This window comes from Tachypleus tridentatus, chromosome 9 (assembly GCF_004210375.1).
Source record: "Tachypleus tridentatus isolate NWPU-2018 chromosome 9, ASM421037v1, whole genome shotgun sequence".
NCBI classification, from domain to species: domain Eukaryota; kingdom Metazoa; phylum Arthropoda; class Merostomata; order Xiphosura; family Limulidae; genus Tachypleus; species Tachypleus tridentatus.
The window spans coordinates 56517547-56661725 of record NC_134833.1 but is presented as its reverse complement, the minus strand read 5'-3'; the positions used below and the strand labels follow the sequence as shown (position 1 = coordinate 56661725).

The window sequence follows — 144179 nt, the reverse complement described above, 5'->3', positions numbered from 1 at the left end:
TGTGAATAATGACTGAGTTACTTTATGAATATTTCGTTAACCGTGAAACAATATATTTCACGTTTTTGCTATAAAGCTTTCTTGGTGTTAGTGAGTTGAGGGGGTTAACGTGTTAGTGTTAATGTATAAAAAATAGGTTGTATTTGAATAATAATTCTGTATAATGGATCTAAATATTATTATTCAGCCTCTTGATTGTCCTAGGGAAGAAGAAAGACTATCAGTTCAGAAAGTAAGAATGGCTATAAAATGTAAGTATTCTCATTAAGATCTCAGAGTACCCAAACCAGTGGGACAGGTTGCAGTTTAGGCTTAATTGCAGTCAGGTCCGTTTGCGTCTGGGCTTTGGCGCGCGTAACTCGAAAATTTCAATGTACACGAAACTTTTACAAAATATGACAAGTCAGTGTGGGACATTTCTCCCCAAATGTGATTCAGATCCGGATTCTGGATCAGTTTCAAGCATTTTTATAATGGGAAAAAAATGGGGCATTTTCCCGATTTTGGATTCAAACTATCGAGTGTGATCGAAGTTTTACCAAATTTCAAGTGTACGTGATTGAGGTTGAAACTCCTTTTTCCCTCTATAAAATATGATGTAAATCATTGATAATTTATATTTGAAAATTATTTTCTGAGTTTTCAAAGGTGAAAATTGATATCGTACAATATAAATACATAAAACTGTGGGGCAACGGTATGCAATTTCTCTGGTTGAGCTTGTTAGAAATAAAATTTAGTAAATTGGTTTGACCAAAAATTTCACGTTTTGGATTTATCTGCATTCTTTCTGCTTACTCTAGTTGTGTATGGTAAATCTCGGCAGTAAATCTAAGGGCCTGTAATGCTAAAAACTGGTTGCTGTACAGGTATTGATACTTAATTTTTAGAGTCTTTCCATAAGCCACTTGAAACTTAGTAAATTGTGAATCAACTTGCAAACATTTTATTGTCATGTGGTAGTAAATTAACCAGTGATTAATTGTTTAGGCAACATGTTATAAGATTATGTTACCATGTCATCTGGAGCCTGAAGTATTTAAATTTACCTGTCTGTATAAGTTGTTTTAGCATAGAAGAATGCTAGATAGTTATAAACAACAAATTATATTTATAAAATGTGTTAGAAATGAATTTGAAGAGCAATATAGCAGCTTATATCTGCCGAGTCAAAACAGGTGAGTAATAAAGTGTTAAAAATGAGATCAGGATACGGAGTAGTAAGAATACTGATATAATAAACCACATAAGACTAACTTAAATGTATCATTTGGGACTGTATATAGTCAAATGATGAGCGAAATTTGTTGAAGTGGTTCATGATAGTTATTTATACCAAATTCAGAGACCAAACCAGGAAGGATGCCATTTCACTAATTTCTAACTGCTAATTAGGATAAAGTTAAAGTACTGAAACATTTATGGAAGAGTGATTGTTGCTTATAATTAGGTTTGATATTTTGATGCATGTTTAGCTAAAAGAAACTAAACATTTTCACAAGAAACCTGCAATATTCCTGACCCTGAGTATTCTACAGGAAATATTAGAACTGATCTGAACTGTAGATATTAATCCCCAATGTAACTAGAAAGGTTGATTAGTTAAAAGTAGATGAAGTTCTAGGGTTTTAAACGAAGTAAGAGATTGTATATGTGAGCCTTTCTCTCTCATTTTTGAGAGAATAGAATGCTTGAATATTGTACAGTTACTGCTGTAGTGTTTGGCAAGAGTGTGATAACAATTACCCTGGAAGTTATCGGCCAGTTAGTCTTACTTCTCAAATATATTAATGGGATAGATTCTAGAGAGTGCTTTACAAATTAATTTATTGCAATATGATGTAAATCGAAGCCAGCATGGATTCCTCAAGGATGAATTTTGCCTAATTAATTTTGTTGTCATTTTGTTTATTTTTGGAAGATGATACTTGTTATTTTAACAATGAAAAGAGTGTGGACATGTGGACTTAGATTTTTGAAAAGCATTTGATAAGGTGTCATTGAAAGGATTAGCAAAGCGAATCAAATAACTTGGGGTTGCATAAAGCTAGTTAACTAAACTGTACTTGTAGGGTAGCTGGATCATAGAGGGCTAGAGGTTTTTGTTACTGGCATCCAATTAAAGAGGACTGTTGCTACTAATGGAATGCTTCTGCAGTCAATGTTTGGGCCTTTTCTTTTTCTTGGTTTGATTAATGACAATAATTATTAAGACAAAATCAGTAAGTTTCCTGGTGACATTAGATTTTTGGGTAATTCTAGCTGATATAAGTTGTTTAAATAGTACACAATGGCTTGGATCAATTTATAAGGTGGCCAATATTTAGCAAGTGAACATTAATTATAGAAAATGCAAGGTAATGAACTTAGGTTGAAAATTTGGATATACATTTAATATAGATGGAAATCCATTAAGTATTGTGACTCAAGAAAACTGTGATTTTGGTGTAGTGGTATCACTCAACCCTTCAAAGCAGTGAGCTATTGATAGTGATAATTTTGATATATGTTTGTTGTTGTTATTTCTCAGAATCAGAACTTAAATATCATGTATAGTTGTGGTTTTCTTATCAAATTAGGAATATTAACTTTGGTGAGAGAGGTTCAGAGGAGGGTTACTAAGATGGTAGAAATATTATGTGAAGACTGAATAATATAAAGGCTTCTGGCTTTATTGGACTACATTCTGAAGAATATAGGACAAGAGGACAAAAGTTTCACGAAGAAAAGTTTATTTAATTAACAACACTCATTAAAAATATGTAGCTACTTATGTGGCTTGTTTTTATTAGAGTTAAAATTAAGAAAGCCAGACTAGACCCCAGTTAACAACTAAGTTCTTCTAACAGTGTGATTAGCTTATAAATTCATTCTTATCAGTAGTAGTAGAGTTCAGCTGTTAATAGTTTCAGAGAAGAATAGACTTGTTGAAAATTAATTGAGTTTAACTTTTCACCTTTATTGATGGTGTGTGTGTGAAAGGAAATCTTGAAAGGCAAAACTTGAGGAAATAATAGTAAGGGTAGTGCTATTTAATGTAAAACTATCTAGATTGACAGTTTTTATTTGATCTTTATACAAGGAGTCATTAAGTTTCTTTAAAGACTTGGGTGAATCTGTTAGTTGTTAAACTGGAGCTGGCTTTGTACAAGTATTCCATATTACTGTGCCCACTATATTAATCATCATTTTACCTTGTCAGCTTCTACTTTTGCTTATGTATCCCTTCAGTGTTTAACAAAAAAAAAAAAAAGACAAACATCTTAAACTAAATATGCATGTTTTAACCTCTGGTACTAGTTTACTTGTTTTACTAGGCCTGAAATATTTAATTTCAAAGTAAAAGATTATTCTAAACTTGAAAACAGATTTTATGTTCAAAACATACTTGAACCCTTTATATTTTGTTTTTAAAGTTTGGATACATCATAAAATATTGAGAGGAATGTAATTCTAAGGTTGCATGACTAAAAGTAAACAATGTATAAAAATATGTTAACCACACTGTATTTGCTATACTCTCTATCGACAGGCCTTTTGCCTATTACCAGTACTTCCCCAGTTGGCTGAGATATTATAATTGTTTTATGAAATTGCATGAACAACAGCTGTTATTATATAAAGTAGATTATACAGAGAAGAATTAATAAAGGGTAAGTAAACACAAGAACTATTTGTAGGATTAGTTAGCTCTTAGAGGAATTTGATTTTCCATTTCTCTTCAGACTGGAAGCTCATTCTTTTTGTTTCTTTAATCAGAATCATTAAACATTTCATCATTTAATTAAGGCCTCTAAATTTTGTAGACATAATTTACACTTTATGATATTAGTAGTTTTTCAGGACCTTAACCACAATTATAACCACACATTAAAATTTTATTTACATTTTTGGCATTGTATCTCATATTCCGTGTATTTGGCTAGTCAACCTATTGAATAATGAAAACAACCTCTGTAGGTTTTGTATCATGAAGAAATAAAAACTATATATATGCATGTATACAATTTCCACAAAAAATAATTGTTTTTAGCATTAAAGTTTCCAACTCGCACTCCTTCAAAGTGAGGAGCTACTAATAACATTTTGCTAATCAGGACAAAAAACAACACCATGAATGTGAAAGTACATTTGTCCACTTTTAAATTCTGTACACAAGGACAAGTTGAAATAATGTCTAGAATTCACATGGTGGTGTAGAATATATTTTATTTGTGATATTTTGAGTTGCCTTTTATCCATTACAGTAAACATATGTTTAAATAAAATTTTGAGAAAATGTAGCATTGATGATACAAATTTACTATTCTGAATTATATTTGACATTTTCCTTCTGAGAAAATAGTAATTTATTGCTAATTATTCAACTTAGAGAGTTTCTATTAAATGAGTGTTTCAGGAATTAATGTATTGGAAAGATATGTGTGCGTGTGTAAGGAATGAGCGAAAGAATGGTCAAAATACTATGAAAATGAAAGTTTTCAGTGCTATAACATTCAAAGAATAAAACATTTATACTGTGAACATAGCTGAGTTCCATATATTATATTTCTCCCATTTTCATTTTGTTTCATTTTTGAGGCTTTCTTATTTTTTTCTGTTTTTTCTGTATTACCATATTGGCCCATTTATTGGGCAATTTCATATATAAGGTGGCCCTGGTTTTCAAAAACCATGGGAAAGAAAAAATGGTTAAGTGTTGTAGTTTTGGTTTTTTTTAAGTTTGTAAAGTTAGGCTACAGGTGGATTAGTTGCAAAATTCGTTGAACAAATATATGGCATGCATGACTACACAAATGTTATTTGGACATGACAGAGTAAGGGACTTCCACTGAAATTATAAGGCATGTGTGTTTTCTTATAGCAAACCCACATCGGGCTATCTGCTGAGCCCACCGAGGAGAATCAAACCCCTAATTTTAACTTACCGCTGTACTAGCAGGGGGGGGGCAATTATAAGACAGTAGTGAGTTTCAGAGCATAAAAACATTGCCACATAATTGGGCCAATATGTAGATTTTACTGATGTCACTTGCATGGTTTACATGCAGATTTTATAATTTTCAAAATGTGTTAATTCTTTTAGTGTCAAGTGTGATTTACATCACTTTTATGTTGTTATTAATATACTTTATTTTTCTTTAAAGTATGGGAAAGTATAAATGTTTGTTATTAAGAATTAATATTGAAAATTAAACTGTTAATATTCTTGACATCTTAAATCAGTGCCACTTGGAGGTATTGTGTACAAACTGTAATCAGATCAGTGGTGAGGATATTTGTGCAAACCCCAGAAAAACTAATAGATGTTAAAATATTGTAATTGTCGTACAAAAGAATTGCTTTTTTTAAGTTTATGTGAACATATGGAAAAATTTTATTATTGCACGTATGAAATAGTCAATATTTATTTCTGCAGTAGGTTTTGAAGTTATAGCCCTGAATGTAATCACAGATGGTCAACAGTTTGAAGGAAAAAATTTGAAGGTAAGAACAACTGTTTAGACACATTAGTGAAATATAGTAATTTTTGCTATTTTGTTGATCAATAATTGATCAACAGTATAGTTAGCTTGACGATTAATAGATTATAAGTTCCAGCAATTACCAAGGTATATGCTTCATAGTGCAGTTTTTGAACAGGTTTCAATGAATTGTTATTATATTTAGGTTTGGATGAGTATTTGTTATAATCAGTTAATTGAAATTATGACTCAATTTATTAATGTCATGAAAGTAGCCAACTGATCATGTTAATGTTTCTAGTTACTTGAACTATACAAATAATTAAAATATTGTCATTGTGATTCCTCATTTTTATTTGTGATTAATTCAAGGGTTTTTAGTTTAATTGGTTAGTGTTATGATGCTGAAAATATTCAACTAATCAAATTTAGTGTTTATAATTATTACTGTTTTTTATTATTCCAGCTAAATGATCAATTATTTGAATGTAATTGATTAGTTAGCTTGACGATTAATAGATTGTAAGTTCCAGTAATTACCAAGGTATATGCTTCATAGTGCAGTATTATATTTTCTCTTAGTTGTTTTGTACAGAAATATCATACAGTTTAAATTAGCTTGTAAATGTTATAGTGGTGATTTGTATGTAAATTTATATTTATGTAAAATATTAATAAAGATGGCTGTGGGTAGAGAAGTAAACATAAAGTTATATGTCAAAGGTATAGATATGTTAAAGACTATATCTACTGGTTCATTGATTTGTCTTGAATTTCTTAGTGTCTAACTATCTATAAAATTGTAGCAGATTTAGCTGTGAAAATATAGTTGTGCAGTAGCTTCACAAAAATGAATACAGTAACTTCATTATCATCACATAAACATGGATATTATAATATATAATTTGATATATATTTCTTTAATGTTTTGTGACAACATTGGACCTTTTTTTTTTATCTTGACCATTTGATCTTCAGAATGAAACTAAAGTTATTAATAAATAAATTCAAACATCTTAGTCATTCCTTATCATTCATTTGCATATCAAACTTTTCTTAAAGCCATTTAAAATTGCTGCCTCGATATCATCCTAAGGTAATTGATTCCAAATTTAACCACCCTGTTGGAAAAATAAAACTGTCTTAACTGAAGATGACTTCTACACTGCCAAAATTTATACCTATGTCTCCTAGTTCTACTATTCTCACTGTTAACCCTTTGGCAACGGGCTCTGTATAATATACACAAGTTTGTCTATGCATTTGTACATGTTAAGTGTTTGCATTATAACTTTTGATACAGCATGTGTACCTTCACAAAATTTGGTAGACTTTTAGTAAATATTACAGTTTTGTTTGTGAAATTTTTCATAAAAATTTGTTTGTAAAAATATCGAGTGTGCTTCATTACTACTCCAAAAACTCTTCTTTGTCCCAAAAGTCCCAAATATTATTTGTGTAAGCTCTGAAACTTCCTAAATATATTTCAAATGCTTGTTTTCAGCAAGATTTTGTATTTTGTTATTTTATATATCCTAACTCTGTGGGGTCTGTAAGTTGATCAATCTCATAACCATTAATAAAGAAATTAGGAAATATAAATTATTTGTGTAAGCTCTGAAACTTTCTAAATATATTTCAAATGCTTCAAAAAATCATAATTAACTGTACTGATACTACAGAATTTCACTATAATTTTATTAAGCTTAGATACTAAGATGTATATAGTTTTAAAAAATATAAAACTTTTAGTAGACTAAAGACACATTCTACCTTCTTAAAATTTTGTTCATAAGAACATGGTAGCCTTTTCACAGATTAAAATGACTGAGAAAATCACCAGGGGACATTTTAAGCTGTTGATTGATTATCCACATTTCGTATATTGAAGTAAGTGTATGTAAGGGACCATTTTCAAAAATTGAAAGAGGTGAATGGGGCCACTGTGTTAGATTCAGTATTTAAGCCATATCTTGGCAAAATAAGATACGAGGTTTTTATTTTATATTCTAGCTTGATAATATTAGTAATTTGAACTCCTAATTTGTATGAAACTATAGACTTAATATTTTTAAATCACATCTAATTTTACTAATTTTAAACAGTGCTGCATTCAACATATCACATGACTCACTAAAATTTGTATTTAAGTGTTATTTTAGTATTTGCTTTTAACTTAATTTATTAACTTGTATATAATATTAAATTTTGAATTATCTATAATTTGATTCCAAACTTGTTCACATAAATTCATAAAATAGTAGTTCAATAAAATTTTGAATGCAAGTCAACAAATGTGATGACATGGCCTTTGACCTGTGACCTCATGAGAAGGGGTTAAGCATGAAAAAAAAGATGATGCATCAACATCCTCAATTTCTCAAGACAACTTTGATTAATACAAATCTCTAACATCTAATACACATTGTCATAGCATCTAGGAAAAGTCAAGGCATGTAAATTTATGATAGTAATGTTGAGTTCATGTTTGTGTTGTTGTTTTAGCTTAGTAATAACAAATTATTGTCTAAGGCCTTGACAGCATTGCTGTTATTTTAGGAAATCTCAGAATAGTTTTTATGGTAATTAATAGCCCAACCAAATAAAACAATCTCTGGTAAAATACGTGTACTAGCAATCTTTTTGGTCAAGGTTACTGACCTTGAGAACTATTTGGCTTCAAATCTTTATTTCTGCACAAGGTAGTGTATATTTATAAAAATTTTAAATGTTTGGTTATGTAACACACATACAGTATATTATTCACACACACTAACATTCAATGCCTCATTCAGTAAGGCTTTCTAAGCATGTTTACTTTTTACTTAATGATTTAGATTATTATTGTGTCTGTAATTTTATTTAGGGTTTTATATATACTTGTTTTATCTTAACATGCATTCTGGTGCTCTGAAAGTTTTTGCACAGGTGATACAGAAACATTTTTAGATGATAGAAATTTTTGTGATGGTTGTTTAACACTTGTTCTCGGATGAAATGTATTCATACTGGACCATTAACAAACTTATGTATGGAAGTAAGATTTAAAACAAAGCTATACAAATTTGGATGAAGTGGCTTCTATTGCTTTCTTTAGTCTTAATTTGTTCAAACTTAATGCTGTCTCACAAAGGACTTCATTTTCTTGTTAGCCTATGGAAGAATTGGAATATGTGTTGTGATATTGAAAGCTAGGTTTAAAAAAGAGTATGTTTTTAACTGTTTGAGTGAAGAATAAACACGTGTATTAATACATATATAAATTCATACTTGTTTAGATTCCAGAACCTCCTGAAATTAAACTTGGCAATTCAGAAACAGCTGAGGTGAAAGTTGCAGGGAAAACCTTCCAAGTTAAAAGTCGTTTAACTTGTATTGTCAGTGACACCAACCAGTGCCATCACGTGGTAAGTAAAAAATGTAGCATACACAAAAATATTTACTGTATAATAGCAAGTATTAATTGCTGACTTTAAGTGAAGAAGTATTTATAAACTTTACTTTGTTTTTCTGAAATAAAATTTTATCTTAAATTATTTTTTATCAGTAAAGGCCTTCTAACCCTTTTCTGTATTGTTAAAAAAATTATTTGTAGTGTATGTTACCATTTATATATATTTTTGTACAAACATTAAACATTTGTCTCATGTTATTCAGATATTTAAGGTTTATCTTATTTTAAAAAGTGTAGAAAACAATAAAGGGTGATTTGATTATAAATACCTCAATAACATTCCTTGGTGATAAGAATGAAAGTCCTTCATTAGGAGTCAGCGAGGTATACAAATAGATTGCCCTACAATATGAGGATGAATGTGTACTGGTGACTTGGTAGTGTAGTTAATGGAGCATCAACCTCAGGGCACTGCTGTAGACCTAGATTCAACACGTGCAATGGATATTTCTTATCATCCTTATCTGTTAGCAGCAGCCATATCAATTTACCACTACTGAACTAGAAAAAAAAAATAGCTGTTTTATGTGAAATAGGATGTAAGCCAAACATTGTTAGCATTTGACAAACCTTCTCCCAGAAAATTAGTATTAATACATGATGCACCTTGATTCAGTAAAAATTTCCTAAAGAGGTATGAAAATTGTGAAGTTAATTATAAACTGGCATATTAAAAATAATGGAGAAACACAAAAACTGGCATCTTAAAAATATTCAGGAACTTGAATTTAAACTTCAGGAAAGTTTAGTTTTTTCCTGATTTATTTTCTGTTGGATAAATCATTTAAATGTCATCAAAGCAAGTGTTAAATGATGTGTTTACAGATAAGTGTTGTTGTTGTTTATTGTACATTTAAAATGTTGATGTTTTGATCACTTCTATAGGTATTTAACAAGGTTTTAAGTGCTTAGTAATCACAAATAATAAAAATATTTATTAAATTTATGTAAATGCGTAAGGATCAGATGTTTTATGATATCCACTTACTTCTGAGAGATATAGTTACCATAAGTTTTTTCCAGTTTTCACACACACAAACAATATTACAAGTATGTGTTTTGTTGAACACTATTCTTATCTGTTTTATTAGTGTTTATGTGTAAGTTATATTTGAACTATCTTCTCTTTTTTTAGACTCGTTCACCTATTGCTAAGAAGTATGATATTTTGGCTGTTCAACCAGTGAATGAAAAGATTTTTCAGGTAACATTTAAATATATATAAAGGCTGTGGACAAACCATATTGAAAATTGTTACTGGTTAGATTTCATAAGTATTTCTGGTCAGTTGCAAGTTAATTAAGAATTCCCAGTTTTCTAAACATTACTACTAACAACAAAACAAGATTACAGAAAATGTGATAATTTTTTTTTTCTTTCAGAAACCCTTAATTTGTGTTGTTTTTTTTTTCAAGCTATTTATTGTTGATTGATACTTCTGAGGCCTGGCCATGGCCAGGTGGTTAGGACCCTAGACTCACAATCTGTGGGTTGCTGGTTTAAATCCCCATCTCACCAGACATGTTTGTCCTTTCAGTCATTGAGGCATTATAATGTGACAGTTAGTCCCACTCTTCATTGATAAAAGAGTAGCCCAAGAATTAGTGATTGGTTATAATGACCAGCTGTCTGCCCTCTTGTCTGTCACTGCTGAATTATGAAGGCTAGTGCAGGTAGTTCTTGTGTAGCTATGCAGAAAATTTTAAACCAAACCGAGTACTTTTGAGTCAATGTGTACAATAATATGACAATCACACTATACCTCTTACGTCCAGTGACAACAAGGCTTTTCATAACAGTGGGGCTTTGGATTACATAGTTGAAGTTGAAATGCTATTTATAATAGTAGATTACTTAGTACAAACTGTTAAGGTGTGAACTAGATTAAGTTAGTGAAGCATAATTTTTATTTATTTTATGTTCCCTCACACACACACATAGTTGTACTTAGTTATTTGTCCCTGATACAAATAAATGTTTAAGTACCATTATTGTTTCACTCAATTTGTACACTTTCATTCCTTCATCACTCTTAAAAGTACATTTACATTCCTTAGGAATTTATCTCAAAGAGAAAGTTAGGGATCACAAATTTTCCATTATGAGGACTTTGAAAAGTATTAAAAAGAATGTGTTTTGAAATATAGAGATCTTACCTCAGTCACAGGTATTAACATTGATTGTTTTCCATGCAAAAAAAGCATGTTAGCATCTTTGTATGTTTTCGTTGTCATATATTTATGAGTTTATAGAAAAATATGATGGTAATAAACTTGGATAGTGAACTAGTGGGCAGTTAAAAATCAATCCTTTGCTACTGTGTTACAAGTTGTCCAAAAAACTGGAAATCTTTTTCAAATCTTATAGAATGTATTCCACATACTGTCTTTGAAATTCAACTTGCATTGTAGGTGGTATTTGCTTTGTTTTTGAACACACTGAAACATATTTGTGTCATTGTCAATGGTCTGACAATGGTCACTTGTATCCTCAAATTTAGCTATCAACTTCCAAATGGTACAGTGAGTGATGTTTTTCTGGATGTCATGTATTAAATTTAGTGGCAACCTTCTCTGCCATACAGCAGGATTAACTTAAGTTTCTTATATTTTAGCAACATTATAATCATTCATATATATCTAAAATTATTAAGAGTAGCAAATCACCTATGGTTCCCGACTTTTTGGACACTATGTATTCTAGTTTTTAATGAATTTGTTGACTTTGCTTTTCCACCTAAATCAGGTTTTATAGGCCAACATACTTTTTCAATAGATGTAATGGTAAACATTCTACATTTAATGTATGAAAGTTTTTAATTAATTTTACTGTTTTTCAGCATGTTTGTGGAAATATGGAGGTGGATATCATCTCTTTAGATTTAGCTTCTAGGGTGCCGTTTACTCTTAAACGAGAACAAGTTGGACAGGTAAGATTTGAAGTGTACACATACTATCCTGTCACAGTTATTCAACACTCATTGCTATTTATCCCCCATTTTTAAGATATGGCTAAAGATTATCTTTCTCTGTTCAGCACCACTTGCTGTCATATAACTTTTGTGATGGGCTCAGTATAAAATAGACAAGTTTGTATACACATTTGAGCATGTTAAGTATTTATATTATAACTTTTGATGCAGTGTGTGAAAATTCATAAATTTCTGTAGACATTTATTAAAGATTACAAGTCTTTTGCACACAAAAACAATCAAATTTTTTTAATGAGGTATTTTTACTAAAGATTTGTTTATGAATATATTGAGTCTGTTTCATTATTAGTCCTGGGTGCAAAGTGATTTTCATGTTATGATTAAAAACTATTCTTTGTCCCAAACTCTCATTAATGAAATGTCTACAATCTCTTAAGTACATTTCAAATGTTTGTTTTCAATAAAATTTCATATTTTATTTGTTATTTTCTATAATCTGTGTACAGGGTCTATCAATTTGAACAGTCCCATAACCATCATAAAAAGTTAGAAAATGCATATAAATTTTGTTTGTTCTGTACTAGAATGACTACAGATTATAATTCAAAATCACAAGTGTTTAGTCTGAATAGTTTAAATCTCCTAACTTTATATATATATATTATTTGCATTATATTGACCTTCCAACTGTGTCTGGTTAACATTACAGAAGATGAAATGACATGATACACTTGCACTCATGTTATTTTGTAAAATAGTCACATTTCAGTTATACATTATTACTATTTACAAACAAGTTCTTAAGTTATTTTTCTAAAACATAGAACAGTAAATAAAGAAGTACAGCAAATAATTATCTGTTCTAGTTGTGAATTTTGTACTCATTTGTTGCTTGCCATAGGTTGCAAAACTTTATCAGATTTCACACATAGCAAAACATTTTTTTTATTTTAGGTTATATATATATATATATACTTGAAATAACCAAAAAATAATAGGTTATTACATCACTATCATAGAATTTCAGTATAATTTATCAAGCTTAGTAACTAAGCTATGCTTAGGTCTAAAAAAAAATTTGAAATTTCAAGCTCATTGTAGGTTTTACACTACCAGTGAGATCTTGTATAAAAAGAAAACATTCTTTATCTGTATAGTTGAAAAAGGCTAAGAAAGCCACTAGGGATACTTTTTTAGCTTTGTGTTGATTATTCACATGTCAAACAGAATTAGGTGTATGTAAGCAAGTGTTTCCAAAAATGGAAAGAGTTAGGCATGGCTTCTGTGTTTGAATGAGTATTCGTAGCAATATCTCAAAAATAAAAAATTCTAATGTGTCAGTATTGGTAATTTGAGTTCCTAATTTATAAGAAACTATAGACTTTGTACTTGGATATCAGTATCATTTAATTTGAATCAGTGCTGCATTCAACATGCGTGTAATATAGAAAAATCTATAAGTGTGTGTTTTAATATTTACTTAAAAGTAAATATTAACTTAACTTAAGTAATTTAAAAATTAAGAAATTAATTAATGTATAATGCTGTAATGGGTATTATAATCAATTTGATACCAAACTTGTTGACATAAGTTCATAAAATATAACTTGAATAAAATTTTGAATGTGGGTGAACAAATACAGTAAGTAACATGGCTTTGACCAGTGTTGATAGGGTTAATCATAAAACTTGACTATAATTATATTTTATTTTCTTTCACAAAAGTTCCTTAAATTCTGTAATACAGAAAACAAAAGTAAATTAAAATAGTTTATATTTTTAACCAAATACTGTTCTTTGGAAGATGCAGTTGATTCATAAAATAGTTGTGTTCAAAGTATGTTGTGCTTTGTTAGAGTAATACTACCATCTGTATTAATGCATAAAATCTAGGTAGTGTAAGATTATTTTGAATATTCTGCTTTTTCCAAGTACATGTACATAATAATAGATGGTGTAAAATATTTTATTAAAGTTTATGAATTTTTACAGGAATGTGTTTGAAAAGTGTGAATATAAAGAGTCTTAACTTATCAACAGATAGACTAATTTAGCTCTTTATCAACAAAATCAACAACTAAACTTGATTAAACAATAGTATGTGAAAATTCCTCAACTATCTTTGTAAGCTGAGTGCTAACTGCCTACTTCTAAATAGTAAATGCTAAACTTTTGCAAACATAATTGTTTAGTATCTTAATATGTACCTGCTATGTAATAAAATTCCCTTTGACATACCACTTTTTGTATTTTACTTATTAAAGACTAAATGTAATTGTGAAGTCATCTTGTAGTTGATTGTCACGTATCTTTTGAATACTTGGTTAGGTTCACTTGTTCTCTTATGTATTTAAATAGTTGGTTAAAAAGATGTCTTTTATTAATTGTAATATCTTAGAAGTTAATCGTTTCCTATTCTTTTACTTTATGAATTTATGTTATGTCAAGAATAGCAATGTATTTGAAAATGTACACAAAGTAACAATAAACTTAAATATTTTTCAGTGATAACTGAGATTTAGTTTATCTACATAGACTACTCCTAAATGAGCTAAATAAAGACTTTTAATCCAGTTTACAAACATTTCATGTGTAAATAATGGTAATAAATGTAATTTCTTTCATGTGCAGTCTGTAGGAATAAAAGCTGGACAGCATGTCCAGCAAAGCACTGGTTAAACCAAGGTCAAGAAAGCAATATTAAATATTTGGTACATATAAACAACCTTGTATACCTTCTTCTTTCAGGCATCTTCTAGAGGAATGTTCTTTGAAATTCAGTATGCTCCTGTCTAAAAGATAAGACTGCAAGAAGGAATACCATATCCAACAGTCGTATTCTAACTCAGCTGACAAACAAAGTGGTATGTACATAACACTTCCCCAACTTTTTCTTTTATCACCAGTAAAACAATGTAACACTTAGCAAACATAATCACTTACCTGCTGGTAGAAGTATATTCCAGAAAGATTTCTTTGGTGTAAAAACTGATCTAAAACATGTCTTATTCTTTTATAGATCTGAGAAAACAGTATTATGGTTTGTGTATCAGCAACCTCTAGCTTTCTGTTGGGGTACATGAAAACACTGCTAAACATTATAGTCAGTTGCATATATGAAAAATTTATATTATGTGTTCACACCTTTGGAAAGATGAGTGATGTTAATATGCTTAAATATAATTTTGTAATGTATGGAGCCAAGCATGTGCTACTGTTACATCTAGTAAACATGTTGCTAGCATTTGAGCCTGTCAGGTACAGATCTACAAATAGTGACATTCTGAGTGTTTGATGGTACATGCTGTCTATTGTTGTAAAATAAGGTGTATACTAGTGTGGTTTTACATGGAAAGGATTGAATAGTCAACATGAATAACATTAATTTGAGTGTTCTCTGTAGATACTTTAAGGGTTAACAAAACAAAACTGTTAGTGTTTGTGATGTAATCTAGTGTTAATTTGTTATATACAATGTACAGCTTAGTTTGGTACAGTATACTGGACTGAATCTCAAGGTCTGTTTCTCTAACTGCTGCTACCAGAGACTTGCTCTCTGAACTTTGGAGTTAAAAGCTCAAGAGTTGGTAATAGGTGTTATTGATCAACTGCATTCTCTGTCAGTTCAAAATTAGGGATGGCTAGCACAGATATCCATTGTTTTGTTTGCATGAACATCTGAAACTTTAAGAAATACAACATGAAAGATCAATATATACAAATGTACACACACACACACACACACACACACACACACACACACACACAGGAATACTTAGTCTTTGAAAAAGTTTAAAAATGAAAATGGTAGTTAGTATTGGAAGAGAAAAGAAAACTTAGATATAAATGATCTCTTGCTAGTATACTGGAATTATTAATATTAGAATAACTACTCAGAACAGTAAAATAACAGATATCTGAAACTTGTGTTCATTTTAATGTTTCACTTTTGAGACTTTTGTTATAGTAAATATTGTATCTTACTAAATAGTATTGTCACTCAGATAACATCAGACAGAAAAGCAGGTTCTATTGCTGTATGTATTAAACATTCCATGAATTATCTTTGTGTACACACACAAAAATTGTGAGCTTTCAAATTTAAAACATTTTTTGTTAAAGTTTTTTACTATAAATGTAACCAATGATAATAAACATAAGTAAGCTAATTTTCACGAGTACATTAAGTTACATTTCAAACAAGAAAAACTTTTAGTATAAATAACTTTTTTTTTTTCAGAATATTATTATTTCTAGTGGTGCATCACAGGTTAGTGAAGGTTTCTGTATTTTTTGTTGTTGTTTTTTAGGTAAATATCAAGGCATAAAGAAATTTAAGAAAATTTATAATAAAATAAAGTTTTACTGTTGTGTTGTGACACAGTATGTAAGCTTTAAATATTTAATTGTTTTTAAAATTATCTGAGTTTGTATTTAAAAACTACAAGAAAATGTTTCTGTTTAAGTATGAGGATGAATTTGTATTAACAACTACAGATTGGATGCATGGTATTATTGAATATGATATATCATTTATGATTTTAAAATAAATAATAAATTAAATATCACACAAATTGTTGCTAGTTAAAGTCATTTTTTATTAATATTTCTTGTGGTTGTAGGTAATGGACATACGAAGTTGTTTTGATGCTGCTAACCTGTATCTTTTTGTCTGTAGAAATTATTTTGAATGTTAAAGAAGTTATGTAATATAATTTATCTTGGATGAGTGTGAAATTTAACCTGTTGTGTTCTATTACCAGCAGTGGATTCAGGACATGTTTTAAAAGTACTGTTACCACCAGCAGAGAAGGTAATAAGATGAGCTGAGTTTGTACCAGCTGAGAAGTTAGTAAGATAGTTTGCAGGGCAAATAAGCAAAATTAAAACAAACTATCCAAATGATTTGAGATAGTGTGAACAAGTAGAACAAGCTAAAAAAACTTTTGTTTTGGGTTTACTTACTAATAAAGTATACTTTATTACAACTTATAGCTTTGACAGTGTGCAAAGTTAGTTTTTAGGGCAGTTACCATGTTTCAGTCATTGGTGTAGTGCTTATCTAGCACAAGTTTTTACAGTAAAGAACATTTTAGTGTTTAAATCAACATTTAAATTCTGGAATTTATTGTCGTTACATATGTAAATATCAAACTGCATGAGTTTTACAGACTATATATGCGTGGCTAAACAAAATATAATCCAAACATAAATATAAAAAAAACCTATTGAATATTTTATGCAAAATATTTTCAAAAACCTAGGAATGTACAGAGAAATGATGATCAAAGATATACAGAGATGTGCCTATGTATTTGTTAATTGTGGGATTGTTTGATTTTATTAATAAAGTTTTCTCATTTACTTCTGTTAGTGCCATGCTCGTGTCTTAGCACTGCAATGTTCTGTTCAGAAAAACTCTTTGTTTATACTTATGTACTCAGTGATCGAAACATCTTACCTGCTCTAAAAACAAGTAAAAGGAATATACTTTTTTTTTTCAGAAAGAGGACTGGGTTTCTACTGAAGTTAGAACTTTTTTGTTATATTTATTTATCTTCGCTTTACAAGTTTTTTTTTTATTTTATTTGTTCAATGTCTTAAACATGTGCAGCAGTTTTGTTTTACTTATTTGTTCTGAATACACCAACATTCTGGTTTCAGTTTCTTGTAATGCTTCCATCTGCCATCCATGTTTTTTTTTTCTCTGACAAGTTACTTCAAAATTGTAGTTTTAATACTTTTACTACAAAATTACCCATTATATGACAACTGCTTATTAAAAATTACATGGAAACTGAAGTCAGACAGTGTTATGCCAGTGTCTAGTGAATAGCATTTTTTGTCAGAAATGTACTACACCATACTAAAGGTAAAATTATTAGCTATATTCCCTACTTTAGAGCATCGCTTACTAGAACATAATGATAGTAAGTGAGCCATATTTTATTAAATATCTCTTACCTCTCCACAATTTAAATCATCCAATCACAATTTGAATTTTACCACAGCAATAAGAACTTGAATATAATTCACTAACCACAGTTTTATATTTGTTGCATCTAATTTAACAATGATTACCAACATACGGTTAATCTTACTGTCAGTTGGCATGCAACAAGACTTTTTTTTTAACGCTTGCAAGGAAAAAAAATGCTAGCAGGCACATCCACGAATATTAATATAAAATTATAACAGTAAATCCATTACAAAGTAGTGTAGAAATAAATCTTCATTTTGCATCCTTGGTGGTATGGTCAGTTTTTTTTTTTGTTTTTTTTTTTCATTTTATTCAATTCCTTTGTCTTTATGCCTAGCTCTAGCAAAATATATTAAGTGGTAAAAGAGAACAGTTTACTGATGAACACTTATGATGTTAAATCACAGGCTTCTGATAATAGTTAACAAATCTGTTCTTTCTGGTCCTATGCTGCAGGTTTCCAGTAAGGATAATACAATATTGTCTTAGTAGAAGAACATACCATCTTGAGCTAACATTTGTTCACTATACAAAACTGCTAGGAATGTACAAAACCATGGAGAAAATGCTATTTGTTAACAATTATTAACAGTCATGTGATTTAAAATCACACAAATAACAACCAGTATATCAAGTTTTGCCAGCATGAGGACTGGCATACCATAATAATTTATAAGTAAGTTTTTATTATTGAAAGGTGATAGAACAGTTGTTAGTAACTGTCTTAACATTAAAGTATGGGAAACAAAAATGTAACTCCCTTTATACAGGTGTAATTCTATCTGGATGTACTTAACCTTTTGTTCAGTGGACTTCTCTTTGGCCTTCCTGAAAATAAATGCAAAGAGGCAGTTTGGAGCAACTGTAAAAAAGTACTTAGTCATGCAGGTATAATTTTTTAATGGTTAAATGATTTATAATTATTTAAATTTCATATGTCATACTTCCTTTGTTTCAATTATCAGAGAAATGATATAGTGTTATATTTAAGAGCATATATATTGAATGATTTTGTCTTTATGTTGGTGCTGACTACAAAGAAAATACGACAAATTTGAAAATGTACACAAAATAATAAATTTTAGTATCTAAAGCTGCTGTTAAATAAAAGCTACATTAATTAAGGATGCAACACTTGGTGTAGAAACATTCTATATTTATAATCTAAGCTTATATACTTGATACCAGATGCCATTTGTTGCTTGATATAGTGTTCATACTATAACTTTTAAATTTGTAAGCATACCTTCACAAAATCATGCAGATTATCAGTAAACATTGCAGGGCTTTTGTATGCAAAATATCAGATTTTCATGTAATGTTTTTCTCATCCTTTTTTCTTTTGCATGTTGCCTATCTAACATACAAAATAATTTTAATTCTAAGATTAAAAATACTTTTATGTATCGGAAGATTTTAAAATTTTACACGTGAAATCTTTATAACATTCATATAATTATCAAACATTTCTTGAGAAAACGTTTTGTTTTTTTCACTAACCAATCTCTGTATGGATTCTGTAGACTTGACTGATCTTGTGACCTTCATACAAAATTAGATTATTTTTCAGATTATGACATAAAACACAAATGTTTAAACTTAATAGCATTGTACATTTATATATATTTATTATTTTTATTATATTGGCTTTCCAGCCATGCCTAACCAACATTACAGAAGTTGTAAATGACATGGTACACATGCAATCCTGTCCATGAATATAAAACTAGCCTTGACAAAGTGATCAGTCTTCTATGTTTTATGGAACTAGTTTTTTTTTTTAATACAGTAACATTTCAGTTATATTTTACATGTATATACATTATTACTATTTACAAATAAGTTCTTAAGTTATTTATCTTAGAACATTGAACAGTAAATAAAGAAGTAGGGTGAATAATTATCTCTTCTAGTTATGGACTTTGTAATTGTTTGTTGCTTGCCGTTAGATTGCTAAGCCTTATCAAATTTTGTACAAATTTTTTTGTTTTATAAATGTATTTGAAATAACTAAAAACTTGTAAATTACTATAACAGTTGTATTTAAGTCTAAAAAAATGCAACACTTCAAGTTCACTGATGACTAACCTCACCAACTTGAAACTTTGTATCAAAAGAATGAGATTGACACCCTAATACTTCAAAATTGCTGAGAAAATCATTAGTAAGATATTGTGAGCTTTCGTTCAGTTATTCACATGTCATAGACCGAAGTAGGTGTACATAAGGAAATGTTTCCAAAAATGGAAAAAGATTGGATGGGTCACTGTTTGATATTGTATTCAAGCTTGTTGGTATCAGTAATTTGAGTTCCTGATTCATGCAAAACAATATAATTTATATTTCAACATTGTAATGTTAGGCAGGTCAAGTGGTTGAGCTTGTGGAGTCTGGAAGCAACGACTTTTGTTGCAGGAGAACTCACTTTTCAGCTGTTATGTGAGATTGTATTCAAACTTTCCTTAGTATCTTCATGATCTGTCAAATAGTATGCACAACTACTCACAAATAGTTCAATGTCTAATTGGCCAATTCTATCATCAAACTCTTCTTTTGTATCTCTGTTCACATTCTTATTATCAATACTTTATCAAAGTGCCAACTTGCTTCCTTTTAAGGCTAAGTTTGAAAATCAGCTTCAGCCCAGACTTGTGGCATCTTTAGGCTGTCAGAGATTCTTTCTGTTTTCAATTAATTAATGCAATGTTCATAGCTGATATAAACCTTTTACTGACCTTGATAGCATCAGTTTGTTATAGTCTAACAATGCAGTGGAAAGTTTCTTAACATGTTTCTCATGAGTCATCATCATCATTATAAACTCATCATTTTTTATATACTTCTGTACTTGTACTTCACTGCATTGCACTTCTCCTTATTACATACAATTATCTGAGGCATTTATAATATCTAGCAGTGCCTCAACATCATAAACACGTAATTGAACCAGTGCTGCATTCAACATACCACATGACACACAGAAATCAACAATTAGGTGTTTTGTTAACATTTACTTTTAAGGTATTAACTAGTGAATAATAATAAAATTTGAATTATATTCTAGAATTTGATATCAAATGTATTGACGTAAATTCAAAATAATTGTTTAATAAAAGTTTGAATGCAAGTCAAGAAACATGGCAGTAGGGTTAAATAAATGATATTTTGTTCGTGGCACACTTAGAGGTAATTTTAAATATTATATTACAGTATTGAATAATTCTTGCCAGAAAATTCTCTACACATTATGTACATTAATGATACTGTTTTGGTGACAAAATTTATTTATTAATCAGTTTTGTTTTCGGTTTAATCAAAAAGAATTATAAAGAAATATCACAGTGTTTTATTTCTGTACATTCTAGTGTCCAGGAAATTACCAGGAAAAGGGATATTATTCATGGGAGATGTAACCCAACTTCAGCCATCAGACCAGTGGCTATTAAAGGCATGCAAAATGCCTACTATTGAACAAGAAGTTGTGAGTAGTGAGAACTCTGATACAAAATGTACCAAGAAGAAAAGCACAGTATCCTCTTCTAGTGACTGTAGCATTGTCACAAAACAGAAGAAAAAAATTAAACTTTCATAAGCAATAACGTATTTGAACATTCTGCTCTGAAGCCTACATGTAACTGATGCATATGCTTCCACAACCAGTAATATATATTTATTGTATTTCAGAAACTTGGATGCTGAAATGTATTGCTTCCGTTAAATTCTTCACGTTTTGACAAAGAAGTGTAGTTGTAAATCTTGTATTAACTTGTGAAACTTCAAACAATTATACACTGAAGATTTGCTTTAGTAGAATAAGTTTGAGCATATAAAATATTCATAATTTCGTTATTATGAAATATTGCAGGATAAGGTTTTATTACTGGCAAATACTGATGTACACATTTTGGACACTTTCCCCATTCCCTTTTTTCTTCATTTATTCTGTGAATAATAAAACTGAGTAAACCATGCATTATTTTTATAATTTTATTTTACAATATTGGAATTTATTCAACAAGCTTACTTATAAGTAACTTCAAAAGCAAACAATAGATAATTTACTATATTCATTGGTTACCTATTTATACGAATAACTTGCGTTATAAAACCTTTTTTATATCTGCAAGTACCTATGTAGTGTAAAATAATAGATTATATCTAAGATTGTTTTATTTTTTGGTAAATCATTTTAAATATATTTTCTGACTAAAATTTTAAAAGATAAATGTTTGAGGAAAGCTTCCCTAGTTGGTAATAATCTGTTTTTAACTCCATTTAAATAAAATATAGAAGAAATAACCTCAGCTACCCAAAGTATTCACACTTCCACAATTTAGCATTTGACCATTTGCCAACCTAGAAACTTGAAAAAATCAGTTGTAGAAATGTGATACAGACATTTATCACATCAAGTCCTATCTTACTTTGTTCTTAAATTTTAAAAAGAATTGAGAATGTATAAGAAGGCGAGTTTCTGTTTTGTAACAAATTAAAAGTTTTGCTCAAAACAAACTGTACCTTATATCACAAAATAAAGAACTGATAACAAAAAAAGTGTTATTAAATATGTACAGTAATCATTAACATTTGTTACAAATAATTGAAGACCAAAACTTTGTTAGATTTTTATTTGTGTTGTTTGGAAACTACATTACTCAATAAACATTACAGTTTCAAAGTGGTAATCCAAAATGACCTGAAAGACTACTAAAACATTTGAGCTATGATCTATAAATATAATTACAAAAAAAATTCACATGTGAAAAACCATCTAAACAGCAGCTAGTCATTTAGAACTGTATGCTTTCTAAGAACTTGAACAAGTTAAAAAAAAGAGGAATAATTGAACTGGTTGGTTCAAAATGGTATGTGCTTAATATTTCATATACATAAACTTATATTAAGTCTTAAGAACTGGTTTACAATAAATACCTTATTTAATGTTATAAAAGTTATCACCTGTAAATACTTTGTTAGTATGTATTGAAAACTATCCAATTATACAACTGTGTGTTGCATTAACTAAAGTTGAAATACATTATTAGATAAGGTGAGAGAAATATAATGTTCATATAATATATAGTAATAACTGTTCAGTTGGCAATTGTGTTGCTTTTAGCATAATGCAGTATTTAAAGCTGTAATGTGTAATTTAATAAAGTGAGAAAAACTATTACATATAGAAAAAATATTTTTCACTTGATGTACTTTTAATAATTGAAAAGAAAATCAGAGCATACAAATATAATTAACACAATTGCATACAAATCCATACATTCAATGATATTAATAAAACACCTAAAATTAGGTAATTCACAAAATAAGGAAAATCTTCCATCCATGAATGTTTGGATTTTGTAACAAAATATACTCATCTGCAACTTCTGCCAAAAATTATAGCAACATATTTTAACAAAAATAGTACCACATGCATATCTAGACCAAAGTGGATTTACAACTCTCAACTACTGTTTTACTGGTAAAAAACTTTTCATGTAATGAATCTTATACAATTGGTGTATTTCCTGAACAATTAATATATTTTGCAGATAATTCACATATAGGAATAAATGGTTGATTATCAGAAATTAAACTGAAAAATATTTTCAGTATTTTTAAAACAATCTGATAAAAGTTGAAACATAGCTTTAATTTTACACTAATCACAGTTTTTAAAACCTTTATATTTAATTATTATTGAAATGTTGTTAGAAACAATACAAAAGTTCATAGAAACACACTGATCATATTTTATGGTCTCTTATTGCACCACTTAATAGCTATATTTCTTTCCTAAGTTGAACAGAAACATTTTTTCTGGCTGTCATAAAATTACCACTATCCATAGTTTCCTAAAGCATCTTCATTTTTAATATTATTACCAAGAGTACAATTGGATAAACATTTCTTAATATTTTATTAAACGAGTTTTGTAAATATATCAATATAAATCATTGATACACACAATCAAAACTGTAACAGTACACATCAGGACATTTAAAATATAAATATATATCATGTAAATCCATTCTTGATTGGAATAGATTTCAACATTATCTTAGTGAAATTGTAAATTTTGTTTAAGACACATGCCACAAGGGCTGATTGAGGTTTGTTTTGTTTTTTTTATGGCAAAATGTTCTGTAGAATATCTGAGAAAGCTGAGCACCACAAGTGTGTGTGTGTAAGAAAGGGTGGGTGTATATTGTTTCAGCTAGGAAGTAACAGTAAGCTGCCTCTGCCACCAACAGAACTAGAATACTGAGGGAAGGCAACAATTTTGATTAATTTATATTATAAAACTGTTATTCAGTTACAATCTACAATTGGAAGAAATAATATTTAAACCCTGACTTCTAATGCAAAATTTACATTTTCTTCAACCAGCAACATACAAAACCAGATACACTGGATATAGAATACCTTAATTTCTTTAAACATAATCATTTACAATACATTCTACAATAATTCATATTACCAGAAACATATGGTCAAAACTGAGGAATTTAAAGAGCACGCCACTATTTATGTTTAAATACAAAACCACAGTTGCTGAAGCCCGGCATGGCCAAGTGATTAGAACACTCAACTCATTATCTGAGAGTCACAAGTTTGAATCACACTGAACATGCTAGCCCTTACACCAGTAGGAGCATTATAATGTCAGTCTCACTATTCATTGATATATGAGTAGCCCAAGACTTGCAAGGAGTTCAAAGCCAACAAAAGAGTTGCTATCGCTCATAGAAAACTACTCAGAATCTGACTCTTATCAGTTATAAAAAAAATACATTGTATATTATAGAAGCAACTTCATGACAAAAATGTAGATAGAAAATATTTTGTGCACCGTTCATTAAAATTTTTCATACATAAAGCTTGCATTTAACCCAACTTTCTACCCCTTATTCACACTATTTCTGTCTGAAAAAATTCTGCATTATGGCAAAACTATGAATTTCTAAGAATGGCATACTGTTATATGCTACAAAATGAACTTAATTTTCACAGCAATTTAATGTATTCTATCAACCACTTTGGTAGAGTTCTAAATGTCATTGTATTAGTAACTACCTATTTGTAAGGATCATTTTTCAACACTACCCATTTCTTTCATGGATTAGGCTTATCTGGAAAGAAAACACTATAACAAAAGTTGCCAGGCCTAAATCAGCAATATTTTAAATACAGATACACAGACAAAAAAAAAAAAAGTGGCCAGCATATTTTATTACAACAGAATGATTTCTTCTGTTTATGCCCTCTAGTGGCACAGTGATAAATAAGTACACTAATAATGCTGGACACAGGATTTCAGTACCTGTGGTGGGCACATTATGTATCATTGTACTTAACTACAAACAATCAATGAACTTCTGTTTATTGATTTAATCAACTGCTATTAATATATGAGAATGTTACCAACTTATGTAAAGCTTACATATTTCATCCAGTATTTTACTTATAGGCTTCTTATGGGTTTTTACACAAAGCTACACCATGAGCTATCTGATATGTCAACTGCAAAATATCAAATTTTGAATATCAGCATTGCACATTTAAAACTTACCACTGGTTCATGAGGGGCTTACATTTAAAAAAAAAATGTGCAGAAACTTACATCAGCTCATTTATGGATCTCATTTACTTTAACTTCTTTATATTCTCACAGGTTAGGAAACTAATGTTTAGTATTTGCCCTATACATTTTCCATTACAAGAGAATCACATTCAACAAGGTTTGACTTTGGAAGCAATAAACAAATAAATTTTTCCAAAAACAACAAATTTGTAGCTATGGTTTACAGACATAGTTGATGTCCATTTTTGTATTTTATTTGCTTGACTTCAATATTCTGTCAAAATTGTTTTGTTATTTTTCAGTGAATGTTTGGTTGTTTTCTTAATGCAAAACTACACTATCTACATTCTATCCTTCATAGGGAATTAAAATTTGTAACTTAGTATTTTAAATCCATCAACTTACCACTGATCCCTCAAGAGAAGAGTGTGTGGGTGTAATTTGTTTTTTACAGAATAGGTTGTAAATGTTTGTATATTTGAATTTTTACTTCAACGCATAAACAAAATTCAACACTTATCATAAAATTCTACTTAAATCCAACATAAGGACATCACAGTGGTGACTATACACAAGTTGAACTCTAATTATCAGGCTTATGTAGATTTAACAACAAATGTCACACACTCACTTTCTTATTTGTAGGTCAAGAGTAATTGATTATTAGTGGGTAACTTGTAATAATCCCTCAAGTTACAGAATATTGTGTAATCAGATAATACTGTACTCATACAGTGTATAATTTTAAAGTACACTGTATGAGTATAATGTATACAATTCCTTACGTATCCTATTACATGAAAATGTAAAGTGTTGAAAAATCCATTACAAATTAACTTGTTTGAAAATTTTCATTTTTTTTCCCCATAAATATATGGTGCTAGTCATATATCTGATATTAGTCCAATGTTAGGTTGCCTCTTACATTTTGTATCCAACCTACTAAGCTAGGACTACTGTATCTTGAAATTTAGTGTTGCAATTTTTAATCGAGATATAAAAAAAACACCTTTTCTGTTCACTCAAAAACAAGGCCATAATTATTTTGTCACATCTGATATTTTTTATTATTTCATTTATGAAAAGTGAGCTTGAAAGTTAGTATGACATTTAACCCATTGTGCCCTATTACCAGCAGTGGATTCAGAACATGTTTTAAAAGTACTGTTACCACCAGCAGAGAAGGTAATAAGATGAGCTGAGTTTGTACCAGCTGAGAAGTTAGTAAGATAGTTTGCAGGGCAAATAAGCAAAATTAAAACAAAGTATCCAAATGATTTGAGATATTGTGAACAAGTAAAACAAGCTAAAAAAAGGTTTTGTTTTGAGTTTACTTACAAATAAAATATACTTTATTACAATTTACAGCTTTGACAGTGCGTAAAGTTAGTTTTTAGGGCAGGTACAATGTTTCAATTACTGGTGCAGTGCTTATCAAGCACAACTTTTTACAGCAAAGAACATTTTAGTGTTTAAATCAACATTTAAATTCTGGAATTTATTGTCGTTACATATGTAGATATCAAACTGCATGAGTTTTACAGACTATATATGCATGGCTAAACAAAATATAATCCAAACATAAATATAAAAAAATTATTGAATATTTTATGCAAAATATTTTAAAAAACCTAGGAATGTATGGGGAAATAATGATCAAAGATATACAGAGATGTGCCTATGTATTTGTTAATTGTGGGATTGTTTGATTTTATTAATAAAGTTTTCTCATTTACTTCTGTTAGTGCCATGCTTGTGTCTTAGCACTGCAATTTTCTGTTCATAAAACTGTTTGTTTTACTTATATGCTCAATGATTAAAATGTTTTACCTGCTCTAAAATGTATCTCACTTTCTGTAAAATCTGTAAATTGTAATAAAACTAAATCAAGTAAAAGGAATAGACGTGTTTTTTTTTTTTTCAGAAAGAGGCCTGGGTTTCTACTAAAGTTAGTACTTTTTTCTTGTATTTATTTATCTTTATTTTACAAGTTTTATTTGTTCAATGTCTGAAACATGTGCAGCAGTTTTGTTTTACTTATTTGTTCTGAATACACCAACATTCTGGTTTCAGTTTCTTGTAATGCTTCCATCTGCCATCCATGTTTTTTTTTCTCTGACACGTTACTTCAAAATTGTAGTTTTAATACTTTTACTACAAAATTACCCATTATATGACAACTGCTTATTAAAATTACATGGAAAGTGAAGTCAGACAGTGTTATGCCAATGTCTAGTGAATAGCATTTTTGTCAGAAATGTACTATACCATACTAAAGGTAAAATTATTAGCTATATTCCCTACTTTAGAGCATCGCTTACTAGAACATAATGATAGTAAGTGAGCCACATTTTATTAAATATCACCTCTCCACAACTTAAATCATCCAATCACAATTTGAATTTTACCACAGCAATAAGAACTTGAATATAATTCACTAACCACAGTTTTATATTTGTTGCACCTAATTTAACACTGACTACCAACATAAGGTTAATCTTACTGTCAGTTGGCATGCAACAATTTTTTTAATGCTTACAAGGAAAACAATAATAGTATTACTTTGTCTACAATATATGATTTCTAAAATTATGACAATTTTACTATTTCAGCAGTTCTTTTACATTAAAAAAAAGTAAAGATTAGCTAGGTTTTCAACCTTTCTTGTACTGTTTAAAATATGTGAAAAACGCTAAAAATCATCAAGTAACCCCATGTATTAATTTATGTACAATTTCAGAATGTAAACGTTACATCTAAGTGTACTAATTCATAATATTTTACTATATTTGATTCCAGTTAAATATGTGTATGTGTACAAAACAACTATTTCTGATAAACCAAAAACTCATCCCCATCCTGTACTTGGATAGAGTATAGTTTCTTGCTATTAAACTTCAGTTCTTCTGGTCCAAAAGCATGTGACATTTCCTTGTCAATGTAGAACAGCCTGAGTTTTGAAGGTGACATGCTCAGTAGCTGGCCAATTTCAAATTTCAAGTCCTTTACTGTCTTCTCAACATGGATTTCTATTGTTTCCCGTTGTTCCTGATAAACAATGTTCACTTTTGCTTTCTTCTTAGGAGCTAGATTCACATTTACTAAAGGGTTTAGCTTTCCGTGCTTAGCTACCAGCTCATGATATCTATAATAAAAAGGATAAAGCTAAAATAGGAGAGGTTCAACCATTTAAATGAGACAGGTAACAAATACGAACGAAGATGAGGTGCTAAAGTCAGAGGTCCATTGTTGTGAAGCCTTTAGTCATATGAATTGTTAAATTATGTTTATTATTATAGACCTTGACAACAAACATACCTTTAAATACCTCAAAATACACTTTGCTTGTTTTGCCAGCTTTCATTGCCACAAAGAAGCCAGACATCTTTCAATTTGTGGATTTCCAAATGAAAAATATCATATTTCAAATATTTATTGTGTACTGTTAAATGTTGGTTTTTCCTACTTGTGAAAACAGCACACAACTTTAGATTTAAATACAAATTGATGGTAAAATGGCCTTAGATTTGTCAAATACTAAATAAACAAATAACAACTGTCAGCTTATAAGGAAATTTAGTAACTCTCGTCTCTGTGAAAAAAATATGTACCTTTTCCATCTGTTCTTATGGGTGGTGTCATACAAGTTGGAAGAGAACCATTATACTTTGGGTAATTCACTAGAAATAACCATGGCAAAGAGCACAATCATAAGTACAAAGCAGGAATTGACCGTAACTGTCATGATTTAATTTTCCTGTACATATTCCTAGAAATCGGTTAATGGTATCTGAACTAGCTCACAATTTTAACTTACTTAAAATTAAAACAGCAAGTCAAAACAAGATGGCTCTCTGGTTTACTATATGTCTAATCACAAGGGTTTTTCCATTCTGAACAGTTATATAATGCCCAAAATATTTTAAACAGTACATAAGTAGACACAAAACACTGATACCTTTTGGGCTTGTCATTTATGTCCAGATAAAAACGAATGAATGCTCTTTCTGCATCTTCTCTTTCCTTCTCCTGAATTGGACTGCCATTTAATCTCTTGGCACAAGACAATCTAGCTATCAGGTGTTGTCTTCTTTCTTTTTCTGTGAATTCCTTAGTATTAAAAAATAAAAAAGGGTCTAAAGGTCCTTCACCAAAAATAACCCGTAAGTTGACCTCTTTAATTGTAAAAATTAAGGTCTTCTTCAGCATAAACGACATTTACTCTGTTCAAATATTTTACAAATGACATTTGCAAAAAAATATATATTTTATTATTTCCTTCCTATTTAAATATCAGAAGCTAACATTCTGAAAAACACAGCCTGTAACTGAAGTTAATAACTAGCTATAAAAATTACATAATAATATCCACTTCTTGAAAGTGTCATCAACAAGATCTTATGTTTTATCTCAATTTGACATCAAGGTCTACAATGAGAGAAATAAAAGTAACCTAGTGATAATAAATAAATCTTAGGTCACAGAAATGTTTCTTGCAACCCAAAAAATAACAACAGTCCACCAAAGAGAGAAGTTCTCAGTTGAAATATAGAAAAAATGCAGGATATACTAAGTTTAAGTACAACATGTTTTGTAAAATACAATGTTTCATCATCTTTATAAAGAATTTCATAATTATGTGTTATAAATATAATTGCACAGATATTCATAGGTGCAGGGTCTGGTAACTTGATTGGTGTGTATTTGTATAGAATAGCATCAATAGCTGTTTCATTTTTCAACTGCTTGAGGTATGCAACAGTTAACTGGAAGGTTTATCTTGGTGAACCCACAACCTGTGGATTCTGTTTTAAGACTGAGACTTTTCTTGATTATATTATGTTCTGTTGCTTGGGTAACACGAATGGATTTTTTTCTGTTTGTGGATTTTCAAATTTTGCAACACACAGCCCACTGTTTTCCATAGCTGGGATATGGCATTACAGGTCTATTTCTGGAGAGTTCTGGCACCTCAAGTTGATTCATACTCGTATTTTCCTACACCATCAAATGCAAGGAATATTCCCAATATATACACATATTTACTATCTGAGTATAGGAATATTTTGTGTCAGAAAAGGCTTTTATATACCCTTCCCAAAAAATTAAAAGTTTCCAGTAACACCACACAAACTTCAAAATGCCAATGTCAAATTTTAGTTCTGTTAATGTGCAGTGGAACACTTCAGTTTTATACTAACTTTGTTTGTCATATTACTTGCTGATTTGTATATTAAAAAAGCATTTTAATATTAAATCTAAGCCTCTGTACTCATTAGATCAGCATATAAAATTACCTATATTATTTACAAAGTTATTATTTTAATCAATATAGTTGGTGTTCTAAAACCAGAAACTAATTTGATAATTAAATATGAATAATTAAACTTAGAAGTTTACCTCAAGTACTGGTAATCCCTGTAAACGGAAACTGTCTAGCTGCGGAAAGTTGTTGAGTCGATCGATATCTTCCCATTCTCGGAACTGCCCATTGTTCAGGTTGATGCTATGTAGTTTCCTGAAGTGATCTGACCAATGAAAAGAATCAGGAATCGACTCTAATGAAGAATCAGCCATAATAAGCTTTTCTAGGTTGGGAAAACAAGTTGCTATGTGCTTTAGATGATCCCATGAGTTAATCGGATTACCACTGATATGAAGTTGCTTGACACTTGGATAATCTCTGTCTGTGTCAAATTCAACACTGGCATAGTCATTAAGACTTAAGTGAAGCTCTTCAAGCCTAGTTAAATACAATTATTTAAAAAGAAAGGATTAACAGAAAACTAAACTTTTTTGTAATAGAAAAGTCTATAACTTAGAATATCAGTGGAATCTGATATAATATCACTTCTGTGAACACAGTGTGGCTAAACCTTAAATATTCAACTACTGGACAAATAATTAGAACTAGTTTGAGATTACTATAAAAATATTTTAATAGAATGCTTGACACAAATAAAAGTTAATAATATAAGGAACTACAACATAACAGTTAGACAACTTGTGCAGGAGAAGAATACTGTGCAGAATGACCATTCCTCTCATATAGAATGAGAATGGTATATTTTTTAATAATAAAAAGAAGCCTAAACAAGTTAGTAGAATATTTCATTGTAGATATACCCACTATGGCCAAAATACTAAAAAAGCAAAAATTTATGCAAATCACAAATGAATAGCTCCCAGAATTCAAGTGTTTTGTTTAAACCTAAAAGCTTGTTCCAGTTGACCCTCATAAAGGAAGGACTACTTTTTTGAAAACATTTGGTTGTGAGGCTTTTTAACTGTAGTTTAACATAGGTAAATTTTGAGGGAAAAACATTATTTAATAATAAGCTGGAAAATCTACAAGTTCACCATGTATTAAAAATAAGAAAATTGATGAATGTTTAATTATCTATCCCACATATACACTGTATCAATTTGTTGTCATATAATGTTTAGACAAAAGACTCATGTTTAATTTGTTACACTGGAATGAAATAATTTAAATGGTATATTTTACTATACAATAAGTTCAACAGAATGCATGCATAAAGTATGATAATTTGAACATTTTGGAATTCGGACTGGTAGACACATATTTTTTTACATAAATATATTAAGCTAACATTGAAAATTCACACACACAAATAAAGGGAATAACAGATAAAATATCAGGAACAAGTATATAGCTTTCTACAATTTACAGCACATGCTATGAATAGGTCCAAGTTTCGAGGTATGGGTCTTCTAACCAAAAAAATAATACTTAGTGACTTGGCTTGAGATTACTATTTAAAATGTATTTTGGGAAAAAATGAATACTTATAAATGCTAGATCCAAACCAGTACATATACAATCCTTATATTTTTAAAAAACTGGAAAATTTTACTATTCATGCTTACTTAAAGAAAGGTGTAAACTCATAAAAATATAAGGCTTGTATTATCACAACAAATAGTGACTTTTACTGTGACAGTTGATTTTTTTTTAATGAATGATAGTTTATGCTTCAATTATCCAAATAAGCAATACAATTATTTCATATCTAAAAATTAAAATATTTTAGCTTCTGAAAGAGTCTACAAAGATTATATGGAAGGCACTTTTCATTACTTTTACCTAAACTCTCTTTGAGAAGAACTTTCCAAGCATCTAACCTACTTATTCACATATTCACAAAGTAAGCATGTTACCCTTTCTTTACTATAATACTTTACAGGTAAATCAGTTACATAATGGCAGATTTTACAGTATTGCTGGCTAGAAGTTAAGCACAAAATTAAATTAAAATGGCAGCAATGCTAAATTTACAGAATAAAAACAACACAATAAAATAAATAAAATGTTTTATAAAATAATAAGTTATTATTATATACATATAATGAAAATTTTCAAAAACTACACATCTCATCCCCTTATTACAACCATCTCAAAACAATTCATTCCCCAAATCTGAAAATACAAGTACAGAAACTATATCAAAATATTAACAACAAAAGAAAATTCTTTATGGCACAAACTAATTACTAGCCTTGTTGCTTATATACATACAATATGATAAAGTTATTAAAATCAACATGAAAATAAAACCTACAACACTTTGAAAAAACAACTAATTTTTAAAACCATACTTTGGTATGCATCTCAAAAAACTGTTGACCACATGCCAAGGAGCATAGGTATGGTTCAACACAAGACTGGTGATACAAAGGTCTGCTTCCATCTCCAGTGGCTTAGCTTCTGACATGTCATTGTGACTGAGATTTAGGAACCATAGCTTAGGCATGTGGGAAATAATTTTTTCAATCTGAAAGACAAAGTACAAATATTAACATATTAGCAACCTTTCTTATATTCATGAATAAAGTATTACTTTTTTAACTAAATTAAAGCATAACAATTACTTTTAACATGTTTAGCAAGTATAAGGAAGTGTTGCAGTTTACAGAAAACATTATTGTTCCTAATACTTAAATAATAAAGATTTATCAATGTACAATAAAAAGGCTTGTGTAAATCAAACAAACAACAAACAAAATCCATAAAGGCATTCCTAGACATTTTTGTATACCAGCAAGAAAGAAATAATCTAAACAAAGACTGTTGATATAAATAAATAAAATAGTGACGTCATGCAAACAACATACATGATAAGCATAACATAATATGTGCTTGAGTTTGTCATTGAAATAGGCCATAAAGTAGAACACAGAAGATGGTGTAATGCTTTCTTGAAACTTTAAATGAACTATTTCTCACACCTAAATAAAGCTTCAAAGCTGTGTAAATAAAGTGTTGGCTGTTTGCAGTAGCCCCATTTTGTGAAGTAATACATTACAATGTTTACAAGTACTAGAATCATCGACCTTATTTAATTATATACTCAAAACTTCACTTTATAGCTTCTTCAGAAGCATCCACTAAAACACAAACCAAAATTGACAGTACAATGCTTCAACCATTTCAAGTTTATACTCACAAAGTTTCAACAAAACTTAACCCTACTATTTGGTAGGGTTTTGGAAGTACAAAAACTAATTTTTATCTTATTCAAATGTATATCTTTAATAAAAAAAAACAATGTCCTGAATAATTTTTTTCAAACAGGTTGAAATAACTTCATTAACAAGTTTAGGTTATATCAGAGAGAATAAACAATGAAACTGATGCCAAATAATTAAAAAAAATCATCATGATATAACCTTATAAAAAATTCATTAAATTATAAACTTTCTCTTCCTATTGGTTATAAATAACTTGACAGCAAATGTCAGAGAGAATTACTTGTATGCTTTGAAAGACTAGTCATAGAAGAGCATATGTCATGTGGGTTTGACTTTCTGGTCTATAACTCAATAAAGCAAGAACATGTCATATAGTGGTAAAAAAAATTTAAATTTAAAAGAAAAGTAAAGGCCAAGTATTTATTTAAGTATTTCCTTGTGAAATCAAGAAATTAAAATTTACGTAATATCAAAATATGAATAATAAAATTTAAATGTAACTCTAAAAAAAAGTCATGACATGAGCACTGACCCTGCCATAAACATGCAACTAACCACATTTATAGATTCACAACCATGCCCATTTACATACAGGTGATATAAAATGCACATTTATAGTTCTTGCTGTGTCATGTAATTATCCAACGTTTAAATATCATGGAAACTTTAAGTAGGCATGTTTTATAACGAAATTCAAGTTCATCAGAATTGTCAATGCATTCAAATAAAAACAGAATCATGTACTGGTAAGGAGGCTCTTATTATCATAGTAAATATAGCACAGAGTATCAGACAAAGTAATACATACTGCTTTGGGTAAAATAAAAACAAAACAAGAAAATGAGGCTATACTTTGTGTGCAAGCTGCCATATTTCAAAAAGGATAATTTTTCTTAGTTGTCTATAATAGAATTATTTGTAGTTAAACACAAAGCAACACAAAGGACTATCTGTACTCTGACCATCACAGGTTTGAAATCCCATTTCTAGTATTGTAAATCCCCAAACATATTGCTGTACCACTGAGGGGCTTTCTATAACTCAAAAGATTTAAACAGTGATAAAAGCTTCTAATACTTAGTTTGTAAAGGTTATCAACATTAGTAAGAAATCTTCTGAGCTTCCTTTAAACTGTAAACATAGATTTGGTAAAAAAATAAATCTCTTTACTACAGTAATTTGAAACACTGAATTAAAAAATTAAAACCTTGAAACTTTGACATTTAAAGAATGCTGGTATACATAATTGTTCTTTTAATTTTTGGTTGGTTTAATAATAAACTATTAAAAGTTACTTAGTTTGTATCTAATATAATTCATTATAATAAGTGATAACCTAGATCTAATTTCCTCTGTTCATTCTTTAGTAAAGTATGCACAGTTCCTGTAGTGAAGTGTATTACTTTGTTACAGCATAGTAACAGAATCTGTGTTGACAGCTTACAAAGATGTATAAAATCAATGATTACTTAGTTTATGTTACAAATTAATGATTTCCAGAAAAACACAATACAAACGTGATATTTTCTTTCCAATTAAAAGTACATTTTTTTTCTGAAGATTCATAGACAAAAATGGAAAACAAAAGCATTCCCCTAAAATCTTTTTGGTCAAGCATAAAAATCTCAATAAATTCTGATATATCAAAAATTACTGAAGTTTTCAATATTCAAAAGTATATTTCTATTTAAGAAACACTGCAATAAAAATGTGTACTTCATTGAATTATATACATAATTTTGACTAATAAAAACATACTTGTAAAGGAATTTAAGCAAAAATAATTGTCTGACTAAACAATATCAATAGTTTTCAGAAACAGGAAACTGAAATAAATAATATTCACTCAAAGAATTTTTTACATTAAGAAACACATACACTTTATCCTTGTTATATGTTTGTCAACAATTCTAATGATCATATAGACCAAAACATGACAGTAGGATAAGTTGAAACAACAGAATGTAAAAATACACTACAGCATTTTTTGTATAAAAAGCTAAAAAGTAATTTAAATTAACTGATACATATATATTGTAATTTAAAAATGGCCATAATTCACGATAAAAATAAAGGAAAAGTCACAGAAACAGAAGGCCATTTGATCCCAAGTTTATACCTTAACACATTAATAACCTTTGACATAAAAACCAAAATGAAATGTTGCCCTTCATATCCAAATATCTATACAATAAAAATTTAAATAAGTGAAATCAACAGTCCACACATTATTCCTCAAGATTAGTACTAAAATAGGAGTATTGTTTGGATCTAGGTTTCAATTTTCAGACTTATCATATGTACCTCTCAGTCTTCCAACTTTTATTTTCAACCTTTTCATTTCACTAATAAAATAAACCACCCAAAAGTAAATTATCCAAGCCTGGTAATTTATGCACCAGAATCAACTTAAGTACCTATTTTCTGTTATCTGGAGTAAATATGTCCAAATCATTAAACCTGTTTTTCACAGCTCAAAAACTTTAAATATGAAATCAAGTATCACTAATAGCCTATCAATATAAATGTACCTTCTTTATGAGATGCTCATACCTTTACTGTGTAACATTAAACCTGCCTAATGAAACCTCATTAGCTTTGTGTAAGTTTAAAATATCCATGTTAGTCTTAATTTTCTAGTAAACAAAGCATCAACTGCAAAAGCAAAGGACTTTCATAAGTTTTCCATAGTTTTTTGAGATATTTTTACAAAGTGTTTAAAGAGTTTATTTTTACACACAGATCTATCACCCTTGACACAATGAGTATTATGTTTTTCCTGTAGAATGGGCAGGTTACAACAATTTATGCAACATGCTGAAGTACAGAACTATTCCTGACACTTTGTATCAACTCCACTTTCCAAAATCACAGACCTAATTCATCAAAAAAAGGATATATTATAATGAAAAGAACTGTATAATATATCATTTAAATGAACTTTCTGTTATAAATTTTTCATGACAAACACAAAAACAAACTTAACTTTTCTAAACTTTTCATAACAAAAAAGCATGACTTTTCCTGGACTTGCAAACTTTAAAATATCTATTCAGTAAACAGCTAGTGGATTCAGATTTTTTTTTCAACAACTAAACCCAAATGCTCCCTATTTCCTGTTATTCGTGTTATTCTCACAAATGAAATAAGTACTTCCAATACCCAACTATTTCTTTTTTTCTTATAATGTTCTAAACCATGTTCAGACCCTGTTTCTGATAGAGCATTTAATGCTTGGGAAGTACTCTATTACCAGGAAAAAATTAAACTGAAGGTTCAAAAAATCAAAAGTGACAGTAAAAAAGGCTGAAACCTTGCCAGTTTAAAAAGGTATGAAAACCTGCCATTCAAGTACTGTAAGCTATTCATGACCTATTACTCAGATTTTCTATAATGACTTTCTATGATAATAAAACTAAAATATGACTTGGCAATGTGAATGTACACAAAAAAAAGATTTTTTTTTGTTATCCCTGTTAATAGAAAAAGGAAAACTTACGCTTAAAACTACAATTGCTAAGCATAATTCTAATATATTTTTTCACACTAAGCTATGTAGAAATAAAGAGCTTTTCCCCAAAACTAAAATTTTGTACACAAATCTTAAGAGCATTTTGTTAATTACACATAGAATGCTATCTCTACTTACACAGAAATATTTCTAATACAATTACTATATTACTATTCAACAAAATTCACATTTTTTTCCTAAATTTTGTTTAAAAAGGAAAGAAAAAAGTTAAACTATGACTCATACTGCCCAATACAGCACTTTCATTTTCAAAAAACATTTAAAACAAGAATGTCTCACATTTGTTTTAACACCACAGTGTTTTTGAGCTTAGTATATAAAAAAAAAAAAGAGCTTCAAGTTAACACTAGCAAATTACTTAAAATAATATTTATATCAGTTTAGGTTAATATATCTTGATGTAATGATCAAACAAATGTATGGTTGAGAATTTTTATGATGCAACTAGCTTGCCGTTTTTGAATTATCATAATTATAAAGTGTGCAACTACCACAATCCAGAAATAAAATCAATATTAAGATTCAAATATCTGTGGCAACAACATTTAGTTAACAATCCTAAAATGTGAAACTTTTATTCTAAGGTGTACAAACAAAACTTTTTATGCCATCAAAAAGATCTCCAAGTCCTTTAAAAAATTGGCTAAAAAACTAGTTTTTATAGGTTTTTCCACATACTTTTTTGGCACGCAAATAATTTTCCAGCAAAAACCCACATAAAGTCAATATTATTGGGACAAAAATAGGTTTCTTATATTTTCTCTAACAATATTTAACAATTCATCAGATTATTTCCATAGCTTTTAGTTAACAATGCAGTGAAGAAGTGTATGTGTGTATATAGACACACACAAACATAAGTTTTAACAAATTTATAGGTTCATTGGCAACCCTGATCAAAACAAGTCAACATTACATAACAATGAATGCTAACCAATAACTTGGAGATTAAATATATATTTTGCCCAAATAGGATCTTACTGACCTCTGAAGTGTCACCAAACTCATTTTGTGCCAGGTCAAGTTCTTCGACATCCTTACAAAGATCTTCGATAACTTGAGTTGAGCCTGCTCTGTCTATATTACAGTCATTAAGTGTTAAAATTCTTGGGAGGATTAATCTACCACTAGGGCTGGCCCGACCAGGATAACTTCCAACAAGAAAAATTTCAAAACCAGGTCCACCAACTTCTTCTGCAATTTCTTCTCCATACTTTGTATAAAGCACATCAGTGAATGAGGAACAAGACATTGCTGTTTTCCTATCAGAAAAACTAAAAGCATTTTATTATTACTTAAGTATTGTAATTCAAAAAATTTGTTTCATAAACACACAATAAATAACCTCTAATCCAATTATGTAGAAGTATTTATACATTTTTTCACAGATAAAAATATGGGTATCACATTTTTTATAAGAATGATAACAGCCAAACAAGAATATTATTGCCTAGCATTAAGCACCACATCACGTCATTTCATTACTCCAATGCTTCCCTATTATAAGAGAAACTTATTTCCAAATCCAGTTTTTGTTTTGTAATATCAAATAAACTTTCCAAACCAACATATACTTCCCTAAGCAGGCAGTCAAATAATGCCAAATACAACATATCTTCATTCCAGTCCTCCCTTACAATAACAAAAAAGAATTATATTTCAAACCTATTATAATTTTTCTGTAATACTAAAAAGCCAATCAACACAAACAGGTTTATGCTTGTATAAAGTATTCACATGCCATTCAATAACTCCAATTCTTCGCTATGTATATTATCAAATTGCATAAATGACAACTTTTATTATGTGAACTAAATTATTTTAGTAAAGTGTAATTTTTGTCAATTTTTGTATGAATCATTTACAAATCACTATTACAGTAAGAATTAAGAACACAAAAGAATGATACAATATATTACTGGGAAGTTTTCATACAAAACTCTTACAAGGCTATATTCTTTTAGCTATACTTTGTGGGAGTATTAATCCACCATGCTTTTAAAATCACAAGTGTTTAAACAGGCTTTCATAAAGAAATGGAGAATACAAAATTATTTAAAAAAAAAACACTTTTGTTTTTATTGGACAGACAAGATTGTACAAGTTTATTTAGTTTACATATTAAAACAAGAAATCATTGTGTCAAAATGATTTATATCAATAGTACCACCTTTTTATTTAAGTAAACATTACACAATATGTTTTCACAGTTATTTTTAAACTTGAAAGTATATTCCAATTTTCTTTTTTAATTTAACAATAAGATTTCTACATACACAAAAAAAAACATCTGTTGTTCATGAATTTAACAGTCCCAATTCTGATGTTTGGTATATAGGATCTACCACTAGGTAGTTTCAAACTCAAGTGTGTCATGTGCAGGCATCATGTAAAAGTAAGGAGTGATTAGTTCTGGGCTTTGGCAAGATGTAATGACAAAAGAACTATATGCACCAAAAAGACTATTAATTGAGCAGTAAGAAAAAATGAATGAAATAAGGTAGTCTACAGAATCATTACTGAACATCTGATATTTAAATGTTTATGGTTATTTTTTATTGTTTTCTTAATCAGATTTTCTGTGTTATATATGCATACTATTCCCGAGTTATTTCAAACACTAAATAAAATATTCTGAAAAATCTCTAACTCCACTAAGGAACTAAATCACAGTTCACTTTCACAGAATATGACTATTTTTAATTTGTGTGTACAGCATTAATAATCTGTTCAGAGAATACTAATTCAGTTTTATAAAAAAACAAAAACACTTAGGTTGTATGTCTTTAACCATACCAAACATTGCTTAAAATCTTAACATTTCTAGTGAGTGTACTCAAACTTCTTTAACTCAGCTTTTAATTTATCATGCTGATAATATTGACAGAATTATTCTTTAACATAACCAATTCATTGTAATATATGAGGAATGCTGTCACTGTTCCAATAAAATAACTGCAACTTGCTACACTGTAGCCTGTTTATGTTTTATCAAGTTAAACTTACAGATCTGTTCTCAATAGTTGTAATGAATTTTTTCTATCAAATATCACATGTAGAGATTGGGTATTTCAAAATTGCAATTGCAGTCACAATGTTATCATAAAGTATGAATACTGTACTAAAATGACTTACAAGACAGAAGGAAGTTACCATGGATGAAATTGTTCATACAGTCTATTATTTACATCATATCTTATCTGAAGGAGGTACTCAGGGGGATGTTGTAGAATTGACATCTTCTCCTCGGAAGATTCCAACATTTAAAAGAATGCTGGTAAGACTGACTTTTCACTAAGACTACACAGTATATGATGACATAATCAAAGTCCTGGAAACTGAGAAATTGATTCCAAACAGAGACATCACACCTGAAATGCCAAAAATTGCTGAACAAGACAATCAAATATTCCTCCATCCATGATCATCCAAGAATTGAATGAAAAGGTCTATATAGTGAGGTTCATACTATAGACAGTACTTGCACATACATACTGTCATTGAAAGATTATCAGTCAAGATGTTTTAACAAATGAAGGTCTACAGTTTAAATCAACCTAAAGTAGATACTTGTCATTTAATTTCAAAAAGGAAGATACCACATCAGAAGAAAATGCTGGAAACAATTGCATCAACATAACAACTGGTGACTGCAGTGCAAAGCCTAACAGAAACTCCATTACTAGTAAAAGAAACATAAAAAGACACACACACATGATACGAAGCAAATATATACTCTTGAAGATCCACTGCTAGCAAGCACATCCAGTAAAATTAAAGAATCAAAAGGTCCATAGCAAAGTGTAATAGAATATCCACAGCATAAGTGATGAAGTTGATAAACACCATGATTTTTATAAAGGACATAATAAAGATCAGTTGATTATTGATGCTTAAGTAATAATTTAAGTACATATATATGCAAGTGATTTTGTATCTTAAATATCACTGATTGTAATTTTTTAACTAAATGTATACATGCTATGTATCTTGCTATATATTAGTTATTTGACACCAATCTATACAAAAGTTAAAAATGCAATTACAAATAAACTGTCATCTTGTTATGTTGTTAAAATTGTACTTGTAAAAAAAATGTACATTTGAATTTTTAGTGACTGTTAGACAGCTGTTAATTAACTGCCTCATCCAATCAGATATACACCAATCTGGAATCATTACTTTTTGATATTAATAAAAAACTATAATAAATTTGAAAATGACTCTGACTGTACAGAGGAAAACTGTAGTAATCAAGTGGCATAAGAATGGATCATTTAATGTCATTTAACTGTCTTGTTAGAATAAATATATGCTAGTCTTCACAGTTTTCCATTGTTTGTGATATTACGTAAAACTAAACAAGATCTGTACATTAATATTTGTTATTACTGTAAAAGAGAACTGCAGAATCAAACTACATATGAAATGTGTCATTCCCTATTAACAAAATAACCCACTTGAACAAATATAAGCTTATCTGGAGAGGTTTTTCTTTGTAATATCAAGAAAATTAAACATTTGGGAAGAACCGGAATATTCAAATTATGTTGAAATTTGGTACTTAATGCTACTTATATGCCCTATTTATGTATTCTCCATTTGTTTACTGTCATCCTTTAACAACATCATAAAACAAAATTACTTTTTCAGAACAAACATAACACAAGTATATATATATATATATATATATATATGCATACTGTATACAGAAATAAATATATTTTAAAATAAAGAGTAACAACTTTATGTAAATTTTATGTGCTGCTTTTTTAACATTACACCATCCACAGCAGTTGGCCAAAACTGAAGCTGAACAAGCTGAAAAACAGTGAATTAAATTATAAATCACAGTTTCATCTTTAGTCATGTAATTTTAAAATGCACTGAAAAATAGCTCAAATTATTATTGGGCCAATCTACATTGCTGACACAATGATAATCTAAACAAAAGTGTGGTACAATTTAAAAATTTTGATAAGTGCAAATAAACATTTGTAAATTCTGAATTTGAATTTGTTAATTCTATCATAAAACAAACCTTAAAGCTCAACAGCTTAATGAAACAACTAACTTGTACAGTTATAATGCCAGTCAGTAATCACAATACTCTTATATCCAGATAATACTGAATATCAGTATTTTAAATCATTTGTGATAATGAGAAACCCACTTATAGAGTACAGAATAATGTTTCAACCTTCTCTGGTCATCTTTGTTTACCTAAAGATGACCTAAGAAAGTCGAAACATTGTTCTGTACTTTATTTTAATTAACGTCTTAATATCCATGGTAGCCAGGCTTTTTTACGGATCATAGGAACTCATATAAACTTTGCAATGAACAAAATAATGGCCAACAACTTGAAGTGAATTAACAGTAACATTCACTGGTGTGATTACCTAATAATCGCTCAATCAGTGACATTCTAAATAATATAAATACAAATACTGCCTTTATCTATAAAATAGGCTTAACTAAGTTAACGTTAGATTCGACTTTCGAGTTACAATAAACAAATTAGTATTAGGCTTAGTCGTACTGTTTAAAAATTTTTATGGAACTCGAATTTATATCCCTGATAAGTGTTCATCCGTTACTTACAACGATAGAAACAATCTTCACTCTCTCGTTTTTTTTTAAAAAAAACAACGAATTTATATCACAATAAAACTTTATACACGTAAACATAAGTTATCAAATTTATCTTCATAACAATAACTTGTTAGCATCTTGTCCATTCTGACTGCTAATTTTTTTTTATTTTCGAAACAAATGACGCGTCTGTAACGGTCTATTATATCCACAGTCAACTGACGTAGTAACACCCATTAGTTACCTTTGCTGACTTAACGCCTTGACCTATTATATGAAGGTAAACAAACGTTACTAGGGTGAGTCATGTTCAGATCATAGTTATTAATATAACCGCTAGGACATTAACTTTCACATAAGAAAATATAAAGCATCCTATATTTTTTAAATTTTCGTAAAATGCAAAATAGAAAATCCGGAAAAAGTGAAAAAAATCACCAAATAGATATAATTTTATTGGGAAAACACTAAAATAACGTTTCGGGAAACAGCTTTTCATCGTGTTTCCCGTGAGAATAGGCTTTTCTTCATTATACTTTATTTTCTGTTATATATTTTGTAATTTCCTTATTTATACAATTATTTTATTACTTAAATCTTTTTTGTAGGTAACTTGTGCATAATGTATACAATTAAATTATCATGCAACTTTTTTCTGTAAAGAATGATTTTCATACATGTATTACCTCAAGAGACATGAATAAATTATTCTTACTACGAAAGTACTTGATTATTTGTTTTAAATTTTTCTCACTGCTACTCGATTGTTATCTGCACTAACGTCCCTAATTTAGCAATGACAGATTGCAAGGCAGACAAGTAGCCAACAGCACTCACCACCAGTTCTTGGGCTATTCTATTATCAACAAATAGTGGAATTGAACTTAACATTATATCACTTCCATAGCTGAAAGGACGAGCATGCTGGATGACGAGCATTTGAATCGATCGCTCTACCTGTCAGGCCATGTTAGACCAACAGTACTTGAAGTGAACAGAAAATGTTTACATGTTCTGTAAGTAATGTACTCTTGATGAGAGTTTAAAGTTTCTAGTGCAAATTGAAGAGTCGTGTTCATTATTTAAAAAGTAAATAAAACGTATATTATTGCTTTAAAAATGTATATAACTGTTTGCATTTAAGCCTTGACCTAGAGTGGTCGGGTAGTTAGGGCGCTCGGATCGTAACCTGATGTTCGCGGGTTCATATTCCGTCGCATCAAACATCTTCACCCCTTCAGCTGTGGGAGTGTCATAATGTTCGATCAATTCCACTGTTTGTTAGTAAAAAAGTAACCAAAGAGGTGGCGGTGGGTACTTATGACTAGTTGCCTTCTCTTTTGTGTTGCAGTGCTAAATTAGGGACGGCTAGCACAGATAGCCCTCGTGTAGCTTTGCACGAAATTCAAAACAAACAAACTTCAAAGCTAATTGATTTTAGCCTTATAAAAAAAATATGTTGTATAAACCTAAAATGGATTAACAAGGGTTTATTTGCCCCAGTGAAGTTGTAATGGTTAAATTTTGGCATAAAAACAGTTATGCTTTCTGGAATAATAGGTTATGTTTTTTGTTAGGGTTTTTCATTTCTATATTATTACTTTCAGTGACAACAGTAATTTAATTATTCTTTCTTATTATACTTTTATTAGGATTAACCTAATCTTCTAAGATGGTCGAACCCGAACTTTTGGAAACATTATTAAGTTCAAATGGTGATTTGAACCATTTTTACCTTAATTTGGGGAAAACTAGGAGCAGAAATGTTTACTCATAACATCATTCGGGCAAAAATTATACAGCCCTCTCTCTGAAAAGATCCTCCTTACGACAATGATTGGATTTACAGTAAAAAATGTCGTTAACGGCGTGGGTCCCAGACTACTGAAACTGTGCATTCTATTTTCTGTGCCCTTAGTGACACAACGATATTTCTGCGGACTCGCACCGCTAGATACCAGGTTTCGATACCGAGGATGAGCAGAGCACAACTGGCCCACTATGCAGATTTGTGCTTAATTCTAAACAAAGAAACAATCTAATCTATATAAAAAAATTATATTTAATTAAGTGTGCTATTTACCAAGTTAATCTTTAATTTCGCCCTACGTAAGTATTTTGTTCTATTCGGAAGTTAATATTACGAGAAACATAAAAAATTTGGAATTAAAAATCCGTTAACAATGATTGTAAACAAATGAAAGGAAAGAAGGCTGGAAATACTTTAGACATTATTTATCAAAGTAGAAACCTTTATTTTAGGCTCCTGCTGCTATCCAGAATTACATATGGTTAAGTCAAATTAGGGATTTGAAGTTTAAGTTAATGTTATGTATAGTACTTTTTTTCTTACGTTGTACGATTCCTATTTGCAGGCATTTGAATTCCTAGTTTTTTGTGAATTTTATTTGCTGTTTTTTCATTCTCAACTATGGGCAAAGGAATACTTGACATTGTAACTAACTTTATACATTGTAATTATAATAAACATAGTCAGAATCTTGAAGATACAGTTCATGATAATTTATTGTAGATATCGATTATTTGATCACGTATTAGTTTGAGATATAAATGTTAAGATACAACTGGATATTATCTTGGAGATTTGTTTGAGAATATATACATAGTGAGCATTTATAATTTCTGTGTAACTAAATTATTAATTGCACGGCATAGCCAAGCGTGTCAGGGCGTTCGACTCGTCATCCGAGGGTCGCGGTTTCGAATCCCGGTCGCACCAAACATGCTCGCCCTTTCAGCCGTGGGGATGTTATAATGTGACGGTCAGTCCCACTATTCGTTGGTAAAAGAGTAGCCCAAGAGTTGGCGGTGGATGGTGATGACTAGCTGCCTCCCCTCTAGTCTTACACTGCCAAATTAGGGACGGCTAGCACAGATAGCCCTCGAGTAGCTTTGTAGGAATTTCAAAAACAAACAAATTATTAATATATAAGGCATAGCAATGGGCAAATATATGTTTAGACTAAGACACAAATTCTATCAGACGAGAAAATATTTTAGCAGTAGATAGCACCTTTTGCAAATTAAACATATACATATGAAACAAATTATTATAACAAGTTATAATAAAATGTAATATTATATATATTGGCTAGTATTTTTTGCTTTTCTTCACTTCTTACATAATATAAAGGTAAGCTTCCTCAAGACACTGATTTGTATAATGTACAAACCAATGAATATCTTTCTGTTACAATCATCTAATATTCATCTATTATTGACTGGTAATCTCTGTAATTAAGCTTTTTTAAAGGAATTCAGAAAAAAAAGCTGCCTTCAAGGGGAAATGATAACAACTTTTACAGTAAATTTAAGATTTGCTTTTCACTTATATAAAATATATAATAAGCAAATCGACTTTTCGATATCCCTATGACCTTCGCAGTGGCTTATTTAGTATTTTACAAGATGTTTGAGTGCAATATATCAAGTCATGTTTTCTTGTAAGCCGACAAGAGAATATAAATAAGAAGAAAAATAATTGCAAACAACTGGTTAGAGAGGATTTTATTTTCTTATAAATCTAATATGCGTACATCTTTATATGTGTACATCTCTAACAGTAAATAATGAAGGTTTCAAAGTGTTTTGCCCGAACGTTCTATAATGATTTTGTACAGTTTCTTGCGACCCCTATTATGAACCATTATCTTGGTTCATGATTAATTACAATGAGTTGTTTTGTTTTGTTTTACACTGTGGTTGCACAGTCCGCTTGTTGATTATCTGACTGAAAACTCCCGTGCAGTTATGCTTGTGAAATGTCATTTAGTGAATCCTAGTACTCAGATTAGTAAAGGTAATCCACGGTGTGAAACTAGTAACGTGACTGGTTTTTGCGGTGGTCTTCATATTAATAACCTTTTTCATCTTCGTGATTTAAAGGATTAAGTAGATTAAAAGTAGTTAAAGTTATAAAGTAGTTTATAAAAATACATTCACTAGCTACATCATACAAACAAAGGCTTACTGTTGTTAATGCCACTGAAGCACTAAACAGAATTTATTACTTGGTTAGATAAATAAATTGTAAAGTTCACTGGAAAACTTTGCTTTTTTTTTATTTTTATAATAATAATGAATGAACATAAGTATTCTACCAAAAAGAAATACCAAAGTGTCTTCTATAAACACTTACACTCTCCATTGTACTCTTTTGAGGATTTTAAGATTTTTGCATGAAAACAATAGAAGTCATATAATATGAAAATTTAAATTATCTATCTAGTGTTAAACTAGTGGGAAAGGAGGACTACCGGATGAAAACGCTTGTTACAATTTACCCCTATCAGCTTAAAATTAAGGTTATGTTTATAAAAGTTGCCAGTTTTTAAATAATCCATGTTTTATCGTTTACATGTCGGCCATGTAGTCATAAACGAAAACGCAGAGAAGTTTACTGAGAGATCTAGACGTCAGTCAACCTGAAAGTCTCCGTTGTTTATATATCACTTTAAGAGTGCTGTTGGTTAATAAACTTACTTTAATTCAATCGAAAATAAATACACATCGTTATTAAACATTAAAAAACACGATAATACCAAATGCATCTTTAATTATAGACGTTTCGGAATTGCTTCAAATTCTGTCATCAGTGTTAGAACCTTAAGAAGTTAGTTCACAATATTTTAATAATAAAAAACAAACAGTTGTTGAGTGACTAATTTCAACAGGAAGTTTACAAACAACATATTTAGACGGTAACAATATAATGTAATGTATGATAAAACTTACGGCATGAAAACACTGTTGAGAGAAAACATTAAACGCCCCCCAGTGGCTCAGCTGTATGTCTACGGACTTACAAAGCTAAAATCCGGGTTTCAATACCCATTGTGGGCACAGCACAGATAGCCTATTGTATAGCTTTATGCTTAATTCAAAACAACAAACAACATCAAATATAAATATAAACAGTGCATCGATAATATAACAAAAAAAAGATTATTATTAAATAAAAACACCGAGAACATGGAACTGGTTAAATTAATAACAACAGCGAAAAGTCGATGTTGTTATTTAGTGTTGGGTGATTATTGAAAATGAATAATGTTCGTAATCTGTGGTCCTAGAGTCGAATACTTTAAAGTTGTTCTACGACTATGGAGTGGTCGTTATTCTCATGTGAAATTTGAATATAAGATTAAGATGGATTTGGTAGCTTATATTCGCTTGTTACTGAAATTCCTTTCGTTCGCGTCCAGATATGGCCAGGTGGTTAAGGGTGTTCGACTCGTAATACGGGGGTCGCGGGTTATAATTCTCGTTACATCAAACATGCTCGCCCTTTCAGCCGTGGGGGCGTTATAATGGAGCGACCAATCTCACTTTTCGTTAGCAAAAGAGTAGCTCAAGAGTTAACGAGGGGCGATGATGACTAGCTCACTTCCCTCTAGTCTTACACTGCTAAATTAGGGACGGTTAGCGCAGATAGCCCTCGTGTACCTTTGCGCAAAATTCAAAATCAAAAATAGATAAGTAAATAAGCCTTTCTTTACAATGTTTTCTCTTAACAATATTATTTACCAAACGTGTGTACCGCACTTTTCATCGTGCATTCCATTTGATTAATAGTTTCTTTTTGAGTTTACTTGTTGATTAAATATATTTTATTACAATTTACAGCTTTTACAGTGAGTAAAGTTGATTTTCAGCACAAGTACGACGTTACGAATACTAATACGATTATTCTCAAGTACATAAGTTTTAACAGTAAAAAACAATTTGTATTTAGAACAATGTATTTAAATTAAATTAGAGAATTAACAGTGGATACTTATCAGTTTGCGTGAATGTAGAATATATATGCGTAAAACATATTTAAACTATATATAGTTCAGAGCAGTGCGTATCACCATTATAAATAGCGACTAGTTGTCGACGCTACGTTTGGAAATTCACTGCGATAGCAAATAGTGTCGCTCCACTTTTCGTCGACGCAAGATGCTACTCGCTCTATTCAATTGAAAATATAAATTATGATTTTTATCTGCTATATAATTAGATTTCGGATTATTTTATAGTTTTGTTTGTATATATCTGTTAATGTTGTTATATTTAACATTTACTGTTTATATGTCACTTCAATTTAATATTAATTCAGAGAAATTAATTAATTTAGTTTTAGGTAAAAAATAAGTTTAGAAGTACTGTTAAATGTTTTATTAAATTCCTAAGCTGGATAATTCTGGCAGAAACATTTTGTGGTTAGCACATTTGGATTGATAGTACAAGATATTCATATGAACTAGCTAGTTGATATTTCATAACCATAAGTAGGGGTTAAAGGAGGCTCAGTCCCAGGACTCACGTCGTAATGGGGACCCATTGATAATATTATTCGATGTGAAATTACATTGGATGTTGAACCCAAAATAATTATTAGCCCCTGGGACCATACAACCTTAAATCTGCTGCTGTTCGTATCGGGCCCGGCATGGCCAGCTGGTTAAGACGCTCGACTCGTAATCTGAGGATCGCTGGTTCGAATCCCCATCACGCCAAACATGATCGCCCTTTCAGCCGTAAGGGCGTTATAATGTACGCTTAATCCTACTATTCGGTGGTAAAAGAGTAGCTCAAGAGTTGGCAGTGGGTGGTGATGACTAGCTGCCTTCCCTCTTGTCTTACACTGCCGAATTAGGAACGGCTAGCGCAGATAGCCCTCGAGTAGCTTTGCGCGAAATTTAAAAACAAACAAACTGTTTGTATCGGATACAAATATTATCATATATTATTGTAAATATATATTTATACTGTATTATACTATCATATACTTATTATATTATATAATATAATGTATGTATTTATATTTACACTGCACTTTACTGACGAAAAACAATCAGACATGATACGAGATACAGGTGAAAAACTGAACTTGTTCTCTACGACAAACAGACATCTTTTAGTCGTTTCATCTCATTTAGTATTATCGCTGTGATGATATTCATTTATTTTTTAACATTATTGTTCAATTACTAAAAGTTATCGTATCGAGGACTATGTGGTTGTTAGCTGCTTTTCTCCCAACACCAAGAAATATAAATAGTCTGTTCTGGGAAGTCTTTATTACGTTATTGTAGGAATAAAGTATTAACATTTATCAATGAAATTATGAAAAATGTAAGTTTCAAAGATAGTGGTAATTCTTTAAATTTCGCGCGAGGCTGCACTAGTTGTCCCTAATTTAGCAGTGTAAGATTAGAGAAAAGGGAGCTTGTCATCATCACCCACCGCCAACTTTGGGGCTCCTCTTTTACCAACGAATAATGGGACTGAGTGTTACATTATAATGCCCCACGCCTGGAAAAGCCACCTGTTTGGTGCGATGGGAAGTCGAACCTGCGACTCTCATATTTCTCGTCAAGCGCCTTAACCACTTGTCTATGCCGGGAAGTAGTTGGTTGTTAAAGGGCCGCTATATTTATAAATATATAGCGATAACAGTAGCGCCACTGTATTTTTCTTGCTATTACTATGGCGTTAGCGGCGTTCATAGGTTTCTGTTTATGTAATTAGCACCAATTTATTTTAATAGATACAATTCTTACACCCGTGCAAGCGAAATAATCTACCGATTCCAGTGCGGATGCCTATATTTCAGATTTAAAGCCCGATGCCTTCACTAACGTATAAATAATGTTCAAATAATTTAAACAAAGTTAAATCCGACTATATGTATGGCTGTAATGTGTCGAATCAATGAAAACGGAACATTTCAAATTTATTTTTAAAATCTCTACAATTACTTTGAATGCTATATCTAAAAATTAATTTTGTTGGCGACTTATAAACTACTGAATATTCTTTGATAGATTGTTTAGGCAGAGTATTCATGATGAAACTTTATAGAATGGACGGCAACTGCCTGTTGTGGAGACACAAGTGTATAGGACGACATTTCGAAAGTATTCCGTCTTTCGTCTTCAAGTCTACTGAATAATTTAATATTAGTGTTTAAGAATAACAGTAACTTCTTGTAGGAATTTGTTAACTTGATGCCTTTCGACAGACTCACAGTTCAGAAGAAGGGAATGGTATGCTTGATCGTTGAGGTATCAAAACAGGAAGTTTAATCCTTGGAATTCATAGAATGTTGTTCAGGTGAAAAAACAAATGGTCATTAATATAATTATTCGTTTCGTTGTTGACAATGTGTTGTTTTAGTACGTATTTTTATTGTAAGGCTGAGTATAGGAAAATACTTTGTGTATTTATAAGTAACAAGGAAAAATACTTGATAATATTTATGGTAATAATACTGTAATACTCTTTACATCAAAGAATCTATTTCATTATCGTAGAATATGCAAACAATAGCGAATTATTAATATTATATTGAACACTTGAGCATAAAACATTTTTTTTCTTATAGCAAAGCCACATGGGACTATCTGCTGAGCCCACCGAGGGGAATCGAACCCCTGATTTTAGCGTTGTAAATCCGTAGACTTACCGCTCTACTAACGAGGGGTAGCATAAAACCCACCTCTTGTTTATCATCTAATCATTCGTAGAATTACTGTGATGAATCTTATTAATATTTTATAGTGTTATTATTTCTCGATAAGCCGTTAGCGATAAAAGAGCAATAAATTTGATCAAACTGGAAAGAGAAACACCGTATTTGGTATTTATAAAATAAATTTTAATTACAAATATTATGAGCTAAGTTTATGAGTTGATCATACCAAAGTGGAATAAAAATATACGGAATATAGTCTATATGTTAAGGTAGCATCGGTGGTTTAATGGTAGAATATACACAAACAGCCCGAATTCGATTCCTGCTCGATGCGAGAAGTTTAGTTATATTGATTCTCTTTGTAATATCCGTTCAATGAAATTACATCTGGCTGTGCCCACGTTAACCTTATTTTATTTAAAACTTAATAGTTCGTTTTCCAAATCAGTTAAAAATATATATACTCTTCAATAAAAGAAACGCAAAAGGCAAAATATGAGACAAATTGTTAACGAGTTTATTCCGGGTAGTTCTGTATGACATGTGTGAAACTTTGCACATTCACTACTGAACATCCAAAGTCTGCAAAGGCGAAGTCCACGCTCACTAGGTGAAGTTTAACGTCATTCAACGACAATAACGAGTATGCCCCCCGTGAGCATCAATAACTGCTTGGCATCTCCTGCCCATGGAAGCGATGAGATGACGAATCACATCCTGTGGAATGGCTGTCCACTCAGCCTGCAAAGCTGCTGCAAGATGAGGTAGAGTCTGCGGTTGAGGTTGCCGCCGTCGCAGACGTCGGTCCAACTCGTTCCAAAGATGTTCGATGGGGTTTAAATCTGGAGGGCCAGGGAAGAACGTTGATGTTGTGGTGTCTCAAGAAGACAGTAGTGAGTCGAACTGTGTGAGAACGGGCGTTGTCATGTTGAAAAACGTCGTTGACGTTCACCATGATGGGTTGCACATGGGGCCTAAGAATCTCGTAGACGGTTGCGTACGGTCTGATCGGAAATCCTACGCAGCCCTGGTATGGTTGAAGCAGTAGACGTCGCAGTGGTGATCCTATCCCGAAGGTGACGTAACCGGATGTAGCGATCTTGTGCGGGCGTGGTCACACGAGGTCTGCCAGATCGTGGACGGTCACGAGTTGATCCATGTTGTTGGTGACGATTCCATAGCCTTGTGATGGTGCTTGGGTGGACATTCACAGCTCTGGCAACATCTGATCGAGATTCGCCTGCTTCCAAGCGACGAATGGCGTTGTTGCGTTGTGCTTCAGTCAGTCTTGGCGTAACTGTATTGCGTGTCGGTGGCTTAACACTGAGCTATGGAAACCGAGAACCCGTCACTTTTATAAGGATTTTGCACATGTTGCACTTGCAGAACATGCAGATCTCTTAAACAAATTATTGGACACGCATGCGTTTTGGCGAAAAATCCGATGTTTTCCTCCGTTTTCAAAGTGCACAACTTTTATTGTCATTTTGGTCTGACAATCAGTGCCTTAACACGTGTAACATCACATACTCTGAGCTTGTAACGTTATTACATATATTTCTCTTTAAAATAACAAAAATATCCCTTTTGCGTTTCTTGTTTTGAAGAGTATATAATGGTTTAAAACCTTAGTGTTAATCTTAAGGGTTCATTATAATACAGTGTTGATAAAATATGATTTACGATATGTTATATTTAGTTATAGACTGATACCTTTTGTAGATAAATTTGGAGATATCTTTTTAAAAAGTATAAAGTAAAATAAAATGTTTTCATGCAAACGTTAATGGTTTAGAATTATATTATAATGTTTAAACGTTGTTCTCTGCTTTATTAGTAAAAGTGTTAATACTCACACCAGACCTCCTGAAACATTTTTTTCTTCAAATGGGTTTCTCGCCATCACTTGTTGTATTTTGATAATACAATGTAAAAAAAAAAAGTCACATACACTCTTCAGGTTGTAGACTCACCAGGATTTCCAATAAAAATTAAAGTAGCTATTTATTCATTCGTCAGGTACTAAATCTTGTATCAGGTAGATGGATTTCATTTAGATACCTCTGTGGTCTGAACCCACGCCAGCTATCTAAGTCAGAAGAGCATATGACTCATTTCTTTCGTCGTTTTAATCTTGAAGTAATAATCCATCTCTTCAATGATACTTCCTCTTTCTACTGTAGAATATTTGTAATGTGATAATCATTTCCATTATGTTGTGGTAAAGAGTAGCCCATGAATCGATGGTGGTTAGTGTTGATTAGTTGCAATTAGGGTTGATAACGCAAATTGCTTCATGTAACTTTAGGCAAACTTCAACAAACATATAAACTCTTTGATCAACTTTGCTGTCGTGTTTTTTAGTTTATAAAGAAATAGCTGTATTTTTCCCCCTTTTATTAATGAGTTCTGCTATTAGATGGTGACAGTGTTTATCCATGGTAGGGTTTAAAAACTTGAAAACAACCTGGTGAATTTGTGACATATTTACACGCAGTAATGTAATACAACAATAACAGCACAAATAGTAGTCCTGGCTGGTAAGTATTTTAGTTGAAAAGTCTTAGTTTGACCGAATTTTACTGATGAGAAATTATTTTCTGAAAGAAGGAGTTTGGGCGAGTTGGGTTTAATGGCAACACATCACGGGACCGCAGCTAATGAACCATAGCTTTGTAAGGTAACGCAAGAACATTGAGCTACTAGGACATATGACAATGTATAATGAGATAAATGTATATAGCAATATTTCTACATAAATATATGTGTAGGGTCTTGCACGATATATGAATATTACATATATTTATTCGCATAATGAATCAATTATATAAAAAAAATTGGCAATCATTATGTAACAATGACCTCTCTCAGTTTCTGTAACTGGATAAAAGATCTCCACAGCTATCCTTTGCAGAGGATATTCAAAAATTCTCTGTTGGAGTTTACCTTGTCTTACCTGATTATCTAGGTGGTACATATTCAAACCAGTACCAAACATATCGTGGTACCATTCCACAGATGATATTGTATCGGTCTAAATGATAACAGGAGGATCGTCAAGATAAACTGGAAAATAATATTGAATTTAACTAAGATGAATGATGACTGTAAGTAAAGAATTAAACATCCTGGACAATCTTCATTTATTTATTAAAAGATCGAAACAATGTGCGTTGGTAAGTCGTTAGTTTTTACTGTATTCATGAACTAATTAGTAGACTTTCTCCCATCAAGAAGTGTGAAGTATTTTAATTTTGATCATATGTCTTCTAACTGATTACGTAATTCAGATATTTTAAATTCTTTTTCGTTTATTTAGTTTCCATGCTGTGTTACGTATTATAATTTTTCTTCTGAGGCTTATAGCACACTGACTGTAGCTAATCAATAATAGTAATATTCTATTACTGTCTCTCGGTTAGTTGTTTCTATACGAATCACGCGAGTTTCTCGAAGTTTCAACAATGTTCGAAAACGCGCTGGCGTTTTCGTAAAACAAATTTTGTTTATTAGTAGTTTCAAGAATTTTCTAAAAGATTTAGAAAACAGGCAGGGCTTGCGCAATGCACAACCAATAATATACGTCACATGCAAAAAAGAAAACTATACTGAAGCAAACGTATGTATTAAAATAAACGTATTACGGTAAGTCCGTTACAGCTGTAATGAAGGCAACATGTGGTCCAAAAAGTATTAATATTACCCCTTCTAGTTGCTTTGTTTTCTACACTAGTTACTTTCTATAATGATCAAGAAAATATTGCAGTAATATATAGAATCTTGATTAAAGAGATTGACACTTAACATGTTTGATTGGCCATGTTTATAACAGTCAACTTATGCTCTTAGAAAACAAAGGTCAGAAGGTGATGCTATCAACTGAATAAAGAAAGCAAATTTACCTGTTGAATTTTAACACATTTTCTTTGAGCAGTTCTACTAGATAGTTATATAGAGAAGACTACTTTATTGGATCATCTTCTTTAGTTTGACGGAAGGCTATTCCGAGTGAAAGAAAATTGTAGCTTTATACACAGCCCAGTACAAATGACTCTCTTTTTTGCTTTCTTGTTTTTACAATTACGTGTGCTTCATTTCCATTTTTACCATGTATATCCAGTATTATTACTTTACACACACTAGAAAGACTGAATTGAATCATCTGACCAAAATCATTCTCCATATTTCCTGAACAGGTTTATTGTTATTTGTGACTTCGTCTACCTGACATTCATTAATACATTATCTTTTACCTAAACGTACCAACTTCCAACCAACTCGCTTATGACGTCGTGCTTGAATATTCATATCTAACGTTTTTTACTTAATGTAAAATGTTGGATTTAACCATAGTGACTACAGCCTTCACGTGACTGGTAATTTTCAATTAACGTGTTGAGACATAAACTTGAGACATGCTTATACAACATATAACTTTACAGCAGTTCCCCCATGGGATATGTGAAAACGACATAGACTTGGAATCAACAGAGTATTTTGAAAATGATTCTACATTAAAATAAAAAGGTATTAAACACATGGTATGAGTACATATTACATTTGTTTAGAATTTTAATATAATGCTGCTCTGGAGTAATAATACTTAATTCAGTTGTAGTTTACCGCCGCTCTTATTTGGCACCTATATGTAAAAGCAGGTTGATACATAGGCGCCTTTCATTATTCTTATTCGCCTTCTCCCCAGAAGTTCAGCAGTAAGAGTATAAGTTTATAATGCTAAAAAACTGGGTTTCGATACCCGTGGTGAGCACAGTACAATTGGCCTATTGTGTAGCTTTTTATTTAACAATAAACATTTTAATGTTGTTCCATTTTTTATAGCTCTGAAATACATTGTGATGTATTATGTTTATTAATTCGCTATATTATAACTTTAAGGTGTGGTTGTCAAGAGGCTTGAGATTGAAATAGCTTTTGAATCGAATACTGTACTAAGCTAATTATTTATGACCAATTTCTGAGTGAATATTTTAACGTATTCATTTGTAATACCTTTAATTATCTAAAAACAACAACAAAACGTATCTACGTTTATTGAAAAAAAATTGTTTAGTTACAGAGTTTAGAAATTTAAAATGTTAGTTTAACGTTTCAGTGTTAGCGAAATAGTTTTCATAGAAGAGAATAAATTTGTTTTTGTTTTGTTTTTTTGGAATTTCGCACAAAGCTACTCGAGGGCTATCTGTGCTAGCCGTCCCTAATTTAGCAGTGTAAGACTAGAGGGAAGGCAGCTAGTCATCACTGCCCACCGCCAACTCTTGGGCTACTCTTTTACCAACGAAAAGTGGAATTGACCGTCACATTATAACGCCCCCACGGCTGGGAGGGTGAACATGTTTGGCGCGACTCGGGCGCGAACCCGCGACCCTCAGATTACGAAGCGCACGCCTTAACGCGCTAGGCCATGCCAGGCCCATCACGAATATCAAAACCCGGTTTCTAGCGTATTAAATCCACAGAAATGCTACTAGACGTAACACCTAAGAAGAAATGACGCAGCCTGTGACTGACAGCGATATCCCAAGGTTGTATTACATGGACCCAAGGTTGTATTACATGGACCCAAGGTTGTATTACATGGACCATACAATTCGCTAATTTAGCTCGTTTCTCAAGACGAATTTAATTCAGACCAATATTTGGTAAACAGTTAGACTATCTTTAAATTCTAAAACACTTCAAAGAATGCCTTAACTTTAGTTATTCTAATAAATTATACATATATGGTGTATCCCTGAGAACTGAATAGCAAGGAATAAATACACTTTTAATCCACTTTTAATCATTTCTTTTTCAGAATTCATGGTGTGGTATCCATTGTTTATGTGATATTTTCATACAAGTGTGAATAAACTTAGCTGATAAAAATATTTTATTTGAACTATTTAGCACTTGAAAATGTTATTACATTTTATGAAGTGAAGTATTACTGTTATAAGAAAAAATACAAACAGTACATGAAGTTGAAATTTCATACAGAGTGACGATTGGTTCAGTGAGCTAATGCAGCACCTTTGGTATAATTACTTATTCTTTAGAAATAAGGCGTACGTGAATTAAGGACCTTTCATACAAACTTGTACAAAGTTATATTATTCTTGTCAAATTTATATAATATTTAAGTGCCGTATAAGCTATATCTTTAACTGGTTAGCAAAAAAATGCTAATTAAAATTACAGAAATTACATTGAAGTGCGTGAAACCTACCTCACAAGATTCTACTTGAGGTCAAGATCACGCGATGAGCAGTCCATTTATATCCTTGAAATTTGATTTGGTTTTAAGCTCATCACAACACACCATTTTGAACATAGCGGTGTCAACACGAACTGTCAATTTTTCTCTGATATTGGACTTTACTTCCAGTAATCCCTGTCATTTGGACCTTGAATGACAATTAATCTTTCAAACATATTTGATTTAAATGTCATTAAATGTGCTTACACATATACACACACGTACACGAGAATGAAGTATCTTTTCCAACAACTTTTCTGAATAACTTAGAGTGGATCAAAAGACGTTTGGGGGTGATTATTTCTTCTTTAACAATACCTTTGTTTGAACTAAACGAATTTATATTAATATATTTATGTTAACTATTATAATTTTTGTTACATTTATTAAATCTATATCTTCATGGAAAAGTACACAGGTAATCAGGATAGTGTAAAGTACTGTCTTTGTAATTTGGAATCCGTCTTATTACGAAACAGTAACCTGAACTAATTTAGGTATATGATTAATGTTATTACATTTTGTTGAATTTATTATTCTGTATTACACAGCAGACTAATTGTTTAATGATGGTATATAGATATATGTATAATTTCGTTAATTTTTTTTCTTCTTCACCAGAAGTGAAAATGAAAAGAGAACCTGCGACGTAAAGGCCTAATGCATTCTTTGAAAAGCAGTACTTTCTGCTGTGGACAATAGTCTCGCCTATTCAAGGCTCATCAGTACAACTTGGATCAACAAATCAGAGAAATAACGTTAGGCCTCTGCGTCACAGATTCTCTTCTTAATTTTACCTGTAGTGGAAAGGGGGAAGATTAACATATTTATACAATCATTAAACAGTTGGTCCGCTGTAAAATTGAATAATGAATTCAACGAAATGTCATAAGATTATTTACATACATAAATTAATTGAAGTTACTATATGGTGAAGTAAAACAGATTCAAAACCCAATAGATATTATATACACTTCACTATTATAAGATGTCTAATGATATTTCTTTGGTTTGCAGTCCATAGCAGAGGCTACGGCCAATCAAAGAATGCATTAGGCCTCTACGTCACAGATTTTCATCTGGTGAAGAAGTAAAGAAATACTTAATGCATATATATGTATGTGTGCGTAATTTCAGTGTAAAATACTGTTGAAATGCGTTTTTATTCAAGTGACTTCTTTTAGATTACTTCCTAAAAATAATGCTAAGTCTAACCCATATAATGAAAATGAATTATTTTATTTCTTCAATAAATGTTTACTAAAACCTGGTTCACAAGTTGGCTGAATTTCGAATACATAAACTCATAAAATGAATGTAGTCATAACGTAATTATAAGCTTACTTGTAGAATTTCATGGCTAATCGATAAAATAAGTTTCTCTGTTGGTGTGCATTTTTTTTCGGAATTTTTTTATTATTTGTAGCTAAGCGCAAAGCCAAAGAGTAGGCCACCTGTGCTACAACTGCTACAAGTATCGAAGACCTAGTTTTGGCGTTATAATTTTGCAGATTTACCGCAAACCATTGGGTAACGCCTAATTTAGAAATTATTGGCAGCTAGTTAGCACCATCCACCGCCAACTCTTGAACTTCTCGTTTACCAACGAATGGAGTTGAAAGTAACATTATAAAACCACAACCACTGAAGACGTTCAAATAAGCGAGTTACGAATTATTACTGTCTTTCCTGCAAATATCAGATAATTCGGCCTCCTAATAAAAACATATTTGATCAAGAAATAAATATAGTAAACTCTGCTAAGACACATACATACAAAACAGTGTGCATGCCTGCTTAGACAAATGGACGATCGCCTTTATGGATAAATAAGCAGCTCGTCAGCTTTTATTTGTTTTTGAATTTCGCGCAAAGTTACACGAGGGCTAACTGTACTAACTTTCCCTTTTCAAAAAACCTTAAAGTATCTAACAAATTATTTCGATTTGTTTCAGATATTTTAAGAAAGAAAATCTGGTCTTAAGTTGTTTTTGTTGTTGTTTTGAATTAAGCACAAAGCTACACAATGGGCTATCAGTGCTCTGCTCACCACGGGTATCGAAACCCGGTTTTTAGCGTTGTAAGTCCGAAGACATACCGCTGAGCCACTGGGGGGCTGGTCTTAAGTTAGGTTTGTTTTGAATTTCGTGCAAAGCTACATGAAAACTATCTGCGCCAGTCATCCAAAATTTAGCAGTGTAAGACTAGAGGGAAGGCAGCTAGTCATCACCACCTACTGCCAACTCTTAGGCTACTCTCTAACCACCGAATAATGGGATTAACCGTCACATTATAACGCCCCCACTGCTGAAAGGGTGAACATGTTTGATGTGACGGGGATTCGATTTCACGATCTTCAGATAACAAGTCGAGTACCCTAACCACTTGGCTATGCCGGGCGCACTCGGCAGCTTTCGTCCTTCAAGACAAATCTCTGCTGAACTAGTCACAATGAAAAACCAGGTAGAAATGAACCAAGAAAACGTATGTGAATTCAACAGAGAAAATCTGTTTCTCTGTCCAATCGCCTTGTGAACCTTATTCTTTTACAGCATTGGCCAATAACAACATTTCAAACATTATTAATTTGATCAGCAAAGGATATTACAGTAAATATCATTATATTTATGTAGTTTAAGCTCTGTTAAACAAGCAAGAGATAAATATTTTAACGTATATTTTGTATTGAGATTATTAATAGCAGAAAGTTAAACTTTTGTAACATTTTAGAGTTTCTTTTACATTAACATTGCAGGGTCACATTCATTTTAATTGAACTTCCTTCTCTTTTTGGACCTGATCACAGTATAGAGTCAACGTTACCAAATATGCTCACCCTTTCAGTGGTGGGGTCTTTATAAGTGATGGTTAATCCTACTATTAGTTGACATGAGTAGTTTAAGTGTGGTATTAACTAGTTCCCTTCCCTGTACCCTGCTAAATTAACTCTTGTAGTAACGACGCCATCTTTAAACCCCCTTCTGTGAGTGTTACTGAGCGACATTCAAACTTGAATTAAACCACTTAAATATGAGTATATTCTCACGAAATTAATGCTATCAAATACTTTATAACGTAAGTTGTATATTTACTAAAATTAACTCTTGTAGTAACGACGCCATCTTTAAACCCCCTTCTGTGAGTGTTACTGAGCGACATTCAAACTTGAATTAAACCACTTAAATATGAGTATATTCTCACGAAATTAATGCTATCAAATACTTTATAACGTAAGTTGTATATTTACTAAAATTTACTTTTGTAGCGTAAAAAGATACGTCTAAACCAGCAATTAACATATCAATTTTTTCTGTCACGTCATTCACTTGGGGTTATAATTTTTCACTTTTAACCCTCTGAGTGCAGTTACTATAACTGTATACAGCACACTCGCATTGATCAGCCAGAAGTAGATGTACCCAGTAGATTGTGGTTTTGCTACCTTGTGCTTTAACGAAACCGGTCATAGTTCAGGGAACAACGAACCAAGACATTCGTCTGACCTCCTACTAGTTGGGCCCTGTATTAATACTGTGGGAATTTTGTCTACTGGCTAATACCACAATACTAATTCAGTTAATTTTGAGAATCCTTTCTCTCTCTCTGTTTTTTTTTTTTTTTACAATTTTTTATAATTTGTTGTGTTTCATTATTGCACTCAGGATATTTATTTCAGAAAGTTGTTAACTTGACATGTGCCGGTAACACATATATTGTCTTTCATGGATAAATGTTTTTGCTTGACATAGTTGCGATGACATACACTTTGCTGTTGAAAGAGAACCGATGTAGCATTACGTGACTGAGTAACAAGTTTGATAACATGGGGCGTAAGAGAGGAGAATATCACGTGAAAAAAGCATGCGGATCACGAGGGGGGAATCCGGTCACGTAAGCTTATGTGCACATTATCAACTTTTCATTTCTGAAAGATGAAAACCAATATTGAATATTTGTGTCACGTGGATGATAAGCCAGTTTTAGTTCTAGGATGTTACCTGACCAACTCGATACCTAGAAAACTTAGGGCTTACTAATATAACTGTATAACGTTTAGCTTCCAACACGATTTGTATCACGTGATATATCTATCACTGGTTCTGTAAAGCTTTTCTTGCCTGAAGTCAAATTATCACACCGTAATGACCGTAGAGACCCTACCTATCATGTTTCTCCTGGTCAGCTAGAATTTTAATATTTTTGTCTTTTTATTATGAAGACTGAAATTACCAGTTATGTAATTATTATTGTAAGTATGGCAGGATTTCTCAGGAACTACACATAAATACAGCACTTGTTTTTTAAATGTTAAAATTTTGCACAGTTATTGCTTATACCATGTTACTAAAGTTTTAAATAGATTGTTTGTTTGTTTTGAATTATACCCAAAGCTACTCGAGGACTATCTGCGTTAGCCGTCCCTAATTTAGCAGTGTAAAACTAGAGGGAAGGCAGCTAGCCATTACCACCCACCGTCAACTTTTGTGCTACTCTTTTACCAACGAAAAGTGGGATTGAGCGTAACACTATAACGCTCCCATGGCTGAAAGGGCGAGCATGTTTGGTGCGACCGGGATTCGAACCCGCGTCCCTCGGTTTTCGCCATTATGTTTTTATTTCTATATCTTTTAGCGTTGTAAAAAATCTTATTCAACCTTGATCAGTAATGGTAAAATATCGGATTGCTTAAAACACCTTGAAATAAATGTGTTAAAGTGTTAAAAATAACATTATTTGGGTCTTGGGTTTTAAGACACTACTTCACCATAATACACTGATCTGACATTAATGACAATTGTTATACAATTCTATTTGCTTAAGAAATGGAGAGCTGATCTTTAAAAGTTCCCACTTTCCTTGTGGCACAGCAGTACGTCTGTGAACTTACAACGTTAGAAATCGGGCTTCGACGCCCGTGGTGGACACAGATAGTTCACTGTGTAACGTCGTGCTTAACTACAAACAAAGTAGTGATAATAAAATGCTTACTTGACTCTATGTGTAGAAGTGGTTTAATATTTCTGTTGAGTCCAAAATTACTTGCTTAGAAATGTACAATAACTGTTAATGTTGCTCAGAAAAAACGTTTACAAATGTACTGCTAATTTAGATATAATACAACATTATTGAAGTTAAAAGTGCAGAGAATACAGCTGTACTTGAATGTATTCGTTGTATTGTTTCCAATTTCACACTTTAAACAACGATTTCGGATTCATAATTGAGATATTATAATTACTGAACGGTGTGCTTTAACAGAAATGGTGTATTTGAACACTGCAGGTTAAAGGTCATATAATAACCTCGGGGCAGTAGGGAGGTTGTTCGTCACTGTTATCTAATAATTGCTTCTTCGTATCGGTCATTCAGTATTTCTTCGTTACCTAAATGATGTAATACATCGTTAGTGGAATACATCATATCATGTAACAGGTACTTATATGTTTCTCCTAGTGAATATACGAAAGAGAGAGAGAAAAAAAAAAACATCTAATGTGAAACGCGACAACCAATCGTATGTTATAGTAACTAACGAACGATGCAATAGATGGTTTGATAAAATTTGGGCTGAAAACCGAGCCACTAGTTATAAGTAAATGCAAGTATGATTCGTTAAAAATACTGTTACTCGGTGATTTTTGTTTCAGAGTTTGGGCCTTTGATATAACTAGTGGAAAAAAGTGAAATATTTAATATTTGTGGTGGATCATACTAGTACTTTACAATCAGCAAAAGAAGAGGCGAGAATAGTTGTACGAGTTTATTCTACTAGAAGGATATTGTCAGCATTTCATAATGAGGGTAGAAGACAATATACAGGTTCCAGTAGGAGTTGTAGCCTTGAACGGATTATGTTCGAATTTAAATCTCAGCAAAGATATTGCGTAAGAATGTCTTATTGTAATATATTGTACTAAGGTTCTGGGTGTCATTTAGTGACTGATTGTTGTAATATAAGTTCTAAACTTTTTTTGTGTGTGTGTGTGCTTGGCATTTGAACTTTTCAATGAGATTAAGTGTAAATGGGTTAATAAATTTTGGACCATACATCATATGTACGTAATATATAAAAGATGTATTCCCATATTTTAGAGGACAGAATAATAAGAGCTGCTTTTGTTGAGAGGAAATTGAAGTTTTCGTTTTCTCGTAATGTTTATTTCCACTTTCAATATATATGTTGAACTCGGACGTATCAAACTAGATTAGAAAATAGACGAAAAAACTGTTACAGCTTTCTTAACATTAACAGTGTCTAAAAATTAACCGTAGACTTGCGACAGTGAACTAATATTCTAGTAGTGATTTGCTGATAAGTGATTATTAAAAAAAGAAAGAAAAGAGAGAGCAAAGTTTAATAGTTTTTACATTGGCGTAGTCTAACTCTAAACCCACGACCTAAACAGATTATGACTTTTCCCATGTGGTTCAGCAGTAAATCTTTCAGTTAGGTTACGATGTCTGCGACTGGTACAAAATATTGTGTAGCTTTGAGCTTAGCAACCAACCAATAAGTATTTATACGCAACGAACTTATATCGTACAGCAGAGAATAATTAACATTGTTGTATTTAAATGTTTAGGAGAAATGAATTATAACTACATTTAAAAATGTGCGTACCACAGTGATCTGCCAATTACAGAAGTACAAACCGCGAGTCTTAGCGTTAGAGGACAAAGAAAGCTCTGTTTCGCAGTTGAATTAAACAGATGGTTCTTACCGCTATATATGAGGAATATTGTTTGAGACTTGAGTTTCATGTGCATGGTTATTTTTAGCGAATGTAGTATTGTAGCTATCACAACAATCGTTTGTTGTTAAGCACAATGCTACATAATGGATTATCTGTGCCCATCGCGGGTATCGAAACCCGATGTTTAGCGTTATACGTTCTCAGGATTACCGCTGTCTCAATATCAATGTCATCTTTTGATAGTCATAATTTTACTTCAAAAATAATCTTCTAATAACAATGATATTTTATCATCTCACTAACTTATGTGCATTATTTAATTAGTTATTTTAAAGTAACTTATACAAGACACAAGCCATTCGTTATCACAAAATAGGTTTAGCAAGATATTATTATTTATGCTTTTTGTTGTTGTTTTCTTCTCTTTGATTTTGTACGTTACTTTGGCAACAGTTGAAAACAATTCAACTGTTTGTGGGCTGATGTGTTATATTTATGTTCACATTCCGTAGCAATCTGCATGTTAAGGATCCACCACGACTAAATACCTACTTGTCCTGATTTTCAATACACATACCAGAGCCTTTCCACTTGTTGGATAAAATCGTGATGAAAACCTGCGATGAAAATCCTGCCATTCATTTAATACTTCATACCGGAATAAAAACGTGCGTTCCTTGTGAAATGAAATGCTTTGTATGGGAACTCAGGAAGACGACTATACTGAAACACATGTACACGTTGTTTGACAGATGAATATTTGTAAATTGTACACTAGTCTGCTTAAGTATTCGTTCAATATTAAATACTATTAAAACTATGTGGTTTAATCACAACTTCTAACAGGTACATGTTTTAGACACATATACTTATCATTTTAGCAGTTAAGCATCATGCGAAACAGCACTGCTCCACCTCCACCACACCCCTGCTACTTAGAATGGGCAGTTAGCAGCCACAGATATGTGAAAATTGGACGTTGACCTCGTCCAAAGTACAAATGACAAACTCCTTAGTGAATCTCACGATGCTTATAGTAGCGATTACATTTTATTGGAAGATTTTAATACTGAAGTTACCCGATGTATAAAATGTGCTTGTTTGAAGTAGCCCCCCGCTAGTACAGCGGTAAGTCTACGGATTTACATAGCTGAAATCAGGGGTTCGATTCCTCTGGGTGGGCTCAGCAGACAGCTCGATGTGGCTTTGCTATTAGAAAACACACATTGTTTGAAGCATTAATTATATAAAAGAGAAATGATTATGACGAAATACTTCCATGTTAATGATATAATGATTATAAGTCCCTTCTTTCTGGGAGGCAATCACTGGAGGAGAAATGTTTCCAGGAGTAAAAGGCCCCCGAAATACCCCTTCCTTTAATTTCATTTGCTTCTTATGAAGTATCGAGCAGAAATACATAAAAAATAAGCATTTAGACAATTTGTGTGGTAAACATAGAAAAAAACAACAACAACGTCCTTGTTATTGAAAAACAAAATAAAATCCCGGATTTTAAAGTTGTTAGTTCGTGAACTTATCACTGGTGGAGACAAAACATAAGCTTGAAATACCATTTCTTTTTATACGTGTCTTATTCGAGTCGCAAGGGACAGTTTAAAATAAAAGGGAAAAAAAACATCTGCATTTTCTAGTAATAAAAATAAAAATAAAGTTTGCTAAACCGATCAACGAATTTGTAAAGTTTTAAAAATAAGTTACAACACTTTGTTTCTCAGTGTGAGTGAGTACTGTTATCTGTAAAGTTATTATCTACAGGTAGAAAGTAAAAAGTATTTAAAACTTCATAAAAGAGCCATTTTTGTTATCTTGAGTTCAAAGTATTTCAATACATTAGTTTAATTATAAATGCCCTTTAAATCAATAAAACAATACCAGGATCTCCAGCAGTTAATTAATTAAATATAGCACTACTTTATTTAGGAGGTATTGACGTACAGGTATTTCTTTAACACAATGAAAGTATTTTTGTTTGTTTGTTTTTGAACTTCGCGCAAAGCTACACGAGGGCTATCTGCGCTAGCCGTTCCTAATTTAGCAGTGTAAGACTAGGGGGAAGGCAGCTAGTCATCACCACCCACCGCCAACTCTTGGGCTACTCATTTACCAACTAATAATGGGATTGGCCTTCACATTATCTTTTTTTTTTTATGGTACTCGTGCCCCAATTTGATAAATATTCCTTTATTTTCCAATGTCATTAGTACAAGAGGTTGCCCCAGCTTTGAAAATCGCATATCTTCGATCTGAGTGTATGAATATTTGACGTGGGAAAGAGCTGTTACTTACTGTTTATAAGAGCTATTAATTTCGGTTGTAAAATAGTATCTATGCAATGTCAAAAATTTAAGATGGCGTTTCGATACATGGCTTTCTACCATGACAATATTGGCTGTTTTTGTTTCGTCATTTGTTGACTTCGATATTCAAAATCATTTTAATATAATGTACTAAAATTTCTCGTACACGTGTTAATTTACATTACCAACTTATAATTTATATTTTTTATTTATTTTTAAACAAAGTTCAGGTATAAAACATGTATAAATACTTAAGATAATTAAATACTGTCTTTCATTTCATGAGAAGGTTGTGGCGTAGAGGTTAACATGTCTTGTTGCAAAATGTATGTTCTAAGGTCTTAAACGTTACATACTTTCCACTGTAGACGCGTTATAAAAGTAACCATCAATCCTTGTGCAAAGAGCCAGACGATGGAGCTAGATATTTCTGACTTGTTGTCCTTTCTTATGTTCAATAATTCAATATTAGAGATAGCCATACTTGAATTATGAGAGCCTCTGACCTAGCCTAAGGCGTAGTTCAGTAGGAAAATTCCAACTCCTTTTATTTAAAAGAAAAATAAATAAATCCTAACTATTCGTTTTACACTTTTATCAAGAGTTTGACATGCTACTGTCATAGTTGTTGTGCAGCTCATACTTTGCCCATACGAAGATAAACGCTCGGATTAAAACATAAAATTCATTTAACTTAGTTCCGATTAAAAAAGAAATTATGATGGGTTTGTCTTATTAGTTCAGTCTTCGCGTTTATAACGCGATTCTTCTCAGTGGACACAGCAGATATTCTGTTGTCGCTTTGCTATAAGAAAAATACACCCACACTTTTATTAGTTTATACTGTATTATGAAATATCTGATCATTATGAAATTACTGAATTACCACTTAAAAAAATAAAAGGTCAGTGTAACTTATACGGTGGTTTATAGGTTGTTTTTTTTTTCTGCTAATCATTTCATCTACTGATCTTCTAAACTCAACGTTCTTAAAGATCATTTGTTTTTGAATTTCGCGCAAAGCTACTCAAGCGCTAACTGTTCCTAATTTAGCAGTGTAAGACTGGAGGGAAGGCAGCTAGTCATCACCACCCACCGTCAACTCTTGGACTACTCTTTTACCAACGACTAGTGGCATTAACCATCACATTATAACGCCCCCACGGCTTAAGAGTGAACATGTTTGGTGCGAAAGGGATTCGAACTCGCGACCTTCGGATTACGAGTCGAATGCCTTAACCCACCTGGACATGCCGGGCTCTCAAATATCATTCGGCTTCACTAAATTTATAGTAATATACTTAAATTATCAATATAACTTCTTTCAAAATTTACACTTTTAACATGTCTGTTGTTTAACACAGAACTACAGAAATAGTTACCTGTGCTGTGCCCATGGCAAGTATCGAAACCAGACCTTCAGAATTATAAGTCTTTAAACTATCTTCTGAATCATCGCAGGAAGGGTATTCATAAATATCAGACTTTTCCGATTATGGAAAATGGAATAAGTGTAATATAAAAAATGAAATGATTGATTCATGGAAATATACGTTTTTTAAAATAATGTTTTATGTGGTTTTTGTTTTTCTTTGTACTCGTGAAAAATTTTCATAAGGTTGTTGAACATTAAATATTAATTTTATTACCACAGCAGTAGCGTTTTTGTTTAATAGTAAAAGGGTTTCAGTAACTATAGATAGTCTAATTATTTTAATAATCAAATTAGTTTATATTGAAAGTATATTATTAGCATAATTATGTTATTAATAGGTTTGTGTTTTGAAGTTAAGCACAAAGCTACACAATGGGCTACTTGCGCTCTGCCTACCATGACTATCGAAACTCGGTTCCTAGCATTGTAAGTCCGCAGACATGCTGCTGTACCACTGGGGGGCGTTATTAGTATGAAAGCATTCGATAGTAATTGTATTAATATTAAGATGAATAAATCGTACATTGATATAACAGTAGAAACGTGTTTAAAGAAATCTATTATTGATAAAGGTAATTTTGAACAGAAGTTGTGTTATTACGAGAACAATTTTAATAGGAAACAATGAAAAAACAGACCCATTAAATATAGTGAAAAATAACGGTTCATATTTTCTTCAAACGGTATGTTTACTGCTTCATTATTTCGCTGTTACACTCTCCCCAGAAACTATCGATAACCTTCGAATTCCAGTTGAAACTGGATTAGCCCAAAAGTTATTTTTCACGTTTTAGTGTCAGCTTTCTCACTTAGCTGTTATCAGATGTCTATAATCTTTAATGTCTAGACTCTTCTATGAAGTTATTTCTTGATCATTTTATTCACCAAACTTGAGAAACTCACAAGGAACATCCTTTAAATACCTGTATAGAGGTGGAGGAAATCCTTACACAGAAATTATCGAATTAGAAAGAGAACAGTGTTAAAAGTAATAGAGCTTAATAACTGAGATAATTTGTAATTGAAATTATATTAATTCTAGGATAATTTTAAAGAGCTAGTGTAGAAAAATGTTGAAAGTAATTGCATAATTTAAATTGCTTGGCATGATCTGATAGAGTGCTCCACTCCTAAATTATGGGTCACGTGATATAAAATCTGTCGTCGAACATGCTTGCCCTGCAACCGTGATTACGTTATAATGTCTTGATAAATTCTACTCTCTGTTGGAAAAGAGTAGAATAACCTGGGAATTATTAGTGGTTGGTGTTGACTAGTCGCTTTCCCTGTAGTCTGTCGCTTCAAAATTAGTGACGGCTAGTGCCGATAGTTCTCGAGTAGGTTTGCCAAATTTCAATAAAGTATTATTTAAAAGCAAAATACAAAATAACACGTTCTAGATTCTTTGTGTTTTACATTGTATGACTTATACTCACGGATAGTTTTATAATTATGAAGCTTATGAAACACAAATTTGTTTGTTTTTTAATTTATGGTAATTTTTCAACTCTTTATTCAGTAAAAATTTAACTAACAATTCAAGGTAATATATAAAATATTTAAAAATAATACATAATTACAACGATAAACATCTCTTTATGTTTTAAAGCAGGTATGAATTTTATATAGTAAAATGTACGTTTTCATTCAAATAGGTATCGCGTGCTTGTTATGGGAAATACATATGTGGCCTACACAGCGTACCATCTATCTAGAAGACCACTCAGTGTTGTCAAAGTAAGTGTTTACGTGCTATCAAGACCAATCACGTTATAAATATAAGGCTGATTTTAACTTGGAAGAATTTTTGCACATTATTTTGTGTGTGTGTATGATGGTATAATAGATATTTTAGGACTACATTTTGTTTTTTTATGGAAGAAAATTAATGTAAAGTTAATCAGTTTGGAAATTTTCTGAGAATGATCTCCAATTTTATGCAATATTGTAGGTAATGATATAATATATATTCCCAGCAAAGACAGCATTAAGTTAAGCTGTGCTTTGCAGCGCTAGTCAGAATGGTACCTATTCAAAAGGAACTGCATGTGTGTTTTTTATAGTAAAACTTGGCATTAAATTGGTTATTAAATCGGGTTAATTGCTGAGTCCACCGAGGGGAATCGAATCCCTGATTTTAGCGTCAGTAAGTCTGTAGATTTACTGCTGAACTACCAAATAGAATATTAATGAGTGTATTTGAAATTCAAAGCGTATATGAAAGCAGTGTTTGCGTCCATAGGTTAAATGAGATGATGGATTTTGAGGGAATTTTTTCAATCAACTGTAGCATAATATAAATGTAATGATATTTAATTTAATATTCTTATTCTTTGCGTTTTGATAATATAACTTACTCAGGTTTTAACGTTGATATCTTAATGTTTAGAAACAGTTATAAAATCGGCATACCAGATATTAATCAGATGTAAATATTTTTACAAAATCAATATAGTTAGATGAGATCAGCAGTAGTATATCGATTGTATGTCTCTCTCTTTCTCGGGTTTTGGGTATCATATGTACCCTAGAGGGTCAGGTGCTCTTTGACCTTTTCCTCCTTCCTTTGCTTGTATAGTCATGCAGTGTTGGGTGGTGTTAGTTACTGCTTTAGGGTCAGATTGGGCTGAATTGCTCTAACCCTTTTCAGGGCAATGTCAATGTACTGATATACATTTACAGATATTCTTTTGCCCTATCAGTAATAAGTTTAGTTTGATGGTGGCCTTTCCCCACTTCTATATATATATATATATATATATATTTATTTTATTATTATTATTATTGTTTTTATTTTTTATGTTTAAAATATATGTTAATCGGAAAAGGTGTTTAGGACTATCTTCATTATGTATGAGGTACCTGTCTAGTTCGCATAATAATTCATTTTTCATCCAATTGTACTATGTAGGAGTCTATCTGGTATGGTTGGTATGTTTGAATATTTGTATATGAATGTTGATAATGTTGCTCTGGGAACTCTATATGCTGTTGTGAGGAGTGTGTTTTGTATTGTTTGCAGCTTGGTTTTAATTGTTTTACCACTTACAATTATCCAAGTTGCATAGTCGATTATTGGTTTAATGTATGTTTTGTAAATTTTTACTATGTTGTCTGTTGATGCTCCACTGTTCTTGCCAGTTAGATTCCTAGCATAGTTGGTTCTTCGTCAGACTTTACTTTAGTTTCATTTACATGGTTAATCCATGTTAATTTTGAATCATAGGTTAGACCTAGAAATTTTGCCGATGTGGCAGTCTGAAGTAGTGTTCCATTCATATATATTTCAGGCTGTAGTTTTTTTTGTATTTCGTTAGCTTTGTAAAGACGACAAGTTGTGTTTTGCTGTATTTATTTTTATTCTGTATTTTTTACAGTATTCGCTTATTCTATTTAGTTGTGATTGTATGTTTGTGGCTGCTAATGTTGGTATTGTGGCACTTTTCCAGACTGCCACATCATCAGCGAACTGTAAGGAGAATCCATGATTAGGATCCTTCAATGGCAAATTGTTTACATAAATGATGAAAAGTATAGGGCTAACCACCCCTACCTTAGGGACACCAGCTTGTGGAGTAAAGTACTCAGAAAAGGTTCCCTCTTCATTTACTCTACATTTTCTATTTTCCAAAAAGTTAGATAACCAGCGAATAATTCCACGCGATAGTCCCATTCCATTCACACGGAATCGTAGACCATTGTGCCAGACGGTGTCAAATGCTTTCTCAACGTCAAGAAAGCAGGAGACAGTGCACTGTTTTTTGTAAAAGCTATCTATTATCTCTTCAGTTAGTCTGAATAAGTGGTCGGTTGTTTGTCTAAATGTTCTGAATCCATTTTATTATTCTGGTAATTTTGATGTTATCTCCAAGAATGTGGAGAGTCTGTTACTGATTACTCTCCCAAATAATTTTGCCTACACAGCTGGTCAGGCTGATTGGTCGTTAGCTATTAGTTTTTTTGCTGGCTTTCTTTCATTATGGAACATTAATATATTAACATGCTTCCAAGAAACTGGTATGTATCCTGAGGATAGTGATAAGTTAAAAAGTGCTTTTAGGTGGTCAAACAAGTTTGGAGTGCTCGATTGTATGTGTGTGTGTGTTTGGTTTATTTTAAATTTCGCGCAAAGTTACATGAGGGCTATCTGCGCTAGCCGTCTCTAATTTAGCAGTGTAAGACTAGAAGGAAGGCAGCTAGTCATCACCACCCACCGTCAACTCTTAGGCTACTCTTTTACCAACGAATAGTGGAATTGATCGTAACATTATAACATACCTACGACTGAAAGGGCAAGCGTGTTTGGTGTGACGGGGATTCGAATTCGCGAATATCGATTGTACGAAATATGTTTCATAAATGTCTTTCTGTCACAGGAAACAATTTAAAAAGTAATATACATTCAGTGCACGAGAATTAAGTAACCTCATTTTAACTGTGTTTCTTGTGTTTACCACTGTGGTCCACAGATTTATATCCACATGAGCGTCCACAACACTGTCTCCCGGTTGTATATATATATTATACACACACACACATACATACTTAATGAATAATGAAAGACACATGTTTCCCATTTTCCAGAAGGGCAAGTGACCCTTGTTTCCCCTGTGTACTGATATCCAGTATTTCTTACCTTCTTTAGTAAGTTAAATATTTCAACTTTACCAAGAATTTGCAAGATATTTCTAACTGTATGTTTAGTTTTAACAATAGAACTTTGGTCAACAAAGGTGTGTTACTTAAACTTTAGTTACTTATAATTATGAGACATTTTTTTCACATATGACCTATCATGCAAAAGATTTTTGTAAAGTAGAATACAGGCAGACAGTGATGTTTTACACTGGCTGGTAATATTTGGGTAGCTTTCCTCACTTATTTTTTTCAATGGGAATTACCAACAGCGATGTGAGTAGTGTATGCACCCAGAGAGTTATGTATTATGATGTTATTATACTTTTATATGATGCATTATTCATGATACTAGACTCTCAGTATGAAAAAAATATGTAGTTTATCAATAGATACATAGATCTAGACTTACCTATGGCTAGGTATCTTCATACTTCAAGTAAAAGTGCTATCTTTTGTTCAGTGCAGTAATAATTTTGATTGTGTTTTTATGAATAAAGATCGACTTCCACTTTGTTACTTTGTATTAAGTTACTTCCTTACTTAAATTAAGTGAGAAGTTGCAATTTAAGTTTACTCCATAATAAATTTCCCGAGTAAGCCTCAAGTTATATGCGTACTACCTGAAAGAAATACTACTCTTCTTGGTAGCTGTCAGTGCCCTGGAAGATTTATGTCAAAATTGTCAGTTCATTTACATTTAATACAAGTGTTGTAGTTTCAATTTATCAGAAAGAATATAATATATTTTTTTAATATCTTACTCTGTGAAAGTGTGTATACATGATATTTCTTTTTTCTTGTCCTTCTATACTTAGAATGTACTTAACCAAAACTGTAGCAAACTGCAACCACCTCCAGGTGTTTATGTCACAAGTCAGAACAGGAATACATGGTGCAACTGGGCTCCTTTTGGTGGGTATAAAACATTGAAGCAGATATTTTTAGTATTATATTTTTGTGCCATTTATGATCATCTACCAAAGTAATTCGTCGTTTATTAATAAGTGTATTTAACTGTATTTAGTGCATGTGATTTTCGAAATTAAAAAATATCAAGGAAAAACGAAAATAACAGCAAACTTATTATTATTGGAAAAAAAATCTTATACGCTACTACGAATACAGTCATGAATCTGTTAGTTAGTTATAAGTATACAAGGGTGATTATAGATTTTATAAACACAACTGAGTAAGATGTGTAATCCCAAGGATATTCAGCAAAGAGGAGAACTTCAGGCCTACACAAAGGGAAGGTTTGAGGACCTCGTTTGTGGGTGTGTTTCCTGATGAATGTGGTGGCTGGGCCACAAAGAATGAGGCAGGACATAGAAATTTACACAAGGAACCAGTCTTTAATTTAAAGCTTGACAGTTTGTATAAAAATAAACAGTAGAGTGTAAGTCATTATGTGTATTAAAACCAAAAGGTGTGTGACTAAAAATTGGTTTTTGTACTAATTGTATTCTGCATGAAATAAATTGATTTATTTTTATTTTAAAGGAATAGTATTCTTAGATTACTCCAAAACAATATAATGCTATTTTTCTTCAAATTGAGACAAGTTAACTAATAGTTATATAAACTTACCTTAAAACTTACTAATAGAAAAAAAAGACGTTAAGAAATTCAGATGTAAACAATTACTGTGAGAAAACTATGTAATAATATTAAACTGAAAAACAATTAATTAATATAATGAAATTTAATTTACATTGAGAATGTACTACATGTTTCAACATGAAGAAAAAAGGTTTGTTGAAATATATAGTGTGTTTTTTGCATAAAATTAAATTTCATTATCTTTATTAATAGCTTACTGTATTATAACTATAATGATCTTGCATACAGAAGTAATATTATGTAACATAATTTCTTTTGTTTGATAACAGTAATTTTATAATATAATGTTTCTCATAATCACTTGTATGTGATTCTTTAAAAAAATATATGTAGTTTTTGCATATTTAGAAACAGCTGTCATTTTTCATTACAAATAGATGGAGATGATGCCAATGAGCTACTAGGATATTTGGATTCAGCATTTTTGTTCTCATATGCCTTCTTTATGTTTGTAAGGTGAGTTTGTACACTGGATAATTAGATAAAATAATTGTAGCATTTTGCAGTTTATACATGGCTTTAATAAATATGTCTTGTTTACAAAGATGGTGGACTCAGCAGATAGCTCCATGTGGCTTTACTGTAAGAAAACACACACACATTTACAATGAAAATTTTTGTCAACTTAAAAACTTAGTAAAGAAAATAAATTCAAGCAATTCACATTCTGACTAGAGTTAGCAGTATGAATTAAATATGTACATATGTGAAAAATCTTATGATTTGTTATTCCATTGTTACTAATTTATTCTTAGAAAACAAAAAGCCTTCTTTTGTCATTCCTAAACAAAACAATCTATGAAAAGGTAAAAAAGAAACATCATGCCACACACTCCATCTGTTATTATGTTTGATGTTTCAAAGAGAAATGTTATTGTAGTTATATTATGCTTAGACACAACTTCATACACCATTAGAAGAAAATTTTCAAGTTATAGATCAAATCTTAAAAACATTAATTGAACAACATAACAATTTTAAGGCTGATTCAATTCTTGCTTTTTTTTTCAGTGGTTTTATTGCAGAACGTATGAATCTAAGATATTTTCTTGCTTTTGGAATGCTGATGAGTGGAGTATTTACGTATTTATTTGGGTTGACTTATGGTCAAAATATTCACTCATTTACATATCTGATTTTTCTTCAGGTGAGTAAACTATTTTTATTATCAGGACTTTTTACTTGAATGTAAGTTTATACATGTGTATAAATGTAAAATGCTGTATCTATAGCTAAATAGCAAGGAGTATTCATAAAAGATGGCTTAGAAAATCAAAAGTATTAACAATATAGTAAACAGCAAAAATGTTTGAAATTGTGTAATATAGGTATTACTGGTTTGATATAATGAGGAATAATTTTTCTACTAAAGGCCAGAAGTATTTTAAGGTATAAATTATACAAGACACAAGTTGAAGTATTGTATAAAGAAGTTCAGATAATCTGCATTTTGCTCTTTACATGAACACTTATGTCACATGTAACTTATATAAATATGTAACTGAATGAATAATTTTATTCTGTTTTATACAGTCAGCCTTCTAAGTTAAAATTTTAAGTGTTATTAAATTCAAAAGATAATATTTTGTATGCAAATTATGAGTACATTTCCATAATCATATGTTAAAAATATTGTCTTATAATTTTTGTAAACTATATATGATATGAGAAGAAAGATTAGGCAGCTGGGTGGAAGGGTAGAAGAAATTTTCAGATGGATGGGCAGATTCTGGAAATGAGGGTTGAGCAATAAACAATATTTACATAGTTAATTCACTTATAGTAAAAAGGTTGAAAAGTTAATGGAAAGACTATATATGTTTTATTTATATCTCAAGACTACATTTGATTTGATATATTTTGACAAATTGTTTGATGTGTTAACATGATAAGATCAATATGAGATATACATAAAAAGCAATTAAATGTAGTAAAAGTGGGAAAGAAATAAACAACAGTTTATAATAGAGGAAAGTAAATGCCAAATACGTTGTAAGATATACTGTAAATAAATAATAGGTATGCATTTTGGAGGCTCTATAGGTTATGCAATACACAAACTGTGTAACAGACAAAATTATTTTTACTCGTCACATGAATATCACTTCACACCAAAGTTTATCAGAGTAGTTAGACTTATATTGTCAATTCTTGAATACAAATACTTTTGTGATGTGTTTGATTTTTTTCTGTATAACTGAGTTATACATTTTACCCAAAGCTTGCCATAAGTATTATAAATATATGTAATAAATTCTTTTCTCAATATGGGGTCAATTTAGTGAAATGACCCCATACATATTCAGTTAATAATGTGTGGCAACTTCATGCATGAGGAAATGAAATAGATATTTGTTCTATATTATAGGAATGCTACAAATTAAGTACTGAAAAATATATACTTTGACACAAATGAAAACATTTTTGATATTTCTTGACAAAAAATGTAGGATTTATTTTACTACAAGTGAATTAAATTCGTGCTTTGTACTTTATATTTGGTAGAAACTGCTAGCTGAAATTCCTATCCTGGACTTCAAACACAAATTGTGAAATAATCATAAATGATTTTTCATTAAAAATACTTATTGATTGAAGGTGTTCAGCTGATTATTAAAGAGAGAGAGGCGATAATATACGAAGTATTAAATGTTTAGGTATCATATTTTTTTTATGAAATGATTTTATTTTTTTATATGAAAGGTTCTCAGTGGGGCATTTCAGAGCACAGGCTGGCCTAGTGTTGTTACTTGCATTGGAAACTGGTTTGGAAAAGCCAGGTTTGTACATTTTGACTAGTTTAGAACATTTATAATAATTTAAGCTAAGTTCTACAAGAGAGTAAGACATGATCAACTGTGAGCAACAGTACCCCATGAATAGATTAACGAGATTCTCACTGTCCCTATCTACTATCTAGTGAAACCACAGTCAAGGGAATTGGCTTGGACACAGATTTTGACTGATAGTGTTTAAAATTTTCAGTTATATTTACCATTATATACACTTAGCAGTTACATGGGCTTCTTTTGGAACTTTACATTCAAATGATTTAAATCTAGTCATCGTCATGGCAATCTCTCAAGGCTGAGGATGATGGTCCTCCAAGTTCATACATGGCCCCAGAGATTGCTAATGAAACCAATCCTTGCTGCACAGGTCTTCAGAGGGAAGGATAGGTTTCAGTAGTAGCTGGCATCATTTCCTCTTCTCTTATTTCTCTTCAAAATGTTGTCTTCTTGATGACTCAAAGAATTCTGCTTCCTGATGGATAAGGAATCTCCAGGTGGTTTGGTCATGAGCAAGTGTTTCCCAATTGTTAACATCAATGTTGCAGCTCCTGAGTGTTATCTTCAGGCCATTCTTGAACTTCTTTTCCTGTCCTCCTCTCATTCGTTTCCCATTTTTCAGATGACCCTATAGGTTCTGTAGTTCTCCCATTTGATCTTCAAGATACTCCAGAGGTACCTTTGGGGGAAGCATTCCAGCTGGTTCAGGTGTTCAGGAAACTTTGTTAAATTTGGAAGACACCTGTGAGTGAGTTGATTTAATGTGTGAATAATGTTTCATATTGGCAGATACATGGTCCTTGACATTCAACAAGTTGAGTTCCCAATCTAGTATAAAAGACAAAATAGGTGTTATACGCTGTAGTCAAAGTCAAAACATCAGTATGCTGAGCGATTAAGTAAAATAATTTCTGATTGTAAAAAGAAATCTCCTATTAGCTGCTGATGTAAACAGGCTTTAAGAATTTATGGAATATGTGAAGAATACAAACCAAGTCCAAAGGTTATTCATAAGACAGCATGGATAATGACCAAGGTGCTTGCTTCTTGATTTCATATTTCATTTTGATTCAATGATATTTGTAATGTGAAGTGAATGGCTCAAGCTTGAACCCAGTCACTCTCACTCAACCTGTTGAGTTGACAGGTTAATCCCCTAAGAACTGTTAGTAATGAAGCACTTTTATTAACATCTCAAATAAGGCTTAATCTCAGTGACTGTAGCACAGCCACTAGGTGACCTCAAAATGGACAAATGGCCCAGTTCAGAAACAAATGTCTCTTATATACCAAACAACTACTTTATGCCATGTGAATGAAAGAGTTAACCTCCAAGCAGCTGGTAATAAGATACTTTTTGATGATTCAAGTAACTGCAGCCTGACCATTTCAGTAGTTTTATGATCAGTAGATAGCAGGAATTAACTTTTTAAACTTTAGTTTAAAGGTTGACACAATGTTTGCAGACAAATGTATAAATTTCCAATTAATATAAAGTAAAGGATACAATTCTTCTTTCTTGCTAGTGTCAACATATAGTTTAACCTGCTTTGGAGCAAGCCGAGTACTGATGCAAAGAGCTGACTTTTGGCTTACCAAATCTTTATTTTACTTCAACATTCAGCTTTTAAAAAAATCACAAAACATTTATTCCAAAACTGAACTTTGGAAGGATTTATCATTTATACACCCCATCAATTAGCTTCTGATACAATAAACCATTTTATTATTGTATGCTTGTTTTCATTTCATAAGGAAAGGCTTTAATACGTCATCTCTGAAGCAGTCCTACATTTTCTCATCCAGAGCTATCTTGATCTCAGACTGATCTCTAAACATTGTTAAATTTTTTTACTAACAGTGCACCAGTCTTTGCACCCTATCAGTTTTGCATTTTATAACATGCTGATTACTTGACTATTGTCCACCAGTCATACTGCACTGTCTCTATTAGTGCAACTAGCTCCCTCTACTATTCTAGAACAATCCTCAATTTTTATATTACATTCTAGGGTATAAATGTGTGTTTTAACTCACTGTCCATGCGACTACAAAATTCTGATCATGCTTTATCACAAATTCTTATCAGTTTTAACTTCTGGTGTTTGTTTTCCATTGTTTCTACTTGTTTATTTCAAAAATATTTCTGTTTTTTGAATCCTTATTTCTTCATATGAATTTGAGATTTATTATGGAAGATGACAAAATTACCATGACAGTCAACAGTGGTTCTGACATGAGTCCTGAGATTTCAAGGTTGACAATGTCTGCTGGGGAAGTCCAGGCTTCAGTTTTCAGGATGTTTGTGTCTTACGTTCATCTGACAATTTTTCCCTTTCAATTATGATTTTTTGTGGGGACAGATACATTTAATTTCCTGGGTTAGGTATTATTCTTTTCCCCAGAGGACATGTAGTAAGTCGGCATGTATTCCTCACTCCCAGTAGGTATACCCATATTTAGCAGGTTTATGTGAACTTATGTGGATTGACTTAATTCCTCATGCAGTGATTTAAGTTTTTCACATCTTCTTTGCTCAGTTAGATATTTATAATTCTTTTACCATCTAAGTTACTTTAGTTTAAATTTACATTTAGCATTTAATTATTATTTTAGTTTTGTGTAATTTTTGTTATAAGTAAGGGTTTTGTATGATAGTTACTGTTTGGTTAGTTCTAACTTTAGCTGATGGTATATTATTTGTTATTTATACTTTCTATCACTGGTTATGTTTGTTTGTAAGTTCCTTTTTCTTTACTACAAGACACTTCTAACTGACGATTACATCTGAGTCAAATTTTGTTATTGTTAACTGGGTAACTTGTCATTCTCATGTTCTTCAGGGGAAGTTTTACTTTTGCATTTTTTGCCTTATTGGTTTTTTGAGTGGACTTATAAGTTCAATATTTAAGTGTCTTTTATCTCTTACATTCTTTTTGTAGTTTTATACTTTGTGTTGCTTATTGTTTTATACATTAGATCATACTTCATAGTTTATTCAAGTTTGTTACTTTATGTACATTTTAGACTCTACAAATTTCTAGGTTTTGTTAGTTTCTTAGTAATGAGTACTTTCTCTAAATATGTTAATGTGTAATTTTGGTGACACTTCATGACAGTTCCATGAGCTCTGTCTGAAGGTTTCTGCTTTTAGTTCTGTTCCCTCCATCTACTTTCTGATCTCCTTCATTCCTTTCAGTATTGTACCTCTTCCAGTCATCTTGCCTGGAACTACTTGTTAATAATCACGGTTGCAGGGCAAGCATGTTCGACGACAGGTTTTATATCCCGCGACCCATAATTTAGGAGTGGAGCACTCTATCAGATGTACTATGCAAAGGTGCTATCAAACAGGTAGTACCCACTCAACTGTGGTTTTACTCCCATCCAATTTTTGTCCTTCAAAAAATGGAAAATTGGAGATCTGTCACAGATATTTTCTGGTTGAACTATTATCTAGAACCACCTCGCTTTTCTGTGGAGTCCTACTTCTCAGTTCAATTGTTTACTCCTGGGGCTCTGGATGACCAAATCATTATCACAAATGTCTATCTTCATATACCAACTGCTCCAGTGTTATGTTTTTTCTTTATTTCATCCAGAAGGCCATATCTTCCAGTTCCAAGTGCTGCTGTTTAGTCCTTCTTGTGTTTTGTTGAATGGTATGCTCTTTTGCCAATTATTTTCAATAGTTGGGTCTTGGACTCTCCTTTTTATGGATAAGTGGTTCCTGGTTGACTCTTCCTGTGCCCTATAAGTTACTCAGTATTTTATTGGGTGGGGACTTTTCTTTAATTTCCATCTTTGTCAGGCCCAGCCTTCTCCACTTTGTATCAAGAATATGGATTGGGCAGTCTCATTGGACCTACTCTCACTTTTCCATCCCTAGGATCAGGGCAGACATTGCTTGGTGACCTAAGAGAGAGGTGATTGGAGTCCTATCTGTTTACTGATGCTTCCTAGTGGGTTGGAGGTAAGGCTTTCCTTGAATCCCAAGAAATTTCTAGTTGATGGTTTATTGAGGAAGCTAATCTCTCTTTTCAATATCTTGGAACTTTTGGAAGTTTATCAGACTCTTTATCATTTTCTTCTATTTCTGAGGAGACAGATGGTTATGGTTCATTGTGACTATTCTACCGTTGTTGGCTATATCAAGCAAGGAAGAACAAAATCCAAATTTCTGGATTTTCAGAATCAGAATCTTTTTCACTTCACCCATGAGCACTATATGGTGACCTTGGTGTGTTCCATTCCCATGATTATGAATCTCATGACCAACTGCTTATCTTGACCAACTGGTTCTCCCTATGGAGTAATCCTTTTTTCCATGGATATTTCAATGATTGTGTTGTCAAATGGGAACATTGTATGTATATAGGTGTTTGACACTCATTAGAATGCCAAAATTATTTCCTTTTGGATTTTGGTTCCACACCCTTCAGCCCTGAGAGTTGATGTGTTCAGTCAGGATTGGAAGAGTTTTCACCCATATTCTTACCCTCCTATGCAGAGTCTTTTTCCTTACCCAGATCACTTCTTGTTGTGCTTGTTCATTGCTCTGTATTGGCCTATTTGAATGTTATTCCCTCTGCTCTGACCCTTACTAGAGCATGATCCCCTATCCTTACCTCTTTTCCACTCTTTTCTCCAACAACTGTGATCATAAATAGTTCATTCCAACATCACCAAACTCCATCTTCATGTTGTGATTTTTGTCTAGTCCCTTACCACAGCTCAGGGACCCATCCCTTGTGTAGCATCTTTACTTTCCTGTTCCATTCAACCTTTCTTCTTGTCTGTGTACCATAGGTAGTAGTCTACCTTCAGACCTTAGTCTGTTTACTGTAGATTCTACCACTTCCATCCTTCAGTACCTTATCTTTCCCAATTCTTCACCTGGTTGTTAGTTCAGGGTTTGTCCACATCAACTGTTTCTAGTTGTAGGGCTGCTCTGTTGAACACCTTATGATTCACCCATTTCCAGAAAGCTTTCTTCTTCCTTGTTCTTTCTCTTATTTTTCATCTTATCTGACCTCCATGTCTCCTTGTTTTGCCATGGTGAATCTCAGTTTTATCCTTTAAGCTCTATTCTGTTTCACCATTTGAACCCATTGCTGTGTGTTCCTTGTACCATTTTTCCCTTAAGTTTTTTTTTCTCCTCCTTACTTGTGATAATCATCTTTCTGATATTTATGCCATGGATGCTTCCCACATCATTTCTCATTCCTCTTGTGTTATTCTCTATCATGATCAGGCCTTCCTTCCATAGACTTCTACTGCATCAACATATGGTCTGACCTTTCTTCCTTTTCATTTCCAACTGCTTACTTTTCATTTTCGACTGCACTCTTATTTGATTTTGGAAAGACATCTTTATTTGGTTTGTTCCCTGAAATGTTATGTAGCTTATACTACTTCCTTTCATTTTATTATTCCTATCTAGTTGTTCCAAGTATTCCGTTTTTGTAATGTTACCTGTCTCTTATTGGACTCATTGGTTGAGTTCCTTACTTCATATAACTGGCATATTTTGACTTAGCTATGGATAGATGCTGTCTACGCAAGTTTCTTTACACTCAGTCCACTCTCAACACACACACACTCATTTCCTAATTTTACTGTATCTTTAGCTCCTCAAATTTGCCAACCTTTGGAAGAGATTGTCTAGGCTGGAATGTGGGCAACTCCTAACACATTTGTTGCATATTATCTGCACAACTTGGCTGTGTCTTCCTCCTTGGTGATTCTTCATATGTCTGTTTACCTTTGACTGGGGTAAGCCAACATATTGCTTTTAATGTGTAATTTTTTTTGATACATTTCATATTTCATGATCTCAATGGTGGTAGATTTTGCCTAGTCAGGTATGCTTCATATTATATTTGCAGTAGCATAGGTAGTTCTGTATTGCTTACAGCTGAGATGGGGTGTTTCTCTAAGACTATCAACAGTTTGTCCTGTGGTGTGTGTATCTTTATATATATATTGTTTTTTTAAAATTAAAAGTCACTAATTTGATGGACCTCATAAGTAAATACATTGGAATCTATCTGCTTTTCCAAATATGGTGTTGCAAACACCCATTGCACTCTCTTTGGCTTGTCATTCCTCTAGACTCCCCAGCACATATTTCTAACAGAGCATGGGAGTCTTTACCACTTTCAGCTCCAAGTCGCTGGAGTAGTAGACTGTGGAGACTGCCTCCTTAGTGAGTTTTGAAAAGCAAAAGGTTTCTAGTCCATGTGTACCCAGTTGCCATGAAGAGGGCGAAAATTATACCATATAATTCAGTATTCAAGGTGTTTTCCCTGGATGTTTTTGCCTAGAAAGACTGCACTTAATGATTGAAAATTTCTTATGCAAGGTGCTTCCTCTGGATATTTTCTCTTAAGATGGACTGAAATTTTCATAAGCTGATGTATTCTAAGGTGATTCCCCTGTATGTTTTTGCATGTGTAGACCACACTAATCCAAATAAAAAATACTATGTATTGAAGGTACTTCTTTGGATGTTTTCTTTGCCTTGGCAGATCAAACACTATACCACACAGACGTGCTTTCTATTTTATATTCTTGCACACCTGTTTGTTCAGTGTGGTTGCTTTAAGCTTTATTAGATATGTCTGCACCTTCATTGCTTCTCCACCTTTGCAATGTGGGATTCCAACTTTAGATGAGAGTAAGTAAGCCTGTTTCAGAAGTTAACATTTTCTTACACCGAAAATGTATTTTCTCCACTCACACACTTCCTACCCTTTTGCCCCACTAATATACAAGTGTTTCTGGTTTGTACCTGCCAATTCTTGAAAGTGAGAATTGTTCCAGAATAGTAGAAGGAACTAGCTATGCTGGTGTAAATTGGAGAGTATGACTGATGGAGGGTAGTCAAATGATCAGAACATTATGAAATAGTAAAAACTGATGGGGTATAAAAAACTGGTGTGCTGTCAGCAAAATATTTTAACAATGCTTAGAGGTCAGTCCAGAATAGAGATAGCTTTGAGTCAGAGAGGTAAGTATCTATTGAAAATGCATTTTTATTGTAAGAAAATGTTTACTTGTACATATAAAATGTTTATGTGCAGATATATGTACACACATGTACATACTTAAAGCCAAAAGATAATGTTTATGATAGCAATATTTTTCCAATATAAAGTTTAGCTACATACATTAGGTGTAAATTTTTGTATTACAGACGAGGGCTTTTGTTTGGATTGTGGAACTCCCACCTCTACATAGGAAACATACTGGGTGCCTACTTGGCAGGACTTTATGTTGAAGTTAACTGGGGATATTCATTTATTATCCCTGGAGCAATTATTGGCATTGCAGGCTTTTTAATATTTCTTTTCCTTGTACCTGGTAGGTATATTTTTTATAATCTTTAGTGATATGTTTTATTGGTTTTCTTTTGAACTTTCAGTTTATAATGAACTAAACAAAACACTGCTAGAAACAGAATAAAACAAAAACAATTTATTGTAACAACTGAAATATATAAAAAAGCTTTATTTCTTTATCACTTACAAAAAAACAGTTAGTAAGCCTGTGTCCAGTCAATACTAGATACAAACATTAATGAACAATACAACATAATTCTAAATGTGAGTAATTTCAATGAATATTAGAGGAATTATTAAAAAGAACCAGAGAAATGAAAACCTAATTCACCAGAGAATAACACAATGTTTCAAAATTAAACAGCTTCTCGATATCAAGAACAACATGTAGTAATACTTATCAATAAATATTTCTAACTATATCTCATGAACTAATTCATTTTCAAGATCAAGGAAGGGTTTTTAGAGTTAGTGGCCAGACTATGAGGTTATGTCTCATGTGATTAGCTGTTATCATAAATCTACTTCACCCTTCACAACATTAATATCTGTACATCACCACTATGGGAAGCTTGTGTCAGTTTTTTAATATATAAGCACTCAAAATCAACACACTTTACATAAAAGGTGAGTTAATGCTTTAATGTAACTAAAAATTCATAGCTGAATTAAATAATAGAAGGAATAATTAATTAATGGTAAACAAAACCATAACAAAATAAAAGTAGAACTTCCTATTTCAGAACATGTATATTTATTGCTGAAGTATAGAAAGTCAGGATTATAGATTATGGCTAACTTACTAAATGTTTAAACATTTTTAAAAACTATGTTTAACCTTAAACATATTGTATTTGTTAACTTATCATATTGCAAGAAACCATTCATGAGAAAGTAACGTTACTGTAGTTTTAGGTGCAAAGTACATAGTTTTTTATGTAACTTAATGCATATGTATAACAATACGAATATACAAATAGTTCATTCGTTAAATAAATAGGACATTTGAATAATTTCAGACCATTGTTAAAAGAGAAAAAAGATGATGTTTATAAGTAATGAATTAACTGATATATATATATATGCCATTACTAGTCTCATTATATTACTATATCCAATTTTGGCTAATTTGGATAAGACATGATGAGAATTTTAGCAAGATAAAAAGAGAATAATGATTTTGTCCACTTATGGTACAGTAACAACGAAGCTACTTATTTTTATATTTGTAATATTTTCATTTTAATTATAAATATGTCTAAAATGGTTAGATTTTTCTACTTCACAATAAACATATTTAAAACAGGATTTAATTTACTGCTCTAAATTTTTTTCATACTTGAAAATAATGACATTAATAAGTTTCAAACATTTTAACTTTTCATATTACACATATAATCATGTACTGCTTTCTCTATCGTCACAGATCCAGAAGATGTTGGATGTAAGCCTCCAATGTATCACCATGCAAGTTTTTTAGAGGTAGGAAAATAATGTATTGATAACCAATTAGTAGTTAACATCTGTAGAATGTTGGAGAATATTTTTTGAGAATTTAACAACATTAACTTTTCCAATGCTCTGTTTAGGAAGATATTACTTTTAATAAAATAATCAACTTATTTATATTATATAAAATTGCTTTGGATTTATAGTCATCAGTTGCATTTTCTTTCTGCTCTTAAGACCTGATGAGAACAAATTATTTGAAATATTGAGTATGCAGAGGTTTCCCCTTTGAATTTCTTTATCATATTTATTCTTATGCATGAAATATTATATTTTATTGAAAATTTTGGCATTGACATTACCTGTAGATAAAGACTGCTTCCTAATTTAAGTACCATTACAAAAAAAAATCTTGGTAAATAGTTTTATGCATCAGTTACAATAACTGCAGTTTCTTTTCATAATAGAGTCTTTGTGAATTAGATTTGAATATCTTAAATTTCAAGATCATGAGACTTGTAATTAAAACATAGAATAGAAAGTAAAATATAAAATATATGTTTTGCACGTGTTGGCTCACAGATAGAACAGGTGATGATAAATTTTATTATATAATGTACAGAACTAATACTCTTTTATGGGATTAATGGATCTAGATTTTAAAATCTATAGAGCAAAAATGAGCATTTTTGTTAAGCAAAATATTTTTAAGTATTTATAAATTTCAAACTTATGTCAGTAATGGGCACAGTGAACAAAAGAGAAAGCTGTAATTTTCATTTAAAACTATTTTTATAAAGCAGGCTGAATGGTTTAATTAATAATTTTAGGAAGAACAATGATATGTCAGAGAGAGGTTTTGTTTTTAAAAAAATCTTTAGTTTGTTTCTGGTTTACATCCTTCATATGTATATATAGATTGAGTACATTATATTAAAATGATTTTGAGTCTCACCATATTGTTACAATTCATGTCCTACCTGATGGATGTTTATCTTGGCAATAGTTTTGCAGCATAGTTTCCATTGCAAAAGAGTGCCATTAAGCTGTCATTTCTTCCCTGGTTGCTTTCCATAAGCCATCTAGTATATAATAACTTGACTGATATGCTGTTTTATTGAATAACATGAATATCTGTTTCATTCTCAAGCTGTTTGGGGTATGTTGTGATTGACTAGATATTATATATAAAAACAACTTAGGTACATGTGACTTGTGTCATTTTTCCAGATGGAAATTCTTTTTCTCTATGTTACATACATTTGCCTAGGTCACATGACTTTTGTATTTGTTGATTCTCATGTTACAAGATATTATACCCTTGCCTACCATGGGTGGGGTATCACTTATTGCAAGTCTTTGTCTGGATGGTTCTGGGGCCTCAAGTTGATCCATGTTTCTTTGTATTCCAGTGGCATTAAGTATAAGAAATATCAGCCAGATGGAAGTTCTAAATCCTGATCTAAATATATATTTATGATCTAAATGTAAGAATATTTTTCATTAGAAAGCTTATCAATTTTTGGGAACATTGCACAACCTAATGCCAATCAGTGTTAAAGAGTATTTATGATACACTCTGACTTTATATTGTTTGTTGCTGTCAAGTGCTTTACTTATTTGCATATTAAAATCATTTCAATACAACTCAGTCATTCCTTCATACATGTATATACACACTACTAGTATATACTCATTCCTCTTTACATGTTACTGGTATAAAACAGTCTGATATTATACATGTAAATACTTAAATTTTATAATGTTATCCTTGTGTGAGATTTATCTTACTGCACACAGAATTGTTGGCTTGTAAGAATGAAGAATATTTAAAAATGCTTAACAGTATATATTCAATTATTATTTATGTATTTTAAAAATTCAGAATTTACAATGATGACTGTGTATAAAATTAGAGGCACATACTTATTTACGAAGTCTTTAATTTAACTACTTCAAAGTGTTTATGTATTTACTTATAATTACATATTTTTCTATATAGTTAACAGAGGGAACTCCTCTAATATACCAGAATGAAAAAACAAACTCACAGTTACCTAATTCAAATAAAGAAGCCATCACTTTTTGGGAAGCTTTGAGGATACCAGTAAGTGTAGTATACTAAAGGCTGCTGATTTACTCACTGCCTGTATATTCTTTCACAAGGATCCATTTATATTCAAGTCATTAAAGTAGCTAAACTGAAGGTAACATTTTCTGTCTTCTTGTGCATGCACATAGGTATGTTTGAGGTAATAAATTATTCACATGATCTAAATTCAAAAGTGACAAATAATTTGGTATATGGTGCTTAAATGTAATTATGTCAAAAGTTAATAGTCTTGAGATGCTTCGGGTGAAAGTAAGTAAAAGTTCTCTTAGTAAGTTCTGTGTGCACTTGAAACTATATATTGAGAAGTTGTTCATAAAATTACCTTAAAACCTGTAATTTAATAAAAAAAATAGTTTGAAATGACGGTTTGTATATGCCAAAGCTTTTGCTTTATGAGGTTAGTTATACACTCTTCTAGGTGTTTCTGCACTCTGACACAACTTTTAACAAAAACGTCATTTAAAAGATCAACTAATGAAATAGGTTCTTCTAAAATGTTAAAGTTTTCTGTTTGTCAGTGGAAATTTTGAAGTTACTGTCAATTGTTCAGTAAACTAGATTACTAACAAGTCTGACTGTATATTCTTCTAATATAAAAGCATTGAAATAGAACTCCAGTAAATGCTGTCTTATAAGAAATTAATTCTTGATATTTCATTCTAATTTCTAAAGAAACCACTTCCATTTTACTTAAGGTTCTAAAGTTTCAACCTGAGTGACTATAGAAGGAAAGCAAAACATCAATCTTGTAATGGAAATGTGATGTAAAAATTTGAAATTAAGATACACTGTTCTAATCAAAGTTTTTATGTTAAATTGATAAGTAAGTTCTAGTTTATGTTGTTTTTAATGCTATGATGACCATCCAGTTTACTTCCTTATACATTTGTAAGATCTGTTATGAGTAAAACCTAACTGCTTAGTAGCAAACTGTAAAAAGATGATAAAGAAGTGCTTTTACAGAATCATTGTCACTTTCATGTTTCTGAAATACTTCAAATTTAATTTGTGTAAACATGCCTTCTTGTTTTGTAGGGTGTCGTGGAATTTTCATTATGCCTCTTCTTTGCTAAGCTAGTCAGTTATACGTTCCTCTTTTGGTTACCAAAATACATTTTTGCCTCAAGTAAGTGTAAGTTTCTGTTAATGTTACTATAATGGAAAATAACTGAACTTTTTAACATGTTTTTAACAATTAGTACATTCTCCTCTGCCATTTCTTTGTTGCTCTATAGTTCTGTTCCAACCTCCCCTGAGTCCACTCTTTAACATCATCTATATTTAAAACTTACTCCTTTCCCACTTCTCTTGTGATCCTATGGATGTTCTGTCTAAAAATGTGTCCACAATTCTTTAGCTTTCTATGTTTGATGGTATCTGTTATCATCCCTGCATTTTTCTCTTACTGCATTATTATCTTCATCAGCTGATTCATGTTTTCATCACAGTGACATTTTTCTGTTTTATAAATATTTTTATTGCTTTAAATGTAGCCCATATAGGTTTCATATATAAGTTATATAAGTAATTGTATTCAAAATCAAAAGATATTATAGTTTTGCATTCTGCCTTTTGTGTAATAAATCAGTACAATTGTCTCTGTTTGCACTCAGCAACATCAGGTTCACAAGAATCAGCCTACTTATCAGTACCATTTGACATTGGTGGAATTATTGGAGGAGTTCTTGCTGGATACATTGCTGACCAGACAGGTGCTAGTGCAGTAACTTGTGTTTCTCTTCTTGGAATGGCTGTGCCAACTGTAAGTTAATGTTGTTAGATTGTAAGATGATATGCTCAAGTCTTCAATGTAAAATGCATGATGTGAATGAATAATTAAGCTCTCAGATTGTTTTAAGTTTAAAACACTTATTCATGAATATTAAATAGAGACAAAGAATCATCAGTTTTGTAGATACCCCACATTTACAAGATATAAAGACCAAAGCTGCAGCATCAACAATACAGCTGGATAATATAACAATGTCATAGCAATAAAAAACAACAACAAATATAGATAATATACCAGCAATATAGTAATAAGTAGACAGATATGTCAAAGGAGTAGCATTAGTAAAATAAACAACATATTGGTGTTGTAGTATTGTAGAAGCAGATAGTACATATGCAAGTACCAAACCATAGCAATTTAAACACAAAACTGGAGTCAGGTAACTGGTATAAAAATATCAGTTGAAATATATAAAAAGTGTTCAGGAAATTGATAAATGTACAAGTATGATGAGACAGAAGTATGTGTTTTTTTTTTGTTTCAAGCAAAATGTATCATGCGGTGGTAATTCTGGAAAAAATTGTTGAAGTATCCCTTGGTAACACCACTGATGTTTAAACCAGAGTCAAGGACTTAACAGTTAACATTAACAGACTCTTTATTAAGCATTAAGTACAAACATCTAATTAAAACTAATTTGCATTGTGTGAGTTGTTAATGTAATATAAGTGAGGGTCAAAATGTACATGTCATAACCTTTTACAGCTATATTCAAAGTTTAATTAATATTATTATTTATTTAATTTATTACAAATATATTTGAATAAACTTAGCATTATCAAAACATAGGTTGTAATATTCTTCTCTGTATCATGTGATGCTTCTTTGCTTCAAATTGCTCATTTTAGTTATTTGTGTCTATTTAAGCTTTGGAATTTAATATAAATTGCACATTTATATTATAGATATTGCTCAGACATGATCTAAATTTATAGTTTGAAATCTTCTTGCTTCACTGAGATATAAACCTGAAAGTAAAATCCTGTCACATCATATTTTTAAAAAATGTCAGTAACTCTCACTGAAATTTGCTATTTGGAAAGATATTTTAATTTACTGTATTCCATATAAAGCTAACTCATCTGATGACAGTTTATGAACTATTCTGTCTGCAGTTTCATTCCTTGCTATTGCCAAATCACCTCAACCAACCAAGGAAACTATTTTTAAACCATTATAGCTTAATTAGAAATACAGTTAATAATAATACTATTTATAGGATATTGTATTCTTTGTGTTTGTTATTATTTTATGTTGCAAATTAAATATTTGAAACAAATAAAAATTCAGTAATATATTGACAATAATTTTACCAAAAAGTGGGGTTACGTTTTATTGACACTTCAAGACTGACTGCAAAAAAGTAAAGACACATAAATAACTACTAAATTTCTGGTTTTATATGCATATTTGTTATTTATTGCTATAAAAGTAATTGAAATGTGAAACTTTTCTCCACAAGGAATGTGCAGAAGCTAGTCATGCATGATGAGTTCAATACTTTGTTAATTGTAACTTGAACTATGCATTTACTAAGTGACTTAATACTTTATTATGCTAATTTAGCAGTTAGACATGGTTGAAATCAAATAAAGCAAATTAAATGAAAGTAGTTATGAAAAGGATTGAGTACTGAAAATTTTAGGATAAATAGTTATAGCTATCTCTTATTATATGCAATCATTCTAGAAAGAAAAGAGGATAATTTTTATTTTTTTCACAACGTTTCTTCTTGGAGATTGGTTACAGAATTATTCAGATTGACTGAGTCTGTATATAGGTAATGTCAGAATAGAGACAATGATTCATAAAATATAGTTTCGTTGAAAAACTTTTAGTATTCATTTATGAAGTGTTAGAAGTTATGTAAGATGAAAAAGTATTTTTTATTAGCATGGAAATCACTTTGCACTCATCCTAGTCTGAGTCAAACTGATTAAAGTAAATCCTGAAATGAATCTTTATCAGAAATACTTTATGAAGAATTCTTAGTTTTATACATAACACCTTGTAATATCTAACCAAAAACACTTGCAGTACCTTATTTAATACTGTGAAAATGCACTAGTTAAATTCAGAATTACAGTAAATATTAATTTTGCAGTTTAGTCTTTATGCAGTGGATCAACCCCATGCACTTAAGATTAAATCTGTCTAGTGGCCTTTCACTGCTATATTAATGTTTTAAATTATGAAAAATATGTAGGAAAGTCTGCAAAATGTAAGCAAAGCAATCAATATTTCATTCTACACAGACTATTTTTGTATGATGAAAGACCACAACTAATCAACTTAATAATAAGTCTGTCTTAATTTTAAAAGTCCAGTCTATAAAGCAAAGTTTGAATAGTTAAAACTACCAAAAACCTAGCTTTGGAAGCTACGCTTCTAACAAATAGTTACCCTTCAAAAGTCAAAATTACTTTGAAATAAGACCTTTCAAATACTTATACAACATTATTCTAAATGTAATTTAGAATCAAAAAAGGTATTGAAAACACAAAGTGATACCTTTTTTACAGATTCCTCTAAAACTAATAAAAATTAACATAGTCATTTTCCATAAAATTATTAAGTTATTCTTGGTATGGACCTCTATGGTTTTTATTGTACATTTCCAAATTAATTAGCAATAATGAAAGTGCAGTATTAAAATCTTAAATTTTTTTTTCATAATAAAAATCAACCCAAAGCTCAATCACATCATTCTCAAACTAGCAATGTGTGTGGATTATAATATTTCATTCTAAAAGAAAATATTTTATGTTCAAAGTACCATATATCAATATAGTACAATTTTAATATACACTGCTGGCCAAAATCTATAGGTCAATGAACATAAAGAAAAAATATGCATTTTGCATTGTTAGACTCAACCACATATTTGAGTAGAACTTCAAAAGATGAAATTAAGAAAAGGGAAAATAAAAATAAAATCTTTTTTATTATTTAATAGGGAAAATGTGAACACTATGAAATTAGCCTAAATACTAGCTGGTCAAAAGTTGTGCTAAATGTTATCAACGTAATCATATGCATCTGCATGTGTAGTGTATATATGCACGTGTGTAATTTTGCTTTTTTTAATGCAGCTTTTTTTGTATGAGGCCTTTGGAAGTGTCTGCATGTTTAGTAATGTAGGTAAGTGATCCTTATTTTCATTGTTTATTACTCCTCTAAAGCTGACAGTTTCACATGTGAAGACTCTGTATTGGGTATTTAATATAAAGGATCTGTATTGGGTATTTAATATAAAGGATCTGTATTGGGTATTTAATATAAAGGATCTGTAATGGCTATTTAATATAAAGGATCTGTAATGGCTATTTAATATAAAAGATCTGTAATGGCTATTTAATATAAAAGATCTGTAATGGGTATTTAATATAAAATATCTGTATTGGGTATTTAATATAAAAGATCTGTAATGGCTATTTAATATAAAATATCTGTATTGGGTATTTAATATAAAAGATCTGTAATGGCTATTTAAAGCCTGGAAGTTTTATGAGAATACTATGAATGATGTAACTTTTACTATAATAATTTGAGCCCCAAATGGCACAGCTGTATATGTGTAGACTCACACTGCTAAAAACCAGGTTTTGATACCTGTGGTGGGCTGAGCACAAAAAGCTGAGTGTGTGGCTTTGTACTTAATTCCAAATAAATTATTATTTGATCTAATTTTTGTCATACTTCAAAGGCATTCATAATTTTACAAGTAAAGAAGCAACACAGTAGCTCTTATCAAATAATGAAACCTACTCCATGATTAGTCAATTGGTAATTCAAATTGATACACTAGTGATAGATCTAAGAGTGTGGAAGCCAATAGACTAAATCATTTCCTATTTTTGCCAAACCAAATGCTAAGGCCCAGGAATCAAGCAATTAAGACTGAGCAATTATTGCATTATTCTCAAGACTAAAGGAGAATGTTTTATATCTAGTCAATAATACCCAAAGCTCCTTTTATCCAACCCATCACTGATGCTAGTGAACATGTTGGTAATTTATGAAACTCTCAGAATTTTTTATTCCCATTTCTTTTTAATATATTTGGCTCTTCTGTTAATAAAAGATAAAGGATATGCTATTTTATTGGTTTGTGAATTTATTGACTACAATGCTGAATAAATAGTACAAACAAAATATGTACAGAGAGATGAGTACATTCTATTGAAATGATTTTGAATATGAAAATCACAAATATAACAAAATTGTGACATTACTTGGCATTTTGTAGTTGGTGTGAAACCATAGAAACTTATCACTTCTAGGAAGGATGTTTAATAGCCCTTTTGAGCACAAAATATTCATACAAGGACATAAGTATATTAATATACTGATTCAGTATATTAAGTTCTAATATCAGTTCTAAGATCCATTATACTTCATAGCTTTGGAAAACAATGAAATTTGGATCAACTTGGAACACCAGGGCCATCCAGAAAGAGACCTGTAACAAGTTCTACTCCAGCCATGATGAATAAAAGTTTGGGGTTTTGTAACAGGTGGAAATCCAAAAACAACTAGAGGGGCACTCAGTATTGATCATATTCAGCCCTCAAAACATATTACAGTTAAGCCCATTGTTATTAACAGACACAGACCATTTTTGGCAGAAAAATGAGGATTAGTATTCTACAGAAGTCCACCAAGTTTGATCAACATCCAATCACTTTTTACTAAGTTATAGAGCAAAAATAATATTAAAGATTGGTCCCTGCATCAACAGATTGAAATTATTTTGAATTTTGACAACCTGGACCCTCCACAAACTAATTGCTTCTAAGTTGGTTCATAGTCCAAATGTATATGAACTGCTAATAAATACACACATGGGTGAAAACATAACCTACATAACCCAGAGGTGAATAATGAAACTTGTATTTATATTATTGCATATGAAGACATACTAGAAAGCCACTGCAAGCAAAACTTGTAGATTTCTGTGCAATTAGACATATGCTACTTCTTAATTGCTTATGTTGTAAAAGTACAAAAAATGGCCATTATCCCCTTCAAACTTTGTTTTCTGACCTGGATAATGAAATATAGAAATTAACCAATTTTCCATGTAAAAATTGGCAAATTTGCACATTTTCATTTACATAAGGTCTGAATAAGAAAACATATGAATCTAGATTTACATGTATCTATATTAGAGTTACACAAAAATGTTTAGAAGTGAGTAGTTTTTCGAGATTTGCAACTGTAAGCTAAATCACTTTCACGTATTAGCCCCCAAATATAGTCTCCCATTATGTTTTTGTTATACGCTCTTTAGTTGCGGCGTTCGAAGTCTAGTATATCTAGGTGGAAACGCTCACCTTGCTCCTCTGAGTACGCTTCATGTTCTTGAATTTATCAAGATGAGCGTCAAGGATATGGACTTTCAGGAACATCCTGCAGTCCATTTTGCTGGAGTTCTTCACCAGAGCTTCAACCAGTTCCACATAATTTTAGGCCTTGTGATTGCTCAAAAGCCCCAAACTACTGCGACAAAGCTGTACCAAGCTTTTTTTCCTTCCTAGTGAGCTTCTTGGGGAATTCTGTGCACTCCAGGATCTTCTTTATTTGTGGTCCAATGAAGACACCAGCCTTGATTTTTGCCTCAGACAGTTTAGGGAAGAAGTCTCGTAGGTATTTGAAGGATGCAGACTCCTTATCAAGAGCTTGACATATTGTTTCATAAGACCCAATTTTATGTGCAAGGGTAGGAACAACACCTTCTGGAGGTCCACTAGTGGCTCACACTTGACATTGTGCCTCCCCACAGAGAACTTTGTCCGTTGCTGCCAGTGATTCCTGTTGTAATGCGTTGCGGTGTTCCTTCTGTTCCAAAGAAAAAGATAACAGAGAAACTTGGTAAAGCCTCCTTGGAAACCTGTTAGAAATGAAACCATTTTGAAGTCTTCGATAACCTCCCAGCCATACTCATCATTCTTCAAGGCTTCTAGCAAGGTCTTGATACTGTTGTATTCCTCTTTGAAGTGTACCAATTGAACCAGAGGAAGAGACGGATACTTATTCCTGTTATGGAGCAGCACATCTTTGAGGATTCTGAATGAGCTATCAATGAAGAGGCACCACTTGTTCGAGTTAGAAGCAATTTTAATTACCTCACACAGACAGGATAAATTGTGGCAGAAGCAGATCCCATCTCGACGAGTGAAGTAGCTTGAAAAATGTCGGTGACGCTTCCTCTGACTTGGGACTTGCACACTTTCATATAACAAATCCCACTCCTTGAGCCTAGATGTCAAAATCTCGGCATTCGACATTGTTAGACCAAGACCTCTGATCAAGTCATTGAGGTCCCTTTGTGTGGTGTAGTATGGGTTTCTCTCATCAGCTGCAACTCTGAAATTGTAATATGGATCTTCAACGTCTACCTCCTCTTCTGATTGGCTGCTCTCTTCTGAGGATGGCTTTTTTCTCTCTAATGGAGCGGGTACAGGGAGCTCAGGGCAGTGTGGCACTAGGGCAATGGATGATGGAAGGTCCGGATACATGATAGCAGATGTATTCTTGTCAGCCCGACGTTTGGAAGGGACCACCATGCAGAAGTAGCAATTGCTTGAGTGGTAAGTGGGTTCATGCCAAATTTTTGGAAAAGCAAACTTCATGGCTCTCTTTTTCCCTCTGTACCATCCTGCAAAATAAAATTGTTATTATGAAGAATAAATTTATTTCATTCACAACTAATGTGTAAGAGGTTCATGCAAAATATTTTATATGTGATAATTTTTCTATACTATTGGAAATAAAAAAAATAAATTAAAAGATATTTAAATTTTAAAAGGTCTAAAATTTGTATAATATAAAATCGTACTATTCAAGCAAGTAAAAATTGTTCGTCTTACCTTCTAGAGTTTTTTGTTTTGCAGTGCTCACAGGTAAAAAGAGGTGCCCATGTTTTGTCTAGATTCCCAACAGGAATGTTGTAATATACCTTGTAGGCTTCACACATTTTAGCAGATGCTGTCACAGAGTACGTTTTCGCTCTTGTCTTGATAAATTGGCCACATACATAGTAGAATGCATCTGGAGAATACTTGCAGCTTCTTGATGCCATCTCTGATAAAATCAGATAGGTCTATGAGCTTACCTAGGCAACTAGAACTAAACTGAAGTAGTGAGTGGTGAGCCCCTGTATATATATTACTATGGAAAGTTTTCGAAAATTCTGGAAAGTTCTAAAAAATTCTTGTAAGTTGGAGAAAATTCTCTATCAGCTACTTAGCACTGAATCTACCCGAAATGTTCTGGAAAATGGGTAAATTTGAAAATTTCATTACCCAGGTCACAAATGCAAAGTTTGAAGAGAAAAAATAGGTCTTTTGCATTTACTTTAGGGATAAGCAATTGGGAAATAACACTTTCTGTCCAGGAACAAGAAAAAGTAAAAATTTTGTTACATAGTGTTATGGAAGGCATCAGCACTGAGTGGCATGCTGTGAACACAACATCCAACAGAGTATTTTGCAATAGAAATTACACTACAGGGCTATTGTTAAAATGACTGGTCATCAGATAAAGCATGACCTATCATGGTGGATGTGGACTATAATAATACAGTGAAGTTTCAAAATTATTTTAACATTATGGACTCAATCTCTTTATTTGTTATATATTTAGCAGGTTAGGATAAAAGAACATGAAATGTGTATTGCATTATACATTTTTAAAGACACTGTAAAGATCAGAGATTAAATAAACACTTCATTTGCCTTTTGTATATCTGTTGCTCTGTGTAGTGTTATTTGCTAGACTGGGATTTAAATATGGCAATATTATGATAAATTGGAATAGCAGTACAGCTAGTAAATAATTAAATATCAATTTTAGTTCTTCAAGTGATAGGAGGAGCTGCAGTTAATGGTCCTTATGCTTTAATAACAACAGTAGTGTCTGCACAATTGGGAACACATAAGTCACTGATGGGAAATGCGAAAGCCGTAGCAACTGTTACTGCCATTATTGATGGAACAGGATCTATCGGTAAGCTTTTCCTTACAATCTGTACAACTTTTTCATAACTGTTTACTATATTTTGCAATCTGACTATTTTCGTACATGGTGGGAAATCCCATCAGATCCTGTACCATGGAAGATTGAGAGCAAGTTACATGCCTATATACGTGACATGATTCAGGGATCATTTTACCATGCTATTTTTATCTTTGATATGAGTTGTTTTTAAGGTGTTTATAGCCTACTAAAGTGGACCACCTGTATGCTAAGGTCAAGGTATTTTGACACTATTTTATTACTTTTCTCTCCTCTTATCCTTTTAATACTTTTGCATTTCACTCATAAAAATTCTTCTTATATGATCTTGAATTGTTTTCCTTCTTCTCTCGTTCCTATTTGAGGGCAAGTTGTCAGATATATCCTTGAGTTCACCTCTCCTATATGCAGGCATACTTCTTTATGACCATTTGACTACACTTTCTTCTCTGAATCTTTTCTAACCTTTTTTTATGGCTAATATTTTGACCAACTGGTGTACTAACTTGATCAAATTCACACCTGATACAACTGTAACACCTGACATTCTGTTACATTATATTTCCAGATTAGTTTTGAATCAGACTTTGTTTGCATCTTGACATAAACATTCTCATTCTGGCTTGTTACCTCAACAGTTCCCGTCACGTTTCACAAAAAGTTGAGGAATGGTTAGTGTTCTACAGATAATGTCTTGCAACAGTGCTATGACCATCTTCTGAATTAGGGTAACAAATTATGCAACTACACTGACAAAAACTAATTATATCTTCTTTGGATGATTATAAATTAGCTTGCACTTCTGGATTCCTCATAAAATAATGCACATTCCTGTATATTTTTTTAGAAAAGGGGCTAAATACCAGATATGGTTTCTACAGAGTGCTTTACCTTTAGCATTTTTGGCACAATTTAGTCATAAAATGCTTGTTTATACAAGTATATATTATTGAATTTGCAAAATATAGTTGACTTTAAAATTTTTTAAGATTATTCAATGTAAAATTGTTTATTTGATGAAAAGAAATAACATGAAAGCTACATTTTCTGTTTACTATAAGGTACGTAAAAGTTAATCAGACAAATGAATGTAAATCTTTGCAAAAGATTCAACAGGAATAGTCTCAATTAGAATAAAATTTCTGAAAAATTGTAATAAAAAATCAGTAGGTTATTACATTAGAATTTTTTAAAACCATTATAACATCATATTATGGAAGAATAACTCCTGAAAAGGATTCTGTCTTTAATGGGTGCAAACACTTTTGAACACAGAAAATGAATTCCTGATCTTATCTCTACTTACATAATAGTCTTCCTCAATTTCTGCTGCCCTCTATATGTACAAGTTTTGTTCACAACTAGCCAAGAAGCTTCCACCTAACATCATGTGTTTACTTGTGGTATATAACTTCTTTGTAGTATGCAAATAAGAGTACAACACAACCAACTCCCTCTATACCATAGAATATAATCATCACTGAAATTAGGCAAAACAAGATGCACCTAAAGTAGAGAAGATAGATGGAAAGTGTGAGTAGAAGTAAGTATTTATGAGAAATACATTTTCAGTGTTGGAAAATATTAAATTTTAATACAATAGCTAGAATCCCACACTAAAACAGTGGTAAGACAAGTGCAAAAGTTACCTACATGAGCACTCTTTAAAAAGTAACCAAAGAGGACCTATGAAGTTTGATACACTGAGATATATGGTCATACTTGTGGGAGACCACACCTATACCAAAGTATATTCTTCACCTATGGTAAAAATATGTGTTGCTAATCCAAGTGAAAAAAACACAAGTATAATCATTAAATGGATGCACCAGATGGTTTAGAGTGGCTACATTATGTCAGTCTATATTCAGTGGGTCAACTCAAGTTCAAAACTTGGAAGTATTAAGTATTTCTCTTCTGGTCTGGGGTAGGAGGAGAATATTCACAATACCTTAAGACTGTGTGTTATGTGAACATACAAAAAAAAACATTTTTAACAGCAGGTCTGTCTCGATTCACTCAACGAGGACTGGAGGTATAGGCAGTAAGTCCCTCATAGCTTTATTCATGACTGTCCTCAAGTTGGTGCAATCTAGAAGGGGCTGTATTTATGAATCAATATACTGTAAGGAACCCTTGAGCAGTCTCAATCTCATCAGTAAGCATTACAGATCTTTAAATGATGCATGGTATGGAGTTAGAGTTTACCTGGGCAGATACCAATTGCCACTGAGTAGAATCAAGAGATGTAGAAATAAGCCACTGGAAAGGTAAGATATATAAAAAGAGATAACTTACCCATTCAGAGCCAGTAATGGATGACAGAAGTGAAGAGTCACAGAGATAGAGTAAGGTGTCTGATTTTGTGAGAAGAGACTTGAAAGAGATAATGAGAATCTACATTCAATGAAACAAAGCTAAATGGATGAGGTGCTACAGCCATCTCTTGAGAGTAATAGGAGAAATATTCCAGGCAGATGAGGAATTCCAAAAAATAAATAAAATAGATGGGAGCATAAACTATGAAAGAGAGAAAACAAGTGAGAACAGAATAACACTGATGAAGAAACAATGGTATACACATTATATCTCCTATGATCAGAGGTAAAAAGTAAATAGCAGCACCAAAGCAAAAGATGGTAAAAGGAACAAGAGACTAAAAGCTCAAAAACAGAAAAGGTGTGTAGAACAGCATTCAGGTCCAAACAAGGAAATACCACAAGATGAAGAGGAAGAAGGTGGTAAAAAAAAGAAACGGAATATAAAAGGAAGGAAAACAAAATGCACAAAGATAATGAGAAAACCTGAAGGTATTAGGTAGAGCTATCTGGTAATAGCCATGGTTGAAAGCAATAAGCCTCAGTTGAACAGCCAATGAAAAAATTAAAAAAGATGAGAGATAGAAGGAAGGAAATTGAAAGAAATATAATGCAGAGACCAACATTGAAGTGCATGCCCTTGTCATGAACTGAACAAGAAAGAAAAGTGCATACAAAGAGTGTTTGCAAGACACTGGACAAAACCTACATGTGAAGTCAGAATGATGACACTGCTGAATGAGAGAGGAAGAGAAAGCTTGGACAGGAGATTTTACAATGAAAGAAACCATGGCTCAAGTCAAGTACAAGGGTAGGCATGGAGAAAAGAAGTTGGACCAGTCCTAAAGCTGAGGGAAAAGGAACAGGAAACTGAAAAAGGGGTTGTAGGATGTTGAAAATAGTAGCAAAATATCAAGAAGAGTATCCAGCTGAAAGTACAGCCACTTGAACATCAGAGAAATGAGGGAGGATCTAATAAATCAAGACACATGGTAATGTGTTATGTGCTGCAGGATGCACTATGTGTTATTAAGAGGAATGATAGTGTGGAGATTTTCCATCTTCTGTATCTCAGTGGTAACTCAAACTATCTCATATTTTCAGTAGGTATACTCTTACACAACTTACGAAATTTCATGGCAATTGATTATTAAATACTAAAGATACAGCATTTCCAATTTTGAGTGAGTTTCTTTCCATTTTCTTCTTTGCACCAAAAGTCTGAAAGCATTATTTGATAGACAAATATACTTAACTTTTATAGATTTTCTTCAAATTTGATGCATTAATAGATCTTTTCAACCTTTCGTTAGGAGTCTCTTTTGGTGTAAATATAAGCCAAACGTGAAGTTATTCAACAAAACTTTTGGAATTTGGTGGAAATTTCTGAGACATGAAAAGACAGGAATAAGAACTTGAAAAAGGATGAGAAACCCATACAAATAATCATAGTTGCCATAAAGAAAGAAACAAGATCCCTTGGAGGATGCAAGATAATAGGAACAGGAAACAGTACAAGAGAAGAAGAAAAGTTCAAGCTCTCTAACATAAATCTATGTACATAAAAACTGGCCATAAATGGAGAACAAATGTCCATAATCCACATAAATAGGACCTACTGACCCTTGACTTATAGAACAATCATAAGCAAGACAATATGTCTGAGGTAGGGGATAGAAAAACAGGTATAGTCTGTTCTGTTATGAATTACACATGGGCAGAGGTATGTCAGAGTAAAAAGGCAGCTTTGGCTGCATTAAAAGACTCCACTGCCCACAAGCTGTCATCTCACTCAACAAACAAAAACAAACCAAAGGCCAATGTAACTTGCATGAACAAAGCCATGTTGCCTTACACCAGACAAAGTGGAAAGTTACTGACACTCATGTAATAATGTCTTTGGAGATAATCCGACTGAAAAATGCTTATACATATATATGTGTGTGTGTGTGTGTGGGAAAAGTTCACAAGTGAAAAAAGACTGTTACACAAGTGGCAGAGAGAAAAGTGATGATTGTGCTTTACAGAATAGAGGGTGTACACTATTAGTGGAGGGTTGTTGCATGCTGCAATGCAACTATACCATGTGTAAACATGAGAGATCCTCAAGGCTAGTGGTGAGTGAAAATTGCACATATAAAGGATAGCTCAACTCTTATGTGAGAGGAGGTAAGTTACTGAATCTGAATTTGGAATTTCAAGAAACCTATTGTAGAATATTGTGTACTATAAATATAGTAAATATAAATGCACATTTCTTTGAATATAATACAACAGTCATGGGATAATATATATATGTATTAAACACAGGAGCTGCTGTTGGACCACTTTTAGCTGGTATTATCTCAAAAACTAGTTGGAATAATGTTTTCTACATGGCTATGATATCTGACTTTCTAGCAGTGTTGGTAAGTTGAACAACCATTAAATGAAAGTTAGTATGATCTGTAAAGATTATTCAAATCTGAGAGAAACTCTTAGACTACAAACTGTGATATAAAATTTGCTACAAGAATTTGGTCTAATGTATTGTTGTACTGCAAATGTGCAAGTAATTTTACTCGAAAGTGAACACATCACCCCTCTAAACAATACATAATTAAAAAATCCTTTAACACAAAGTAACTTATACAGAAAGCATTTATGAAATAACATGAGCTAACAAAAGCCTTAAATATTTCAGTTTTCTTATCCTTACAACCTAATGACAAGAAAACAAACTTCTGAAAAACCTGAACCATACAGATTCAGTAATTATTCAGAAAATATTTATTCTTGTTAGCATGTATTCTAAAAACCTGTTATCTTCTTTCTCATTAGACACTTCTACGAATCACGCAGCACGAAGTGAGACGTCTTAAACGAAAAAGAGATAAAATTATGGATATAACAGACTCCATTTTGAAAATATAATCATTATCATCATTCCTTAGTACTTGCCATTTGATTTACCTGTAATGTATATGTGAATATTTTGTCCATAATAAAGTGCTTGACACCATAATAATAAAAACTTGCCACCCATTATATTTGCTTCCTGATGGATGTTTGAATTTTTATACATAAAAGAGAAAAGAATACATAAGAGATTTGAAAACTTAGTCATTCATTGGTAAGACTTCTGCCAAGTGATACAGTATCGGAAAAGAACAAAATCCTTTATTTTAGTGTATATTTTTCTAAATTTGAGTATACTAGTTTTTACTTGGACTTTTGAACATGATCATTCTGATTCTAGAGTATACTTTAAAAAAGTTTTGTGACCACAAATATATGTAATTACACTTATAAATCTTTGTCCTTGTGTAAAACAAACATGAAATTCTTAATAAAGATTATCTTCCAACATTTTGAACTTATTAATAAAATTTTGTATTTTTCAGTTGCAATTTTTATTTAAACTCTTGTGAAATAAAAGTTGTGTAACATTTTCTTCTAAATTAAGCTAATATAGCATTGATAAATTTGACTTTTGTTTTTCTTAAACATTTTATATTCATAGATGGTTCGATCTACACTATAACGAAATGCATTTTTTAGATTTATATATATTCAGTACTTTGTATTTTAACTAACATCCTTGTTAAGACAGGAATTTCAAGGTTTAATAAAACAGATGAAGCATAAATAGCTGAGTAATTTTGGTGGTGAAATGAAACACATCATATACAATAAGATGTATGAGGCTAACTAAATTAATACTAGTGAAGAATGTGTTTGTTTTGAATTTTGTGGAAAGCTACTCGACGGCTATCTGCACTAGCTGTTCCTAGTTTAGCAGTGTAAGTCTAGAGGGAAGGCAGCTAGTCATCACTACCCACTGCCAACTCTTGGGCTACTCTTTTTACCAACAAATAGTGGGATTGACCATCACATTATAATGCCCCCATTGGTGAAAGGGCAAGCATGTTTGGTATGATGGGGATTTGAACCCGCAACCCTCATATTACAAGTAAAAAAGCTTTAACCCACCTGGCCATGCTGGGCCACTAGTGAAGATCCAAATAGCTAACAGTTGCTGGTGAAGAAACAATAAACGTAAGAAACAACACACAAACCCAATAATGACAGAAGTTTATTTTGTAACTGTATCAACCTCAGTTCAACCTGTAATCTGATTACAAAGTAATTTATTATTCACTTCATATATATATGTATATACTTAAGATGTATACATACCAACAGACGGGTAGGAAATTATAATTCAGAAATAACAGTTTTTTATGGTCTTAACTCACTCCAACAAGAGTCCATGTTACCTTACAGAATCCATTATTAACTTCACTTATAATACACACATATTTAAAACAAATCCATTTTTATGGATAAAAACACCAAATATATTCTTAAATCATGAAGTTTTAAACAAAAAGATAAATTTCCAAACAAGAAAATCAACAATACCGTAAAACAAACTTAAATATTTCTTTCTTTGAAATCTATCAAATTATACATTTTACAAATTTACTTGATAACCAATTTCCTAAAAAGTATTAGTAACAAATTTTTCAGTACATGATCAATACATCATTTTCATAATGTATAGTCCCACATAAACAACTATATTCTACAATGATTTTAATAATACTGAAAAGAATATCTTAAAAATATTTTTTTTCAGATTTACTGCAATGAAACAAAAACAAAAAGTTAAATTGGCACACCAATAAAGGCCAAAATCAAGAAGGGCCAATTTTTCACACTGACAATGTTCAACCTTAAATTCTGAAACAAAAATGACCAGTTTATATGCACAACATTGAAATGTTAAGTTTACCTACTTGGAAACCAAGAAAGGCTACTATGCAATACTAATATCATTAAATGTATACACTACAACTGGGTGATTAAGTCAATTACTTAACACAATTGATAAGTGTTACATAAAATAATTTACTAATCAAAACTATAATTAAAGTGAAATTAGTGTTTGCAGATTATAAAGTTTTATTATTACAACCATATATGTGATTAAAGAATTGCCATTATGATTTCTCATTACCATTTTCAAACAAATAAAGGTTTTTAAGCTTAATCAGTTAGTGACACAATTCACAATAATAATAATAAGAAACAATAGTTGATTAAAATATTAACTCCTATAGTTTTTACTCAACTCGTAACTAGCCACAATGATGCTGTATTTGTGTCATATGCCTAAATAATAGTGTAGCTTTAAATTAACATATTACTTATGTATGATAAAATATAAAACATAACCACTTAAAGCAAGGTTGCTTTAATAAAAAAGGTTATGGCAAATTAATACTAATTATGCTTTATTCACTTCAAAAAAAAATTCTGATTGCTGAATAACTTGCTCATTTGAGTTGGATTTGTCAAAAATTGCTACAGATGGTCTAATTACATCATTAACCTATTTACAAAAAAAGGACTTCTGTTTACTTACAACTAGCCCTAACTAAACAAGAAGCTCTGAAAAGAGAAAAACAGAAGTTTGCTATAACCATGTGCCACTTAAACATTGTACAGAATAATAAATTTCAAGTTATTTGATTTACTGGTGCTTAGCATGCACATGTACTTCTAATATTTCTTTCACCTTGTAAATATATTAACAATTTTAATGTGGTCTTTTTAAACTTCTGTTGTTTAAAAGTTTATGATGCTTTATGTTTATAAAGTTGTTAATTAGTTAAAAAAACTTTTCATGATGTTTATGGAATTAGAAAACATATCTGTAATATTTTTTACATATTTTTTCATATTACTGTGATTTTATTACTTCTAATAATACTTCAGTTCTACCATATGGATAATTTTAATGCCTGGAAAGAAGTGATATGCTATCATGATATGTTTCTTTCCAAATAGTGTTGTACTACCTTTGCTTTTCTAGGATTGGCAAGGATTTGTTTCCAGTGAATTATGTATTATCTATCATACACTGTTAAAACAGTCTTTAATAGTTTTACAACATTAAGTCTAGGGACAATTATTTTTAACAAAAAAAATTAGTTCATTTTGTTTCCAGTAATATTCTTAAAATTTGTACTGAGAAATCCATGAACCAGCATTACCATATTTTAGCTTATAACAGGTTTTGTACTACATTGCATGTATGATACATTTTAATATACAACAATTAAAAAAATGATTAACCTTAATTATTTTACCTCATGAAATCTAGCACATTAAATGAAAGGTAGTTTTAGAATGTCTTATACATATAAAACAAGGTGAAATTAGTAAGATTAGTTTCATACAGGTATTAATCAATCAATTAATCAGTCCAATAATTAAGTTATTAGTAAATTTCATCAGTTGCTCAGCTGTAGTGTACACCAAAACCTGAAAAGGCCAGCTTGCTATGCTGATCACGTTAATTTGTACACTGGAGTTAAGAAATGCCAGTTTATCATACTTTCCATGTGGAACTTGTACATTGGAGTTAATAAAAGCCAGTTTACATGCTGATCATGTTAAATTTGTATGCTGGGGCAAGCAAGCCCAATTTACCAACTTTGTTTGATCTTTATTACAGAAAAAACTTATCTGAAACTTATTCGTAGAGTTATGAAATAGTATTTAATCAAAGTAGTTGTTTTTGCATGCACATTTAGACTTGAGCCAAAAACTAGAAATATTTTATTTACTTCTGAACCCAAATGTTTTTATTGACTAATACATTTTATTGATTATGTAAACTATGTGGTAAATTCTTTTTTATATATGCATACAGACTTAAAAGAAACTGAAGATACTTTAAGATCTCTTTCATGAATCATTCTGAGGACTTAATAATCATCTCTCTTTTAAAGAAATGATACAGAATAGAGGTACTGACTTAGTGCAAACTGACAAAAAATTAATTCAGATACTTTTCACTTTTTGTCACACCAATATTACATTAATAACGAAACTTTATCTTTTATGTCAAATCATCCTACAATACTGATAATTTACAACTTGTAGGGCTCAACACAGCTTGGTTAATCCTAACAGCAACAGATCAGCTATCACTTGTTAACCAAAGCTTGCACAAGAAAACATAAGAAAATTCTACATTTTTATTACTTTACACATAAGTATTACGACTAGATAATAAGATAATAAAATTTACAGTAGAAGTACTTGGCTCTTGTTTTTGTAAGACAAATGACAACTGAAACTTTGAATTACTTAATATCTAGCTAAATAATGTAAAATTTTGCAACAACAAAAATTGGTTAGAAATATGAATGGTTTGCAATTGAAATTATCCTACATTAAACAGCTTCTGATTGGTACATTAATACTGCAAATGATATTACATTCTGGTTTAATAAAAAAGTTTAGGCAATAGAAAAAACATCCACACAGCAAAGATTCCATTCAAAAAGAAAAAACTGAAAAAGTTTAACCCTCCAGAGGTAAACAGTTGGGCCAATCTCATGTACACTATTACACAGAAGTAATTAATAGTTTAATGTTTGAAAAACAGTTATATAACTAACAGTGCAAACCATACATTTTATTTAAATGTATATCAATTCTCTTCAGTTATACAACATTCAAACTTGCTATTACAGAATAATTTTTAATTGAGCTGATAGCAAGCCCCCCATTGGGGTTAAATACTGAAAGGACAATGAAATAAAAACCACAGTAATGTTTTGACATGAAATTAAAAGCACTTTCCAATATTACACACAGTCAAATTTGTGAACACTACTCCAAATAAAGTCTACAGGTTTTCTCACTGAACAGAAAGTTTGCAGACTTGTTAAACCTGTTGCAGAAATCATTTTCATATTAAAAACTTGTTTCTAATTATATACAAATGGTATCCTGATACCAAGATAACAAATTTCCTGGCTATAATATCAACTGGTAATTATATAACAAACATGGCAACAGTAGCTGTTTTTAACAACTGACACATGCTTCAAGCAAGTGGCAAAACAAGGCAATCCTTACATAGAATTGTTTTTTTTTTCAGTTAAAAAAGACATTCCCAAGCTTTTCACATGTAAGCACATCACTGAACAAACTGGAACAATTCAGAGGCTTTGATATTCTAAACAAAATGAATAAAAAGTATTTTTACATTCTTCACACACAAACAATATATTATAGACCACAATTTTATAAAGTTCCCTAACAATGAAAATTAAACTCTTTTATAACTTGTAACAAAACCAATAGTGTTCAACCTTTACTAAGCTTTAAACATTTGTTTTAGATCAGAAAACATCTGAATGCCAAATTAAGTTCTATCATAAGAAAAGCAGTCAGAAAATACACATGGGCAATGCATAAATTTTCAACAATACCTTTTATGTGGCATTTGTACCCATCTGGTCAGTAATGGTAATCCCTTGCTGTTGAAGATGCACTTGGAACATCTGATTCTCGTTCTTGATATCTTCACACTGACGTCTCAACAGTTCTATATCCATCGACAATCTCTCATTTTCTTTTAAAATCTCAGGCAATCTAGCATTAGCATTTCTCAATTCTTGGATGTATTCACAAGCTTTAGCAAGTACTCCCCCTTTACTCTGCTTTATTTGGAAGGAAAATACCAGCAACTGTTTTTGATATTTATTTGAACTTGTGCAAAATACCTAACTAAATAGTATTATAAAATTAAAATAAAACCACTATAAATACAAAAAGACCAGAAAACAAAAAGACATTATGCACAATCATATTATTGTTATGAGAAATAGTTAATTTCACTTGTGATTATTTGCTGCTAGTTACATAACAAACAACATTGGGCAAGTGAGAATCACAAGGTTCACAAGACAAACAGATACCTGATAAATAGCATTGGTCAATTGAGAATCACTGAATTCATACAAGACAAACAGGTATGTAACACAATAGTGGGTGAGAATCACAAGGTTCATAGAAATACATGAACAGGTACATAAAACTGGTCAAGTAAGAACCACAATGATCATACAAAATACAAAGATGTATGTAATACACAACACTCAGCAAATGAGAACCACAAGGTTCATATGAATCCACATTCTCACATCTATTTTTACACTATACCCCATTATCTGCTGTGTCTGTTTTATCCCAGATGGCCTCACTGGCCTTACTATTTGTCAAAAAATCTTGATGGTATTGGCTGAAGCAAAGATATTGAAATTGCTGTATTTTTATACATATATCTTTAGTTATAATCATAAGCTCTTTGAATAAAACAACCATTTTCTGAAGTTGTTTTTTTTTCTCATTGGAAGTAATACTTACAATTGATAATGATAATGTCAATAAAATAAGTTGTCTCCCTACACTGAGAATAACTTCCAACAGATATCTCCTATAAAACAGTTGTTGTTTATTTTAATCTGCCTTCTAATACATTTAAAAAAACTTATTGCTTGCCTCAGTTCAAGCTGCTTGTTTGGCATGCATAGCACATGCAACAACCCTTCATTAATAGGAGCATATTTTGTAGCAGCTGACTCATTCTGTATTTCATTTCATGTAACTCACTTTTTAGTTTAGGCACATCTTAAAAAAGAAAAGACAGGAAATAGGGAGGAAGGGTGGGAGGTGTGTGGGAAAAAGTAAGTATCTATCAGAATTCTAGTTTCCACATAGGAACCTAACTTCTGAAACTATACATACAAATTTTCACACAAAAGCTAGAAACCCACATTCAGAAGGTGCAGGGATCAGTGTAACAAAGAAGTAAGAGGCTCTATGGAAAGTGTCCACACGAAATTCAACAGGTGTTCTCAATAACAGAATGAAGGCACACAAGAGGGAGACCACATCATTTCTGGAACAGGTTTGCCTTTCGCTCAAGAAGTGATGTGTCATGAAATAAGCAGAATTGAGGTTTGAACCAATAAGGTTGGTTGGTTGGTTTGGTGTTTTATGGCTCAAAGTAACTAGGCTACCTGCGCGCCAAATATCCAGCAAGAAGTTTAAATTAATAAAATTTATAAAAGGAAATTAAGGTAAAGCAAAACAAAGTTTAATTTTTGAATTAAAAAAATAGCATTAAATCCCATTTTTATATCTAGTTTACGGCAGTAACAGAGAAAAACTACAGTAATACAAGTTGTAGCATAATTGAAATTATCAAAACTTGCAAGGAAGATAAACAGGTAAGTTAAAAAACCACTGTCACCTGAAGTTGGCCTTTTCAGTCCTGGTTTTGAGTTAGTTGACATTATGGCCATTTTCTAATTTCAAATCGAACTAGATGTCCTTTGATTCGTAAAAGGGAATCAACATTAAAAAAGGTCTAATATATAAATTAAAAACTTAAATAGCATTAAAAAGATTACTGGCCAACAAAAAACTATAAACATTTCTAAGGTGGATAGTGTCACTGTGGACAATAACACTGTCCAACGTTACCGAAAAAACCTTGGGACAGAACATGTTTAAAATGTTGCTGTCGTTAAGAGTCATAATGACGGCAAGAAAGTAAAATGTGGTTTACTGTGGCCTAAGTATCACACAAACTACACAATGGTGCATCACTTCTAGATAAAATAAAACAATAAGTTAAAAACTGTGACCAATGTGTAGTCTAGTTAGAACAACTTCCTATTTCCGATCCTTACGGAAGCAAGATGGCCAAAGTCCAATAGAAGGTTTTATTTGGAAAAGCTTGTCTTCACATTGCTCACTCCAAGTCAACTGCCAACTGGCACAGAGCTGAGCCTTTAGTACAGGACCATAGTCCATGTATGGAACAGGCACAGCAGTGATAATGCCAGTGCAAACAGATTTATCTGCAGTGTCGGTGAGCTCGTTCCCAAGAATACCAACGTGGCCCGGTACCCAGAAAAACTGGATAGAAATAGATGTTAAAGAGAAATGGGCCAGACAGTTTGGAATATTGGCAAGAACAGGGTATAAATTAACATGAAATGATACCATGGCCAGTAGGGAGCTAAGCAAGTCAGTATAAACAGTGCAAGTTGATTACTGCTTAACTTCTATGTGATTGAGGGTAAGAGAAATGGTGTACAGTTCAGCAGTGAACACAGAAACTGTAGAGGGGATTCTGCATGCAACCACTGAACCACAACAAACCATGGCAGAGCCCACACAGCCATCTGATTTGAAACCATCTGTATAATAGGAATGGAAGGATGGTTCAAAAGATGTTCAGCAAATAACAGAGTGCTTCCAATTGATAGTGTCTATCATTTTCTCAGATGACTTAAAGATAGGTCACATTTGGGAACTGTAATAAGCCATGGTGGGGTGGACTGACCAGTGGATACCAGTGGCAATGTTATTCAAGGACAGACCCAATTCATCCAACTGTGTCTGGATATGAATGCCAAAAGGAGCAATGGCAGATCATCTGTTCTGAAACAGTATGGCTACCAAAAAGGAAAACACAACCCCAAGTGGGATGCTTTGGTAAGGAACAAAGTTTCAAAGCATATAGTAAGGATAGTTGCAAACAGCAGAGCTGCAAAGAAAGTTCATGAGACTCTGTGTATAAACACTGAACTGGGGAAGTGTGGAAAGCCCTGGTGCAGAGCCGAAGTCCTTGATGATGAAAGGGGTCTAGCATCTTTAAGGTCGAGGTCCTGGCAGAGCCATAGACCAGCGATCCATTGTTTAATTTTGATCAAATAAGAGCAATGACATATCTTAAGCATAGAACACTGATCCACTCCCCAAGTGGTGGAAGAGAGGACATGGAAGATGTTCAATGTTCTTGTACATTTGATCTGTAGATGCTTGATGTGTAGTATAAAGATCAGCCTATGATCAAAGATAAGCCCCAAGAACTTTGTCTTAGAGACCATAGGCAGCACAACTTCACTGATACAAAGTTCAGGATCAAAGTGAATACCTTGTTGGTGGCAAAAGTGCATGCAAATGGTTATAAAAAGAGACAAGCTAAAGCCGTTTGCTGTGGTCCACTTTAGTAAATGATTGAGTGCAGTCTGTAGCTGCTGCTCAATATACTTCATGTTCGATGACTGACATGAGATGTGAAAGTCATTGATATAGAGCCTGTTTGCAACAGTAACAGGGAGTTGTTCAGTAATGGCATTAATCTTTATACTGAAAAGTGTGACACTCAAAACACAGCCCTAAGGGACTCCAAGTTCCTGCAGTAAAGTATGGGAAAGTGGCAAACCCACATGAACTTGGAATCTCTTGTCCATTAAAATATTTTTAATAAAAATGGGCAAATAGGCACGTAACCCATACATATGAAGGTGTCGTAAAATGCCATACCTCCATGTTCTACCATAAGCCTTCTCTGATTGACATTTCAAGTCAAATCAAGTGGTCCATTGTGGAGCACTGTCATTATAACCCACACTGGGTGGGTGAGAGAAGGTTGTTTGGTTCGAGGAACCTAACAAGACAAGCATTAACCATCCTCTCTAAGTCTTACAGAGACAGCTCATCAAAGAAATGGGACAGTAGTTTGAAGGAATCTTGGGATCCTTCCCAGGATTAGAGAAAGGTAGGACAATAGCCTGGCACCAGGCATCACGAAAAACATTCTCCTGCCAGCTCCAGTTAAAAACAATCAGAAGAATAGGAAGAGAAAAAGGAAAGAGATGGTGCAACATTTCATTTTCAACATCAGGTCTCACCGATGTACTGCCAGACAAATGAAGGGCCAGTTTGAGTTCCACCAGTGTAAAGGGAAGATTATAGTCATAAAGACAATCAGCTCGAAAGGAAAGGAGTGATTGCTCTGTCCGAGTCATGATGGCTAAGATGGTGGAGGAAGAAGCAGTAATGCTAGATACCCAGAAAAAGCTTTCACCTAGAGTATCAGCGATGCTGCAGGTATCAGCTACTTCCTGGTCATCAGAGAGTAAGATCGAGATGATGAAAAAATTATATTGCCCACTGACCTTTTGAATCTTGTCCCACATCATTCTGGAACTGGTGGAAGAAGATATGCTGGTTGTGCATTTATCCAAAAGTCCTTCTGGCTTTGACATCTTACCCACCAAACATGTGTATAGACCTGCTGGAAAGCAATATGGTATGAGAGTGTGGGATACCTACAAAAAGTATCCCAGGCCCGTTTTTGAGGCTTCTGTGCCATGTGGCAGACAGAATTCCACCATGAACAAGGATATCGTGGAAAATGTGTTGAGGTTTTAGGGATACACTGAGAAGCTGCCTGTTAAATACAGTCAGTTACTGCTGCCACACAGTCATCTATTGATGGCTTACAGACAATGGTAGGATCAAGTTCTGTGAGAGCAGTGAAGGAAGGCCAGTTTGCTTGTTCTAGCTTCCACCGGGGCACACAGGTCGGGTGGCAATGACCAAGACCAATCTCTCTCACAATTATAGGAAATTGATCACTGCCTCATGGATTATTTCAACCCTCCATGAAAAGTCAGAGAATAGTGAAGGGGAGCAAATTGAGAAATCAATAGCAGTAAAAAACTGACTAGGTGCATGGAAGTAAGCAGAAGAACCACTAATGAAAAAGAAAGGTTGTGATCAGAGAGCATATGCTCTATGGAGCGACCCCTCCCATCAGAGCGGATGATGTCCATTTAAGTCCACCAGGATTAAAAAGGGAAATGGCAACTGATCAAGGAAAGCATCTAGGTCTAATTGATCATAGGTCTCTCCATCTTTAATCGAGCTCCATGGATCCTGCCCTGGGTCGATTGGGCAGGTCTTTGCTGTTGGAAGAGGATTCCATCGACTAACGATGTGAATGAATGATCGTTTTGCATCTTGGGATGGGAAGATGTACCCAAGGAAGTGGATCTTGGGGTTTGCTGGAATGCATGTTATGAACAGAGATGGGTGTTGAAGTTGATTCATCAACTACTTTAACCATGGAGGTCAAAAGACATTTAATTTGGTTTGAGAATGATTCTTTGGAGGCAGAGAGAGGTTGTCTGCACTCTCACTGTAGTAGTGGAATGAAGTGAGGTAGCATACGTCCAAGATAAAGTGGCTGACAGCAACTTTTAAGCTTCAGGGTAAGTAATGTTTTGAATCATTTTCAAATGTTGCACCTCTTTTTCTTCCAACAACATGGGCAAGAATGAAAGTAGGACAGGTGAGAACCATTGCAATTGATGCAATGAGGGTCCATTTCACACTCATAGTTATCATGGTCCTTGCCACTACAACAAGCACACGTCAAGGAACCATGACATGATGTCTTCAAGTGACTAAAACGCTAACAGTGAAAACATTTGAGAGGGTTTGGAATGTATGGCCATACCCTGCAATTGAGATAACCTGCCTTGATGATAGCAGGTGGAATTGGTGATGTGAATGTCACAATGAGGACATTTGTTGGCATCATAATTTGCGAGTGGAGATAAGCCTCACTGCAGAAACTCTTTGGGTGGAGAAACCAGCAAGAATCTATGAGTCTGGGATGTTCTTCAAACCCCTCTCAACAATAACTTTTCATGATGAATTCAAAGTAGCATGAGGTGTAACCTCAACAGGTATATCCCCAATTGCCTTCAAATGCAAGAAGAGTTCACTGTGTTGAGATGTGGATGTTTCCACCAATATGTCACCAGAGCAAAGCTTCTTCACTGACTTTGGAGAGCCAGCATGTCCCTCTAGTCCCTTCTGAATGAAAAAGGGAGTATAGGAAAATGAGGTACATGTGTTACAGATGTTGAAGATTGCTGCTCAGAATTTTCAAGACATGGACATTTACCTATGAACTGTTTTTTCAATATTTTATTTAAGTTTTTAATTGAAAGATCCATAATAAAAAAAGATATTTTGGTGTCCACTGACCCAACCCACCATGTAGCCCTACGAGGGGATGCACTACAATGCCAAATAAGGACACTACAGCTATGCCAGGGTTTCGTGAGCACTATACCCAAACACTAGCATCAGATACTATGTCCACAACACCTGTTGAGAACATCCAACACTGATACTTGGTTGACCCTAGCCTAAGTGGACAGGAATTCAAGGCCGAAACAGTGAATTAAGGTAGGACCCCTCAACCACCAAACAGCAAACACATGGGTGGATGTTTTGATCTCAAAGGAGATAAACTGAAAGAACAGAACCTTCCTTAGGAGGTTTTTTTTACCATGTACAGAAACCTACGTCGAGGGGAAACAATAAGGAATTCCTCCGAAAACAATGGAGAAAGACTCTTCCCCAACCCCAACCTTGGTATTACAAGGCAGAAGACAGTGCCACAGAGTCAACTGAGTACAGACAATGTAACATGGCTAGAATGAGCAGACCATGAACAACAGAGATGCTCTAACCATAATCACAAGTAAACAGAGTGCCATACTGCAAACAACTGGAATTACGAGTAAGTAAATGGTGATCACCAGACAAATTTTCACATCAATCATAGGAAGAAGTCAACCAAATTGAACCCAGAATTATGGAACAGTGTGTGAATCTCAAATCAATTGTAAGAACACAGGTTCCTCCTGTAGCCAGTACTACAAGTAGGAAAGAAACAAGAACCATTCAACCATTAGAGCAGGAAAGAACACCACACGTACTTGCAATTACAAGTAGGATGTGGATCATCTATTTAATGTAGGAGGAGGGAAATTTCTTCTTGCAATCAAAATTATTTAGACAGGAGGCATCTACAAATCTCAACTGCAAGAACAGGGCACTATCAGCCTGACCTTTGTATTACAAAGAAAATCCAGTGGTGACTGGTTCAGCTCTCTCTCACATTAGACCCCCAAAGAGAAGGAGAGAGCCTTTCCATGACTCTTCCCAAGAGAATACAGAAAGAAATAATTTGCTTCATGACTCACCACCCAATGACAAGGAATTGGAGAATGGTAAGAACTCCTTAACTCAAGAAAGGAAGTGTAAAAGGCAGTGAGGAGTTAAGAAGACAAAAGACTGAAGAAAGTGCAATGGATGACCATGAAACCCTCTTCTGAAAAGTGCAGACTGTTTCAAATTTATTCAATAATGGGAGAAGCAGGGATGAACAGAAATCTCCTTTACTCATGATAGTTTATCTGTGACAGTTGATAATGTACAGAATAGAATTATGCACACATATAGATATATATATATACCACTAGGTGAGGGCTGTAAGTCATATATCGAACAATGATTAAAAAACTAAATAATTCAGAGATAACCACATATTACTATTAGAAATAAATTACTGTTTATTTATTTATAAATAATATTACTTATAAGAATTATAATTAAATTACTATTACAGAGATAACCATAAAGTACCACTCATTAATATAATCAGTGACATGGAACTTAATCCAGCTAAACATGCCTAGTGAAAAAAGTACTTATCTAGCCCAAAATCTGTCAAAAACAATGTACATAAAAAAAACATACATAGAAATAATCCAGCTTATCAAAATCAAAAGAATAATGACACGAAATGCTGAATGCTCAAGTATAGAAATAAGGACAAAGTCACACAATAGGCACAGGATTTGAGCCAACCAAAGGCATAGCAATGATGTTGGTAGTATACAAGTCAAAATACTTACCACAAGCCACTTGGAGAGCTCAAAGTAAAAGGAGGAAAGAAGGAGAAAAACAAACTCCAACTGAACTGAAAGACAACGTGACACAACAACTGGAACAAAACATAAAACCAGTAAAACCAACTGCATCTTGAACATACAGAAAAAAGCAGGAATATATGCTGAGCATTGTGAAGAAAAAGGTCTGGCCACATGGAGAAAGTGGACATTCAACAAACCCTTAGCAGACAGCATCAATCCTATGGTTGAAGTAAGAAAACTAAACGTGTTTCCAAAAACAGCAATAACGATGGTAGGAATCACAAATACGAAATGTAGAAAATACTATAATGTATGTGAAACAGAGAATTAAAATCTCTCTCATGATATGATGCAAGTAGAAAGAAAACATATATATTAAAAAAACAACAAAAAACGTGTAGTTAGTATTGAAATCTGACATTAAGCAAGAAATGCTTCCAGCTTTTATGGTGTCGATAGAGAAAGTGAGATACATAAAATGTAATAGAGAAGGAACCACCTGTTGTGCTCCTATTGGTGGATGGTTGTCATTGCATGTTCTATACTTGCTAAATGAGCAGTTTGAACTGAGCGGGGGTTTATAAGTAAGCTACTATGAGAATAAATTTTTCAAATGAATTAGCAGATGAAAATCAGGAAAAGCTTTTGTATGAGTGGAAAGTACGTATCTCATTAGAAAAAATGAAATTCATTTATCAAATGCTAAATGAAAAGAATGGTATGCATGCATGTTTGATATAACTTCTGTACAGCAATAGTAGCAGTAACAATCACTGTTTTATTATGTTCGACATTAAACATTTGATGGAAAATTGTTATAAATTTCCTCACCAAAGTATTGACTTCTGCACTCATTGTTAATACGTTAATTATGAACTCACTGATAACAGCCAAATAACAATCTAAAGAAAAATTTATTTTAGAATTTTGAATATAATGCTCTTATTTTTCACTATTAACAGAAATATAATACAATCCTAATGATCTTGACTTAATTTTCTTACTTTCACATTCACATGATTTACTGGAACTCACCTGCCCTTGCTTGGTGTGATCAGAAGAACAATCAGGCACTACTTTTGATAACTTCATTATCCAATTATTAATTTTGTCTCTTCTTTTTCTTTCCACTGTGAACAAGCAAAAAGTATTCATGTTTCATTATACTCAAACTTCTCAACAAAAGGTTTTAGAAATCATAACCTTAAAAAATGTAAATAAACCTGAATTCTTGCTGATTGGATATATTTGATCCTTTTACCATCCGCAGCTTTCTTGTGGACCTAGCAGTACTTTCTTTAAATTCTTGTTTGCACATGATCATAAAATGTAAGATTATGGAACAGTATTTGTATTTCTACAGAAAAGTAACAATAAATTCCTCAATAAAATCAAACAGAGTGAAAGAATTAGAGCAAGAATCACAAAATACAAGTAGATTTCAAAACATCAGAAACATAAGCACTTTCAAATAGTTCACTCTTCTTCTTTAGGAGTAAAAAAAAGTTCCTACATATCACACAATTTTGTGGTATTGTGATAAATCCCAAGGCAATTTATTCACATTTGCAAAATATTACTCAGTAATTATTTCAAAGAGAGTCTGTAAACAAATTATACTGGTTGGTTGACAAGTATTACTATAATTTTCTTTTCGACCTTAATTATGTAACAAATTACACTATGCTATTTCTGTAAAAACTTCCACAAATGTGGCCTAATTTGTTAATTTTTTATTGTTTTTTAAACCAGTAAAAGTTGTTTTGATTCAATTAAATTTCATTTTATGGGATTAACACTCAGTAGAATTTTAAAAATTGATAAAAAATGTCATTCTCATGAATGGTATTTTTCGTGCTTTGATATATTTTTTCCTCTTTGCTTTAGATCTCCTTTATAACTTCAAAGTTAAGTGACAAACAAAGAGCCATGAGCTATAAAATATTTGCAAATCACCTTCTTTTCTTTTAACATTAAATTGTACTATTTCTTTCTTATAAATTTTGGACTAAAGATTTAAAACTGGCACCACTTTTGAACTACTGAACTTAAGACTATTTCAAAAGGGTCGAATATGTTATTTAGATCTTTTCATGACTTTACAGTTTGTGTCCTCTGAATAATTATGGAATTATTGATATATACATGCTAGGAATTTTGCAGTAAATTACCTTCATTGTGAGTGGCTCTGCGACGTTCATCTCTCGCTGTTCTTGTTACATCTAATTTTGGACTAAACTGATGTGTTCTTGGAGCCAAAGTTCTTTGTCCTGGCTGAAGCACATCTTGTGAAGACATCATTACATAAAACTGTCCTGCATAAATGTAAAAAATTAAACCACTAAAGTACCTACATTATGCTCACAGTAGTTAAAAGTTTTAGAGACATAAAATGACATACTATACAGGTATAATCTTGTTCTCTTTTGATTTTTTTCTTATAATTTCTTTTTTGGCACATTGTGCTACTATATTATGAATAAAAAACCCCACAAAAAAGCAATGTATTTTGGCACAATTAAAAGTAAAATATTTATTTTTACTTAGATCTAACTAGTTTTGGTAATAAAGCTTTTAACATCAGTTCTGGTATCAGTAGTGTTGCTTAGAATATGTTCTGCTACAAACTGTTAAATGGAGGAGTTCATTATAAAAGACAAAGGGTGGAAATTAAGATGTAAATGAAGGAATACTTAAGTTAGATAAGAAGATGACATCTTCATGATATGGGGACATAAGAGTGAAACCCTTAAAAAGAGTTCATAAATTGCACAAAGGATAATAACAAAGATATCATATTCAGTATGGATTACAATGAAAATGAATGAGACTTCAAAGATGTTCTCTTTAAAAAAAAAAAAATCAAAAGTTAACATTCAATGTATTTTAAAATCTTTTGCCATCAGCATATCGCCATGTTATAATGTTAACAGCCCTTTAAGTCAGAAACCAAACACTTCTTACATATATGCTTGTCATGCCATCAATATATATTTTAATATTACAGATATTGAGAATGTTTATTTCTCAACTTATTATTTATTTCAAAAATAAAATATACCTCTTGTTAGAACAAAAAATGATGTAAGTGACATTGTTCTGGCAGTAAATGGACTTTCACAGAAGCTCAGGTCACTCATTTTTGACATCGAAAACCATATATATATCTAATAACTCTAAACCTGGCAAAAAATTACTACTTGGTATAAAAATGAAGTTAGGTCAAAATGAGATTCCACAAATATAACCTTGGGAATGAATGTGTTAAAACACAGTATTTGCATAATTAAAAAAATGTGTGTGTATAAATAGAGACGGCAGACCGTTTAACACATCCCACTGCAATACCTGTTAAACTTAATAAGTTTAACTTATTAGCACTGATAATAGTAATTCCATTATTAAAACTAGTTGGCTGTAAGTAATAATAAATATTTTACATTTCCTTGTGCTCCAAAACATTGGTTTTTGTCTTGTTTTACTCTTAAGATATCGCTTGGTTGTTGAATTTTGCACAAAACTGTTCAAGGGGTATCTGTATCAGTTGTCACTAAATTTGAAGCGATAATAATCTAGAGAGAAGGCAGCCAGTCAGAAACACCCACAACCAGCTCTTGAACCACTTTAAACCAACAAATAGTGCAATTAACCATCAGATTATAATGCCTCCACAGTCAAAATTTTCAGTATGTCTCATGATGAGAATCAAGACTTCAACCTGCAGGTTACAAGTTAAGTACCCTAACTACAAGACCATTCTAAGTAGGCCTCCATGTAAGATATATACTCATTACATAAGTAACAACTGTTTTCTGTAGTGTAATGCAACTGACTCTGGATGTAAATAGGTACTACTGAAACTAATAACTCAATTTTAGGATTCCACTGTGATTATTGTAATTTTATTTAATGAAATATAACAGCCAAGAAAGTTAATATATATTTAAAATTCATTCTAAGCTTCATCCGCCTGTAGTAATATATACTTTTGAAATGTAAGTGTGATCTCTAGACAATACAAAAATCAGAAATGTATAAGCAACTCATGACATTTCCCAAGTGTATCAACACTAAACGTAAAATTTCGAAAGGAAATTATAATGCACAAAAACAAGTTTAGATGATATACTGACTACCATAAATAATGGTATAATTAAGATAACTAAAAGGTATCTTTACAAACATGGTCCAACTTTAGTAATATAACCATAACATTTATCAAACCAGCTTCAAAATATATTCTATGCAAGAAGGTATAAGTACTGTGAAACAGTTTTCTTACTTAAACAGTTCTTGCAGAAAATTTAAATTCAAATATGACCAGAAAATTAAGTAAAGCATTGGTTTCATTGCTTTAAGGATGGTATTGAAAGAAGTGGTAGTACTTATAATGAATGCATGGAATTTTGAGCTCAATGAAATTTCAGTCTATACAAAATTTCACACATACTCAGTCCATTGAATACTTTACATCAGTGTTCAAATATTCAATTACTTTTGAAGTGTATCAGAAATTTATACCATAGTATTCTTCAATAAAAAATTCTATTTTGTTTAACCAGTATAAAAGTTACCACAATTTACTTGCAAAATTTCATATGTCATCTACTTTCTTATGTAAGGTTCAGAAGCCATTTCACAATGTTTAACATTCAAAGTTCTCCAATTGAGCTTTATGCAAAACCAATTCTTCATGTGTAACAGCATTTAAATTTCTCTGTCTAGAGACTTACTTAAGTTCACCACGTTTCAGAATACCCTTCACAATGTGTAATAGTATTTTGGGTTCTCTAATAGTCTGGACACTTACATGATTCAACATTGGTCAGAATCCACTACACAGTGTTTAATAACATTCTCTACTTGTTTGGTCACTTGCATGGTTCAACATTGGTCAGAATCCACCATACAGCATAAAAAATATTCTGGGTTCTCTATTTGTCTCGACACTTTCATGGTTCAACAACATTGGTCAGAATACACTAAACAGTGTTTAACAACATTCTAATTTTTATACTTGTTTAGACACTTAAATGGTTTCACATTGGTCAAAATCCACTGCACAGGGTTAAAACATTCTAGGCTCCCTACTTGTCTGAATGCTTATACAATCAAACTTTGGTTAAAATCCACTACTGTTTGAAGACTTACTTAAACATGGATCAAAACCTACTTCAGTGTTTTACAATATTGCTAGTCCTCTATAAGTTGGAAAATTACATGTTAATAAGTACAATGAAACTTGAGACTTTGATTACTTTTTTTTAGTTGTTGAACAATTTGAATAAGTAGAATTGTGAGGTTGATACTTAAGAAATCCTAAAAGCTTCAGTACCAATAAAAAATGTGGCTAAACCCTTTCCCACATTATTTGTTTTATTTACAGGAATTTCAAACACTTTTTTTCTCTAAGTTAAAGTTAACTAGTAATACTATGCTATGATTTCAATGCTTATGTATGTATGTGTAAATATTAGCACAAGTCTGCAATTTATTGATGTTAGTATCTTGAGAATTTCATAGGAATAGCCAAAAATACATTATGACAAATGCCTTAGACAGACATCGAGTTCAAGATAATGTTATACCACAGTAATTACTGTATGTATTATGAAATTTATAAAAAAAAAAGAGTAAGCATCAATATAAGATTTATGTTAAAACTTCATAATTAGCAATGAAAAATGCCAACAACAATATTTGTGAGTTTTAATTTAAATAAATACGTTGTAATTAGTATTTTGGAAAGAAAAAAGGCTCAGTTTGTTTTACATATTATAACTACATGGATAACACGGATTAATTATCACATGACAGTAAAAGTTAATTTGCATAAAACACTAAAATGATAGAAATTGAGTGCGTTTTTAATACAAGCATTATTATAAAAAAATCTTTGCATCAATCATGTTTACAAGAAGTTGAATTGATACAAGAGCTAATACAAAATTCAAATTAGTTGTATTAACTAATAGAGCTGAGTTATTAACCTCATTATCTGTGAGTATCAATGACATCAATTAGTTCCATAAAATAATTAATGTCATGAAAATAATAAACTAATCAAAATTGGTATATCTGATTATTCCATCTAACTTAGCAGCCAAAATACCACCATTATAGCTTCTCATTGTTAGTTTCAATTAATGTGAAGTTACTCTGCTTAAACAATTAGTGTCAGGACTTACAAAAATAAAGTAATGGATATTAGTGTTTTCGATTATTACTATTTTTAATTATTCAAGCTATCTAATTCTCATGTGAATGTAATTGATCAATGAGCTTAGCAACTGACTGATTACATTGATTGTACAGCTGTACTTACTAATTAACCCCTTTTCCAACAAGAATGACCAAGAGCAAATCAAGTCATAAAACATTGAAGTTTCCAATTTCATCATAATATGTCCATGTGACAGTTATACCTCACCTGGGCTTGGTACTGCCAGAGCTGCTGCTTCTGACTGTGAAGAGGTTATGCTTCCATCTGCAACAGCAGGAAAGTAGGCAAACCTCGTGTCTGAGGGCTGGACATCTGATGTGGGACTGTCTCCATCATTGGTTGCGGAATAGCTGGTTAGGATTGTTTGAGCAACTTGCTGACCAACTAATGCTGCTGCTGTGGTCACCACATGGGCAGAAGCATCAGTATTTACATCACATTCTGATGCAAGCTGTACCACACGATACGTTACAGTACCTAAAGATTAATGAGAATAATCAACTTTTTGTTGTTGATATTAAACTTTTAAGTACTTCTATATTATTTAGTATTCTGAAGTATTGCAGAATTACTTGTACCAACTTACAAGAAGAGCAAATTACTTACAATTAAAATAAGAGCATTATTATTATTTGTATCATACAATTGATACATATGGAAATCTCTCAAAAAATTGAATCAGATCCTTTTTTTCTTTTCCAAGTTATTTGTGAAAAAGCTGTTTGGATATCAACGCTAGTCATCCCTACTTTTGAACTATTAAACTTCTCTTGTTTGATTGAACAGTGGAAATTGTCCATCACCTTTACAAACCACCCACAATTACAAAATTCAGTGTTTTTGTTGGGTTTGTTTTGTAACAAAAAGCAAAAAATGGACTCCTAAATCTATAACCGAACAAGTTAACCACTAGGCCAAGAACAGCCCTATGCTGTTGCCAGTACTAGAAGTGAAACTAATAAAATTTCACTGTATACTTAAATGCATATTAACCTTCTTACTATGGGCATATTTTTCTGTGCACATAATGAAGTTTTCTGAGTTACATTCAAACTATAATTAAACTATTTTCTTGTCATGGTCTAAAAATAAACTTGGCATGAAACACAACTAATAATTGAAATTTTAATATTATACAAGTTTTAAGTTCTTAATTTTAAAAAGTAATATTTAAAAAATTCATGTATACACTGCCCCTAATGCTCTCTAGGCATCACCTTTTTTCTAATTTATTTACCACCTCTCTAAGAGACAGGAAATTTAACATAAATTACTCATTATAATGTCATCACTGAGACAAAACAGTTTTATAGTCTTCTGTCTTATTTGGTTGCAATCATAGAACAGAAAACTATACCCTCTTGCCACTCCCATTCATCACATCTCTTACAGAGATTACAATAGTTCTCCCTGATGTTTAACAGTATATAATTTAAAACTAGTAGAAGGACCCAAGTTTTAATATACCAAATGATGTATCATGTTACACTGTTTTCTGCACAGAGAATTGCCAATTTCTCTTACAGTTAAAACTTCTTTCCCCATGGAAAACTCCTGACTATCTTGAATGAATTTGGAAAAGCTGTTGTCTCAATACTTAGAAAGCAAGAAAAAATGTGATAGTTATGGTTCATTGTCTGCTTTTTGCATATTATTCCAAGTTCTTTGGTGCATTATTTAATTAAATTAAAATTATTTAGTACATTACAACCATCAGTACTAAAAAGTATGGTTATATATCATCGACAGTGAATAGCACAATAACGAGCAGACTAAGATAAGTACTTTATTTATTGTTATAAAAGCAACTAAAATGTAAAAATAAGAAAATATTAAAGTTGGATTACATTAGGTGAAATAAATAATATTGTAATAGTTTTTCACAAGGCACCAATGTGAGCAGCTCAGAATAGCTCATGGATAACGTAATTCAATAATGTATGGTAGGAATACTAGGTGGACACAATTCAAACAATAAAAAACAAATGTAGTTTCATGTTACTATTCAAAGACATTATATACAGAAAAAAGGGTAATTTAAATTTATTTCAATTTTTTTGTGATCAGGAAGTCAGTCAAATTTACAACCTCATACAGGTTTATGGTAGTGAAAATAACAAATAAAATATAAAGTTTCACTGAAAATGAGCATCTGAAATTTATTTAGGAGTATTAGAAATTATACAAACAAAATTTGAGTTTTCTCAGATGAAGAAAAGTATTTTTAATCTTAACATGAAAACAACTTTTAACTCAGAGCAGTCAACACTATTCATGGAGAAAGTTTTAGTGAAAATAATCTTTAAAAATTTTGATTTTTTGTTTACAAATGATTTAATGCTTATGAAAGTCTGCAAAATTTTGTGAGGCTACACAAAACATATTCAAGTATGGATACTTTGAAGTTCCAATTTTAAGTGAAATTGACTTAGTCTATAGCAAGGGTGTTAAATGCAAGACAAAAGACAATTATCTTTAATACAAATAACAAGTTAGTCTTCACATGAAACACAGTTTTGGTCTCTAGGTGAGAAAGGAAATTAACTTACTAAAAAAAGTTCAAATGAGGGCTATTAGGATGAAAAATGGTGATTTCAATTTAACAAAGATTGCAAGATTATATAGGGGATTGAACAGATAAAGGCTTGTGATTTATTTGTACCATTTATTGACAATAACAGAATGAGAAAATACATGTTTAAGATCTGAAAAGACAGGCTAGCTTCAGTTAGAAGAGATTCTTCTAACAGAGTGAATGGCTTAAAGAATTAGTTGTTTTGGCAGTGGTGAAGGCCAGCAATTTATAAAAGTATGAAAGGTCATGACTTTTCAAAGGTGGGTATGAAAAGACAGCTTTAAACAAAAAATGGCCCCTTGCTACCTGCACACAAAGTTCAGTTCATTATGCTAAAATCTACACAAGTAAAAATTATATAGATAATGTAATGGCTTCCTTCTAAACATTAGGTGAACGAGATTTATATATATGTAAAACTGCTGGTTTGGGTTGAAAAAATTTTTATATTCACTCCTCTACATAAAAATTTTCTCAACCCAACCAGCTGTTTTTACATACATATTTTTTCTCTACAAGTGGGTTTTCTCGTCATCAGTGAATGAGATTTAATTGTTTATATTGGATATTGATATTATCCAATCATTTGCAGTCGAATCAGATCTACATAAATTCAAGCTTACATAAGGTACTCAGACTGACAATAAAGTGTTAATTAAAAGCAATCTAAATTATTTATTTTTTTTAAAGCTCACCTTGACCATTCTCTGCTCTAAACTGATAGTGAACTGTAGGATCAAGAAGACTACTGTTTTGTTGGGTAGCACAAAGTTCTGTAGCATCTTCAACTGTGTTGACTGTATTCACTGAGCTGTCTATATAATTTTACAAAATGTACTGAAGGTTAATATATTACAACCTTTAAGTTATAGGTTCAACTTGCTTACAATTATTTATCTTTCATTTATTAGTTTATATAGGCCATATTCTTGTTAATCAGATTCATAAAAAAATATTAAAAACAAACTTAAATAAAATTATCAAAAGAAAAAGAAGCAAATGCTTATTTTAAGTTTCCTGACACACTGTACAACAACTGAAAATCTTTGGTTATTTTAAGTTTCCTGACACACTGTACAACAACTGAAAATCTTTGGTTATTTTAAGTTTCCTGACACACTGTACAACAACTGAAAATCTTTGGTTATTTTAAGTTTCCTGACACACTGTACAACAACTGAAAATCTTTGGTTATTTTAAGTTTCCTGACACACTGTACAACAACTGAAAATCTTTGGTTATTTTAAGTTTCCTGACACACTGTACAACAACTGAAAATCTTTGCTTATTTTAAGTTTCCTGACACACTGTACAACAACTGAAAATCTTTGCTTATTTTAAGTTTCCTGACACACTGTACAACAACTGAAAATCTTTGCTTATTTTAAGTTTCCTGACACACTGTACAACAACTGAAAATCTTTGCTTATTTTAAGTTTCCTGACACACTGTACAACAACTGAAAATCTTTGCTTATTTTAAGTTTCCTGACACACTGTACAACAACTGAAAATCTTTGCTTATTTTAAGTTTCCTGACACACTGTACAACAACTGAAAATCTTTGGTCACATGATAATGTTTAACACAAAAAAGGTGCAAAGAAGGTTCATGAGACTCTGTGCATAAGCTCTGAAATGGGGAATTGTGGAAATCCCTGGTGCAGAATTAAAGTCCTTGATAATGAATGGGGTCCAGTATCTTTAAGGCTGAGGTCCTAGTAGAGCCGTAGACTAGTGATCCATGGTCGAGTTTTGATTGAATAAGAGCGTGATATATCTTTAGCATAGAACATCGATCCGCTTCCCAACTGCTGGAAGAGAGGACATGGAGGATGTTCAGTGCTCATGTACATTTGATCCATAGCTGCTTGATGTGTGGTATAAAGGTCAGCTACAGTCAGAGATAAGCCCCAACAACTTTGTCTCAGGGACCACAGGCAGTACAACTTCACCAATACGAAGTTCAGGATCAGGTTGAATACCATAGAGATGGATAAAGTGCATGCAAATGATTTTAGAGAGAGAGAAGTTAAAGCTGTTTGCTGTGGTCCACTTCAGTAAATGACTGAGGGCAGTCTGAAGCTGCCACTCAATATACCTCATGTTTGACAACTGACATGAAAAGTGAAAATTGTCAGCATAGAGCTCATTTGCAACAGGAAGAGAGAGTTGTTTAATAATGGCATATCATTAATCTTTATACTGAAAAGTGTAACACTCAAAATACAGCCCTGAGGAACTCCAAGTTGCTGGAGAAAAAACCGGGAAAGTGTCGAACCTACACAAACTTAGAATTGCTTGTTTATTAAAACTTTTTTATGAAAATGGGCAAATATTCACGCAACCCATATATATATGGAGTTTTCACAAAATGCCATACCTCCATGTTGTACCATAAGCCTTCTCAATGTCAAAGAATACTGATACAAGATGTTCTTTGAAAAAGGCATATATGATGGATGTTTCAAGTCAAATCAGGTAGTCCATGGTGGAGCACTGTCATCGGAACCTACACTGAGTGGCAAGAGGAAGTTGTTTCATTTGAGAAACCAAAGAAAACGAGCATTAACCATCCTCTCTAAGGTATTACATAGACAGCTCATCAAAGCAATTGGACAGTAGTTTGAAGGAATCTCGAGATCCTTCCCAGGCTTAAAAAAAGGTAGGACAACAGCCTGGTATTAGGCATCAGGAAAAACATTCTCCTGCCAGATTCAGTTAAAAGCAATCAGAAGAATAGCAAGAGAAGCAGGAGATAGATGGTGCAGCATTTCATAGTGTACATCATCAGGCCCAACTGATGTACTGTTCAAGTTCAAGTTCCACCAGTGTAAAGGGATGATTATAGTCCTAAAAACAACCAGCTCAAAAGGAAGGGGGTGATCCCACTGCCCAAGTCTTGATGACTAAGAAGGTGGAGGAAGAAGCAGAAATGCTAGATACCCAGCAAAAGCTTTCACCTAGAGTATCGGTGCTGCTCCAGATATAGGCTACTTCCTGGCCATCAGATAGTACGATCAAGAGGGGGACAGAATTATATTACCCACTGACCCTTCGAATCCTTTCCCATATAAATTTGGAACTAGTGGTAGAAGATATGCTTGTTGTGAACATAATATAAGATTCCTTCTGGCTTTGATGTCTTACCCACCTAGCATGTGCTCAGGCCTGCTGGAAAGCGATGCACTGTGAGAATGTGGGATACTTGTGAAAAGTGTCCTAGGCCTGTTTTTGAGCCTTCCATGCCATGTGGCAAACAGGATTTTATCATGGACGAGGATATCATGGAAAATGTGTCGAGGCTTTAGGAATAGATTGAACAGCTGCCTGTATAATACAGTCAGTTACTGCTGCCACACAGTCGGGTATTGATGGCTTACAGACGATAGCACAATGAAGTGAAAGAGGGCCATTTTGCTTCATCCAGCTTCCACTACAGCATACAGGTCGGGTGGCATAAACCACAGCCAGTCTCTCTTAAAATTATAGGAAAATTATCACTGCCTCATGAATTATTGTCAAACCTCCATGAAAAGTGGGAGAATAGTGAAGGGGAACAGATTGAGAGATCAATAGTAGTAAATAACTGACTAGGTGCATGAAAATAAGTATAAGAATCACTATTGAAAAGAGAAAGATTGTGATCAGAGAGCACATGTTCTATGGAGCAACCCCTCCCATCAATATCACTACTTCCTCAGAGGGGATGATGTCCATTAAAGTCCCCCAGAATTAAAAATGGAGACAGCAACTGTTAAATGAGAGCATCAAGGTTTGATTGATAATAGATCTCTCCAAGTGGCAGGTAGAAAGAACAAACAGTGATGGTACGACCCAAGGAAATATAGATGTCTACTGCCTCCAAGCGTATGTTGAGTGGCAAAGACAGGGTGGGCACATGCTGATCAACTAACAGTGCCACCCCTCCATGCACTCGTCCATCACACAGCCTGTCATTTCTGTACAAAGAAAACCTCCAAAAGGTGACTGTATTGGCAAGTTTCAAAAATGTTTCCTGTAAGGAAAGACATACAGGATGGTAGGAAGCAATCAATGATTTGATGTCATCCAGGTTAAAACATAAACCTCAACAGTTCCATTGTATCAAGGTGGCCATTTTTATTTATGTGTAGGTACATTGTGTGGAGAACCTTTCTGTTTATGACCATGTCTTTCTTCTTTACTGTCTTTATTTGATGGAGGTCTTTCGACCTCCATGCATCCTGCCCTTAGTCGACTGGGCAGGTCTTTGCAGTTGGAAGAGGATTCCAGTGACTGAAGACATGAATGAATGATCATTGTGCATCTTGGGAGGGAGAATAAGATAAACCCATGAAAATGCCTGTACCTGGAACCAAAGGAAGTGGATCTTGGAATTTGTTGGAATGTATGTTAGGGACAGAAGTGGGTGTGGAAGTTGATTCATCAACTTTTTTAACCATGGAGGTCAAAATACTTTTCCTTTGGTTTGAGAATGATTTTTTGGAGGTACAGAGAGATTCATCTGCACTCCCAGTGTAGTAGTGGAACGAAGTGTAGCAGGAAAAATCTGAGATGAAGTGGCGGACAGTAACTTGCGAGCCTCAGGGTAAGTAATGTTTTCAAATACTGCACCTTTTTTCTTCCAACCATTTAGAGCAAGAATGAAAGTAGGACGGGTGAGTTCCATTGCAACTGATGCAATGAGGGTCCGTTTCACATTCGCAGGCATCGTGGTCTTTGTCCTTGTAATGAGCACACGTCAAGGAACCACGTCAGAATGCCTTCGAGTGACTGAACCACTGACACTGGAAACATCTGAGAGGATTTGGAATGTATGGCTAAACCCTATAATTAAAATAACGTGCCTTGATGGTGGCAGATGGACATGGTGATGTAAATGTCAGAATGAGAACATTGGTCAGCACCATAATTCCATCTTTGCAGTGGAGATGGAGAAACCAGTGAGAATCTATAACTCTGGGATGTTCTTCAAATCCCTCTCAACAATAACTCTTCATGATGAATTCAAAGTAGCATGAGGTGTAACCTCAACAGGTATATCCCCAATTGCCTTCAAATGCAATAAGAGTTCAGTGTGTTGAGATGTGGATGTTTCCACCAATATGTCACCAGAGCAAAGCTTCTTTATGGACTGTAAAGAGCCAGCAAGTCCCTCTAGTCACTTCTCAATGAAAAAGGAAGACATCTGCCCTAAAGGTTTGTCTGAAAGAGAATGTAGTACAAGGAAATGAGGGTGACAACAAGTGTCACAGATGTTGAAAATTGCTGCTCAAAATCATCAAGTCATGGTCGTTTACCTACTGACTGTTTTTTCACTATTTTATTTAAGTTTTTATTTGAAGAATCCATAATAAAAAAAAGAGAAATTTCAGTGCTCACTGACTCCACCCACCATGAAGCCCTAAGAGGGGACACACTACAATGCCAAACAAGGACACTGCAGTAATGCCAGTGTTTCTTGAGCACTATACCCAAACACCAGCATCAGATACAATGTCCACAACACCTGCTAAGAACATCCAACACTGGTACATGGTTGACCCTAGCCCAAGTGGACCAGCCGAATGACCCAAGGGGGCCACTCCAAGGTCACCCGTCTACAGGAATTCAAGGCCAAAGAGGTGAGTTAAGGTTGGACCCCTCAACTACCAGGATCATATCCTCCCCTTCATGGGTCACCATGCATGGCAAACACGTGGGTGGATGTTTAGATCCCATAGGAGGTAAACTGAAAGATCAGCACCTTCTCTGGGAGGTCCCTTCATCATGTACAGGAATCCACACCGAGGGGAGCTAAAGAAAGAAACAAAATAGTTAGACAATATCTTGGAGTGGTATCAGTACTCAATCACACACAAATAGATTGAAATTGTTCAGCCACTTTGTGCAAATGAGTCCAAAACATTTACTGGCAAGAATATACAATTTACAACGAACAGGAAACAGTGGAAGACCAAGTAAGTATTGAAATAATGGTGTCAAAGAAACACTGAAACTGTTGAAATGTCACAGCTTACCCTGGAAAAATGTTTGTAACTACCACAACACTGAAAATCACATGTTCAAGGCTAAAAAAAGAAAGAATTATGGAGAACAAACTTTGTATAGCATATTGAAGGTATAACAAATATTAGACAGAATGAGATTTCAGTTTATTAATACTGTATCACAATTCCCTGGTTTATACACAGAAAAGGTATATTTAAGAAGAAACTCTATTAAATAAATATATATTTTTAAATATACAAGGTCTTGTCAATGTGTATATAATCAACATGTTCAAAACATTAATTTTTCTTTTGTCACTTTACTCTTCATAAAAAATAATAGTACCTGTAGACGAGAGTATAACAAGATTTTATGTTAAACAGTAAATAACTTATTTAGGTAGTTACATTTAGCAAAATTATAGAGCTTACCATCAGCTGGTATGTGTGAGGTATCATCAGATGCCCCTGAATCATTTACCTGTTCCCCTCTGCTGAAAGAGCCAAAACAACTGAATATTATGGTTTGTTTTATGTTTATATGCTTTTTAAATATAAGTACAAATTAATGTGAAGATAACTATGTGTTTAATCCAAATGAACATACAAACCAGTAAAACAATGTTTTTTGAAACATTAAGGAAAACTTTCAAACAGTGTAAAAAAAGTTTCATAATGGTAAACAACACACAAAAAGGAAATTACATTAATATTTATATAATTTTTAATGAAATCCAAAACAGGTTACAGTGCTGGCTATCCAATATAGGCAAATAATTAACATTTTCCTACAATGAAAACATATTTCCAATAGATACTTACATTCCTTTCACAAAATAGTTTTTCTTTTCAGATATGCAAGTCATTCATTTTTGGTAGATCAACAGGCAGGATACAGGTGTTTGGGAATTAAAAGAGTTGCTAATGTTACCCTTGTTTTCAAATAAGAGTTGCACTGGAAATTTCATGGCTGTTAATCATACTTTTGTAGTGGAAAAAAAAATCTAGAGTCTGATAAAAGCAGCTCTCAAAATTCATTTGGTGAAATATAATATCCATAAGAGAAAATTAACATGGATTCACAAAAGAGAATTCTTTCCTTCTTAATCATTTATCTCCTTCATTTGTCACCTCAATGTTTGAAAGGGCGTAGACTTGCAGTACTTAGATTTTTAAAAAAAACTTTTGATAAGCTGGCACATAAAAAATAGCTGAGAAAATCATATCAGAAGGATTAGTTAATTGGGCCACAGGATGGCCAGATGATAGTGAGCAAAATGTTGAACCATTGTTACCACTGGTGAGTCTTGAAGATTGTTACTTTTTCCTTATTCATATGTATATTGTTAGGGACATAAACTATAAACTTTAATGATAATTACACTATTGGGTATTTTTTAATTTTATTAATGATGTTTAAGACATGATCAACTGGCAGGTTGGACAAATATTTAGCAAGTGACCTTTAATTATGAATACATGGTAATGTGTTCACATTGTCATAATGTATATCACACCTATAATTTAGAAAATATCAACTGAGGTATATCACTCACGCAAGGAAAAGACTTCAGCAAATTGGTAGATAAGTCACTCAAATACCAAAGCAATGCTCCATTGCAAATAGTAAAGCTAACAGAATTTTAGGATGTATTACAAATCAAAAAAAGATTATGAACACTTGATAGTCCTCACTCATTATATTCTGAACAATTTTAGTCTCCTTATCTTAAAAAATATATTGACTTATTGGAAAGGGTTCATAAAAAAGTTACTATGTTGATTTCTAGGATAAAAATGTTATCTTACAGGGATATGTTAAGGTCTCTTATTTCATTCTGAAACAAAGAAGGATAAAAATTGAAATTACTGAGCTTTAATCAATTAACTTCATAGGAATAAACAGGATAAAGGCCTCAAGTTTCTTTGTACTATATCCTCATGGTCATAGAACAAAAGTTTAAGATTTTGAACAGATAGGCCATACTCCATTTAAGAGATGTTTTCAACAATTGTGGTTAACTTATATATTGAGTTGCCATCACCAGTAGTTTCAATAACCCTGGATTTTATAGACTTTCAAAATTGAATCAATATATTTTTTTAAAAAAAGACAAGGATGACTGTAACAAAGACAGCTGTGAACTCCCAACTACTACTTATCATAGATGCAGCTCCAACTGAAAATGCTTAAACAGTGACGCATTTCCCTGAGAAGAATTAGGCAATAACTTGATTAAACTGTTAACCTAAGAAATAATTATTTACTTTTAGACTGAAAAGGTTGGTGTTGATAATTTGAATATTTGGAGCAACATACACAAGTATTAAAAACCTTGACAAAATTTTAATTTGTGAAAGTTTGTATTATTACAATGTAACAATTAATTGAATTATTTTTAGATTTACTAAATACATATATTTAAATATAAAAGTAGCAATTGCTTCAGTGATGTGAAGTCATGTTCCTACACTTTACAAATGTTTTATTATCAAAACTATTTTTAAAGAATGACAAACACACAATACTCATACAAATAGTTAATTTTCTGTATTTTAGAAATATTCTAATTTATGAATATATCTCATTAATAACTGGAAAATAAGATTCATTTTTTTAAGCAAAGCTTTCTCAAAATACATTCAGAAAATGATTTTTTCTCTCCAAAATAAACATTATATACTCCATAAAATTACTTTAGATTTTGATGTGTTGCTGTTAATGTGTGTTATTAATACAGATTTAATATTTCTAAATTACTATGTTATATTTATTCAAATTTACAATATTAGGTATTCCTTTGCATTGATAAACTTAGAATTAGATTTTGAAGTAAACATAATATGAAAAACACATAATCCAATGACAATGATATAAACTTTCCAATATACATTATAATAACTTTGGTAACTATTATAACTACCTGTTGCAATACTGGTACTTCATCTTACTCATCTATAATATTGATATTTATAATGATTATCAATGATAATGTCATGATATTGATATTGTTATCGTTCATTGGTCCTAATATTTATGTATTAATGATCATTAATAATATTGAACTTAAAAATAAAACTCAAAAGTTTAATCAAAAAATGACTATTTTAACCTGAACAGCTAGATAAGAATAAGGTTCAGCAGTTGTAATTCAAAGCTCTAACAAAACGTCTAACGAATTTAGTACATATTTAGTACTACGTACTAGCAGTAATATTAATAACACTACTACTAGTAATAGGAATAATAGCATGAGTGAGAAGCTAGACGCGAGCCTCTAACTGCAATACTAATAAAAACAAGGCCGACTTCTACATGTACATGTTTACGAAGTTAAGTGATACAATTAGTATAATTCAGTAATGTAGAAAGCTCATAGAAGTTTGAAGGGTAATCCATTTACAAGTTATACTAGTTTTTACCTGGTATCTAAGGGGTGATCTAACATATCCATGTGCTTGTCCCAAATGTTTTGAATTTGCTAGGAAGCGCAACACACTTGATCACGGGGCCAAATATTGGGTCATGTGAGTTGTGAAAATGAGCATGTGACAAAATGGCGGATATCTTCACGATGAAAAGGTTGTTGTAATTATTCATTCGCCATATCCGGTTTAGTGCATCCTCGACACAAAATTTACAAAATATTGGTATCATAAATAATTGTAAATTTCTTGTTTAACGTCTAAGTTAAACAACAGTAACAGAACATAAAAGAAACACATAAGGATTAAAACTTAATTTGATAAAGATTTTAAGTTAAACGTCTAGTATATACCCTTTATGAGGTTTTGTTTGTTTAGTACAGTGGTGCACAAACTTTTTGAGTCAGGGGCCACAAATAAACTTCTCGTAACCGTTGGGGGCTACAAAAAAGTGAAGATTAAAATCGTCCCTCAGTTGTTTCACACAAGATGGACATCACATTTAAGAACACACAAATAACGATTACATCAAAGAGTTTGCACATTATTCTAAGAAATGTTATGATACGTCAACTGTCACAAAGTCAGTGAGATGGATGGTGCTGCATGTCATCTACGAGCTTAGAAATGTCCGGCTTGATGTTTGACGTTGAGAGACGCAAGACTGCTTCCAGATGATTATCAGTCAGCTGATTGCGAGTGTTGTTTTTGTTCAGTTTCGTATGCGAGAAAGCCTGTTCGCAGCAGTACGTGCTGCCAAACATGCTGGTGTGGACAAGTGCGTTCTCATTCAGATTAGCAAATGTATCAGGCAACGTTTTGTAGAAGTCAAGCAATCTGTTTTCTCGGTAAATAGCACTGAGTTCATCAGATGCCTGGAGATCAGAAAGTTCGAGCTGATATTCTGCTGACAAGTCATCCACTGGCACACTGAACGGATCAGCAAAAAGTTTCATCAACAATCTGAATTCTTCAAAGTCATGAAACCGTGAGTTGAAGGATTGAATCAAGGTATCTAGCTTCCCAACATAAACTTGTGTGTCAATGTCCTGATTCTACTGTAGCTGTGACTGAAAAGTGGGAAAGTGCACAAAGTTGCCTGATGCTGTTTGCTGCTGGAACAACTGCAATTTCGTCCTGAAAGCTGAGACGTGATTTGCAAGCTGACAGACAAGCTGATTTTTGCCTTGCAACTTCAAATTCAGATTATTCAAGTGTTGTGTCATGTCGACCAGAAAGGTCAAATCAGCTTGCCTTGCTGGATCAGTGATGGAAATCACTTCTGTGTCTTTGTTCTTGCTTCTGAGGAATTCTATCCCCTCATCAATCAACTCCCAGAATCTTCTGAGCATCTTTCCTCGACTCAGCCAGCGTATTTCACATTGATACACAAGCTCATGATAGTCTGAATCAATTTCTTCAAGAAGACTTCGAAACTGACGTTGACTGAGCCCTCGTGATTTGATAAAATTAATGGGTTTCGTATACAAAACCCATTGCCTGAAAACCAAGTTCTTTAGTGCACAGGTTCTGTTGGTGAATAATACAGTGCAACTTCACCAACTGTCTGTTCTGCTTTCCTCGATGCTTCATCAACAGTGTTACCAGCCCGCTACTTTCTCCGATCATGGCTGGTGCTCCATTAGTTGTCACACTTACCAGTTTCGTGAAATCCAATGAAACACTACTACACAGTCGTATTGTCTCCTGGAATAGAGCAGACACAGTTGTTTGACCCTTCATGGAACCCATGCCAATTAGTTTATCTGTGATATCAAACGATGACGACACACCACGAACAAAAACTAGTAGCTGTGCTGTTGAACTGATGTCAGTCGACTCGTCTGCTGCCAAAGAGAAGTAGACAAAGTTGGCTGCTTTATTTGTAAGCTGCCTTGTCACCTCTGCTGAAAGGTGTAAAAATTTTCGTTGAACTGTCATACGATTCAAAACCACCGTCTGTAGCTTGCGAACTGCTACCGGACACAACTTTTCCGATGCAGTAATCATACATTGCTTGACAAAATCACCATCAGTGAATGGTCGACCAGATTTCGCTACCATCAACGAAATATTGTAACTGACCTCACATGCTGCACCTAAATCTTCTAACTGCTTTGAGAAAACGTTCTGCTGGTGTTTCAGCGACCGCCGCAGAGATTCAATTCGAGCTGTTCGTTCATCACCGACAACGTTGTGGAAATTTTTATGCTTCGACTCATGATGACGCTTTATATTGGATGCCTTCGCCACTGCTACTGTCGAATAACACAGCAGACAAATCACGTTCTTCTGTTGTTGAACAAAACAGTATTACGCAGTCCAATCATCATTAAACTGCCGGTTTTCGTCGTCAACTTTTCTTTTACGATTAGCTGCCATTTTTTCAAAATAGGCCTCGTAAGTAAACTTCGAAGAACAATTGGAACGCGTGAGGTTTCGTAATTACCGAACTATTACGTCATTGCACCAATGATGAATTTTCTTTATAGCTCGACACAAATATGGAACCATACAATATGTAATCTAATGCATATTATTCAATAGCGCTTAATCTCAGCGCGCGAACTCTCTGTGTTTGACTTTCTCGTTGGACATCGCGGGCCAGACTTTGGGTATCACTGGTTTAGTACATCACTAGCTGATCTTTGCGTGCCACGGGGATAGAATCAAGGATTTTAGCAATTTGGGTAAGTATTCTTACTGCTGACCCATTCGGGTGTGGGGTGGCTTTATTAATTTTAAGTAGGTGACAAAAATGTCATTATCAATGTATCAATGACATAGATTAAAGAATGGTCAATAATTTGCCTAAATTTGTAGAATAGAAATTAATATAAGCCTTGTAACCCTTATCCTTTCGAGAGGTGAAAGAAAAAAGGCCGATATTTTGAACCTACGTGTTTTTTCTAAAACCACTTATTTGCAGATGATATTAAGGTCTTATTTGTTGCTAACTGTGAAGAGGATGCTGCTAATTTACAAAGGATGTGGATCATTTGGCGAGTTGCGCAAATAAAAGGCAAAAGAGTTTTAATTATAATACATACAAACTAATGCTTGTTGGTTATCATAATTTGATTTATAAGTATAATTTAGATAGGAATAACCTTAATTGTGTCATGAAAAAAAGGAGTATTGGTGTAATAGTTAATCAATCTCTAAAGCCATCCAAACATTGTGCTGTTGTTAGTGATAGGGCAAACTGGATTTCAAGTTTTACCTATTGAAATATTGAATACAAATCTAAAGAGGTTATAATTTCCTTGTATAGGTCACTGGTCAAGCCAAATTTGTAACATAGTGTTCAGTTTGGGGATTCTTACCCTAAGAAAGACCTTGCATTGTTGAAAAAACGCAGAAAAGGATTATTAGAATGATACCTTGAGTGGAGGGATTGTCATAAGAGGAGAGGTTGAAATCTTTCAAGTTATTTTCTCTTAAAAAAAAGAAGAGTGAGGAAGATCTGATTAAAGTGTTCAAGATTACAAAGGAAATTGATAGTGCTGATGCATCATCTTCCTACATACTTAACAGTGAAGATACTAGGAGTAGGGAACACAAGTATAAATTTTGAAAGGTTGGAGTCATCTTCTGCTGAAACTGTTTCACAACATCCGAAGTCTGTAAATTTAAGTGAGTTTAAAAGAAAGCTTGATAAGTATATGAATGATAAAGACTTGACGACATAACAAATATTGAGATTGTTGAACGTGTTGTGCAGCTCAATATATCAATGGCTCTCGGTATCTTTAATATTCCACAGAGGTAGATTCTGCTGTCATAGTATAATGATTGAGAACCATTCCCGTCCAAACTTTGGCCAATATTTATCCAACATTCTTCTCCATCTCAACATCATTGATTTTTCAAAATAATCAAGGTTACTACTATATGCAATGGTAAGATAAGGCTGAAAAGCACAGAGTTAAGTGTTGCCATATGGCTTTCAACTGTGTTATAAGCCGAGGAATCAGATGCATAAGTAACTGACAAGTACACATCCAACTTGTGACATTGAAATTAGTCGTAATGAGTAGTGGATGAGTTAACATAACTTTGTAGGGCAACAAGGGAATTTGTGGTCCACTTAGGCTATCTTATTCCCTAATCATACTAAACGCTAAAAACTCAAAGCCAGCTGTTTTTGTTAAAATATTTTTTAATCTTTTACTTAAATTCCCTGAAATTAACAGCGTCTACTACATTCAAAAGCAATCTGTTTTACTTAAATTACTTTTAGTCTTACCATTCTTAACACAAAACACGAAAAAGAAATTATGCATCAACAGTATCAATCCCTTTAACAATCTTATACACTTCAATTAAATTCCCTCTAATTATTCTCTTTTCAACTGAAAAGAAGTTTAGTGATCTTATATAATCTTCGTATGATAATATCTCCATCCCAGGTATCATCCTATTAACTCTTCCAAAAATTCAAAGTTCTTTTTGAGGTAAGGAACCTAAGACTAAACACAATTGTGTCATAACCAATGACCTATACATTGACATTATAACTTCCTTAAACTCATTATTTCTGCAGATGCAGTCCAAAATTGTATCTATAATCTCAAACCTATACCCACCACTGGTATACGACTACTACGCCTATAATTACTGAGACAAATTTTATGGCCACCCTTGAAAAAAGAAGTAACATGAGCCACCTTCTCATCTTTTGGTATCTAAAAGCAAGTTTCTTAGATATCCAATTATTAATCTTTTCAAAACCCTTTGGTAAACATTATCTGGTCTAGATGATTTATTTTTCTTTAAATTTCCCAATGGTTTCTTAATAAGCTTAGAATGAATGTAACCATCTTCTTAATTTTGTTTCAGTTTAGTAACTGTTCGGATAAGGAGTACTGCTTATACTTTAATTAGTGAAACCGAATAAATATTGTAATATAATAAGGACGCAGTCTCAGGAAAGACGTAGTTGTGATCCGGTATATTTACTTTGCATTTGACATGCATGGAGATAGGTGATTGGCTTCTATTAAACCTAATTGTATACTTGCCTTGTCATCAATACAGAGAAAGGAATATAGCTTTGGTCCAATCAAAAGCAAGTGTCATGTATGTAGTCGTAGGTTGTAAAAGGGAAATCGGCATCAGCACGTGTTTATGATGTATGTTTGGTGTCCATCACAGTTTAACTGGAACAATTTAAATATTGCTTCTTCCTTCAAAGTCAATTAGTTTTGAATATCTCTGCCAAAATGTTTCAGTTAAGGTATTTAATCTTCACTTTGACAACAGGCCAGGAACAATGTACTAGCGTCTTTATGGAACTGTTATCGCATTGATTAGAATATTTAAGCTACGAATGGATAAGGTATTCATTAATGGTAATGTATTGATGAACTAAAGGAGTGAGAAAAACGTCTTTAACTTTTTATTTGTCGGATGACGCTCTGGATTTCTCTTTTGCATTTTGCTGGTGTGGGTCGTTATGAACTATTGAAATCACATAACAAGCAATAGTTACAGTAACACATTCTAACTGTTAACAAATCGGTTTTGTCAAATCGTCCGGTGTTTAGAATTCTCCTTTTATCTCCGTTTTTGCACCTCCAATATTGCTTGGTTATCATTTAAAATTCAATGAATGTTTGTCCTTCATTCTTTATTAAATTGTATGTCATCAAGGAAGTTTAACCCATTAATAAGCCATTCTGAGAAATGGATACACAGTATCTTAAACTCCAACCTTCAAAGAACTCTCCTAATGATAGAACATGGAATAATAACATATCACAAATAGAATTACTTTGATGAAAACACAATCGAGCTTAGACTAAATTTCAACTTGAAGATGATGCAAATGTAAATTCTGCTGTCAAAAGAAAAAAAACTAAAAAAAAAGGAAAAAGAAAGTTTAGAAGTAAGAGTCAGAACATTAAAAAGAAGAACGAGACATAAAAATAATATAGAACCAAAAAGGAAGAAACAACAACTCGAGAAAGGAGTTAAAATAAAGAAGAATTATATCTAGAGAAGGATTAAGAACAAAAGTAAATATCATAAATATCATGCATACGTAGCGAAGAATTACAACAACAAGAAAGTCCAAACGTACATGAACGAGTAACCGAAAAAAGTATAACAGCAACATCAAAGAGGTAGAAAAGAAAATCAGAGAGTTGTTTTGTTGTTGAATTAAGCACAAAGCTATATAATGGGCTATCTGTACTCTGCCCATGACGGGTATCGAAACCGGGTTTTTAGCGTTGTAAGTGCGCAGACATACTGCTGAGCCACTGAAGGGGCGAAAATCAGAGAGAATAAAATATCTAGAGGATGAAGTTGTAAATGCAAGTATCAAACCTGCCACTTTCTCACTTTAGAAAATGTTCATTATTAAAAACGAAAAAAACAAACAAACCTACTGCTGTGCCATCTGAGATCACTGGATCTTTCTACACTACTTCAGTGATGACAGTACCAAACAATTTCCACAATTTAGTTAGATAGCTCGACAACATTATCTATTCAAACGTTTCAGGTTCATTTCGAAGTTGTTTTTTGAAATTCGCACAAAGCTACTCGAGGGCTATCTGTGCTAGCCGTCCCTAATTTAGCAGTGTAAGACTAGAGGGAAGGCAGCTAGTCATCACCACCCACCGCCAACTTTTGGGCTACTCTTTTACCAACGAAAAGTTGGATTGATCGTCACATTATAACGCCCCCACGGCTGAAAGGGCGAGCATGTTTGGCGCGATAGAGATGCGAACCCGCAACCCTCATTTCAAAATAATATCCAGAAATAATGAGTTGAATAGCGATTAATAACTATTTGTTTTGTTACACATATAAAAAGACCGTCTTTAATGACGTTAATCAACCTATAGTTGAGAGCCATAACAACTACAGAGCATTGCTATTTGCCTTATTTAACAGATTCAGAGCGTAACACCAGAGTGAAATATTGAGAATAAAATTGAAGCAAGATACAAAGGAAAAGAGTACTTTAGTTAATATTGTGGCACGATTTAGAAGTTATTGAACCATCAGATCCCATTATTGAAAGAATAATTCCTCCTGACGATAACGTAGAAGAACTGAAAGAATTAGGCAAACAACTATTTATAAATATTTATAAATATTTATAAATAGGAGGAAATAAACCACAAGATAATAGGTGTTTCAAATGTATTTGAAAGGACACCTTGCTAGAAAATTCAGACAAGAACAGCGAATATGAACTCCATCCAAAGATTCCAGTAAAAGAAAACTGTTATATATTTGAGGAAATAGCCAAATACAACAGGGATTTTGAGGAATCAACAGTTGTAAGTGACTAAGGAAAAAAGTCTTCAAGCCAAACCAGACCAAAGGTCTACCTATCTCTATGAGACTTTAGAAATGCTGATACATTATCCCAAAGACCATGTGTTAACGAAGAAAACAAAACTGTAAAAAGAGAAAAGCATGAGGTAGTTAAGAAAACAACACAACAAAATGTCCAAGGAGTGATATTCATACGTGATCGTGAATAATTTGTGTTGTCCAAAAACTAACCGAACAATGTTCAGACAAAAGATAAAAGTTTGAAACCGATTATTTAATGGATCAAGATAATGGCAGGACAGTATCGATGGCGAATAGTGCTCCATGCAGCTCGAAGATAAAAATATATTTGATACAGTGGGATTAATTACGTTTATAAGATAGATGTTATTGGACAGAGTCAACGACTACAGTTTGGTACTTTCACTCTCTTCATATGTTGAAACACTCAGTCCACTTTAGAGCTTTTTAATGACTGGATAAGATGATAAGAAGATGCTGGAAAAAGTAAGAGTTAAGTTGGGTCCCAGGAATCTGCAAAATATTGGTGCTGGAGACTGTGTGAAATATGATGGAAGCAGGAATGTCAATAAAAATAAATAGCATAAGCAGTTACAACAGTATTGTTTGGGGCACCTCTTGAAAGAGTTGCTGTCGATGTTCTTGGTCTTCTGCACAGAGCAGCAGTAAAAATAAATACATCACGATTGAGATGGAATATTTTACCGAACGAGTATTAACATATACTCTTTCTAATCAAAAGTAGAAACTTTAGCAAGGAAATGAATTCGTTTTAAGATGTAGGATGCTTATGGAATTATACCAGGATGAAGGGAGGATATTTGAATTAGCTTTGTTTGCAAAAATATGTCAGATCTTTGGAATAAAATATTCCAGGACAACAATGCTTCATCCATCTTCTGATGACAAGCTGGAGAGATACAACTGCACAATTTTAAATCAATTTGTTGTTTGTATGGATTAGCATCAACAAATGCGGGATCAAGGTCTTCAACTGCTATTCACGAGTTACCTGACCGCAGTTACAGGTGCAATACACCAACATATTAATGTTTGGAAGTGTTATTGGACCGTTTGTACTCCCACCCAGGGAATAATTCATTAGCAGCGTCTTACACAGAATATGCAGAGTCTAAAGAACATCATTGATATCATATACGACTTACCCGTGAATGTTAAAATCACTTAGTGACAAAATGAAAGCCACTGTGATGTCGATACTTGTAAGACTGACAAAGCATAGTTGTACAGTTCCTGCTACAAGGAAACTGGTTTGGTTTGAATTTCGCGCAAAGCTACTCAAGGGCTGTCTGCGCTAGCCGTCCCTAATTTTGCACTGTAAGACTAGAGGGAAGGCAGGTAGTTATCACCACCCACTGCCAATTCTTGGGCTACTCTTTTTACCAACGAATAGTGGGATTGACATTATAAGACCCCACGACTGAAGGGACGAACATGTTTGGTGTGACGGGGATTCGAACCCGCGACCCTCGAATTATGAGGCGAGTGCTTTATTATTCACACACATTACGTGCTATAACACCGTGTGATATTTTTGTCTTTGTTTTTTGCAAATTAGTTGCCCTCCCCGCGGCATAGCGGCATGTTTGTAGATTAACAACACTGAAATCTGGGTTTCAATACTAATGGTGAGCAGAGCACAGTTAGCCCATTACGAAGCTTTGTGATTAATGTCAAACAATAAAAAGTACCCAGTATTAATTCAAATATATATATTTTTAAGATGCTTAACTTTGAGATGAACTAAACTAAATAAATATTAAACAGCCTTATATCTTTTGAAGGGCCCGACATGGCAAGGTGGGTTAAGGCGTGCGACTCGTAATCTGAGGGTTACGGGTTCGCATCTCCGTCGCACCAAACATGCTCGCC

At 32.3% G+C, this 144179-nt stretch overlaps 4 protein-coding genes across 24 annotated transcripts in view; 2 read left to right on the top strand and 2 right to left on the bottom strand.

Moving 5' to 3' along the window:
- The window catches only part of LOC143225284 (ribonuclease P protein subunit p30-like), a 23146-nt gene extending 126 nt beyond the window's left edge, over positions 1-23020 (top strand). The window contains exons 1-10 of one of the 4 annotated variants that reach the window (XM_076454413.1): positions 1-251; positions 5423-5487; positions 8744-8872; positions 10055-10123; positions 11759-11848; positions 14600-14715; positions 16092-16121; positions 16474-16511; positions 18640-18719; positions 21197-23020. The exon at positions 1-251 is cut by the window's left edge and continues 126 nt beyond it. In XM_076454413.1, the coding sequence (XP_076310528.1) occupies positions 164-251; positions 5423-5487; positions 8744-8872; positions 10055-10123; positions 11759-11848; positions 14600-14647 (489 nt within the window). In that variant the 5' untranslated portion in view covers positions 1-163 and the 3' untranslated portion in view covers positions 14648-14715; positions 16092-16121; positions 16474-16511; positions 18640-18719; positions 21197-23020. Of the gene's footprint in view, positions 252-5419; positions 5488-8743; positions 8873-10054; positions 10124-11758; positions 11849-14599; positions 14716-16091; positions 16122-16473; positions 16512-18601; positions 18720-21196 lie in introns of those variants that run through there. The other 3 variants (XM_076454410.1, XM_076454411.1, XM_076454412.1) reach the window with 3 other exon arrangements.
- Positions 23021-23022: 2 nt separating this feature from the next.
- LOC143225283 (tubulin-specific chaperone cofactor E-like protein) lies at positions 23023-43302 on the bottom strand. Of its 3 annotated transcripts, none has more exons than XM_076454407.1 (6): positions 43043-43269; positions 38424-38700; positions 33034-33209; positions 30814-31156; positions 29372-29523; positions 23023-28558 (listed from the first exon to the last, which is right to left on the bottom strand). In XM_076454407.1, exons 2-6 carry the CDS (start codon positions 38688-38690, stop codon positions 28240-28242), a joined length of 1257 nt encoding a protein of 418 aa, XP_076310522.1. In that variant the 5' UTR covers positions 38691-38700; positions 43043-43269; the 3' UTR covers positions 23023-28239. The 3 variants fall into 3 exon arrangements, with proteins under 3 accessions (XP_076310522.1, XP_076310521.1, XP_076310524.1); XM_076454406.1 differs by having other exon boundaries at positions 27405-28558; positions 38424-38712; positions 43043-43302; XM_076454409.1 differs by lacking the exon at positions 43043-43269 and adding an exon at positions 43278-43297 and having other exon boundaries at positions 27405-28558; positions 38424-38712.
- Positions 43303-61949: 18647 nt separating this feature from the next.
- Positions 61950-103322, top strand: LOC143225281 (glucose-6-phosphate exchanger SLC37A2-like). Of its 4 annotated transcripts, none has more exons than XM_076454390.1 (15): positions 61950-62026; positions 69884-69965; positions 73682-73778; positions 74864-74942; positions 75498-75633; positions 77190-77266; positions 84474-84640; positions 86045-86100; positions 88070-88174; positions 89216-89306; positions 89794-89942; positions 93065-93113; positions 97830-97982; positions 102620-102717; positions 103130-103322. In XM_076454390.1, the coding sequence occupies exons 2-15, from the start codon at positions 69900-69902 to the stop codon at positions 103220-103222; spliced, it is 1416 nt and encodes a 471-aa protein (XP_076310505.1). In that variant the 5' UTR covers positions 61950-62026; positions 69884-69899; the 3' UTR covers positions 103223-103322. The 4 variants fall into 4 exon arrangements, with proteins under 4 accessions (XP_076310505.1, XP_076310503.1, XP_076310506.1 ...); XM_076454388.1 differs by lacking the exon at positions 61950-62026 and adding an exon at positions 63300-63662; XM_076454389.1 differs by lacking the exon at positions 61950-62026 and adding an exon at positions 69438-69565.
- Positions 89830-135125, bottom strand: LOC143225282 (upstream stimulatory factor-like). Of its 13 annotated transcripts, none has more exons than XM_076454394.1 (9): positions 134967-135107; positions 132366-132498; positions 131976-132037; positions 126248-126367; positions 123185-123454; positions 118926-119069; positions 117790-117884; positions 108586-108843; positions 89830-89940 (listed from the first exon to the last, which is right to left on the bottom strand). In XM_076454394.1, the coding sequence occupies exons 2-8, from the start codon at positions 132407-132409 to the stop codon at positions 108589-108591; spliced, it is 990 nt and encodes a 329-aa protein (XP_076310509.1). In that variant the 5' UTR covers positions 132410-132498; positions 134967-135107; the 3' UTR covers positions 89830-89940; positions 108586-108588. The 13 variants fall into 13 exon arrangements, with proteins under 13 accessions (XP_076310509.1, XP_076310514.1, XP_076310515.1 ...); XM_076454399.1 differs by lacking the exon at positions 89830-89940 and adding an exon at positions 104366-108329 and having other exon boundaries at positions 108586-108816; XM_076454400.1 differs by lacking the exon at positions 89830-89940 and adding an exon at positions 104366-108329 and having other exon boundaries at positions 108586-108813.
- Positions 135126-144179: the final 9054 nt, after the last annotated feature.

What these genes read in the sequence shown, in the direction of transcription:
- LOC143225281 (XM_076454388.1), top strand. Translation starts at nt 63,574, where the DNA reads ATGAGGGTAGAAGACAATATACAGGTTCCAGTAGGAGTTGTAGCCTTG. An exon ending in AATCTCAGCAAAGATATTGC is followed by an intron (nt 63,663 to 69,883) that starts GTAAGAATGTCT and finishes TCATTCAAATAG; the next exon opens with GTATCGCGTGCTTGTTATGG. An exon ending in TTGGAATGGCTGTGCCAACT is followed by an intron (nt 89,943 to 93,064) that starts GTAAGTTAATGT and finishes TTTTTAATGCAG; the next exon opens with CTTTTTTTGTATGAGGCCTT.
- LOC143225282 (XM_076454394.1), bottom strand. Translation starts at nt 132,409, where the DNA reads ATGACTTGCATATCTGAAAAGAAAAACTATTTTGTGAAAGGAAT. An exon ending in CTCACACATACCAGCTGATG is followed by an intron (nt 126,368 to 131,975) that starts GTAAGCTCTATA and finishes AAAATTATATAG; the next exon opens with ACAGCTCAGTGAATACAGTC. An exon ending in TCTGGCAGTACCAAGCCCAG is followed by an intron (nt 119,070 to 123,184) that starts GTGAGGTATAAC and finishes ACATTTATGCAG; the next exon opens with GACAGTTTTATGTAATGATG.
- LOC143225283 (XM_076454406.1), bottom strand. Translation starts at nt 38,690, where the DNA reads ATGTCTTGTTCCTCATTCACTGATGTGCTTTATACAAAGTATGGAGAA. An exon ending in AGTTTGGTGACACTTCAGAG is followed by an intron (nt 33,210 to 38,423) that starts GTCAGTAAGATC and finishes TTTGTCTTTCAG; the next exon opens with ATTGAAAAAATTATTTCCCA. An exon ending in TTTTTGAGATGCATACCAAA is followed by an intron (nt 31,157 to 33,033) that starts GTATGGTTTTAA and finishes GTATTTAACTAG; the next exon opens with GCTTGAAGAGCTTCACTTAA.